Here is a 133040-nt window from a genome sequence, read left to right as displayed (position 1 = left end):
GAAGGTCAGCTAATTGCTCCTCAACCTCTCTGAGCTAGTAGGTTTTCACTCCAGTCTCTGTCTCCTGAGTCTCATTTGAGAAGTAGAATGATAGAGATTTAGTTAAAGCTACATTTGGTGGCAGTAGCAGGAGGCAGATCTGGCAAGACACAGAAGTCCCATCAGGCTGTTACTGGAAAAGTGGTCAGTAACTGTGGAGCCACAGTTAATGGCTGAAACAGCAGTAGAATCGTGTGCAGTCACCATGCCAGATACAAAACAACATCTGTGTGCCATAACTGTGGCCGGTACTTGTGCTTTGCCGTCGACACCACTTTCTCTGCTTCAATTCTCATTGCTTCTGAGGTTCCACTAAAGTAGGAGGGTTCTTTTTTTCTGGTTTTTGTTTTGAGACCTGGTTTTTCTTTTGGGGTTCAGGTGGCCCTAAACTCATGAGTGTCTTGTTAGCCCCTCAATGCCAGTGTATCACACATTACAAATGTGAGTCTCTATACTCCAGATTACCACAAATTGCTTTTTGGTTCTTATTGTTGTTGTAGTTTTGGGGGTTTTGTTGGTTGTTTGGATTTTGATAAGGGGTCTCAAATAGTTCAGTTTGGTCTTGAACCCACTATGTAGCCAAGGATGACTGTGGTGGTTTGAATAAAAATGCCCATGTAGCCTCAATATTTGAAGCTTGGTCCCCAGTTAGTGGATTGTTTGGGAAGAATTAGGAGGTGTGGCCTTGCAGGAGGAGGTGTGTCAAGGGCTGGGCGGTGTTTTGAGGAAGGAAAAGCCCGTGCCAGGCCCAATCTTGCTTTCTCTCTATCTCCATCTTGTGGGTCAAATGTAAATCCCCAGTGCCACGTCTCCCTGCCTCATGCTCTGGGTATGATGGCCAAGGACTAACCCTCTGAAAGTGTGAGCAAGCCTGCAGATTAGATTCAGAGTTTTTGTTTTGAAAAGGAAAAAGGAAATGCAAAATTGATAAGATAAAATGGTAGATTATTGGAAACAGGTTTTTTTGCTTATGTAATATAAAGTATATTACAGGTATACCACATAATCCTACAGGGAAGTCAGTTATAGAAATATCAAAACAAACTCTAAGTGATATGTTAAATAAATAGGAAGTGATGATAAATATCCCTGGAAATAGATTGCGTAATGCTTTATTAACTTTGAATTTTCTAAATGCTAATGAGAAAGGAACAACTGCTGCGGAGAGACATTGGATGGTTAAAAAAAAAGCTATAGAGTAAAATCAGCCAATACGCTTTAAAGATTTACTGACTCAAAATGGAAACCAGGACATCTCTTATGTTGGCAATGGGGTTTTGCTTTTGTTTCCACAAGAGAAGAAAAGCTATGGATGCCATCAAAATTGATAAAGATTTGATTTGAACAAGAGAGAACTCTTAATTAGAAGAGATGACAGTTCATCAAATAGCATGGCTGTTTAATCTAAACTAACCTATAAAACTAACAAATACTTTTCATTTGAGCAGATATAATTTGCCAAAAGAGAATCTCCCCAAAATTAAGGTTGGGGAAAGGTTTTGTTTTTGTCTTTTCAGGAGAATAAAGGTATTGAACTAAGGAACCTGAAAACCACTAGACAAATGAACATCTGAAGAAAAAGGACAAATCATCCAGAAAAAAATGTCCCTAGAAAAAGAGCAAATTGAGGTGGGCAGTGGTGGCACACACCTTTAATCTCAGCACTTGGGAGGCAGAGGCAGGTGGATCTCTGTGAGTTCAAGGTTACCCTGGTCTACAAAAGCTAGTTCCAGGACAGCTAGTACTGTTACACAGAGAAACCCTGTCTCAAAAAACAAAACAAACAAACAAACAAAGAGTAAATTGGCTTATTGATATATCACATTTCCAACAGTATAAAATTTTATAAATCATCCCAAATGTTTGTTTCTGCCATTCTCTACTGACATATAATGTGAATAGTCCCAGTCCAGTTAAAGATTAAAGCTGACTTTGGAGTTGGCTCTCTCCTTATCTAAAGCCAGGCATGCTCATTAAAGTGAAATCCAAAATCTCCGTCTTGTGTCAGAAGACCCACTTCATATGAGACAGAAAAAAAAAATTAATGGTCATAGAGAGTACTAACTAATTCTAGAAAAAGGTTTCATCTACTTTCCTGTACATGATTTTGGGTTTGAGTCTCTATCAGTTTTCTGCAGTGAACCATGAGCCCACCTAACAGTGACCACAGAAGCCTCCAAAAGGAGGATGGGGGGCCCACAACAACGATTTCTCCAAGACTATGATTAGAACACTAAGGTGAAAAACACTGCCTAAAGATTGACTTTGGACTACAAACTGCTCAGAACAATTTTGAAGTGGCCATCTGAGAAGGTCCAGCCTCACAGACTATTCAAGCCAGGACTTGAGACAAGCCCTGCACTTTCCCGTTACACAGAGACTGGACAACAAATGATATAGATACCTCTCCCAGGACTTGACAATTAACCCAAATTTTTCTGTTTGGGATCCCCTAAAGGTGCTGTCACACCCCAGACAGCAGGAAGTAAATTTAAGAATATGAAGCCCACATGCCCAAGAGGTGGGGTGAGTGGTTTTTGGTTGTTCAATGGGTTATGGATATTTATCATTGTTTGGGGGGTTGGTTACAAGTTCTTATTGGTTATGGTCAGGAGGAAAGTTGTACAAAGGAGATTAAATTCAGAGTTTTTGTTTTGAAAAGGAAAAGGGGGATACAGAATTGATAAGATAAAAGGGTAAATTGTTGGATCTACTTTTAAAAAGCAACTACAAGTTTTAAATATTTTATATTAGATTGGACTTTTGTATTTTTGTATACTAATACAAATCTGAGTTTAATTTTGTTAAAATATACTGTACATATATTTCTAATCTTGTTCAAAATGTTGTACTTATATAGCTCATTTAACAATGTAACGCAAACTTCTAGTTCTTGAAAGTTATCACCAACTGTATGGGATAATATGGGAATGCAAGTTAGTAATTAATCACCTATTACAATCAAACTTGTAGTCATATTAGGTATATTTTCAAGGTCAAACTTAAATAGACAGGTCATTTAGACAGGTCATCTTCAAATACTTCAGAGATCTACAGAATATGGCATTTAAGATGTTTTAATAACATATGTTTATGCTGGGTGGTGGTGATGCACGCCTTTAGTCCCAGCACTCAAGAGGCAGAATCAGGCGGATCTCTGTGAGTTCAAGGCCAACCTGGTCTACAAAAGCTAGTTCCAGGACAGGCTCCAAAGCTACAGAGAAACTATCTCGAAAAACAAAAAACAAAACAAAAAAGAATAACATATTTTTTTTATGACAGTGAGACATGTCTGCTGCTGACAGCACCAGTCTACTTCAGAGAAGATGATGGGCATCATACAAACTCCATATGGAGTTTACTTTCTTTGTGGCAAAAGTAAGCCACTGGGCAAGAAAATGCCCTTGCTTCAACTTCTGACAGTATGGTGTTCTAATTGGACAAGCAGGACACACAAGAAAGTGAATACCAAATATGGTCAAGATAAGGCGGGAGAGCCCTTCAGAATATCCTGCTTCACAGAAAAGTCTATTAAATATTCTAGGCCTGTAGGCCAAAGATGGATGCCCCAAGGTTGCAGAGGAAATATGAGTGATTGTCTAGGCAGTCAGCTGTTTCTGTCATTTCTCATGTTTTTTTTGAAGTTGCTTGCTTGTACTTCCTGCTTAGTAAGTTAATATTATTTCCTTCTCTGATCTCTGAGGTAGTTAAAGACTAAATAGTTATAGTTTTCTTTGTTTACCAGGATCATAAAAGACACTCACCAAAGAGGCCTAAAGTATAAAAGGTTGAGAGACATTAAAAGATAATTTTATAATGCAAATTAAAATAGAAAGTAAATTAGGTACAGCCTTTTGGACTCATCAAGACAGCATAGCTATGGGGTATTTTCTTCGTATTTGTCAAATACAAATGAACTAGACATTGATGTACTTATTGCCTGTATATATTGAAATAGTTAATTAAGCACAATTAATAAAATCCCAGAGATAGATATTATGGTTCAACCTGAAGGTCAGAAAAGCAAAGTAGCCAGCCACTTGCTCTTACCTCTGCCTCAGACCGAAATGGCAGTCCTGTCTCCAGGAATCTTCAAAATGAGACTAAGAGTTGTCTCCTGCTGTTTTATATTCCTCTCTGGGGCCAAGATTAAAGAAGTGTACCACTACCACCCAGTTTCTATGGCAAACTGGTGTGGCTACTGGGATTAAAGTTATGTGTTACCACTGCCTGGTCTGTAAGGCTGACCAGCATGGCTGTTTTACTCTCTGATCTTCAGATAAGCTTTATTTATTAAAATACAAATGAAATCTCACTACATTTCCCCTTTTTGTCTAAAGTAAAAAAGAAGGCTATAGCTAACATAATAAAAACTATATACAATAAGTACAGTGACTATATACAATATATACAGGTGTAAATGGAGGCTGCTTGTTCATTTTCTGGCTGCCCATTGTTGTCTGAATTGTCTGTCCTGCCTTGTTTCTACAGTTGTTAAGTCCCAAAGAAATCACACAGAGGTCTAACCTGTTTAGTTATAAAGTGATTGGCCCCATTAGCTCAGGCTTCTTATTAACTCTCATAACTTATGTTAGCCCATTATTCTTATCTGTGTTAGCCACATGGCTCAGTACCTTTTTCAGCAAGGCAGTCTTGCTTCTTCTGTGGCTGGGCCAGGACTGCCGAGGAATGGGCTTCCTTCTTCCCAGAATTCTCTCCTCTCATTGACCCACTTCCTGTCTGGTTGTCAGCCTATACTTCCTGCCTGGCTACTGGCCAATCAGTGTTTATTTAAAATAAAATTAACAGAATATAGACCATTGTCCCACACCAGCCCGTACCTCAATAATCACACAGAAACAATATTAATTACAACTCTGTTTGGCCAATGACTCAGGCATATTTCTAACTAGCTCTTTAATCTTAAATTAACCAATTTCTATTAATCTATGTATCACCACAAGGCTGTGACCTACCCATAAGATTCTGGTGGTGTCTTTCTCCTTCAGCAGCTACATGGTCTACTCTCTCTATATAACTCTGTTCAGATTTCCCACTTGCCTTGCTCTGCTAAGCCATTGGCCAAACAGCCTCTTTATTAACCAATGGTAATAAAAAATATTCAAGCCGGGCTATGGTGGCACATGCCTTTAATCCCAGCACTTGGGAGGCAGAGGCAGGCGGATCTCTGTAAGTCTGAGACCAGCCTGGTCTACAGAGCTAGTTCCAGAACAGGCTCCAAAGCCACAGAGAAACCCTGTCTCAAAAAACCAAAAAAAAAAACATATTCAAAGCATACAGAGAGAAATTCCAGGTCATACAGGTAATAAATATATCAACAGTTATTATACTTATATATAGTTTTTCTTCCGTTAGATATAGCCTTCTTTTTTATTTTAGACAAAAGGGGGAAATATAGTGGTACATTATTTCTGTTTCAATAAATAAAGTTTGCCTGAAGATTAGAGTGCAAAGCAGCCACACTAGTCATCCACACTGGCCAGGCAGTGGTGGTTCACACCTTTAGTCCCAGCAGCTACACTAGTTAGTCATAAAGTCCGGGCAGTGGTGGTGCAAGCCTTTAATTCCAGTACTAGAGAGGAATATAAGAGGGAAGGAGACAGCTCTCAGTCTCCCTCTCAGCCTGAGGATTCCTGGAGGCAGGATCTCTCATGTCGGTCTGAGGGAGAGGTAAGAGCTAGTGGCTGCCTGTTTCACTTCTCTGATCTTTCAGCTTGAGTCCCAATATCTCTCTGTGGGTTTTTATTATTTGTGCTACACAAGTGCTTGGATTAAAGGAAGTCCATGCCACCAGTTATGTATACTGACTTCATTACATTGCTCTGGGATTATCTTCTTCTGAATGTTGGGCCAATTACCTTCTTATATGTGGAAAGCCTGTACAATCCTGAATAGGTAGGTGTGTGTGTGTGTGTGTGTGTGTGTGTGTGTGTGCAGTACATCAGCAGAGCTGAGCACTTTTATGCAGAAAGCCTGTACAATCCTGAATAGGTAGGTGTGTGTATGTGTGTGTGTGTGTATGTGTGTGTGTGTGCATGTGCACACGCAGAGCATCAGCAGAGTTGAGTACTTGTAACAAAGCAGTTGGAAAACTTGGAATTTGTAGTACCTTACCCTTTGAGAACTGATTGTTGCTCCCTGCCCCATTTAATCCTATTCACTGTTGCTGACACCTCTGGTCATGTAATTTCTTGATTTTAAAACTCAGTGTGCCTTCTCTTGGTCGCCACTTCAGAGTGTCCTCTTGTCTCTCCATTTGAGCACAGAGTAGATTATGTACTTTTTCCTTGACCAGAACTATCTTCCCACTGTCCCAGCACTGAGACTGTCACAAACAAGGGCTCAGTGCTTGGGTGCTTATGCTCAGAGTGTGGGCAGAAGGGGGTCATGGACTGGAAGCAAAGTGTGTCTTCTTTTTAAAGGAAAGTAGCCACTGTTTCTGGATTGAATGCTTGGGTGTGTGTGCTCAGAGTGTGGGCAGAAGGGGGTCATGGAATGGTGGCAAAGTGTGTCTTCTTTTTAAGGGAAAGTAGCCACTGTTTCTGGACTCAAGTGTATTTGTGTGTGTTGGGGGTGCTTTTGTCCCTTCTCAGGCAGGTGAGCAGTAACTACCAGCCTGTCCCCAGTGGAGACCTAAACAAGGTGCAGGGGGCTGTGTGAATATTCAGCAACATCAGCATCACAGCAGAGGCTGGGGCTTACTCGGGTCACCATTCCATCTCAGGTGTGCCAGGATGCAGGGAGCCGATTTGCCGGCCACCATCACAAGATGGCGCTGAGCCCCTGCAGCGCCGAGTAAACAACTCCATATTAGGCAAGGCTCTAGACAGAACCTCCCGCAGGCACGACCCGTGTCCACTCTCCCTATATAAGCGGCTGCCGTTTAGTGCTCGGGGCCCCTCGCTTTCAGCTCTCCCCTTAACCAAGAGGCTCCAATAAAGCGTGATTTGAGAAGAATCCTCGACTCGGTGGTTGTTCTTCCCTGCTGGCCAGGGGGGTTCGCCGCAACTGGTGCCGGAACCCCGGGACGCCAGGACATCTTTCGGTCACCGGGCGAGGGGCCATAGGAGGATCCAGAACTCAACACGCGGAGCATGACACGTCGGTAAAGCAAGTCTCCCAGGTATGATGATTGCTGGAGTTGAGCCCTGGAGTGTTCTGCCTAGCTTTTGTGGTAATTGTGATCCTGTGTGTTCCTGTGTTGTTTTTGATTGCACTGCCAGAAGCCTGGTCAAGAGAGTGCCTTTGTTATTGCGACAGCGCCTAGTCAGAATCGGAAGTAAGTCCGTTGTAGATAAAACGGCTTTTCTCTGAGGGGGAAGTAAGACCGCTGTAGCTTAAGCGGCTCTCCGGTAGGGTGCCCGTGCATAAGACCGCATTATGGGCAACACTCATGGCGCTGGTCCTGGTCCCATCGACCTCGTTAGTCCCCTGCAGGCGCTGCTTAAACAGCATGGCCTGAAGGTTTCTCGGAGCACGATCGATAAGATCGTGAAGGACATTGACCAGAATGCACCCGTGGTTTGCGGTCTCTGGGGATTTCACCTTGCCCTCATGGGAAAAATTAGGACGGGACTTGGAAAAGGCTAAACATGAAAACCAAATAGGCCGTGGCACTATGCCGCTATGGCGTCTAGTGAGGAACTGCTTATGGGAGGGTGATAATACAGATCTAATTAGAAAAGGTAGAGAGGCATTAATGACACACCAGGACAGCTTGTCAGAATCGGAATCAAAAGGGGAAGACTTGGACAGGCCTAAAAGAAAAAGGAAAAAAGGAAAAGAAAAAGGATCCAAAAGTTAAGTCCAGGAAAATGGGCCAAAGAGAGCCCTTGGACAGAGAAAAATAAAATAAAATATAATATAATAAAATATAAAATAAAATATAATATAATATATAATATAAAATATAATAATATAATAAAATATATAAAATGAATATAATATAATATATAATGTAAAAAATATAATCCCCAAGGCCAGGGGATCATTAAAAGGGCTAACAGAAGCCTCAAAGATATTCTAACAAAACAAAAAGGGGGAATAGCAGAAACAGCATCCCCCAGGGATAGAATTGCCTTGGCATTTTTTACATTTAATTTTTTAATTTTTGATGGTCAAAGCCGAACAGCGGCTGATAGACATGCTAACATTGTTGTTCTTCTTTTTCTTAAAGACTTAGTAGCTGGATAGCTGCGCGTAGCTGCGCGGAGTCCTGCGGAACACGTGTGACCAGGGCTGCGGGTGAACAGGCGGTGCAGCGGCGGGTTAATGGCACAGACACAAAAATAGACATAAAGCTTTATTGAGAGAGAGAGAGAGAGAGAGAGAGAGAGAGAGAGAGAGAGAGAGAGAGAGAGAGAGAGAGAGGGAGAGAGAGGGAGAGAGAGAGAGAGAGAGAGAGAGAGAGAGGGAAAGAGAGAGAGAGAGGGCGCGTGTGCACACAAAAAAGGGGGCAGTGAGAAGAGAGAGAGGGAAGAGATTCAGGATGACTCCAAGAGACCAGAGGTCGCTGGGAGTGGGCGTGGAAAGGGGCGGGGACCAAAAGAATAACATTCCCGGGTATTTCTTACAATAAAAAGCAAAAATTAGACATCACAGTTTGAAGGAATTGGGGCGGCGAATTTTCAAGACTGCTTCCGGCTGATTGTGGGCGTCGTCTTTGGGGGGAGGGGGAACCCGAGAGAAGGCTGGGTGCCGGTCACATCCTGGCATAGCTGGTCTCTTTGCTTCTGACTGGTGTCTGTGGCATGGAAATGTCTGGTGTCTAAGAACTCCTTGAATTTGTGAAAACATAAGTTTTAAGAGATAAATTTGTTTTGAAATTTGTTTGGTGAGGTGACCTGGTAAAACCTCAACCTGGTAAAACCTCTCAGCTGTCAAACTGTCAGAGATCTTTGAGAAGGATAAGATTTTACTTGAGTTACCGATTAAGAATGACAGAGAACTTACTTGGTTGGCACCCAGAGCTACTCTTTTTAGGTCCTCCATGGTTGCTGAAGGTTGTGCTTGACCTTTTTTATTTAGCGCAGTCCTGCCAGGCTCCAGAAGACTCTGTGCGCTAAGAAATCTGTAGGAAGACAGGCCTACCTTGACCTGAGCAGCTAGGCTGTCAATTCCAGTGATTCTGTCCACGTCCGGAGGTCTTTGGATGAAAGGCAGTTTTGCCTAATGGTCAGCGCTCGGCAGTCGAAGCAAACTGCAGGACGTTGTTTTATGCGCCGCATCTGTCTTCTTTGGAGGGAGCAGAGAGCTGCTGCTAGGAGCCTGGTTCGATCCCGGGTTTCGGCACCAATGTTGTTCTTCTTAGGCGTGGGGTGTATCGCGGAGCCGGAGGAAGGGAGACCCAGGACGCGACCACGTGCGCGGGGAAGATTGTTTATTAGGGAAGGGTGTGCTCGACAGTGCGGGTCAAGGGAGGGAGGGACAAGAAAGAGATAGAGAGATAGAGAGAAAGAGAGAGAGAGAACAAGAGAACACATGGCGGGAGATTTTAAACTTTTAAAGGGGTACAGTGTTCTTGGGAAATGTAGTTTTTGGGTCCGGCGGGGTGAAACTGCGATCTGCGCTTGCCCGCAGGGGCCTTCTGCTCACAAAGGCCTTCTGGGAGGTGTAGTCCTCATCCCATGAGAATCACAAACATGACCCCCGAAGATAAGGGAGTGTCTGTTATGTGGAAAGATGTGTTGGATAACAAATGGTATGGACCGGATCCAGTCATTGCGGGATCCGGGGGAGCTGTTTGTGTTTTCCCACAGAGCCAAGAAGTCCCTCATTGGGTACCAACACGGCTGACAAGGAGCCTGAGACCAACAGCTGAAGATGAGGGCTGCAACAACATGGATACTGATCCTGGCAATGGCGACAGCCCTGCTGAACGCGAGTCCAATGACGTTATGGGCGGTAATGAGGGCCTGGCCCATGCCAATGCCTGTTCATGCTAACTCCTCCATATTATTGCCCATACTGTTTTCCACCTCCTGCGATCTGGAGGCACCCTGTCTGCCTAACTCAGACGCTAAACAGGAGTTGTTTAATGCTACAAAGATAGCCCTAAATGGGACTCTGTGCTTCTCCCTTGAGGAGAAAGGATCCTGCATAAGGTTTTAACGCAAGAACTTGACCAATTGGATGGATCCCCTGATGCAGAGTAAAGTTGGGATAGGGTCCCTGGGCGCAGCATTAGCCCAGGTGACTCAGGGTGCCACCTCAGGGTGAGGAGGGCCCAGTAATGATACATCTATCAATGCTACCACCTTGGCCATGAGAGTGGAGTCCATGGTACCGTTGGGAGGTGCATCCACCCCTAAAAATGCCACTCGTTTTAGGGCGTCACCAATACCTTTATAATCAGTCTAATCAAAATTCTACTATCGGATCAGGATGGTCCTGGTATCAATGGTTGCTCTCTAATGAAGTAGGAGCCATGGTGGACATCTCAGCCCTGGCGACGCTACATTTAACTAAGACTTGGCTCCTTAATGTTTCTGGTAGCATATCAGAGTCACGGGGCTGGAGAGATGGCTCAGCCGTTAAAGGCTAGGCTCACAACCAAAAATATAAGAGTTCATAGCCATGGTTAATCAGGTACAAACGGCGACCACAATTAACGACGTGGTTTCAAGGACAGCTGATGCATTAGAAACTCAGAATAAAATCAACAATCGTATTCTTTCTGGCATAATAGCTGCCAATCAGAGGATAGATTATGTGCAGACTCAGATGGATAAATTCACCCGTCTGGTCCAGATCGAATGTGTCTCCTATCAGAAACATGTGTGCATTACTTCTCTTATCTTTAACAATTCCAGGAATGAGTCACGAAGAATTGGGGAGTATCTGGCGGGGAACTGGTCGCGGGAAGCAGAGCTGTTTCTCCAGAATCAATTGTTCCAGATCACTATCCTGAATAATACTCGTGTCCAGCCCATCACCCTTAAACAGTTTTCTGATTGGCTATATTTCCGCTTTCTCCTTTTTTAAGGAATGGGTGGTGGTTGGGATATTTCTGGCATGCTGTCTGGGAGGATGCATGGTCTGCTTGTGGCTGATTTGCCGTCTTCGAGCCCAAACAAATAGAGATAAGGTTGCTGTCCTACAGGCCTTAGCCGCTTTGGAGTGTGGTGACTCTCCCCAAATATGGTTATCGGTTCTTAAGAACCAGTAGGCATTTGTCCTGCATAGCCTTTGCACCCCTGTAGGGCTTGTTCCCATTGCACCAGGGAAGGTATGCTGAGACAACGCTTGAGGTACTGCCTTTGCACCTCCTAGGGGTTTGTCCCATTGCACAGGAGAAGGAGTACCACGAGCCTGGGCCTCCCTTGATCGGCCCCCACATCATGAGGTGGGAGCCAGAACGGGAATAAGACCCCTTGTTGCCTACTTTGCTATAAAAACTAAAAGGGGGAACTGCAGGGAGCCGATTTGCCGGCCACCATCACAAGATGGCACTGAGCCCCTGCAGCGCTGAGTAAACAACTCCATATTAGGCAAGGCTCTAGACAGAACCTCCCGCAGGCACGACCCGTGTCCACTCTCCCTATATAAGTGGCTGCCGTTTAGTGCTCGGGGCCCCTCGCTTTCAGCTCTCCCCTTAACCAAGAGGCTCCAATAAAGCATGATTTGAGAAGAATCCTCAACTCGGTGGTTGTTCTTCCCTGCTGGCCAGGGGGGTTCACCACACCAGGAAGGCACTGGTATGGGGGAGAAGGCATGATGAGAGAGGCATGTCCGAGGCACAGGTGGCCCTGGCAACTCTGGAGGATTGTGGGGAAGTGAGCATGGGAGCCATGGGTGCAGAGATTGAAGAGGAGGAACACTGAGTACGGAGGTGCAAGTGGAGCTGTCGCCTCTGGTTCCCTCAACCCCTCGGCATGGCTGCCATTGCATTGTTTGCAATTACAGTTTCTATAGGAACCTATATCTCTTGTGCTGCCTACCTTTGCACATGAATGAATAGAATGTCCAGGCTCCAGTCCCCTCTATCAGCATAGGCAGCAAGGACAGCATTGATATACATGTTTTGATTCCTAGACCCCACATGGTGGCAGGAGAGAACCAACTCCCAGAAATTGTCTGTTAACTTTGACTTCCTCATATACCTACTGCATGGCCCAAAGGTACACACATACACACACATACACTACATAAATGTGTCTTTTAAATATTTATTTATTTATTTATTTATTTATTTATTTATTTATTTATTATGTATACAATATTCTGTCTGTGTGTATGCCTGCAGGCCAGAAGAGGGCACCAGACCTCATTACAGATGGTTGTGAGCTACCATGTGGTTGCTGGGAATTGAACTCAGGACCTTTGGAAGAGCAGGCAATGCTCTTAACCTCTGAGCCATCTCTCCAGCCCCCATAAATGTGTCTTTAAAATTTTTTTTTTAGTTAAAAAAGTCAAAGGTTTTCCCACCCCACACCATCACCAAATCTGCTATTTGGAAAGCTTCTTCATTGAAGGGGCATGCTAGAAAAGCTTAGAAATGGAAGGCTTAGTTGGGCATGGTGGTGCATGCCTTCAGTCCAAGTACTCAGAAGGCAGAGGCCAAGAACTTCTGAGTTCTAGGTCATGTGTCAAAAAAAGAAAGGAAGGAAGGAAGGAAGGAAGGAAGGAAGGAAGGAAGGAAGGAAAGAAGAAAACTGGAGAGATGGCTCAACAATAAAAAATGAACATATCAACTCACAGTTGTCTGTAACTCCAGTCTTCTGGCCTCTGCCAGCGCCAGGCATGCACACGGTACACTGATATACATGCAGACAAAACACTCATAGTTGGGGGGGGGGGCGCTGGATGAAACTGGAGAGATGGCTCAGCAGTTAAGAGCACTGGCTGTTCTTCCAGAGGACGTGAGTTCAATTCCCAGCAACCACATGGCAGTTTACAACTGTCTGTAACTCCAGTCTCAGGAGATCTGATGCTCTCTTCTGCCCTTCTTTGTCACCAGGTGGTGTCAATGTGGTGCACAGACAGACAGGCAGGTAAAACACTCATGCACCGCCTCTCTTGCCCATCCCTCCATCCCTCTGGTTTCTGGTGGCCCAGGCTGTTCCATAGGCCCCAGCATGGAGGGCGGGGGGTGGGGGGGGCGGAGGGGTAGGGTCAGGAGGAATCTTTTCATAGTTGATTGTTTGACTTGTACTGAGTGCCTGGTGTACACGGGGCAGTGTCTTAGGCATGGGGATGGTACGGTGGAAAGCAGCACCCAGAACCGTGCCTGGCAAATACTGGATCTTGGTAAATGCCTGCTGGATGACAGGAATTCACGATTACATGTAATTATCTATTTTGTGTAGGTTTCCTACTTGAAGCACTCCTTAAGGGCTCTAACAATGGCTTTTTAAGTTTTTTAATTTTTAAAGGCTTTTTAAATTTTTTAATTAGCTTATAAAGTGTGAGGATTTTGTAACTGGCTTTTGTTGTTGATTCGTCTTCCTACTCTTCTCATCCCCCCCCCCCACCTTTCCACTTCTCTTTCATGTCACGTGTGTCCTCTTGTTCCTCCATCCTCTTCCCTTGACATTATCTTTCTAGTTTCATAGCTCACACCTACTTTCTCTTCCTTTACTACACATGCCTATGTGGGCCTTGGGGTGCCTTGGATGACATTTATCTGGCCCTGTTTCTTTGGAGAAAACTCTCTGAGGTAGTTTGGGTGCTTAATTGTCGTAGTTCTTTTTGTATTGTAGATATTAACGCCATCCGTCGCCCTTAAGTACATCTGGGAAAGATTTTCTCCCGTTCCTTAGGCTGACTGTTCTCTTTACTCTGTATCTTTTGTATAAACTTTTTAATTTCATGTAGTCACATTTTTAATTCTCCTGGCTGTTTCTGTGCCAGTGATGTGTAGAAAATTCTTGCCTATATCTATTTCTCTTGAAATGTATTCCTTTGCTTTCCTCTGTGTTTCAGACCTTAGGCTGAGCCTCTTTGATTCCCGCCAAAGTAAGGGGGCGTGGTTCCCGGCGCAGCTTGATGACGACATTTCGGCGCCGAGTGGCCGAATGGCGGCTTCCATCTTTTGAGAAGCTCGAGATTTGTGCCATCAGCACCTCAGGTGAGTGGGGGAAGCCGCGCGTGAGGCAGCTCCACACCGTGCGGTTTCCTCGAGTCCCCGCCGAGGCCGGCTCGGTTTCTCTCCGAGCCGTGGGACTTCGGGGCTCCCGGCAGCTCCTCCTAATCGGGGCCGGCGGGGAGCGGAGGGCCCAGCTGCACCCTCACGCCTCCTCCAGGGCCATGCCTTTCTGCCGCCTTCCTGCGTGGTCCTCACAGCCAGTCCCGGTAGGGGCTTGATGGACGCCTGATGCGGGAGTTGAGGGAGGGAGGACTTGGAGTGAAAACTGAACGTTGGGCTTAGGTAGTGGTGTTGGTCGTAGAACTCGGTGTGGGTCCAGGTTCTCTACCTTCTGACTTTTCCGAGCCTCGGTTTCCTCCTCTGTAATAGGGTAGTCTCGAAACTTCGCGATCAACAAATGGGGGCAAGCCGCAGCTTCTCATAGAGTAGCCAAATGGCTGTGGCGCGATAATTGTGGCCTGAGAGCGTTGATTCTCAATCGTTAGAAACAAACCTCAAAGACAGAGTTGAAAGCAGCGCCTGAAGAAAGTGGGTATTGAGGGGTCAAGTGAAGCGAACGCCTTTGGCACTGCCTGCGCAGTGGCACGGAGCGTGGCTGACAGGGTCTAAAATCAAGTGGGTAAGAGTCGTTGAAAAAGCAGTGGAAAGACCCACGTTTGACATCTCTGGCCCTCCCTTTCAGCTGCCTGCTCTCTGTGAGGAGAGTTACTTGTCTCCTCCTGAAGTCTGTCCTTATCAAATACTCCACAGTTTTGTGCTGCCCTGATCATTTTGGAGTAGTTTATAATTTTGGTCAGGACTGAGACATTTTAAGTTTTCCTTAATACTAAAACCGATAGTTTAAGAATTGGAAAAACCCGGGAAGTGATTGTCTTGCCAAATGGCATAGATTGGTGGTCTCCTCAAAATCGCAGCTTCCTTTAGCTCCTGCTGCTCAACTTCTCCTCACAGACGGCCAGTTGCCAACGTGGCATCTTTACTCCTATAGTGGGCAGAGCTGTGGGGAAAGACCTCACTAGTCCATCAGTGAAATGCAGGCTTCTTCTCTGTTCTTTTTGACTATGATTACTTAGTGTTTCTGACCGCGGTAGACAGAGAGATAGGAAGCTGCAGAGCTATTCCTAATTTTTGGCGGCCATTTCAAAGGCTTCCTTCCTAGAACTTGCTCTTCATTTGTTTCAAAGACCACGTTATATGCTTTGCCCTTCTCTTTCAAATAAGAGATTTGTAAGGAGTTTACCTGAGTCTTGGCTCTGCTGCTTACTGGTTGGGTGTCAAGAAAGTTTTTGCTGTGTTCTACGTGCTTCCTTATTTGTGTCCGCCTCATGAGGTTATGTGAAGATGGACTTTCTGACCTTCCAAACTTAGCACCTTTTGCATTTGCTTTCTCTTAGTTACAAAGTCACAAGGCCGAGCCAACCTAAGTGTGGTATCTGCTTAGGACATTAGAGGGTCCAAACCGAGATCTGTTCAGATCTGCAGGTTTGGGGGAGGAATCTGCTTCCAAGCTTTCTCAAGTGACTCTCAATCCAGTTCCTTCGAGATCTTGACTTCTAGCTGAACTCTGCTTTGTGTCCACTGACATTGTACTTCAGTTAGTTTTTTTAAACTCTCTTTACAACAGTGATTAGAGGGGTGTTTGAATAGCCAAGCAAAAACAATCTTGGGGGATGTTCTGCCTGTCACTGTAATTAGATAAGGAAACAAATGGAAGGCTCTTAAAGCCAGTCTTATACAGCAAGTGCTGTATAAGCCTAACCAAGCAGTGGCCACGTCTGATGCTGTGGTCTGTATGAGCGTTGCATTTTAGAAATCAAAGGAATATGTGGTGTGATTTGTGACAAGCTCGGCACCTGCTCTCCTGGGCACTGTGAAATTGTCTAATCTGTTGTGTAGAAGATGCAGAGGTTTTGTCTTTGCTTTTCCACAGTGGTTCTCTACCACGGCCGTTGCTGACTTCCCACAGCCTGCTATGGCGTTCCCTCACCTGCAACAGCCCAGCTTTCTCCTGGTAAGTGTCAGCTACCTTTAGGAGAGTGGCTGGGGGTGATTCTATAGCAGAGGGACTTAGGACTTCTTTCTTCTGATTTGAAGGACTCATTTTTAGGGGACAAAGAACCTTGCTATAGAGCCCTGCTGCCCTGTTTATTTTTTGAGACGGGTCTTTTTATGTAACTCTGATTGTTATGGAAATGGCTGTGTAGCCCAGATTGACTTTGAGCTCACAGAGATCGACTGCCTCTGCCTCATGAGTTCTGGGATTAAAGGTGTGCACCACCATACCTGGCTGTGCAGGCCTCTTGAAGTCTGGTCCATCCTGCCTTAGTTCACCGAGTGCTGGGATTATTGTGGGCTTGTCCCACCGTACTCAGCTGATTTGAAAATCTCTATACTAGATTTTTTTTTAAATAGGAAACAATACCAAAATCAGTATTAGAATACTTACTGTGCCTTCACTTAGTTCAGGATATTACATGCATTCAGTCTCTGAACTCCCCATGGAGTCAGTGTTTTTTTCCCATATCCCGTGACCTCAGTAGATCTCCTTGGCTTCTGTCCTGAGTGTTTTGCTGGCTTATTTGTTGTCTTAATGAATATTGAATTGGCAGAGGCCATCATCTGTAGTTCCAAATTACTTAAATTTTTTTAGTTTATAATATAATTACATCATTGCCTTCTTTTTTTAAGGTGGTGACTCCAGTAAGTTGCTATCCGCTGGTTAAGAGAAAACAGGTGGCTGGGTGGTGGTGCACGCCTTTAATCCTAGCACTCAGGCGGCAGAGGCAGGCAGATTTTTGTGAATTCAAGGACAGCCCGGCCTATAGCGTGAGTTCCAAGACAGCCAGGGCTCCACGAGAAACCTTGCCTTAAAAAAACCAAAAGGAGAGAGAGAAAGAGAGCAGGGGGTGGAGAGAAAGAGAGGAGTAGAAGAGAGAAAGATAGAAGTGTTCTGTTCTCTGCATTTATTGGCCATTCTGACTGATGGTCACAGATGCAGTCATGGGTGGTTGAGGAGGTGGAAAGTTTGCATCTCCTGTGTATCACCCGTATAATAGGAGTCCTGTCCTGACTGTGGGACTGATCCTAATGCTGACCCCCTACTTGTGGGCCAGTGGGAGTCAGTTTCCTTTTGATAATGCTCTCTGAAGTAACAGGCTGCCTGAGGGAGCACCTGAGAATTTTTGGTCTAAAGGCGGTAGAATTATAGCGTCTTTCTTCTAGAAGCTTGCTGTGGTTCTTTGATACATGCAGCCCTTTATACGTCAGGTGCTGGAACCAATGCTTGTGTTTCTCTTTTCATTAGACACAAACTGTAGCAAGTCTGTTTACGATTCTCTCACATTGTCTTCTAGGCAAGCCTGAAAGCCGATTCTGTGAATAAGCCCTTTGCACAGCGTTGCCAAGACTTGGTGAAAGTCATTGAAGATTTTCCAGCCAAGGTACAGCTTTGCCTGCAGGTCCCTTTGGGTATCTCCTTAATGTGTCTGTAGTGGGTAGAAGCCAGAAATGGTAGAAACATCCTACAGTACACAGGACAGCTCCCTGCAACAACAGTATCCAGCCTAAAGCCTGGCATAGTAATGCACACTGTAGCCCTGTCACTTGGAAGGCAAGAGGATCAGGAGTTCAAGGCCAGGCTACACAGCAAGTTCAATGCCAGCCTTGGTTGCATGAGACCCTGTCTCAAAAACAACAAAGTGTCTAGTTCCAAATGTCCATGGTACTAAGATTGAGAACTTCTGATATAAATACTTTGAGAATGTGTATTTAATACACGCTTGACATTGTTGAGCCCAAGAAGTTGGCCTGGGTAACAAATTAATACTGTTGTTATGTTTCAGTGATTTGATTTTTGTTTCTTTAAAAAGTATTTCTTCCCTTTTTAGTAGATGTCTGTTAAGATCAGAAGGGTTTTAGGGAATGGTGTTTATGTATGTGGAGGTATCGCATTTGTGTATATGTGCAGGTTCTTATGGGTATGTGTGCAACCTTAGGTATTGTTCCTCAGCCGCTGTCCATCTTGTTTGGGACCTGGGCCTTGCTGTTTAGGCTCAGTGGGTGGGTGGCCAGCAAGCCCCAAGGATTCTCCTGTCTGGCTCCTCAGCACTGGGATTATTAGCATATGCCACTACGCTTCTATTTTTGTGTGAGTGCTGGGGATCAAACTCAGGTCTTTAGGCTTGTGCAATACACCTTTTACTGACTAAGCGTTCTCTGTCCCCGTTAGAGTTTGTTGTTGTTGCTAGTGTTCTGTGGTACTAGGGACTGGGTGTCGGGCCGCACACATGGAAGCAAGCGCTCTCTTCCTGTACCACACCTCTAGCTCCTAGAATTTGCTGTGCTTGACTGAGCATGGTGGTGGACACTAAAAGTAGTCTTAGCGTTTGGGAGGCGAAGGCAGGAGGATTTCTGTGAGTTGAAGGCCATCCTACTACATAGTGAGACTGTCTCAAAACAAAACAAAAACATTGGTGGAGTGGGTGAGAGAGGCCAGAAAGATGGCTCAGTGCTTAAGAGCACTTGCTGCTCTTTCAGAGAAGCCCAGGTTCAGTCTCCAGCAACCATGCAGGCAGCTGTAACCATCTGTAACTCTGCCTCCGGGATATCTGACACCTGCTTCTGGACTCCACAGACACCTGCACTCTTACACGCACACCCATGCACATATACACATAATTTTTAGAATAATAAAAATAAATCGTAAAGAATATTTCAGCCAAAGGCTGACTCAGTCGACCCAAATCGAAGGTTGGGGTGTCACGTGACTCCAGTGGAAGAATTCTCAGCTGCCCCTCCCTGCTGCAGCAGAGCGTCTGTGGGTCTGCACGAGAGTGACCTCAGGCATGCAGTGATGGTGCAAAGCGTCTGTGGGTCTGCACGAGAGTGACCTCAGGCATGCAGCGATGGTGCAAAGCGTCTGTGGGTCTGCATGAGAGTGACCTCAGGCATGCAGTGATGGTGCAAAGTGTCTGTGGGTCTGCACGAGAGTGACCTCAGGCATGCAGTGATGGTGCAAACTGGAACAAAGACAGGGATTGGCAGGGTTCTCAGTGAGCATCCAGCTGCCTCACTGTGCACTGTTTCAGGAATTGCATGCCATCTTCCCGTGGCTGGTGGAGAGCATCTTTGGCAGCCTGGATGGTGTCCTTGTTGGTTGGAATCTCCGATGCCTCCAGGGGCGTGTGAACCCTGTGGAGTACAGCATAGCAATGGAATTTCTAGACCCAAGGTAGGTAGGTTTCCTGTTTGAGAAGGGCTGAGTACTTCCTCATGTTAACAGGCCCCTTTCCTTTTTAAATTTTATATTCAGTGGCCCCATGATGAAGTTGGTTTATAAGCTTCAAGCTGAAGACTATAACTTTGACTTTCCTGTCTCCTGCCTTCCTGTGAGTAAGCTGTGGTGGTGAGCAGCACTGGGGAGCGGAGTGCTCAGACGGGTGGCCCTGCTGTGAGAGGGCAAGGAGTGCCTCTCAGGGCCTGAGAGTTATCATAGCTTAGAAGTTCCGGTGGTGGCGTTTTTAAAAACTCATCACACATTGCTGGTGGAGACTGCATCGTGCTATGGCCTGAGCAGCAGACAGGCCCATGTGACTGCATTGCTCTGTTCTTCTGAGTCTCCAGACCCTCAGTGTGATTCTAAGGAGGTAGGACTCAAAAGACACCCAGTTCTTATCCTGGTGCGTGTGAAGCTTTATGAGGACAAGAGAAAAAATTCTAAAGCCAGCCCTGCCCAGAGGTCAGACCCCGTACCCGTAAAGCAGGGACTCTGTGCCTCAGCAGCTCCCCAAGGGCTGTAACAGCTGAGGGCACTGTGCTGGTGACTGCCCACCAACCTGCCTCTCTTTGCAGGGCCCTGTGAAGGCATCCATCCAGGAGAATGTCCTCCCCGACAGTCCTCTCTACCACAACAAGGTCCAGTTTCCCCCCACTGGAGGCATTGGCTTGAACCTGGCCCTCAGTATCCTTTGGTGGTCCAAGGTGTGGGAGGTTGAAGGTGGCCCATTACCTCTACATTTGTCCCTTGACACTGTCGTCAGATCCATTTGAATACTATATGTTCTTCTTTGCTCTGAGCCTCATCTCTCAAAAGGTACAGAAGGGATACCTCTGCATGTGGCTTGTGCAGATGGCACAGTGAAGGACAGGGCTGGGCCATGGATGTCCTTGTAATGGCCAGTGCTCACAGCACTAATCACAATTTTGATTTTCTAGCCAATGCCTATGTCCCTCCATGTTCGTACTTCAGACTGTGCCTATTTCATCCTGGTGGACAGGTACCTGTCGTGGTTCCTGCCCACTGAAGGCAGTGTGCCTCCACCACTCTCCTCCAGCCCAGGGGGGTCCAGCCCCTCACCAGCTCCCAGGTAAGGCTGCCTTACTATTAAGATCTGGTCCTTTTACTGGGAATGGGGCCTCATTAATGGCATTGCTCAAACATTGCCCCTGTTAACTATTGGTATCTCTGCCCAAGGCTCCCCAATCTTTCTGGGGTCCCATTCTCAACTTCCCTTGTCCTGACAAAGAAAGGAGGGGGTAAGACTTGTCTCTGACCTCATTGACAAGGCCTTGCCATAGAGTGGCCCTCACTGCAGATGGGATCTGAGTCCTACGAAAGCAATGAGTAGAGTGGAGGGCAAAAGGTTGTCTTGTCTTCAGAAGAGATGATTGTATAAGTCAGTGGGAGAGCCTGCGCTGAGAAGCTTTTGTGCCAGACCACATGCTAAGCCTGCTGCTGTACTGCGCAGTTGCAAGTGTGCTATGGCTGGTGTTTGAGAGTGGGTTGGGACCTCTCCAGCTGCTTTTTCTAAGGTTTTAATGGGCCCTTAGCCCTGAGCCTCTTGGTCCTTCTCCTTAGAAACCTTTCTGCCCCAGCAGGAGCTGTCTGAGCTTCTCTGCTCCCTCCCCTCACTGACCCACTGGCTGCTCTAGGAGTCTGTAGGCAGGCATTGATGCAGGCTCTGGGCCAGCCCTCTGCTGGTATGTGCATGCCAGGCATACCTTCAGCTCAGACTCACTACGTGGGCAGATGCCCTCAAAGGTAGACCTGGGAGGTGAGGCTGCGGAGGTGGTGATGGCTAGTGATCTGACCCTGATCCTGGTGGTTCTGTAGCTGGGGAGGAGAGCGTGGAGGTCGGGTAAATTTGTACCCTCTCCAAGGTGGAATTCGGGGACTAAATGATTACCTGGGCCTAGTTTGTTGCTTGCTTTAACTTTTCATTTTGAAGTAATATCACACTTAAAGAAAAATTGCCAGAAAGAACTTTCACAAGCTTTTTAACCCAGATTTTCCAATTGTGGCTGATACAGTTATGGCTCTGTTTGTAAAGAATATATGGTTGTTTGTTTTGTTTTGTCCACCCACTCACACTTTGTAGCCTAGACTGCCTTCAAATTCATGATCCTCTTGTTTCCACCTCCTGAATATTGGGTTACGAATGTGCCCTGCTTTCCTGGAGCATTTGGTATTCCATTGTATTTCCTAGAGGCCATCACATTCTTCTTGATTGAGCACAGTGCACCTGCTCACCTTGGGTGCTAGTTTATTACCAAATTTCCACATCAAATCTTAAGGGCCTATTTAGTGTTCACTCCCAGCTACCCCAGCTACATCTGCTGGCTAGAGGCTGGTACTTGCCAGCGGCTCATTGTGCAGTTAGTGTCTTGGGTTTCTATTGCTGTGATACAGACCATGAACAGGGCAATGCAGGGAGGAAAGGGTCTGTTTCATCTCCATCACTGAGGGAAGTCAGGCAGGAACTAAAGCGGAAGCCATCGAAGAACACTTTGTACTAACTTGCTCCTTGCTCAGCCTGCTTTCTAGAGCACTTCAGGACCACTTGTGCAGGGGTGGCACTGCCCCACCCTCTTTGGGCTGGGCCTCCTGTATCAGCTATTAAACAAGAAGATATGTGACAGACTTGCTCCAGACAGTTTGGTGCCACTTTTTCAATTAAGTTTCCTCTTCCCAGGGGGCTGGAGAGATGGCTCAGTGGTTAAGAGCATTGCCTGCTCCTGAGTTCAATTCCCAGCAACCACATGGTGGCTCATAACCATCTGTAATGAGATCTGGTGCCCTCTTCTGGCTTGCAGACATACACACAGACAGAATATTGTATACATAATAAATAAATAAATATTTAAAAAAAAGTTTCCTCTTCACAGATGACTATAGCTTGTGTCAAGTTGACAAAATACTAACTGGGACAGAGGTCATCTTGGTAGCCCTTTGCCCCTCACTCTTCCTGTGTTTCCTGGCTGTGGCAGAGGTTCCTAGGTGTGTTTGGCAGACTGGGTGTAGGTATTCTCTTCCTTGGGTATCTGCGCATGCCTGGACCCAACTTGGGCTGAGCGAGCAGAAATACCACAGTAGGAATACCAAGTTCTTCCCAGTGTCCTATCAGATCTTTGCTGTCGCTGTGCTCCATTAGTGGTGATAGGTTCTTAGTCATTGTACTTAAGGTTGTTAACCAGGTTTTTCTACTGTAAATTCAAATCTATACTCTGTACCTGGATCAAGGACTTTGTGGATAAGAATATCAAATTCTCATTTATTTTAGCATCTCCTATTCTCAGCTACACAGTTATTAATAAAGCATATCATAAGTTGTGAATTTCTGATGTCATCCCTTTTTTTAGCATCCATTTGCCAAGTAGACAGTTTATAGTAAAGGTGTTAAGTGTCTCACTATGGGCCTTGTGGCACTGTGATTCAGTATGTTGTAGGTGACTATTGGTGTCATTGATTTTGGTGTCAGCAGGGGTCTCTAACTTACTATTGTCTCTGTATCTCCTGTTAGGACCCCAGCCATGCCCTTTGCCTCCTATGGTCTCCACACTAGCCTCTTGAAGCGACACATCTCTCATCAGACATCTGTGAATGCAGACCCTGCGTCCCATGAGATCTGGCGGTCAGAAACTCTGCTCCAGGTAAAAACAAAGGCAGCCAGCCCCTGCTTCTCTTCAGAACAAACGACTAGCTAATACCTTCCAGCATGTGGGGCAGAATCCCAAAGACACCCAGTCAGCTGGAGGCTGAGTCTAAATGGCAGTTTGAAAGCAGTGAGGAGAAACTGATGTGCACGTGTAAGCTAAATACCATAGACAGTGCTGTCTTCCTCACGAGGACACGCTCATTCACCTGCCGTCTAGCTTCCCATGGATCCATCTATGTATATGTTCCATGTTCTGTGTGACACTGTCTGTACTGTAGTGTTGGTTTCCTGTGAGCAACGTATGCTGAGTATTAGGTCCTGCTGCAGACATTCCTGTACAATGTTATATGACGAGGGCCCTCACCACCTCCACCTTGGTCAGCAGTGAGCTCCCAGCCATTGAGCAGGAGATGCAAGTGGAAGGACAGAGTCCCTCAGAGGCTCGGTGAGTGGCCCTGCCCTCTTCCATGTCCCAGTGTCTGGAGAAAATCAGCTTGTTCCAGGGCTGGATTCTGGGGCTCATGTGGTAAACAGAGCAGCACTGGGTACCACTAGAATATGGGTGCTGTGCTTTTAGAAATCTCCTGCTTATTTTCAGAGTAGCCCCGAAGGTCATTGTCATCAGTGTTCCCAGAGGAGTTTGTGTTGGTGCAGATGGCTCATGGGATGTGGGCTCTGTGTCCTCTCCCATGAGGACAGATGACAAAGACAAAGCTTACAGAAGAGGTGGATTCTGTTTCCTGAACCAGAACAACAATTCTTTTTTTTTTTTTTTTATAAAAAAATTAATTGTAGGGAAGTATATATAACATGAATTTTAACATCTTTTTTCCATTTAGTTTTTTGAGACACTTTATATGTAATCCAGACTGGCTTAGAACTTTATGTCCATGTACCTCAGCCTCTTAAGTACATCTTAACCATTTTTAAGTAGTATTAAGTACATTTGATTGTTGTGCATGTGATACACTTTTTAAAAATGTATGTGTATATGCATTTATGTATGTATGTATGCATGTGCATGCGTTTGTGCATGTAGCATGCGCCTGTGGAGTTTATGTGCACCGTGTGCATGCAGACCAGGAGAGGGCATCAGATGCTCTAGAAAGGAGTTACAGGTGGTTGTAAGCACTGTGTGTGTGCTGGGAACTGAACTATTGCAAGAACAGCAAGTACTCTTAACTGCTGAGCCCTTCCAAACTACATAAATCTCTAATTTTGACTAATTTTTTGAGAAGTCCATATATGCATATAGCATATTTGGATCACACTAATCCCCACTACTCCTCCCAGATCCAACCCCCCATTCCCTTACTTTTCCCAACTTCCCATGCTTGCTTTTTCTTCCTTCTCCTCCCTTCCTTTCTTGCTTTTTTAACTCACTGAGTCCAGTCTGTGCTGCCCATGTACTCATGAGTATAGGGCTTCCCCTGGAGTTCAGTCGACCTACAGGGAGCTACACCATCAAAGAACCCCCCGCCCACACACACACACACACTCCTAGATGTCATCAGTTGTTGATAGCTCCTCAGGGCAGGAACATGTGAGTTTCTTCTTCCGTTCTAACTTTGTGTGGGCGACCCCAGCAGCGGTGAGCTTTTGAGTACAGTGGTCTTGTGTCCAGACGACACTTGACTCCAGCTCTTCCTGACAGAGCTCTGGCTCTTATAATTCTTTAGATTATATTATTATAATATAACTTTAGCCCATATTCCACAATGCTCCCTGATGCATCCTTTGAGGGATGGGGTAAAACCACATTTTCATTTTGTCTTGAAAAAGGAACTAACCCTTCATTGCTGTTCTCCATCTCCCTTTCCTCCTAGCGCAAGGAAATACTGTTTTGCTTCTGTCTCTACTATCTGACTACTCTAGGCACCTCATTTCTAGAGGATTTATCTAGATTATGTGGAATATTTTTGTGACTGATTTGCTTTATTTAGCGTAATGTTCTCAGGGTTTATTCTCGTAGCATGATCAGAATTTCCTACCCTTTACTGGACGTAGTGTCTCATCCTGGTAATCCCTGACTTGGGTAGCTGAGACAGAAGGATCTTAAGTTCAAGGCCAGCTTATAAGACCTTGTCTCTAAAGCAAATAAACAAAATCTCTAATTTTTAATCGTCAAGTAGTACTCTGTTAGATGACTCTATCCATTTATCTGTCTGTAGACACTTGGGTTTTGTCTCCTTTTTAGCTAGCTATTGGGAATATTAGCCTGCTGTGAATGTTGATGTTCAGTTATTTACTTTTAGATTTATTTAGCTTTACTTTTATTTATGTGTATATGTATGGGTATGGATCATTTAAGAACAGAGGTCAGAAGAGAGTTTTAGATCTGAAATGCTATGTGGGTGCCGGGAACTGAACTGAACATGGGTCTTCTGGAAGAGCAGCAAGTGCTCATAACCACAGAGCCATCTCTCCAGCCCTTGCTTTTAGGTCTTGGAATATAATGTATCTAGAAATAGCATCGTGAGACTACATGGTAGTTCTGCTTCCTGTTTTTTGTTTTTTGTTTGTTTTGTTTTGTTTTTCAAGACAGGGTTTCACTGTGTAGCTCTGGCTGTCCTGGAACTTGCTTTGTAGACCAGGCTGGTCTTGAACTCACAGAGATCCTCCTGCCTCTGCCTCCTGAGTGCAGGGATTAAAGGCATGTGCCACCACCTGTGTGCCTGTTTTCTGTTTTATAGCCACTGCTCCCTTCCCTCCAAGTAGAGTACATGGGTTCCATTTTTTTTCTTTTTAATGTGTATGAATATTTTGCCTTCGTGTGTGTGTACACCATGTTCCGGTTAGAACAGGGCGGCAGTTCCTCTAGAACAGTAGTTACAGGTGTTGTAAACCACCGTGTGTGCTGGGAACTGAGTGGCTGCTGTAACTCGGTGGGTATGAAGTGGTGTCATTTTGATTTACCTAATAATTAGCAATAGGTTGACTATCTTTTAAGGTTTTATTGGCTTTTGTCTATTCTATTTGGAGCATTGTCCTTTTGATAGAGGGTTAAGTTTTTAAATTCATATATTCTACATAGAAATTCCTTGTCAGATAAAGGTTGGGAGGTCGTGAGTATGTTCTCCTATTTTGTCACTTGCTTTCACTCTGTAAAAGGGTCTTTTTTTTTTTTTTTGATGATGTTCCTGTCTTTTTTTTTTTTTTTTTTTTTTTTTTTTTTTTTTTTTGGTGTCACTTCAAAGAAGTTATAGCCAAAGCTTCTCCCTGTGTTTTCCTCTGAGTCTTGTGGTTTGGGCTCTTGTACATAGGTCAGCATTCCATTTTGCATTAATTCTTGTGTGGGGGATCAGGTGCCTCACAGCTTGCTTCTTTGGCATGTGGGCTGCCTGTTTCCAGCACCATTTGTTGGAAAGACTTCCTCACCATTAAATGGTATAATTCCCTGTTGATAGTGTGATCAGTTAATGTCCTTTTGCAGGTTTTTGTTGAAATGTGGCTTCATCATTATTCCCTGGAAATGTACCAGAAAATGCAGTCCCCTCATGCCAAGGTATGTATCTGTGGTTATTAATCCATCTTCTGTCTCATGCCCTTGCTAGCCTGATGTATCTTGTCAGCATGAGTCACCTGTGCCAGCTTTGATGGAGGGAAGCAGAAGCCCATTGCTCACCCTTCACTTGGTTACTGTACATAGCGATGACCTTTGAGCCTGAGGTCCTCGCTGTGCTGCTCTACAGTCCCTTCCCACCCCTGGGACAGGCTCAGGTCTGATGCTTCTGGCCCAGTTGCTCTGCTGCCATCAGCAGTGCCCTGATACTCTCAGGTGGCCCTGAGTAGCTCTGCATGCTGTACACCGCTTGGGTCCGCTTACTGCTCTGATTTGCGGAGCATCAGCAAGCAGCCATTTGTGATGTGTGGGCTCTGGGACCCTCCTGTATGTGGCCTTGCCTGCTCTTCCTCCTCTCCTCTTCCTTGGCCTTTCCCTTGCCTTCCTCCCTGGGTAGCACACTCATTTGCAGAGATGTGGAGGTAGCAGTGTTCCTGGAACCTCCTGATGGTGGTGCCCCTTGGGCAGGTACTCTAGTGGGCTGGTCAGAGTAAAACAGTTCTCTTCAGTTAGAGAGTGGCCCGATGGGTCTTGAGAGTCACAGAGTCACAGGCGGCGTCAACACACACTGCTGCTTGATCTCCTTACCCTGTAGACTGATCTTGTCATGGCCAGGTGAACTCTTGAGCACTTCCCTTGAAATGATAGTATTCCCATTGAGAAGTGTGTCCTGTAACTGACTCAGTAGTGAGCCCTGGATACTGCTATCACAGCATCGCTGTAGCCACTTCTGACTCCAGCATTCTGCTGTGTTGAAGATGGAGACTCTCTCCCACGACTTGCAAAGTGCAGAGCTCCCCCCCCCCAAATGTCCATTCATAGCATCACCTTGGGAAAGGGGGACAGGGAAAGGCTGAAGATTCCTCCTAGACCTTGGGCACCACTGAGAGCCCACGACACCCTTCCATATTCCAGCCAGACTTGCTCATGCTCTAGGCTGGCACACGGAAGGCTGGTACTGGGCTTCTCCAGGTTCCCAGGCCCCCAGCCGACTCAGTCTTGTCCACCTGGCTTGGCCTTGCTGAGGCAGGCTTGCTTTGCTGCAGTGATTCCTGTCGCTCCTGCTGTCTTTCCAGTGAGTAGAAGCCACACCTGCTCTCAAGAGCCAACCAGAAAGGCCCTTCTGGGTTGTTCCCTCTGACAAGTTTATCTTCTGTGGTCAGAGGGAAGGGTCAGTGGGTTGTCTCTGTGTGGAAGAGGACTTCCCTCTTTCCCCACAGCTGCTTCCTCTTGGCCAGACCTTGGGTGGATGAGGCTTGCTGGGAAGGTTGGTGTTCCCTGGATGATTGTCCTTTTCTGTCTTCTACTGAGACAGAATGTAGAACCCAGCCAGAGGTTTCCAGTGGCTGGACACCAGGGAAGGCAGCTGCAGAAGTTGCTCTCCTCTATAGCTCCATCCTGTTACTGGGCCTGTACTATACCTTCCAGAAATCCTTTCCAGTCCCCAACAAGCCTCCACTGCCAATTGCAAAAAATTTGGTACCTGAGATTCCACTCAGGTCAGACTTGTCCAGAGTACATGCTCACTGCCTGTGACTGGGGTCAGTGCTGGCTGTGGTCTGCAGGGGACCTGCCCTGTGTTCCTGCACGAAGGGGAGCCTGATTCCTCTCGGAGCACTGCAGTTGAGCCTGGGGTCTGGCACAAAGGAAGCCTGTGAGGAAGTGCCTTTGCTCCCTTTCCTGGAGGCTCCATGGCAAGTCCATTCTTTCCTCTCCTGGTGGGGCATGGCCTTTGTGGGGCATGAGTGTGCTGGCGTTGGAAGTGCTTTAGCAGGCAGTGGTGCTGCAGGGAGGTGGGGTTGAGGGTGTTGGGAGGGGCCAGGTGGCTTGCTGGCTTGGCTGTTACCTCTACCGTCCTAGGCTGCCCCAGCTTCTAGGGGGATGAGACTGTTGGATTCTTGGGGGTTCCTTTCCTTGGAAGCTCTGTGTGCTGAGAGACAAGAAGTAGAAAAGTCTGTCTCCCCAGTTGGAACTAGTAAGCACCCCCACCTTTAGCAGTTTCCAGTGTAGGGAGAGAGAACAGCCTGGTGGGCTGGGCCCGGGCCCATCTACTCAGATTGGAGAGAACCACCTCATGGAAGAATGTTTATGGTTTTAGATGTGTGAGAATTGGTTCTGTTATATACTCATCTGCTGATTTGGTTAATAGATTCACTCTCCCCCTTTTCTGGTACTGGGGGTTGAACCTAGGGCCTCACACATATATGCTATTCTCAATGAATTGGGTAAACTCGTCAAGTCGACCTGTGGAAGTCCCTCAGTACTTCCTCACTCACTATCCAGAGGATGCCTCAGAGCCTGCTCCTCAGTATTCCTAGGTCTTGCACATAACTGACCTGAACTGCTTTAAGGTTTTCCCTACATGTGCCTGTAATCTGGCACTCCAGAGGCCAAGGCAGAAGAATTGCAAGTTCCACGCCCACATAGGCTGCAGTATGAGACCTGGTCTCAAAACAAAATACCTGAAGATTACTTAATACTTCATGTGCATGTTCAGGACAGAGGCTTTATAAATTGGTCAGTTCCATGTGGATCTGACACCAGTTGTACACCTCCACCCCGAAGTCCTTCTGTGATTGGCTCAGAGGTTTCTTCTCTGAGCCTCGACGTGGTAGCAATAGCATGTCCTAGTGACAGTGAGCTTTGGTGGGCTGTTATGTGTACACGTTGGTACACATTGTCATATATATGTCGTCATTTTAGGGTTAGTGGGACAGTGTTATACTTCGAAAAAAACAATTGGGCATACCTCAGAGCTTCTGAGGCCTTCAGCCCCAGCAGCCCAAGACTTCCTGGTGATCTTATGAGGGCTGAGCAGCTGTGTAGGAACCCTATGAAGGCTGACCACGCGTAGGGACCTTGTGAGGGCGCGCCATGTGTAGGGATCTTGAGGGTTCATCTGTCTGAGCTGGGGATTGCCTGTGGGAGTCCAGGGCTGCCGGGCAGTTTTGGGTATTGCCACTGATGAACTTTTGTTCTTGTTTTTTGTTTTTTTTCTCCTTTGTTCTTTCTCTTGGGCTCCTCGTGTTTTCTCTCTGCCCTCTTTTCTTCCCCACCCTATCTTTCCCTTTCCCTCCCCCACCCTGTATGTCCTCTGATCTGCCTCTTCTTGGCCTTTCTCTGTTGTCTCTCAGTTGGAAGTTCTACACTACCGACTCAATGTCTCCAGCGCCCTCCACAGCCCTGCCCAACCCAGCCTCCAGGCCCTCCACGCCTATCAAGTACTGGCCTTTCCTTCCCTTCCCCTGCCCCAAGGTGGGCGCAAGAGTGTGTGTTGGTCCAGTGTACAGTAAAGGGTCTCCCAGAAGTCTGGTGTGGTCCTTAAGAGGGAGTCCTGAGCAAATGACACCCATGAATTTAGGGGCAGGCCCAATCCAGCCTTCAGCTTAACTTGCCCTCAGGTTTGCAGGCTAGCCTGGTTTTGGTGTATGGCCATGTGGCTGTGTGAGGCACACAGCCTGGAAGATTATGGAATCTTCCTCCTAAGCCCCTAGCCTGCAGGGCTGTCTCAATCTCTCAGGATTTGTGGGGGAGCCTTGCAGTGGTCTTACTTCCTCACTACACAGAGGACTTACGTGTGATGTGGCTCCTGGCCTGTTCAGAGGCATGTAGCTGAAGGATATAATTGTATCGCAAGAGAGTAGGAAAACATGGGGGTCCTTCTGTTGAGCCCCAGCCACTTACAGACTCATTCCGAGGCAAATGAGAGCAAGTGGTGACCTTGCAGAGATTGGTGCCTACGTAGGGAGAAATGACCAATGTATAAATGGACTTGAGGTCAGTAGAGTGAAGTCCAGACCTCAGGTATTTGGGGGGAGGAGGTGGCTGATTTGTGAGAAACCATGGGAATGCGGAGATGTGCTCCCAAACAGGGCTGTGTCTGATTTACCCTGGGAAGGAACATTATAACAGCTGGCACTGAATTGAACAAAGATGAAAAAACCAGGCTTGCCCACTGAGTGTCGCTGGCTTCTCACAGTAGGCTGCTGCTCAGAAGCACAGCTAGTGAGGAGCTCCCATGGGCGGACTGGGCAGTGAAGCAGCTTCCAGGGAAGACCCCATAGCAGGAACTGTGAAGATGAGCCCGAGGCTGGGCATAGTGGGAAATGCTATGGGCTGTGGGAGCACATCCTCCTGTCATAGAAAGTACAGATGGCACTGAGGACACCTGTAATGCCCCTCTAGCATGTGAGCCCTCCCCACCCCACAGGAGAGAGGGGAGGAGATGGCTGGGATGGGTGCCCAGGGCTGGTCACCTACAACCTCATGAAAAGCCGGGTAAGATGGTGCGGTGCTTGCTGCTGGGGGAGATGGGGTGCGGCTCCCATGATGCTGCTGTTTGCTTTCTAAGCTGAGGGACCGAGTTGATGTCACCGCTCAGGGTGTCAGGCCAGCTGCCAGGAGAGGAGCTGTATGTGGAGGGGATGAATGGGAGCTATAGTCTGGCCTGATGGTTGTTAGTGTTGATTAGTCCTTGTGACTATTGTATGTTCGAGGCCAGCCTGGTCTAGAAAGTGAGTTCAGGACAGCCAGGACTGTTACACAGAGAAATCCTGTCTCAAAAAATGAAAAACAAACAAAAAATAGAAAATGGACTAGAACTCTGGTGAGTTGGTATGGTTATGCCAGTTGTCCAGTTACATTTAATTTGTGTTAAACTTTTTTTTTCTTCTCTTTTTTCTCTTTTTGGTTTTTTGAGACAGGGTTTTTCTGTAACAGTCGTGGCTGTCCTGGAACTTGCTTTGTGGAAACAGGCTGGCCTCCAACTCACTGAGCTCTGTCTACCTTTGCCTTTCAAATGCTGGGGTTGAAGGTGTGAGCCAGCACTGCCCAGCCCTTCTCTATTATTAACAATGTCACAGCTAGTCAGTTATAAAGACCAAACGGTTTTGGTTTTGGTTTTACTTAATGCTGGCCCAGAGTGGAAAAGGGATACCTCTGATGATGACTTTAGTGCTGGCCGATGTCATGGCAGGGGACAAGAAGTGTTGTCGACCAAACTTGGTCAGCGCCTGTGAGGAGGAGGCAGGGAGGTGGCCACTCTGAGGCCAATCTGAGCCACTTGGTGTGACTGTCTCAAAAAGCCCAGGGCTCAGTGGCTCAGATCTTGCAGGATCTTCTCAAGGCCTGGGTTCCGCCCCCAAGAGGCCAGACTGCCTTTATGGCATTCGCTCTGGAGATGACCCACTAACCCACTGGTCATATGATAGGATTGACCCCTCCTGAGCTCAGAGCCCTGATCAGATTGGTGATCTTCAGGGTCACCAGGCCCCTCTTTTAATACCTCTTTTAATTTAATAGTGGGAATTAAGTTAGATTTCCTATTTTTAGAGTGTGTAGAGTAGGCTGTCTCGTCTATTCTTCCCCGGAAGCAGGAAGTCCTTTGGGAAGACTTTGAAGTTCTAGATAAGCAGAGAACAGCCTTCCTTATAGCTAGTGTGGTGTGACCTGGGAGTGGGACCTTTTTCTTCCCTTTCTTTCTTTTTGAAACACTTTTATTATGTAGCTTTGGCTTGCCTGCCGTGTAGGCTATGATAGCTTAGAACTTACAACAGTCCCCCTGTCTCTGCTTCCAAATGCTGGGATTGTAGCCATTTATCACCATGCCCGGCCATAGTGAAGGCATTTTAATGACACAGAGGCCTGAGTATGGTCTCCTGTGTCCCAGAGGGTCAGGCCCTTTGCCAGCCTTAGCCCCACAACTCATCAGGACCCAAAGGATGCAGGTAGGGGAGCGCCTGACTGGACTCACTCCTGCCTCCAGATGGCATCTCTATTCCTTGCCCAAAAAGCACCACCTATACTCAACTCAGATGCTCAATAACCAGAGAGGCAGAGAGCCAATAAAAGGCTCCTTTTAGTTCAAAGATTGTGTTTGCATTGTGTCTAAAGTTCACTTCACGAGCCTGAGAATTCTCTAGTCCTGGGGTCTTTAGCTGACTGGCAGTGGGGGAAGTAACTCCTTGGCTTCCTCCAGGCTTGGGTTTCCTCTGACTGTGCCTAGGACAGACAGCTGGGAGGGCCTGGGCTTGTGGCTGGAGAAGGAACTGGGAAGAAAAGACATACTCTCACTTGAGCAAGGTGAGCTTTTTGCACATTAGGAGGCAGCCAGACAACCTTGGATCCAGAGCCTAGGTGGGCTAGAGGCCCACCCTGTGTTCACCGTCTGGCTCAGCAGAAGGCAGGGTCCTGAGGCCTAGCACAGGCTGCAGTTGTCTGAGGGTGCATGGCCAGATATTGCCAAGGTGGGGTGTAAGGCACTCTTTGCTGAGTGCTTCAGCAGCCTGCCCAGGGCAGGCACAAGGCCATGTGCCCCAGTGCTCTGGGCTGCTGTCAATTCCGCTCCAGCAGCATGAGAAGTCCTGCCTGGCCTGATGCTTGTCTCCTGTGGGGCTGCAGTAGGTGCTGTAGCTCTCCCCAGCCTGACACCGCACCCCTCCCTAGGAGTCCTTCACGCCCACGGAGGAGCATGTGCTGGTGGTGCGCCTGCTGCTGAAGCACCTCCACGCCTTTGCCAACAGCCTGAAGCCAGACCAGGCTTCCCCGTCGACACACTCCCATGCCACCAGCCCCCTGGAGGAGTTCAAACGGTGGGTGTAGGGTGTGGTAGGGCTCCTAGGCCTCTGTTCCCCTTCTGTCTACTGCGACAGACCCCTGCTGGCTTGTTTGAGGCCAGAGGGCTGGCGGCTGCTACTCTTATTAAAGCCTTCCCTCAGGACGAGGTTCTCACCCTTCCTTAATGCTGTGACCCTTTAATACAGTCCCATTTGCTGTGCTGGCCCCCAACTATAAAATTATTTGTTGCTACTTCATAACTGTAATTTTGCTAGTTATGAATCATAAATATCTGATAGGCGACCCTAAAGGGGTCACGACCCACAGGTTGAGAACCACTGCTCTAGCTGCTCCCTGTGTAGTGGGAAGAGCTGACTGGCTAGAGATCACAGCTTTGCTGTTCTGTCTTACCTCAGTCAGGAGACAGGCTGATGCTTGTCTTACTTCAAAGGCAACTTATATACTGTGTTCTTGACCTCTGGTTTCTTCTGGAGAACAGGATAGAAACAGATTGTACCTCAGGGGAATGCTCAATGTTCCCTACAGGCAGAACAGACTGGCTCACAGGCCATGGCTGGCGCCTGTGAGCAGCCACACGCCCCTGAGCAAGGACAGCTCATGACCCTCCCGTCTCCACAGGGCTGCAGTGCCACGGTTTGTCCAGCAGAAGTTATATGTCTTCTTACAGCACTGTTTCGGCCACTGGCCTCTGGATGCATCCTTCAGAGCCGTAAGCACTTATCCCCTGCCCTCGTCCTCACTGTCGCCTCCTGGGCCATGAAGTTGGCAGCCTTTGGGTTGGGTTGACAGAACGGGGGCCTTAGAGATAAAGGCTTGCCGTTCTGTTGGCTTTTGAGTACGGAAGAGCCATACTCCGTTCCCACAACCCTCAAAGGGACTTGCACGAGGTACTTGAGTTTCTGCAGTGTGTTCTTGGGAGACTGTAGGAGGAGCTAATCACTTACTGGCGTCTATGTTGCAGTTGGAGAAAAGTGCAGAGCCCAGCAGGGCATTAGCCCTACAACTAGGCCATAGATCTTTTCGTGGGCTGTCTTCAGAGCCAGGTCGAGACCATCAAAGGATGTGTCTGAAAGTCAAGTGCTCGAGCCTACAGCCCCAGGCCTTCAGGGTACGTGTGTCCCTCCTTAGGTCCTGGAGATGTGGCTGAGCTACCTGCAGCCATGGAGGTATGCCCCCGAGAAGCAGGCTCAGAGCAGTGATGCCCAGCCACGGTCTGTGTCAGAGAAATGGTGAGCACCCCCAGCCCATGGACCCAGTGACAGATAGCACTGCCCTCTCGAGCAGAAGCTGCCTGGTGGACCGTGCTTCAGTCTCACAGAATGGGGACAGAGCATGACACTGGATCCCCATCTCCTTGCTTTGGCCTAGCCTGGCTCCATGGCTGTCCCAAAGTCCCCCATTTCACCCTTACCAGCACGGAGCAACTGCCATGTCCCCTTTATCTTATACTCCTTGGGGGTACTGGGGTCACTATGGCCTTTCCTCTCCTGGGTCCCAGTCTTGCTCTTCACATCCTGTTCCAGGAGACCTTGTTGTAATGCCCATGGCCCCCTTGCAAAGGGTCATATGTTTGGTGCTTAGTCACACCAGAGGACTGAGGTGTTACACCCCTCTTCTTGCCTAATGCCTGTGACTCCTTTGTATGGTGGCAGCAGCTGGGGGTGTCAGGAAGGGTGAGCTGTAGGAAGTAAGGACCAGTATGGCTCCTGCCTCCAATAAGAGGTCTACACCATAGTCTTACTCTGCCTGGTCCCCATCCTGCTGTTTGTCTCCAGGGCACCGTTCATCCAGGAAAACCTGCTGGTGTACACCAAACTGTTTGTGAGCTTCCTGAATCGTGCACTCCGCACAGACCTGGTCAGCCCCAAGAACGCACTCATGGTATTCCGAGTGGCTAAGGTCTTTGCCCAGCCCAACCTGACTGAGATGATCCAGAGAGGTGAGTCTTCAGCCCTGGGCCAGCCCCACTGAGCTAGGACCTCAGCTACTGAGAGGAACAAAAGGATGCTGCATGACTCAAGGACTTTCACTATGGCTTGGGGACTTTTGGGGCACATCAAAAAGTTAGTAAACACTCTGGGCTTGATTGAATGTCCCATTCCCAGTGCTGGCAGCCAGGTATTGGCTGTATTGAGCTCAGAGAGATGGGCAGCAAAGCTCTAAACTGCAGCTCTCTCGAAACTGCTGTTGGTCCCTGTTGACGAGTGGATGGTGACAGGCAGCGGCTGCGGTCGCTGGCCTAGCGCTTGTCCACTGTCGGTGCTGCCGGGGCTCCCCAGCTTCGGACCCTTTGACAACCCAAGTACAACCCCTGCTCAGCATTGCCACAGCTCTTCAGGAGCCTGAGAAAAGGGTCTGGAGCTCTGCTAGGGGCTCCTGGGATGCAGGTGCCAGGCTCCTCTTGCTTTCCAGGAGAGCAGCTGTTCCTAGAGCCAGAGCTCATCATTCCCCACCGCCAGCATCGTCATTTCACCATCACCAGCAGCTTCCTGTCACCATGGCCCCCAGCTGTGACAGATGCCTCATTCAAGGTGAAGAGCCATGTCTACAGTCTGGAGGGCCAGGACTGCAAATACACCCCAATGTTTGGGCCTGAAGTCCGGACCTTGGTGAGTTACCAAAGGGCCACGCTAATGTGAGGTCCCTGAAATACTGAAGACTAGCTGAAGCGGGGAAGGGCTTTCAGTTCAGGAAAGAAAGGAGGAAGGCTGGGTACAGAGTAGATGCTCCAAGTCCTTCCCTTCCCTCCCCTCTCCAGTAACAAGTAGTATTTTCTCATAATCAAGAGCGTCTACACCATAAATGCCATTTTCCCCTCTGGGTGGGCACTCTTCCTAGAGCTGTTAATGCAGTGACCCCCCTTGAGCCGTTTGCCATGCCTGTGCCTCCCTCGCAGGTTTTGCGCCTTGCTCAGCTCATCACTCAGGCCAAGCAGACTGCCAAGTCCATCTCTGATCAGTGTGTGGAAAGCCCAGCTAGCCGTTCCCTCCTGTCGTGGCTGGGTTTTGGCACTACAGACCCAAATAGCTGCTACCCGGGCAATGATCTGGATGAGATGGGTCAGGATAGTGTCCGCAAGACAGACGAGTACCTGGAGAAGGCCCTGGAGTACCTGCGCCAGATATTCCGAGTATGTGCTACACAGCTCCCTCTGTGAGGGCTCACTCTAGTCGGGGTGAAGAGCTCTCCCCTTCCTTCCCTTTGAAATTCCCCCTGAAAGCAGAGGCCTTCTCTCTGCTAGCTCAGTGAAGCCCAGCTGGCCCAACTCACGCTTGCCTTGGGGAACGCACAGGACGAGAATGGGAAGCAGCAGCTACCAGATTGCATTGTGGGGGAAGAAGGACTCATCCTTACACCCCTGGGCCGCTACCAGGTAGGTCGCCAACAGACTGCTACCACTTCTTTCACACGGGGTGCATAATGGTCACATGATCTGTCCTTGGCTTCCCCTATCCTCTTGCCCGTGTTGTTTGCAAGGATGTATTTTTGGAACTTTTCTCACTGCCTGGGTTTCTAGATCATCAATGGTCTGCGAAGGTTTGAGATTGAGTACCAGGGGGACTTAGAGCTGCAGCCCATTCGGAGCTACGAAATCACCAGTCTGGTCCGAGCACTCTTCCGACTGTCCTCTGCCATCAACCGCAGAGTAAGTGAGCAGCTGGGGCAACTGGCCTTTCAGAGAGCGCTCCTGCCCCAGGCAGCATCTTCCCCTTCACAGCCCTGCTTGATCCATGTCTGGGTAGAGAGTGAGGAAGCCTGGAATAGAGGGTGCTCTGCTGTCCCCAATGCTGCTGAGACCATGCTTGTTATTCAGTTTGCAGGCCAGATGGCAGCTCTGTGCTCCCGGAATGACTTCCTTGGCAGCTTCTGTCGTTATCACCTCACTGAGCCAGCCCTGAGCAACAGACATCTGCTGAGTCCTGTGGGGCGGAGGCAGGTGGCCAGTCCTGCCCGGGGCCCCAGGCTCAGCCTGCGTTTCCTGGGCAGTTATCGGACGCTGCTCTTACTCCTGATGGCTTTTTTTGTGGCCTCTCTGTTCTGTATTGGACCCCTGTCCTGCTCCTTGCTCCTGGTCCTAGGCTACCTCCTCTATGCCATAGCTATGACACTGCTCACCGAGCGGGGGAAGCTGCACCAGCTCTGACCTGCTGGCCATTTCTCCTGAGCAGACTTGTGGGAGTTGATACATGACCCGTTCCTGGGCCTGAGAGACCCTGGAAGGTTGCTTCAAAGCCAGGAATAGAGGGGTAGGTCATCTTCAGAGCTCTTGGGAGTGGTGTTCCTGCAAAGATGGAGTTACTCAGAGGAACCTAAAGTAGGAAGGGAGAGTGTTCCGGCTAGGAATGTAAGGGATGACGTCAGAAGGCTCAGAGGCCATTCTGTAGGACAATCAGTGCTGGCCATGGGTCCTCACCTTCAGCCTAAGGTCTCACAAGTGACTAAGCTAGTAATCAAGGCCTTGGTAACCATTTTACTGTTTGCTGTGCAGAGCTAGTGTGCCTGCAGCAGGCTCTAAGCCTGGGCTCTGTGGGAGCTGGTCCTGCCCAGGCCTCTCTGTGAGGTAGGCAGAATGGGTTCCAGGCCCCACAGTGCCACATGGCAGGCAAGTGTCGAAGATGGCCACTGGTCCTCAGCCACTTGGGGATGGAGTTGGGTCCTTCCAGCTTCTGTGACACAATGCAACAGTGTTGGTTTCACTTGTAAAACCAAGGACTTCTGTGGAAGGACACCTTGACAGTCAAAGCCCCGACACCCACAGCCTCATCGCCATCCCGCAGGCCACACAAGCAGCAGCAGTGTCTCCATGGTGTTTTTAAAGCGATCCTTTGTTCTGGGTGTGTACAGCTGTTTTTAAAAACAAAAGAAAACAAACTTTTTTTTCAAGTTTTAACACTGGGCTTTGTATTTCAATGTAATTTCAGAATACATCAAGGGACCCATGACCAAAAGTCGACCCAAAACATAACTGACCAAGGATCCGAATAAACCATTCTTCGGACACTTTCACTGTCTGGGCTGAATCTTTAGCACATTCACCTGCCTGGGGTCCCTGGGCACTCAGGAACCATGGAGCAAGCTACTGGACACAGTGGCATCTCTATGTCGTCACACACAGTCCTCTCCGCCTGGGAGTCCTGTTGCTTCCCTAGTGTGTGTTAGATTCACTTTAGCTCTGGGCGCCTTGAGAACTGCAACCTTCCAGAGCTCCTGTCCTCCAGAACAAGCATCACCTCTGGCTTCCAGAAGCTTTTTAATGTTTTAAAGCATGTTAATTTTATGGGAGTAAGTGTTGCTTTTGTGTGTGTGTGTGTGCATCACATGCATTGCAGAAGGAGGCCAGAGAGGTGTCGATGTGTGCTGGGGAACAAACCCCCAGTCTCCTGCAGTGTCCTTATCCAATTGCTGAGCCATCTCTCTGGCCCCCAGAAGAGTCGTGAGTGCAGGATCTATGCTAGCCAGCTCTAGGCCAGCATCTTCCCAGGAGTACAGCCTCCTTATGGGGAGGAGGGGCGGTTGCCATTTGACTGTCCAGTGTCCCCAATTCCCCTGGTCAAAGCTTCTGAATGACTAACCCTTATCAATAACCCTGTCTTTCAGTATTTTTCTTTTTGGGAGCGGTGGGGTAGGAAAAGGGGGTTTGAGACAGTTTCTCTATGTAGCCTTGGTTGTCCCAGAACTCACTCTGTAGGCCAGGCTGACTTCAGAACTCAGAGGTCTACCTGCCTCTGCCTCCCAAGAGCTGGGATTAAAGGTGTATAACACCACTGTCCCCAGCACGACTATCAATATTTATGAGATGAGTCTTTTTAATTTTTTCTTTTTACTCTGACAGTTAAGTGTGTGTGTGTGTGTGTGTGTGTGTGTGTGTGTGTATACACACAATGTATTGGTCATATCCACGCTGACTACCCCTCCATGTCCCCTGGAGTGGGGAAAGGGACGGAGTATGTGTATATGTGCCATGGTGTGTGTATGGGGGGCAGAGGAGAAGCTGAAGGATTCGGCTCTCTTCTATCTCGTGGGTTTGAGGGATTGAATTCAGGCTTCCCAGTAAGTTTCTCATCTGACATAGTAGCTTCAGTTATCTACTTGATATAGCTGGGAAAGGGAACTTGAGCTGAGGAGTTACATGTGGCACCTTTTCTTGATTGTTTAGCATAGCCCGCTTTGGGTGGTGCCACCCCTAGACAGGTGGGCCTAGACAGCCTGGGAGTAAGCCCATTAACAGTGTTTCTTCTCCAGGCCCCTGCCTTGAGTTCTTGTGTTGGTGTCTGCATGACAGACTATAACCTGTAAGCTAAAATAACTAGGTCACTCAACTAAATCATCTCCCTGGGTTTTGATTTTTCTTTTTTTCACTGTAGCCTACGCTGAAACTCAGTATGTATCCTAGGCTAGAATTATAGCTGTTAGCTTCCACTATCAGTTGGTTTGTTTTTTTAAAAAATATTTATTGTGTATACAATATTCTGTCTGTGTGTATGCCTTCAGGCCAGAAGAGGGCACCAGACCCCACTACAGATGGTTGTGAGCCACCATGTGATTGCTGGGAATTGAACTCAGGACCTTTGGAAGAGCAGGCAATGCTCTTAACCTCTGAGCCATCTCTCCAGCCCCCTCCACTATCAGTTTGATATGGGCTTTTTAAAATTTGTTTCTGTGTTTGCTTTGAAGATAGGATTTCACTGTGTAGCTCTGGCTGGCCTGGAACTCACTATGTAGACCAGGATAGCCTCAGAATCACAGATCTGCCTGCCTCTGCCTCTGCCTCTGCAGTGCTGAGATTGAAGCACAAAAGTGGCTCACGGCCATTATTATGAGATCTGGTACCCTCTTCTTGCGTGCAGGCAGAACACTATATATAATAAATAAATCTTAGAAAAGAAATTTAGTTTTAAAACCAGGCATGGTGGTGCTTGCCTTTAATCCCAGGATTCAGGAAGCTGAGACGGATCCCTGAGTTAAAAGCCAACTTGGCCTACATAGCTAGACTAAGTCTCGAATGAATGAATGGTCTCCAGGAAGCAAAGGCTAAACTATGTCTCGAATAAATTAATAAATAAACAAATGACCAAAAGAATAAATGGTCTGGTCTCCAGGAAGCAAAGACAGAACTCTGAGGTCAAGGCCAGCTTGTCCTACATAACTAGACTGTGGTTCAAACAAACAGACAGACGGTTTGGTTTCCAGGCGGCTAAGAGTGCCTGCTGTGAGGCTGGAGAGATGACCCCTCAGCTGAGAGAGCTTCCTGCCCTTGCAGAGAGCCTGTAGCTCCAGCTCTGGGGGTGTGCACTCCTAGACTCGCATAAAACTAAGTCGGGCTTTCTTATTTCAGGTCCTGCTGACTGGGTTCTCTGGACAGAAAAGCAAATGCTTCCTTCAAACAGCTCTCCTTTTGTTTTTTTGTTAAAGATTGTTAGTTGTTTTGTTTTTTGAGATAGGGTCTCACTAGGAAGCCCTGGCTGTCCTGGAACTCACTGTGTAGACCAGGCTGATTTTGAACTCACAAAGATCCTCCTGCCTCTGCTTCCCAAGTACTGGAATAAAAGGCTTTCTTGTTCTTTATATGTCTCTCTTGTATGGGTTTAGACAGCTTCTCCCTCCCTCCCTCCCTCTCTCCTTTTTTTTTTACACCCACAAAGATTCTATGAGTGTTGGAAGATTTTTTTTAAAACTATCGTTTAAAAGTAAGCTATTAAAGCGAAAGACTAAGACCAGCTTTAAAAATCAGTGCTGTGGCACCAGCGGGCTAGGATTCCTAAATTCGTTCCCTAGCACCCACATGAGAAGTGGGGAGGGAAGGCGCACACCCAGGATCTTAGCACTGGGCGGCGGGGAGATGGGAGGATCTTGGGGATCCCGGGCCTGCCCAGCTAGCAAGAAAGACAGAGCTTAGCTAAAATGCTCAAGCACGCACCCGCACACACAAAACAGTTCGGGAGACAGGCGCGTTCCTCTGGACAGAACGCGGCCGCAGGCCCCGCCCCATGGCGCGCCCCGCCCTCTCCGGCGCGCCCGTTCCCACGGCGACCGAGCGCCAGGCTCCCGCAGCGGGTACTGAGTGGCGGCGGCGCCTTCATGAGCGGGGCAGGGGTGGCGGCCGGGGCACGGCCCCTCAGCTCCGCGGCCCCAGGCTCCCGGAGTGCGACCCGCCCACGCCCGCGCCCTCCTGTCGGCCTGCAGCACGCGGGGACGCAGCCGGCTACGCTCGGGCTCAGCGAGGCACAGAAGCGGATCCTGGACCTGGAGAAGAGCCTGCAGTTCCTACAGCAGCAGCACTCGGAGACGCTGTTCAAACTCCACGAGGAGATCGAGCACCTGAAGCGGGAGAACAAGGGTGAGCCTCTGGGTGCTAGCCCGGCATTTACAGCCCGAATGCCACGGCCATCAACTCTGACCAGTCTCCGGGTGAGGGGAAGGACGAGGGTGGCTTCTTTTTAGCAGGGCTTACCTACAGGGCTTAGTCAGTCCTCTTGTGGTCCTTTTGTGCCCACCAGCCCAGGCAAATGTTGGTCCTTCTGTGCACTCTGCCCAGCGCAGAGTACGGCCCAGCTCATTGTTTAAAACCGTTGAGGAAGTTAAACAGCAGAGCAAATGCGAGGAAATGGTCACCAGCTAAACACAACAGATCTTTGGCAGGGATTGCCTGGATACTGCCTTGCATCCCTTCCAACCCAACCGGGGCACCCTACAGGCTCCTTGCACGTGTTGGGGATGACAGGGATCAGCCAGAGGCATTTCTGGCCTGAGATGCCTCAGGTAAAGGCTTGGTGGAAAAGGTTGGTGGGACCCATGTAAAGAGGAGCCACACTTCTGCTGAGTGGCTATAGATTGTAGGTGTGATAAGGAGTCTTTGCTTGCTTTCAGATCTCCACTACAAACTAATCATGAACGAGAAGCCTCAGAAAAAAGGTAGGACTCAGCTGTTTGCTGGGAACCAGCACTCATGGCCATGTGGCAGCACCGAGCCCTGCATGCTAACTCGGGGACCAGTATGGGCCACTTTCCCCAGCCACAGCTGGTTTGCTGGCTCTCAGCACCAAAGGCATGAGGAGTAGGAACTGTGCAGTAGGAACAGTAGGGAGGCTGCAGACGCTCCGGCTGCTGAGCCGAACTCCTGCAACTGGAGCAGCCCTGTGGCAGCCCCCATCCCCTGACCCTCATTACACTAGTAGGTCAATGGCTGCTGTGATGCCTGCCCCTGGATCCCTAGCCCCGAGCCACTGATTTCTTACACTTGAGTGAGGTGTCTCTCAGTACACTCCCTTTGGGGACTTCTTCCTGCCATCTCCACAGCAACCTTAGGGGCCTGAGAACTAGCCAGTAGCCAGAGTACTTCCTCCTGCCCATGGTGGCTTGCTCTTCTTGTTGGTCCTCCAACATAGCACAGCCCAAGGGCACATCAGCTGAGTTCCTAGGTTCCCTCCCCTAATAAGCATTCAGATCATTTGGTAATCTGATTGTTAAAGATGTCTGCTTGGAAATAAATATCCCAGTCCTGGCATGCCCAGGCTTCTTCTTCTTCATGAAGGCATGCAGAGAATAGGAGAGCTCTTCAGGAGGGCAGGATGACCTGTTTTGAGCCCAGTGCAGCCCAAGCTGGTGGCCCTGGCAGGACGTAGAGGTGGAAGTAGAGGCTATTCTTGATCCAAGACCTGCCTTAGGGCCTACTGCTTCTTTGGTCACAGGACCCCTGCAGAAGCCTGGGGTGACTGCTCCTGTGGGGGCTCATAAGGAAGTGTGGGACACAGCCCTGCCAGAAGCGGGTTCTCCGGCTGAGCCCTGCGTCTTCCCCACAGGCAGTCTCTCTACATCCAGTCTTCAGTCCAACAAGTCTGCCTCCAACTCCACAGCATCCGGTGAGCCAGGGCCCCAGGCTGGACAGTCAGTGGGACGTGCTGCCTAGAGAGTTGAAATCCTTGTCTTTGGCAAAGGGGGCAGCCCCAATATCCTATGTACAGAAACACCCAGTAAAAGAGCCCATGGGGCAGGAGTCCTTGAGGGGAGGCTCCCTAGGAGGACAAAGCCTGGCTGTCAGTGTGGCATAGCCAGATGCTGTAGCAGGCCCACCCTTTGGGGTAGTGAGTAGCTGTGTCATTAACAGAGGAACTCAAGTACCCAGTCCGTTTCCATCTGGGAGGGTGGTATGTACTCCGCCTGTAGCTCCCAGCCCCTGCCCAGACAAAATACAGAGCCTCTTCTTACATTCACCTCCTATAGGAGGCTAGCCAGCTTCATAGCAGCAGCCCCGGGTGACCAGCGGGCCTTGGAAAATGAACGCACGCAGGCCAAATCCAGGCCTCTAGTTTCTTCTACCCCAAAACGGACCAGCGTCCTCCACGTGACTAACCTGGCACATTCAGCGGGAGCTACGACAGGCTTCACCCTCCCAACTTTATTCCTTCCCTCTCTTCAGGACAGCGGAGGAAACTGGTGCAGGGTCAGGGCTACTTGGGTCCATTGGTTGATCCTAGAGAATGGGTCGGTGGCTTCTAAGGCCTTTTGTGATGGCCCTGTTGGTGTGCCCTGCAGCCAACTCTCAAGGCAAGACCAGGCCCCAGCCCAGCTCCTTCAAGAAACAAGAGCTGAAGTCTGACGCCCTCCAAAAGACAGAGCTGGAAGAGCAGTCACTCAGCAGTGCTGCCCTGTTCCACAGCAGCAAGCTGGACAGAGCCTCTGGGGTGCAGGGACAGGCCAAGTAAGGCCTGCTTGCACCCAGGACCAGGCCTGCACCCCAAGGGCCCCAAGCTTACCCTTAATAGGTTTCCACCCTGGGACCAGCATCTCCACAGACCTGACTCCATTTTGATGAAAATGGGCTCCAGGGAGTAGGCAGCTGCCAGGTTGCTGTTCTACTGGCTGCTACTCTCTACTCTCCCCTGGGGTTCCTGCAGAGACCCCTGGTTGACCTCACCTACAGGGGACCAGTGGAAACCCCTAAATTGCTATTTTCTCAGAGAAGAGACAGAAAGTGATTTGGCCTAATTAGTTTGCCAGGAGGGAGGGTGGGGTCCCAGGGGACAAGGGTCTTGATATGCAGACCTGCCTGGCCTGGAGCTTACCCTGCAGGCCTTTCCCTGCCTCTGCCTCCGGTGTATGAGGATTACAGTTGTGAACCACCACACCTGGCTATCAGTCTGTTTTTACCAAGAACACTGAGTGGGATTCCTGTGCCCGACAAGATTGGAGCTGGCGTCTGTCTGATCAGTCTGCCTTTGGGAGACATGGGTTAGCAGAGCAGAGCAAGAGCCAACTCTGGGACCCCAGTTTTCCCAGTAGTCAGGCTTTGCCTTCTCTGAAGCCCCAATTCCTGGAACTACTATGGGCAAGAAACATGTGGGGTGAGGTTACCTGGCAGCTAGCTAGTTGCCCCTTCAACAAGGCAGAAGAGACAGACCTGGGTTCACAGCTGGCTAGTGGGCAATGGAGCCCGGCCTCTTCCACACTGGCAGGCAGGGAGGCTGTGGGTGGGTGGCTAGACCATTCCCACAGGTCGCCTCTGTGCTGCTATAATGTTTCAGAGACGAGGATGCAGAGGCTTCCAGTTCAGGGGCCACGTTGGTGGGGGGCAGCCATGGCAGGCAAGGAACAGGGATGGCCCCCGTACTGAGCCTGCCCCCATGCCTGCGCAAGCCCACCACAGTGCAGCAGTGTGAGGTGGTCATCCGTCAGCTGTGGAACGCCAACCTCCTGCAGGCTCAGGAGGTGAGGCCCTGGGCAGGTATATGACCCTGCATGCCAGTGGCACGGGACACTGTACCCACCATGCCTCTCCCTGCTTTTCAGCTACAGCACCTCAAGTCACTCCTGGAAGGGAACCAAAGGCCCAAAGCTGCAGCTGAGGAGGTTGGGCTGGGCTCTCCAAAGTGAGTGCCTTGTGCCCGGCGCCCTGCCCCAGCCCAGAGGAGGTGTGGGCATCATGGCTAACTTTCTTTCCCAGGGACCAGGAGTCCATGCAGTTCCCCAAGGTCACCGCCAAGGGCCTCTCTAAGAAGTGGTAAGTCCCAGGCACAGGGAGTGGGCACCCCCAGGGACAGGAGGGTAGGGTGTTCTGAGTTAAAGCCAGGCAGACGCTGCTCCTAGCCCAGCCACTGGTTCAGGGTACCCGGAGGCAGCTGGAAGATGCCTGCCCTGACCATCCTTTCCTCCACCAGCCTAATTCTGAGCCCAATGCCTGCGACAGAGCGTGCCATCCTGCCTGCACTGAAACAAAGCCTGAAAACCAACTTTGCTGAGCGGCAGAAAAGGTTGCAAGTAGTGCAGAGCCGGCGGCTGCATCGCTCCGTGCTGCTGAGCCGGCGCCCCGGGGGCCGGCCATCCTCTCTTGATAGTGGTTCACATCAGCCCTACTTTTCAGCCACACGAAATTCCAAGACAGACAGAACCCATGACAGATAAAGTACTTGTTCTCAGAACTGAGGAAACTGTCTATTTTCTCTATTATTTTACTATTCCTGCATCTATGCAAAAGCACATTATAAAATGTTACTCTCCTACTACCCACTGACTGAAAATAAAACTGTTTCTCCAAGTCCTAAGCTTCTTTCCTCACAGCTGTCAGGTGCCTCCTAAGCCAGTGTCCCTGCTGCTCTGGAAGTGCCTGCCCCATCTAGGCAGCCGGAACTGGCACACCCTAGGGGTGCTGTGCACCAGCAGTCTCATGGCATTCTGGGGCCTGCTGGCTTCCTTCCTTGACTGGCCTGCAAGCTGCCTTCTAGGTACATGGGCATGACTGAGAACACTGTTCTGGCTGCCTGGACACCAGTCATGCTGGGCTCTCCTGCTTGAGGGAAAACTGTCTTCTCCAGATCACACTCCACCCCCCGCCAGCAGCTGCCACCCAGAAGGGGCCAGCCTGCACCTACTTCTACCCAGCATCAGAGCCTCACCCCTCCACTACTCACCCTTACATTAATCTCAGTAAACTAGACCAGGGCCTGAATCAGGAGGCGGTGTCAGGAAGTAGATGAGGTCCAAGGTTCCTAAGATGGACAGTACCCCTGCCAGTGGGCCCAGACTCACAGAAGGTAGACACAGTAAACTCCTGACAAACACAGGAATAATAAATTTATTATAAGAATCATATAACAGAGTAGTGCACATATAAAAAGGGGGAATTTCTTTTCACCAGAGCGCTACCCATTACGGCCCAGCATGGCAAGTGCCTTAGGGCAGCGTTCTGAAGGAAGCCCATGCTCCTGGTGGCGGTACAGAGAATAGGAATATGGTGTTCTGAGGCTGTGGGTCCCAATGACAGTATCTGGTCAGCCGCCCATGTCTCATAGCACTGACAAAGGCCCTTCACCCAAGAGTGGCACAGGAATGTCAGGGGGCAGCCCCCGCCCCAGCTGGTCCTTCTCACAGCACTGAGGAGATCCATGAAGCTGAGGTCCTGCTAGCAGCAGAAAACCTGCTGCTGCCGCTGCCTTACTAGCCTTTCTTTCAAACTGAAACCTGGGCCCTAGATTCAGAAGTATTCATAGTAAGGTGTCCATGTACCTTATGAGGCACTACCTGAACCGCACACTGTGACTGGAGAACTGTGTGTACAGTGAGAGTTTCCTATGTCCTCGACATTCTCCAGACACAAGTACAATGTACTGTGACAGAGACGCTTAGATGGGACCTGAGTTCTCATGCTGCTGAGTGGACATGGGGTCCAGGAAGGCTGTAGGAAGCATTGGGCCTGGCTTCTGGAAGAAACCAATGGAAAGCCTTCCTGGGAACATCCCAGGCCCTCATGCAGCCAGCTCCACAGCTCCCTGGTCAATACTGCACAAGCATGGGGAAACATCTGACAGTCCCAAGACAGAAGGAGAAGCAGGAAAGCTAGCCTAAGCCAGGCCCTCTAGGAAGCCAACCCCCAATAACACATGGTAGTGGTGTGAACTCCGCAGCAGGGGCTGCCACTGGTCCTCAAGTTCAGTTTGCTAGGCAGCTGAGAGGCAGGCCTGGTGGATGCTCTGGGCCCAGGTGTTGAGCAGGGCTGTGACAGAGTGCTTGTCGGGAAGCTGCAGCAGCCTGGAGGTCATGCACCGGTGCACTGACTGCAGAAAGGGGTTGGCATCTGCAACACAGCAGCAACCATGAGTGCCAGGCCTGGCAAGACAGCAGCCCCTGAGCCAGCCACCCCTTAGTCTCCTGCGCTAAGAACTGGAATCTGTATGGAGCCCCAGACAGTCCCTGCTGTGTGCCAGCAGAGCCTTAGGGATTATGCCACCCAAGGGGCTCTCCCTGGAGCCCGATCACACAGACAGAGCTACATGAATTGCTGCTGGTGGCCCTGGTCACCTTGTAGAGCTCCACAGGCGTATCATGAACTTGACTGCCCTCCCCCATTTGACAGGTGCCACGAAACTGTTGGCAAGGGGCAAAGGACACAGTGGCCCTTCTTTCTCCAGGCAACTGCGGTCCAGCCTACCCTGGATAGGGACCCTGGATGCGCAGAGATGACCCTGCCTGCCTTGGGTCTCCAATGGTTTTTCTAGGTTCACCCACCATACTGCCACTGACGGTCAATCCACATCGGGCTCTGAGCAGGGTAGTCAGCAGGCACACTGAGCTCCAGTGGTGGCACACTAGGGAGGTCCTTGTCATCTGGAACACAAAACTGCACATGTGAACCAGCTGACAGCCTGGCGAGCTGACACAACCCTGCTCACCTCATCCCTGCTTTGGTGGAGAAGGATGAACGCATGGACTCAAGTGCTGGGGGAGCTGGGGAGTCGGGACAGGGAAGGAGAGGTGAGGCTAGAGCTGCAGTGTGGCAGGCCGTGTGAGCACGTGTGTAGCTTGAAGGCCCTAGAGACTGGCCTGAGCATGGATGGCAAACCACCACACCCACACCCCTGGACACTCACCCAGCTTGCAGATCAGGTGGACAGCACCGTTGTTGCTACAGTGAGAAGGGTCCAAGTTCACCAGGAACTTGGGGTCCAACCTGGCCACTTCACCTTGCAACACATTGGGGATGCTCTGCCGCTCGTCCTCCTCAAATCTGCGCTTCCGGGAACATACCACTGGGGACCTGGAGGAGGGGCCAAAGTGATTATGCAGATGTCACACGGCTTCTGCCTGCTGCTTATCACGAGGCCCAACCTGGGTATACATACACAATAGGTGGGCCATGGATGGCCATCATGGCAGGCACGAATGTGCGATACAGGGAATGGTTGAAGACAGGCGAACGGATGTTGGCCAGGACTGCATCTAGGAGTGGCTGGCACAGGTCCTGCTGTTTGGTTGGAAGAACTGGGGGTGGTGGGGGTGTGGGCTAGAGACAAGACAGACAGAGTCAGTGGCCTGGGCTCAAAGCCTCATCATTTTGAAGAGTCCTCCAGACCCCAGGGTCCTCCACAGCCTCTACCAGACAGAGTGCAGACAATGGCAGCTGATTCTGAATGCACTCCAGCCTGCAGCCTCATTCCTACCCCAGTGCCCACATCCTTAGGACAGGGTCTGAACAGAACTAGCAAACACAGAGGGTAGAAGGAAGGATTGGGCGCTCAAAGTGACTTCTGCCCTCCTCGCTCCCCTGGGTAGAATTTCCAGGTGAGGTCGGGTTCCTTGAGAGCACTAACTTCTGACCCTTGGGCTCCACTCACCACCGCCATGTCATTCTTGAGTTTCTCCAGGGCAATCTCACACTTCTGCAAGGTCTTCAGGGGACACCTAAGGAGAGGACACATGATCTGATACTCTGCTGGAGGGCTAGGGCAGGCGACTCTTGGAGGCTGGTCCTGACCACCATCCAGGTAGCCTCTGAGGCCTCGGCCACTGGAAGCCATCACAGGACTCCCAGCCCACTAGCATCTTCCAGAACAGACCCAGCAGGACTCAGTCTCATCCAGGCCAGCTCTTGCGCAATCTTGGCCCTGTGGCTTGAAGGGCTCTAACCTAAGAGGGCCAGGAGGACTGCATAGCTCCAGCAGGCCTCACCCAGTGACTGCCAGACAACTGGGAGAGTCCTCCTAAAATCAGGCAGGGCTGTGACGCCTCAGTCGGTGTGCAGACACACCCACGGACACCGTAGCCCTCAACACTGCTGTTAACTGTACCCTATGGCTGGTGGGCATAGGCAGTGGAAGCCTGGCGGCCCAATGTCATCCACGAGCTTCTGATAGGCTTCATTTGGGTTCGTCTTTACAATTAGTGCACACAGCTGCAGCTGGGCCCACAGCACACGGGGTGAGATGCAGGAGTCTGCCAAAGACCACCGGCAAGTTAGGAAGAGTCCAAAGGCAGACTCAGCCGTCATGGATAGCTAAAGGTGGGGCCACTAAAAACCAGGACCTAGCATAGTGTCCCATGAACCAGGCTATGACAGCCATAGGAGGAAGTGTGAGGCCCATGAAGCCTTGGGCAGGGTTGAAAGGTGGGTGCTGGGACAGCAGGCAGGGTTGAAGCTTCAGCACACACCTACTTGTGAAGTCATCCTTGCTTCAGGTATGGTCCACAGAGCTGCTGGACCCTTTGTTAAGCCCACACTGTCACCAAGTCTTGGGGACTCTGTGAGTTGTGGTACAACACAGTCCCTCCAAAAGTCCTAGAGCAGTGCTCACCGCTTAGAGGGGTCAGTGAGAATGTCCAGCAGGCTCTTCATCTTACTGAGGTCCTTTTTTCTGTCTAGGAAAGGAAGGGGACACTAAGAAACAGGCCCTGCATGTCCCGGCCCCATCCTGGTCTGGGCCAGCCTACCTTCATTCTTGTCGATCTTGTTGATCATGCGTCGCAGGGGCTCAATGTACTTGGACAACTGCTTCAGCTTGTCCAGATACTGTTGTTCTTCAGCCTGGCTGGAGCCAGCTGGGCTCATGACAGAGCTGGGGTTTACTGCAAAGGACAGGATGGGTAAGATGGATGGCTACAACCTGTGGGGCAGGTGTCACAACAGGTCTGAGGGTCCCATGATACCTTTACACAATTTGAGACCTTGGGAGAAGGGGTATTAGGCACCTTGTAGAGCTGTCCACCCAGCCCAGGCCCAACTTACCAGGGGTGTTTAAAGGTCCAGGGGAGGGGACGCTGAAGTTCTGTGGGGTGCGTGCTGTCACTGGGCTCTGAGAAGGCTGTGGTGAGGGGCTAGGCAGGAAGCTGCTGGGGGATGGGGCAGGGCCGGAGCTGCAGCCAAGTGAATAAAAGCAGGTCTGAGCCCAGAACACCATGCTAGCCAGCTCTGAGGTCAAAAGGGTAAAGGGAGGATGGGGCATGTGTGCACCCCCACCAGCCTACCTGACATTGGAGTTGGGCTGTGAGCCAGGTTGTGGGGAGGGCTGTGGAGGAGGGGGCATCGACTGTGGGGTCTGCACCTGCTGGCCCGGCGATGGTGAGGACAGCATGGTGAGGCTGCTTTGGCTGACCTGGAAGTGGAGAGACTTAGCCAGCTCCATGCTATACACACACCCTGCCCAAAGCACCCACTGGTCCAACCTCTCATTTTATACACCCTTCTTTTTTTTTCTTCTTCAAGATGCTATACACCCAGGCACAAGCCTCACCTCTAGGTGCATACAGCACATGGTATCCAAGAGGGTGGAAGAAGGCCAGGTGGGCAGCCTGGCTCCTTGGAGGAGGCCCATGAGGATTTCAGGTTTCTGGGCTGGCATAGCTGTGGTAATGACTTGTTTCTCAAGCATTTGTGTGTAAGGAGGGAGCCTACTAGAAAGGCCTTTTGCTCTGACTAAGCTAGGAAACACTTCTCTGAGGATCAGTAAAGACGGTTCTTTGCTAGCCTATGGAGACAGTCTTCCCGTGTGCCTCCCTGAGTCTTCCTGTCTGACTCTAGCTCCAAGGACAAGGTCTTGAACAAAGAGGCTCTGACTTGTGCAGATGCTGCTGCCTCACCCCATCTTAACTGGGGTGAAATGGATGGCCAAGGAGTCGTATGCATATCTGTAAGCGGTACTACACTGACTCCACAGCACCTCTGGCTAGCCTGGCAGAGCCCACTTGAAGGGATGAGTATCAAGAGATCCCTGGGCTCAGAGGCCTGGCTCTGCCCACAAAGCGGCTGCCCTCTGCTGTCAGTGCACATTCAGACAACAGACACAGGGCTGACTGCACCACCGCTAGCACCAGGGCCACTGACTTTATCTAAGAACTCCAGGGACTGAAAGCACAGAACCAGGCAAAGGGAACAGGATGTACCTGCTCCCACTTTTCAGCAGAGAAGTGTAAGAAGGCCGTTCTAGATGGAGAGACAGCTGCCCATTGGTCTCTTGCTATCCTGGGACATCCTGGAGGCCATACCAACTCAAAAGGCCCCAAGCATCCAAGGAAGCACTTCTTATACCTCAGTCGATCACTGTGCACCAAGCACCCCCACAGCCTGCTTCTGTGGCTCACAGGCCAGCCAGTCTGTAGACCAAGTCAATCAGGTGCCTCTCCCAGCTGACTAGACACTGATGCCTAAGTGGGGCCATACTGCCACATCTCCCCACACCATCTTTGCCACATCATGGAGATTGTTGGGCAAAGATTACTACCTATGAGTAGGTTCTTAACCTCTCAAATTGGGAATAGGCGCGCAGATCCAACAAGGAAAATGATATCTGCACTTCTCACCTGCTCACCCCACACTGGCCAGGCCAAGGATGACATGGGGCCTGGCATGGTAGCCTGCTTGGCCATCTCAGAGCCGCTGACTAAGCTCTCAGACCCAAGTTTAGTTTCTAGAGACCTCCTGGAGTAGCGCACAACCATCTATAACTCCAGCTCGAGGACCCAATGCTGCCTTCTGGTTCTGTGGGCATTGTCCTCACATGCACAAACCCCCACAGAGACGCACACACAAACACACAGAGTTAAAATCTCAGATAAAAAGGGTGGCCCAGACAATGATGTCACTCTGTGACCAAAAAACCCCTGCACAGTGGGGAGCAGGAGAGCAAAGTCAGGTATCTGGCTGCTGGGCAGTCACATCAGTCTTCCTCTGAGCAGAGATTCACCCTGACTTAAGGAGGTCAGAGTTGAGCGGGGCAGACAACATGCAGGTCTCACTAGAGCATCCAGCACACTGTGGTGCTGGATGCATTAGGAATCCATGGATACCAGGGCAGGCACATGTCACCCAGACCATAAAACCTGCTTGGAATCAACCCATGTCCTATCAAAGTCCCAGAACCACACAGTTCCAGGAAGACTACAAAGGGTACAAAAAAAAAAAAGGCTGTAGTTCGAGCCCTGCCCTATTGGCCTGGGCTTCCATACATGTTCCCAAGAGACCCTGAAATCCCTTCCCTTTCTCTGTGCCAACTGCCTACCCATACTTGATACTGCTGCAGCGGCTATTCCTGGTAGCTGTTCCTTGGCTGGACTTTAAAGTTTAAAGCTCAGGCATACTACATGGGACGGTTAGGCACCCTGAGGGTCACAGGACTGAACAAAGTAGGAAATCTCACAGTTCATGTCCTACCTTCACACTCATACTTGGGCACAGGACACACTTTGACACCCTCTGCCTTTGTTGATGACACAGCAGAGATCAAAGCAGCTGCCCCAAGACAAGAGGCAGTGGTCTAAGACAGGAAGAACAATAATCAGCGGAGCATAGGGGATAGAGAAGCCCCCAACATAGGTAAAACCTGCAGGGCCCAGCCAAAGGGTCATGCCTTTGGGGACAAGAGGGTCTCTTCCCTGTTGGGAAGCCTGGACATCAGTGACATGATTCTCTTCCCCTAACATAGTCTAGAAACTTTCTCTTCAAGGCCTCGAAGTCCAGGCTGCACCCAGCCTATGTACACACAAGACTCTTGCAGACCACATAAGCACCGTGCGCCCCAGCACACCTTACCAGTGTTCCACCAGCTCTGGGACTTCCAGGAGACCGAGGATGGGGTCAGCCTGGATTCTTTGGCTGCCCCAGACCAGGGCAGCTGGCAGGCCCCAGAGGATGGGAGGCAGGGAAAGATTTCTAACAGGAAGGAAAACAAACCAAGGATACCCTTTCACGAAACTCCATGATCTGGAAACTCCAGCCCCCTAGAACCTTCCAGGAGTCAGTGCCAAATTGCTCAAATCTTAGTCATCACAGATACCCCTGGTACAAAGGAGCACCCAAAAAGCATCTCTAGCCAGAAGTGACCTAGCATGGAGCAAGGATGTGGGGAAGAACCAGACGGGCGCTGCTGTTCTTGGGGCTTCTGCTATCAGGGAAGGGGCGGGCAATGGGACATGGACACATTCTTAGCCCAGGCATGGGCATGTCACAGGTGCTAACAAAAGTCCGAGTGGCACCAGAGGAAGAGTTTCTGACAGACCCTTGTACACCATCTGTCACTTGCATGTTAGAGGCAGGAACACGGCAACCAGTCAGGTGACTTGCTCAAGGAGAAGGCCAGGCACCACAAGCATGGGGCTTCAGCAATGGTGACAGTCTGCTAGGTGGATCATGTGGGAACGATAGCATGACTGGGTCAGAAGGAAGAATCTGGGTGGACTGACAAAAAAGAAAAAACAAAACAAAGCAAAACAAAACCCAGGAGGCCAGAGGAACCGCAGCTGGGGATGGGGGTCAATTCAAAGGGCCGCAGAGAACCTAGAGACAGGCAGGCACCATGATTCTGCTCCTTTCTGGATCCTATACCTGCCTAGCACTTAAAACAGCCCTTGCTCCTGGCCCAGTACTGAACATGAACATGGAGTCCCACTCCAGAGAACCACGGAGCCCTTGTCATGGTCTGCTTGCTTACATTCACCATGCTTCACAGACAGGCAATGAGGATGCTGCTGTCCTGGCCCTGGTGATGACAGGAAGGAAGGGCTGAAATCAGACAGCTATACTGTATGGCGGAAGGCAGCCTGCAGCCTTTTCTCCACTGATTCTCTCCCTCAAGTACTCTCAGGGCCTTTATCCTCTGAGGAGGCAAGCAAAAATGAATGTGCTTTAAAAAAAAAAAAATCAAGCCAGTTGGGCCATGGTAGCACACATCTTTAATCCCAGCACTTGTGAGGCAGAGTCAGGAAGATTTCTGAGTTCGAGGCCAGCTACAGAGTGAGTTCCAGTACACAGAGAAACCCTGTCGCAAAAAACCAGTAAAATAAAATAAATAAAATAAAAAAGCAAAGCAAAGCAAAGCAAAGCACAACCTTGTCTTAGATGCTCTGGCCACACTGTACTGCTCCAGACTCCTACAGCTGATGTATTTGTCTCCGGCACACTAGCCCATAGCTGCATGGACATGTCCCCACCTGCCAGCACCTCACAGGACAATCAATAAGTCTGGGTGGACTTAAGCTGGTATCTACCCGTGATGGCTCAGTCAATCAAGTCACAGTGTTCTATGAAAGTGACCCAAACTTTTTCAAGTACCTTTTATCTATTTTTATCTATTTTTCTCTCTTTCCTTTCCTCCAATGAACTTCCTTGCCTTCTGGGTTTAGGAAGCACTATAGATCCTAAGAACCACTCAGTTCACATTAGGAGACAGAGGCAGGATAAGGCCCAGGCCAGAACCTAGTCCAAGAGATGCACAGACAGGAGAGAGAGAGCAAGGCTGTCAGAGCAGCAACAAAAGCAGGGCTAAGGGTTCCTAGGAGAGTCTACTGACAGGACTTGAGTCCTGATCCTCAACACGCTCCTTCCCACTTGTAACAGGAGCTAAATGCTTGAACTGACCTGCCACAGTGAGAGCTAACGTGATTCTACACACGAAGAACCTCGCTCAAGATCTGGCATACATCACACCCTCAAAATGTTGGGGACCCTCAGTTTCCACAGACTCTTCTGTTAAGTCATCTATCTCCACAACTCCACCTGACTCTGTGAACCCAATGAACTGAGCAAGAGGCCTCTGCACCTCTGAAGGAAACTACACAACTGTCCCATGTCTGACTATGTGCAGATCCTGCATGTGGGCCCTCAGGCACGGCAGGAACTCCATCTGCTAGAATTATAGATACATTTTCCTTTGTAGGAAAAGGAATTCTAAAGTTCTTTCAGCTATCAGGTTTCCTACAATAACCTCATCCAAATGGAAAGCCCTGTGATGAAGGCACATTCACGGCACTCTACTCTCATGATCTTCACGCAATGCCTGACACACGGAATGCCGTATACAAAGGAATACACAGGTGGGGGGACATGTGTATAGCCTGTATCCATGAAATCATCATGTGCACAGAGTGTAATCCACTAGGTTTCTATATGGCAATGACTCCTCCCAGCTAACTCTATAATATTCTGGACCAGCAGAACGTTTGCCCGTGGTAGTTGTCCGCAGTGATCTGGACCATACAACTCAATGTCAGTGAGTGCTTAAAATGTGACCAGCACTACTGAGGATCTGGATGCTCGGTGGAAACCTAACAGCTGCACATAGTACACAGCACTGCACAGCAGAGCCCTAGGAGGCCACACTGGTTGTCTTCTTTTGAGATCACATCTCATGTAGCTCAGGTTGGCTTCAAACTCATGTCAAGAGTTCCAGAAATACCGCCAGACAGACTCAGTTGTATACATGTAGCTTTGTAATCAAACACAGGGCCTTGTGCATGCTAGGCAAGTCCTCTGCCAACTTGACTGCATCCCCAGCCCATGTCTTCTGTTTTACTTTACCATGAAAACAAAAGCAGTATGTCTATTGTAAAATAATGAAAACGCCCCTCAAGAAAATCAGCATGAGCTGAGCACGCTGGGACATGCCTGTAGCCCCAGCACTTGAAAGGTATAGGCAAAGGCAGACAGATCTCTGAATTAGAGGTCAGAGTGAGTTCCAGGACAGCCAGGGCAACACAGAGGCATCTAGCAGGTAACTACACAGGCTGCCCTGTCTTGAAAGAAAGAAAGACAGACCAGTAGAGCTTGGCCTCAAATAAAGTTTACCACTTGTTTCACTGCTCTGAGAGCCACCATGAAGGAAGTCACGGACAATGAAAGAAGGTGTGCTTCATGAAGGGGCACAGAGAAAACCCAAGCTTCCGGGCTGAGCCCTATACGAAGCCCAATCCGTAAATACCTGTGCTGTGGGCTGTCTGCCCAAAGAGATGGAGCTTGACGGGCCAGCAGACATGGTGGAGGTGGGTGGGAACCGGGCTCTTACGTGCATCCCGCCTTGGGCCAAGGCTTCAGCAATCATCTTTGAGGACAGAGGGACAACAGACAAGATAATTGCAACAAGAACTGCAGTGCATGGTAGGTGCGGGTGTGTGCAGCCTCAGGGAGTGGGCCAGAGGTGAGGCCCCTCCAAAGGACCCAGGTGTGTGCTGGTGCTCGAGGACACGGTCAAGCACACATCTCTAAGCTCAGGGAAGTACCAGAGTGGAGTGGTCTGAGAATGTAAGCAGATTTCTATTCTGCTAGCCAGTCTGTGACACTTGTCCTGGACACACCTTTGAACTGTAGGCAGCACAGACCCTGGGAGCCAGAGCCAGAGCCAGACCACTCAGGTGGCAGTCTAGGGAGACCAAGTTTTTGGGACAAACTTGGAAAGAGGACATGTCAGTCAGGCTTGCAGAGAGCAAAGTCAAAGTCACTGAAGCAGCATCTTGCTCAGCACAGCATTCTCTTAGAAGTGCACCTGCAGCCCAAGGCACACCCATCTCTCTGGCCTCCTGGGGATGCTGATTCTAGAAGTGTGGAGGAATAAGGGAGGGGTGGCAGGAGAGCCTGGGGTTCTCCCAAAAAGCTTCCTCACTAATTAATGATGAAGGGCTCTCCACAGGGACATAAAAACATCTGCAGAGCCAAGTCAGGAGCTTCAAGACCAACAGAGAACTTTCCTTGAGTCAACTTCTGTTTCTTGATTCACAAAGACAGCCAAAGGGAGGCTATCAATGTCATGGCTTTGGAGCTGGCTGTCCTTACTCTGTGTTCTGAGGTATGGGAGGAATCCAACCTAACTCCTGGAAAGCAAGGCCTACATGCACTCAACATGTCACAAACTAGAACAAAATAACACAACCTGGCACAGAAAGTAGGACCTAACCACCAAAACAAAACAAAACAAAACAAAACAAAGCAAACCCAGTAGCAGATGTGAGAGCATCACTTCAGCACAGGAGTTAAGAGATAGCAGGGGCAACGTGGTGAGACCCCACTTCAAAAAACCAAACCATTTAATCCCAGGAAGCTCTGAGCTGAGCTACCAGAGCAGGATGGTATTGTAGATGATGTAGTCTGTGCAGCAACGGAGCTAGAGACAAGGCTCCAGGCCAGGCTTATGGGCCTGCAGCATCACACACACACAGCACATGGTCACACACAGGAGGTGCATGCTGCAAGCACCACAGAAGATCCCAAAGAGAACATCTTAAGAGCCAAGAAAGGTAGAACCCTCACCATTCCTGCAGTCAGCCAAACAAACCCGCTGGTCCTGATGGTGGCTGTCAAACTAGGGGTGCTGTCCCAAACAGCCCATGCCCCAACAGGTCACTGGCAGACACAAAGAGGGCTAGATGTTTGAAGGCCCTCTGCCTACACTGGGGGAGGAGGAGATAAAGGGAATTGATTTCAGGGTTCTTGATAGGATGGGGGGATCACTTAGGGAGGTCCGTTCACAACTAGTGGCTGCAGTGCCATCTACAGCACTCCTTCCAAATGACAGGACATCCACCGTGATATGAGATGCCAGCTTCTCTCCAGAAACAGAAGCCACAGGAAGCAAGCATGATGGACCCTCTGGCTGGTTTTCTTTTTTATTTATTTTTAATACTTTAAAGATTTATTGTATGAGTTTTGTCTACATGTGTATATGTGCACCGTGTACATGCCTGGTATCTGCAGAGGTATGTCATTCCCTGAAACTGGAGTTACAGATAGTTGTGAGCTACCATGTGGGTGCTGGGAACTGAACCCATATCCTCAGGAGGAGCAACAAGTGTTCTTAACCTCCAAGCTGTCTCTCCAGCTCTATCTAGTTTATTTTTTATGGTTTTTTTTTAAAAATAACCTGTGCATGTATGTCTGTGCAACCATGAACATGCAGTATCCTTGGAGGCTGGAAGAGTTAATTATACCTGGCTGTGAGCTACCACGTGGATGCTGGGAACAGAACCCAGGTCCTTAACACAGTCAGTGCTTTTAAGCACCATACAGTCTCTCTAGGCCCTGACCAGTTTTCTTTCTTTTCTTTTCTTTTTTTTTCTTTCTTTTTGGTTTTTAAAGATAAAGTTTCTCTGTGTAACAGTCCTAGCTGTCCTGGAACTCCCTCTGTAGACCAGGCTGGCCCCTTCTGCCTCCTGAGTGCTGGGATTAAAGGAGTGTGCCACCACTGCCCAGCCTGACTGGTTTTCTTTATGAAGAACTTCTGACAAGAAAAGCTCATTTTCTTCCAGGCAGAAATCCCAGAGGAAAGCACCATAAATGTTTATAGGATCAGATGAGCAGCTACCAAGTTCAACTTACTGTCAATGAGCTTTTCTCTACTTCTCAATACACGGCTACCTCCAAAGGAATTCTAATGGAGAGCAGAGCACCGGCCTGGTTCCTGGATGTGGCAACTGTACAGGAGACTAAGGAGCACAGAGGCGAAGATCAATGCTGTCATTGTGTGTGTACACATGACAGACGCCCGTCTTGGTTATTGCTCAGTTTTACATTACTAGAAGAACAGAGTGAAAAGACGCATGCACAGGAAAATAAAGACAATCTGCTCTATTTTACTGCTGGAGCCCAGCAGATTCCACTGAAGATGACTTCATCTCTCCCATCAACATAAGCATCTTCAGGTAAGAGAGCCGGATAAAACAAACAGCATAGGGCCACTGATCCTTCCAGAACATTACTTACCCTAGGCAAAGAGCCCTGCCACCATTACCACACAAATCACAATACCTGTCACCCTGGCAGTAGTGTAGGCTCTCCCAAGATGTCTCTGCTATTGAGGGCACACTCTAGGAATAAAGCATGGACCGCTTACTTGGGGCCCCCACGCCAACAACTTTCACAGGGCTGGCTGGTGGCCTGTTTTGTGGCATGTGTGTGGTAGTTCGCATGCACAAAGGTACAATGCGTGGTTTCTTCATCCCAACAGAATTCGTGGGCACCAGGTAGGAAATTCTAATCTGTTTTTGAGCTCCTGATTAATTAGATAACTGGCCATGGTGTGCAGGAGCCTTCAAAGGCACCCTGTGGTTCAGTCCTGAAAAACTACAAAAAACTGTCTTAAACTCAGCCACACACTGGCAAAATCACTTCAGGATCCAAAAACAAGGTGATACTCAGAACAGCAGCAGGTACTGCGGTCACTCCTATAAGGCTGCGTCCAATAAGGAGTTTCTGCCTGCAGAGGGTGCTCTCTGATCTCAAATCACAAGCCTTGGAGGTTTGGCTGTGGGCTGCGAGCAGTGGCAGTGTTGTTTCCTGAGACAGGGTTTCCTGTGTAGCTCTGGCTATCTTATCTTGAACTCGTTCTGTAGACCAGGCTGGCCTCAAACTCAGAGATCTGCCTGTCTCTGCCTCCTGAGTGCTGGGATTAAAGGCACGCATTACTACACTTGGCTATTTTTTAAAACTGTTTTAAAATTTACTTATTTTTAAATTATGAGCATTAGTGTTTGCCTGCATATAAGTCTTTGTAAGAGTGTTGGATCCCCTGAAACTGGAGTTACAGACAGTTGTGAGTTGTCATATGGGTGTTGGGAATTGAACCTGGGCCCTCTGAAAGAGCAGTTGGTACTCTTAACCACTGAGCCATCTCTTCAGCCCCTAAACAAATGTTTTAAAGCTCATTTCTCAGGTTGTTACTATTGGAAGGTGGTCAAAATTTTAATAAGGGCTAAGTCCCCTACTATGGGCCAGTGTGTATAGAAGTGATAGTATTATCAACTTGATTGTCATTGGAATCCCCAAAGAGACAAGTTTCCAGTATCCCTGTGAGGGAGTATCTTAATTAGGGTAACAGAGGTGACTCCACTCCTTGGGCTGGGGTCCTTAACTACATAGACAAGAGAATGTAATCTGAGCACAAGCATCTACTGCTGTCTGCTTCTTGTTTTGTTTGCAACCAGGTCTCTCTAAGTAGCCAGAACAGGTCTGGAACTTGCTAAGTAGACCAAGCTGGCCTTGAACTCACAGAAATCTGCCTGCCTCTTCTTCTGGAGGGCTGGGATTGAAGTGTGCACCACCACGCCTGGCCATTCTCTGCTTCTTGACTGTAAGATGCAGTGTGGCTGGCTGCCTCCTGCTTCTGCAGCCTTGACTCTCACCACTATGGACTGGACCTTGAAATGCGAGCCAGAAAAACTCCTCAAATTTCTTTTGTCAGAGTATTTCATTACAGCAACAGGAAAAGTAACTACTATAAGACACGACCACAGAAACTGAACATGGGTCCTTTCCTCTCTTTTATGTCCCAGGTGCCTCAGGTGGTAGCTTTAATCTACCACATGCTCCTTGTCATGATATGCTGCCCCAATACAGGCCTCAAAGCAATAGAGTCAAGCAGCTGTCAATTGAACCTCCACAAATGTGAAAAACATCATACATAAATTGCACAGGGACTGAAAATACAGATGATACAGTGCTTATCTAGCATGCAGAAAGCCCTGGTTCTACCAATACTGCATACACATTGAGTGTGGTGGTGCATGACTGTAATCCAAACACTCACAGGTGGAAGAAGGAGGATGAGAAGTTCAAGGTCAGCCTCAGGTACATAGGAAGTTAAAGGCCAGTCAGGTCTTTCTGAGACCAAGTCCAAATAAATAAATCTGCATACACAATATAACTTCAGTGATGTGAGAAAACCAGAAACAATACCCACTGCTTCCTGCTCTGCGTGCTTCTCTTACACCTAGTCTTACAGACTAGTCTCTAGTCTCTGCAGTTCTCACACTCTGGAAAAGCTCATAGATCAGAGTGCTACAATCCTTTTCCTGGCACTAAGGCAACCTGGATTTCAAAGAAGCCTCGATTCCAGGACCTTTCCCTTCACAAGGGTCTTTCATGCCCAAGCAACCCAGCCGTGCTCCTCTCCCCAATACTACCAGAATGCAATGAGACCAGCCAACCAGCCCCACAAAACTGCGATGCAGCAGGGAAATACAGAAGCTGGGAGGAGGGTAAAGGGAATAGCAAGATACAGGTGATCCAAGAGGAAAAATGGGAAAAGGAGGGGGTCTTTAGCAAGGAGGAGGGAGGTAAATACAGAAGGAGATAAGTAGGTAAAAATAACAATAAAGATGTCTGAAAAGACACAAAGAATCATATTACTATTTATCCAAATAAATAACCTATAAGCTAATTCTCTGTATGAATATACAAATATAAAATAACATACACACACACACACACACACACACACACACAGAGTTTTAATAAACTTTTCCTCTCATCAGGGCTGGCAGTGCTCCCTTTATCACCCAAAGACCACATTAATAAAACCCCAATAGTAGACATGAAAAGCCCTCCTTTGAGTTGTTGACCAGGGCTATCCAAGAGACTACCAATACATACAGCCTTATGCTGATGTCCTAGGCTGCCTCCCCCCTGAGGTGGAAAATAAGCCCCTATTGCTGAAGACACCATGCAGTTCAGAAACAGAGCCCACAGACCCCTCAACTGGAAATGACCAGAATGCCCCCTCCCTGAGGAATAGCTTTCATGATACCAGAAAGCACCAAGCACCTCCTTCCAAAGAGGAAGGCAACCAACAGTCCTACCCAGCTATGATGCCTGTGAACCAGATCAACAACCAGCAACCAGCATGGCAGGATAACCCTAAGAGTGCAATATTGGCACACAGACCTGACAGTAACCAACAGCTCTCTAACTAGACCTGGACGTAAGACAGACTTAACAAGCAGGAACTCAAGTGCAGTCTTCACCCCTCATTAAGAAAACTTCTCAGCTGGGCGGTGGTGGCGCACGCCTTTAATCCCAGCACTCGGGAGGCAGAGGCAGGCAGATCTCTGAGTTCGAGGCCAGCCTGGTCTACAAGAGCTAGATCCAGGACAGGCTCTAGAAACTACAGGGAAACCCTGTCTCGAAAAACCAAAAAAAAAAAAAAGAAAACTTCTCTTTGAACCAAGCAGAGACCACTACAGAAAACCATAGCCAACCAACTGCAGAGCTGTGAAGCTCAGTCCCACTCAATACATCTATAAAATTCTCCCTCACCCAAGGCTAAGAGAACATTTCAGAAGAGGGGACTCAGGCTTATAACAGCCAGAGGACCAGGGAGTTTTCTGTGAGACTGTCTCCATGTTGGGAGCAGTGAACCCCCCAGATTCTCAATTTCTTGTAAACAACTTGTTTTCTTCTGCTCTGAGACAGCTTGCAGCTGCTCTGAGCACGAGACCCTCAGGAGTTCCTGATGGCAGGGGAGTGGTTTCTGGTGAGTTTGGCTGGGGCGTGGCTCTCAGTTAAGGATCTCTATATAAGCAGCTCTGGTACACAATAAAGGGGGCATTCTGGCACCAAGGATGACCTGTGTCTCTGTCTCTGTGAGTCTTTGTGTGTTTCAATCTCCAGCCCCTTGCCCGATTCACGAACTGTATGGTAGCGCATGGAGCGCAGCCGGCTGTGGTACGCTACATCTCCTAGTAACACCAGAAGCTACATCCGTAAAGTCTCACCAACATGACTGCCCAAATGTAAGCTGACTAGCTGGGCAGTGGTGGTGCACACCTTTAATCCCAGCACTCGGGAGGCAGTGGCAGGTGGATCTCTGTGAGTTCGAGGCCAACCTGGTCTACAAAAGCTAGTTCCAGGACAGGCTCCAAAGCTACAGAGAAACCCTGTCTCGAAAAACAAAAAAACAAAACAAAACAACAACAACAACAACAACAACAAAAAACCCCAGCAAATGTAAGCTGACCAAGATGACACCAATGGACATGCCAAAGCGGACAGGGAAAAGCCTATGAGGCCTCAACCCTACATATAGGCAGCTGAAGAAAGCTGGAAGCAGAAGCGGTGATCTTACCCAGGGAAGAGCATACCAACTGGCTGTCAAGTGCTAAAAACATACATAGAAGTAACATTCTATGGACTGAATAGGTTATATTTAGAGATGTATATATTTATATACATACATTTGTATGTATATATACACACATATATATGCATATAATAAGAATTAGTTTTTTAAAGGTTATAGTTATATTTTTTTTAAAAAATATTTATTTATTATGTATACAATATTCTGTCTGTGTGCATGACTGCAGGCCAGAAGAGGGCACCAGACCCCATTACAGATGGTTGTGAGCCACCATGTGGTTGCTGGGAATTGAACTCAGGACCTTTAGAAGAGCAGGCAATGCTCTTAACCTCTGAGCCATCTCTCCAGCCCAGGTTATAGTTATATTAATCTCAAAAAGAAAAAGAAAATCACAGTGGCAGGGCCTGCCTCCTGAGATATCATATTTGGACCGAAAAGTACAGAGCACTAGAAACACAAGGCCCAAAGAAGGTATTGAATATGGGTGGACGACCTCCTAAAACATTGACAGCATAGTCCTAAAAACAACTCCATGAGGAAATAAACCAAAATGGCCATTCTCCTCTTAACTACCAGATAGGACAAATGTCTCATTGTCACCTTAAACTGCACCTGCCACTGATCTCACGCTGGGGTAGAAGGAACACTAACAGCCAAGCTATATCACTCCCCACCCCCATTAGTAAGACATGGGCAAGGAACTGAAGGGAGCCGTGCACTTGGCACAGAGGCTTGCTCCGGAACACCAAGCACACATGGCCATATCTGTTTCTGGTGGCTGACAAGATACCACCAAAGCAAGCAAAAGGAACACACATTTCCTCCAGCAATAAATACAAATAAGAACCAGCAAGCAATCTGAACAGGCCCACACCAGTGGCATCTATTGTCCTGTCATGGCTATTTGCTGTCCAATGCTGAGAGATGGATGAAACAGGACAACTTCCATTTCTTACTCAGCCAAGCCAGCACTGCAGAGGTTCATAGCTTCTGAGTCCCAGGTCAATGGAGAGAAGGTCAGAAGGCAACCAGAGAAATGGTTTCCAGGAGCAGGGCAGGTGCTGTGTCACTACTGTGCTGACTCTCAGACGTACCTCCTCTGCATAGTGCATCAAAAGGAAGGAGCCACCAGAAGCCTCAGACACAGTAGGGATGGCAAATGGACTATATCCCTACAGGTGCTCAGATTCCCCAAGACACACACACAAAGTCCATGGAGTTTTCACACAAGGTCACGTAAATCTGAGTGTAGATAGCACAAGAACCTTGGACCCGCTCACTTGGTGCAGCGCTAAGAGCGGATAACTACACATGTCTCCTTGGTACCCCAGCTGGAACCCTGAGGATCAGAAGGGCTGTCAGTAAGCACTCCTCCACACTGTAAAATGATGTTGGGCACATTCAAAAGCTGTCATCTATCTGGACACTGAGCTCACCTGGCTCATAAACCTCAGCGCAGGCCTTGGGAGGGGACACGGTGTAGTCATGGCACTTCCGATGGACAGGACCCAGCAAGAGCCCTGCCAGAGCTCCTAGCTAAGTCCCAAGTCAGGACTCTCCATGCGCTCACTGGATGGAAGAATTGTGGTCAGCACAAAGACAAAGCAGATATTTGAGACAAATCACAGGGACCCTGGATGTCCAATTCCTCAGACACCAAGAAAAGCTAGCTCAGGCCTCCTGCATGCTGTCACCCCACTGACATACGATGTGTGGTGAATGTGTATGAACTGTCTGTGATAGGGACACTGTAAACATTTCCTCACACAGCACAAACCCCTGAGGGCGGCAAGCCCAGAATCTCTCTCCCTGCTCCTGCTGACCACTTTCCTGTCAGTTTCTAAAGAGCTGCCCTCCCTCCCAGACAGCCGTGCTCAGAGGCCCCAGTAGAAGCTGAAAGAGGATGAAACCCTGAAGCTTTCCTTTCTAAAGCATCTCCTTCAAGCGTTACAAAGGAAGGAAGATGAAGGTATCCAAAGGAACATAGAAACAGCACACACCAGGCAATGAGCAGGTTCTAGCAAGTACCAAGCATGGACAGCCATTCTGAGGGCCTCAAGGTATCTGTGTGTGTGTGTGTGTATGTGTGTGTGTGTCCAAGGGATAGAAGATTGCTAGACTTTACCATCTGAGCCTCCAATCCAACCAGAACTCTCATCACAGAACTTTATGCAAACGCAGGCATGCACCACCACCTGCTAGTGACTAAAGAAACCCTGGGCTCCCATGGCCCTCACCTGGACGCCGGGAGCTACCATCTGGGCAGCCTGTGCTGTCTGCACTGCCGCCTGCTGTTGCACCTGGGGCTGCACCTGCTGCACCTGGGGCTGCACCTGCGGCTGCTGGACCACCATCGGAGCACGGACCTTGAAGGAGGAAGGAAAAGGCAACTTGGAACCTGCACAGAGAGCAGAGCACCCACCACCTGTGTGGGAGGCTTAAGAATGGAACTTTCAGAGCTGCTGAGATGGCTGCCTGTTGCCGAGCCTGACGACCTCAGTTTGAGCCCCAGGACCCACATGGTAGGAGAGAACTGACTCCTGAAAAGTCCTCTGACAACTTCAAAAGTGTCTACATTTGAACTGTGGCACCACAGGAAACCCTGTCTCCCCCTCCCCAATTTTAAAACAAGAAGCCTCCTCTTGGGATGAGGGATGGGACTGCAATGACACCGTAAGCTATGAGGCCACCTTACGATCTGTTGCCTGATCACACAGGGTAGAAAGAAATATCCCACACCAGACTGCCTATGAGTTGGCCGAGCCAAGTATCACCTCCCCAGTTCTGGCAAGAAACAAGACAGCCCTCCCATGCACACCAACCACAAGCACAAACTAAGCAACAACTTCCAAAGCTGAGCACACAGCCTGGCCTACTCAGCCCGTAGGAGTGACACTGAGAGCCCAGACTCCATGAAGGAAAGTAGGCTGGCCAGCTGCAGATGGCTTAGCTAGAGAGATGACCTTGGGTGATGGAAGACAGGAAACGCTACCATGTGGAGAGATACAACTACACATACAGGACAGGTCCTGCATGGACAGATGTACATTGGGGGCTTCCCCTTAGGTCTCCAAGCTACCCGGCCTAATTCTAGTAGGCATCCTGTCAAGGAGTACAAAGTTCTGGTCCCAAAAGCCTGGTTCCAAGTAATATGTGAGTGACCGAACTTGCAACTCCCAACCCTCCTAGCCGACTCTTCTTTACCCTGACATTCAAGCTCAGGTAAGATATCTGTCTCGATGTCACTTATGAATCACAGGTAGAAAAGGTCACAAAACCCAAGGGAGCAGAAAAGATGCTCGAATTGTTTCTTTTCATGGCAACTAGTTTTGGTGGCAATAGTCTGTTTTTGGTAAATGCTGTGAGCTTTACTTTCTATCAATATGCACAGTGAAGCAGGAAATAAGTAAGTTTTATATGAATACTTGTCTCAGAAGTACGGCAATGATGAGGCTAAAAGGGCTGGGGCTGGAGCTTGCAGTAGACCACATTTAGTTTGCACGAAGCTCCCAGGTTCAACTTCCGGCACCAACAGAAAAACAAATCCACAGCTGATGGACAAGGCATATCCTCCCACATGGTGAGATTACCTCCTAATCTAATCATGTGTACCAGACATGCCACAGACACTGCTGAAATCAGCCATGTAGTTTAGAAGATGTGACAGCCTGAAGTATATAAAAACAGCTCTAGGACACGCCCCCCTCACCTCCATGTGCTACGGAGCTGGATAAGAAGACAAATAGGAAAAGCTGCCTGAAGCCAGTGCAGAAAGGACACACTACCTACATCCACAGGGTCTAACAAACTGCTGATCACACACAACACCATAAGAGATGCAGCTGCTATGCCACAGGCCTTACTCAAAGAGGTACTCACAAATTTCAGCTGCTGTTGGGCAGCATACAGCATTTGTCCAGGGAGGGCTTGTGCTTGTGACACCAAAGGTTGGCTTTGTGACTGTGGTGGGAGTTGTGGTGGTTGGTTCTGAGCAACTGGGGACTGCTGGGCCTGAGGTGGTGGCTGGTGATGCTGTGGATGATGCATCTGTTGCAGCTGCTGGGGTAGGGCCTGAGAAGGGGGAGGCTGTGGCTGCTGCATTGGTGGCTGCTGCATTGGTGGTTGGGCCTGCAAAGCTTGCTGCTGTTGTTGCTGCTGCTGCAGCTGCAATTGTGCCATCCTCTGCAGTTGCTGCTGTTGAATCTGAGAACAAAATAATAACACTCGGTTACCACAATAGCCCCTGGAGTGCTAGCCTTGACCGCACAAAGCTTGGGACAAGTGAAATGGGCACAGCCTCCAAAAGACCTGCCTGCATGGCCTCTCCTAATGGGAAGGGATGCGTGTCAAAGTGAGGACTCAGAGCCCTTTAGGCCAACAGTAGTTGTTTTAGACACTAAGAACAAACCAAATTTGTTCTTGTGCCCTGGCCACTAAAGGATGGTTCACAACTAGCATGACTCAAGTGAGACAGGTTCAAGGAAGGTCCAGGAAAAAGTAATTAAGAGTAGGTACAGTCCCATAGCAGGCAGGCTGGAAGTTCAGGCAACTGCAGACACTTGTACCTCTCCAGACAGGCTCTGTCTCCTGGAATGGTCAGCAGTGGTCAGCAGTCTGACCTTCATGAGGATGGCTATAAGGAACACAGGCAAGGCTAAAGACATAAAGTCAACATTGGGAAGAGAGATTCCAAAGCTAGAGCATGTTAGAAGAATGAGGAAACCTCCTTGGGCTTTCCTCCCTCAACCAACACTTGCTAAGAAAATGGATGGGAACACGTCTAGGCTCTGACTGCAAACCACTTCTGATCAGCAGCACTTCAGGGTGACATACCGCTGCCCTGCAGGACACTAGCTAACGATTTTGATTCTGCACCCAAACACTAAGAAACAAAACAGGTATTGTATGTATCCACGGGGCACAGCAGAGCCAGCCCTGAGGGTGTGAAGAGCAGAACACACATACAGACACACAGTCCTTCATCTCACCTGGGCAAAATGGTAGAGCTGACCCCGGTGGCTGTGAGTGTGGGTAAGTCAGACATGAGGACCTGGGAGCAGGAGAACTGGCCCCCCTCCCTGCTGTAAGCTGCACTGGGTGAGCTAGCTGAAGCAGTGCTGGAGAGCTCGCCTGGGTAGTGATGATGAGGGAAAGCTGGCATGCTGACCAACCCAGCTACCACCCAGGACTAGAATCAAGGCTGTGAGTTGGTCCAACATCCACTTCATCTATGAGCTGCTGGAGCATGTGAAAGTGATGAACCTACATATCCAGAACAGCAGGATCTCCATGACACTGGACAACAACAGGATATCCAAGAGGAGCCCCAGTGAGAGCCCATCATCAGTGGTGTAGCAGAAGCCAGAGGTCTCAAGCCAGACCAATGACTCTAAAGACTCCTAGCAATGAACACTTGCAAGTAAAGATGAATGGACCAAAGGGTACACTGTGTGATTCAATGGGCCACACTATAGTTTCCACAAGAGTCTTCTTTTTTGTTATTATTTGTTATGTTTGGTCTTTGTTTTTTTTCTTTTAAACATTGTTGGGGGGGTAGGTTACAAGGGCAGAGTGAGGACGCAAGTGGACGGGAAAATAAGTGGGATCAGAATGCATGATTTGAAATCCACTCAATAAAAGTTAAAAGAATTTTTAAAAAAAGAAAAAAAAAAAGAAAAGAAAAAGAAATGTGCCAACAGCATCCTGAGTTTGGAGTGTCTGCCTCCCTTCTTTCTTCTGGTAGCTCATATGCACTGCTATAGACCCTGGTACAAACAGCAGGTCCATGGTACAGAATCAAGATCCATGGGAGAGGCCTTTCTCCTGAGCTAGGATCTACTTTTCCCACCTGTAGAAAGGCCCACGGAGGAGGACTAGTGTAGCTGTGCACCAAATACCTTGGATGACACTTGTTCCCAGGCTCAAGGACTACAGCGCTAAGGCCCAGGAGAGTGACAAGGGAAATTGGTACCTGTTGTTGCTGGCTTTGGTGATGCAACTTAATCAGGTGTTGCTGCTGCTGCTGGAGATGCTGCTGTTGTTGCACTACTGCTTGGAACTGTTGCTGCATGGCATTCTGTTGTGCCTGGAATTGCTGTTGCTGCTGCTGCTGCTGTTGCTGCTGCTGTTGCAGTGCTGCCTGCTGTTGCTGGAACTGCTGCTGTTGCTGCTGTTGCTGCTGCTGTTGCTGCTGCAATGCCACTTGCTGGAGCTGCAGCTGAGCTGGAGAGGGCATCTAGACTTAGGCTGTGCCGCCCTGAAGGTGTCCCAGAGCAACATGACAAGGAAGGAAGCAATAGCCACTGCCTACTGATAAAGCTGCCTCTGGCATAAGATTCCCTGGAACTGGAGCTACAGGTTACTAACCACCATGTGGGGCTGGGAACTGAATCTAGGTCCTCTACAAGAGCACCCAGTGCTCCTAATCACTGAGCTATCTTTCCCATTCCCATCTGATTAAACGTAAAGAACTGTCTCACGCTCTCATCTGAAACCCACGAGGGACTGTTTCTCCATCACTAGCACCACTGTCACGATTCCTTTAGCCACTGCTGGTAGGTACGAGAACTTTTAAAGACATCTTGTGTTACAGACTTCTAAGTTTGATACCCAGAAAACATGTGTACAACCACAATGCTCTGAAAATAATGAGGCTTACTTCATGGTTATTTTCATAAACATTTTTTCTATCCTGTGTTTACATTAAGTTATTCATTATGTTGTAGTCATTCAAATCTTTTCTAATATATGGCTCAGTGGTTAAAACATATGTTCCTTCTGTTAAGGATACAGTTCACTTCCCAGCATCCACATAGCACCTCACAACCACCAATAATTTCACTTGAAGGATATTTAATGGCCTCTTCTGGTTTTCACACAAATATATATGCAGACAAAACACTTAAACAGATAAATAAAATAAAATAAAATAAAATAAAAAATATATTTTCTAATGAACCTGTTTTTGTCTGTTTAACTAGCCATTACTAACAGGACTAATACATCCTTACCATTTATTTTCATTTTTCTGCGTCTTACACTACGGGTATGTCTCTTAAAATGTAATAGAAATCACATTCCATCTTTTATAGAAAAACTTGGGGATGGAGAGATGGTTTAACAGCTAAGAAAACTCAGCTGCTCTTCCAGAGGACTCAGATTCAATTCCTACCACCTGTGGTGGGCAGCTCACAACTGCCTATAACTTCACTTCCAGGGGGATCCAATGCTTTTTTCTGGCCTCTGTGGGTGGACACGGACGAACACACACATGCTCCCTACCCCCAAGAGCAAAGCTTAGTTCATTTCATTATGACTAACATACTCTCACCTCATTTTGTCTCTTTTCTCCTCCGCTTTTCTCTGTAAGCTGAAAGTACAGGACATGCACACTGGACAGGAGGCAACTGAGCTACATTCAGGTACATACAGGTAACACTGAGCTATATCCCAAGCCCTTGTCTCTCATTTTTCTAAACATTTGTTTTTGTTGTTGTTGTTTCAAAGATTTAAGTTGTGTGTGCAGGGAGGTGTACATAAATGCAAGTATTTGCAGAAGACAGAGGCACTAGATCCCCTGGGACTGGAGTTATAGTTTTAAGTCAATCCATATGGGTGTTGGGAACTGAACCTGGGTCTCTACAAGAGCAGTACATGTTTTTAAAAGCTGAACCATCCTTCCAGTCTCTACTTTTGTGAACTGCAAAAGTCTTTTGGATAACTGTACTGGACTTTATACATTGTTTGGGTTGTTTATTGCTTTGTTTTTTATTCCATTTTTCCTATTGCTTTGAAATTTATAACTTATTTCCACTGTCTTATGAACGATTTTCAACTTATTACATATAGTTAAAAGTATAAGGTTTGCTAATATACTTCCTAAATTTTTTACACTGATTTAATAGGGGGCACATGCATACCATGGCACACATGTGAAGGTCAGAGGACACATGGTAGAAGAAAGTTCTCTCCAAAATGTGGATTCTGAGAATTAACCTCAGGTCACCAGTTCTTACCAGCATTTTAACTTCTTTCCCAAATCCCCACCAGCAGCAGCGGCGCCAGGGACTGAGCCAGGGCCTGAGGACTTCAGGGAGGTTTTCTACTGCTAAGAGTATCCGCAGCTTCTATTTTTGGTACAACTTCTGACCCAGGCTGTGCCCTCTTAGGGACACTGGTTGAAGACCTGAACCGGGCTAAATGACATAGGAGTGCCTGCAGAAGGCATGAGGAAGACAGAACAGAAGGCCACCGGCACCTACTTCAGGTGAACCCAGGAGGCAAGGGCAAGGCAGAGGGCACAGCAGGATGTATAAGCGGAGAACCACTTCAGCCTTCAACTAGAGCCATCCAGCTGAAGATCAGCCCCTGGAAGCTGAAAACAGGGTGTAGGCCAACAGCAGACAGGAGAGACGGTATGCATAGGATACCACAGCCTCTCCACTGAATGTCTGAAAAATAATTTATCTAAGACCAATTCTTAGGCGTGGACCACAAGACAAACTACAAATCACAAAAGCATTCCAATCCCAGCATTCTAAACCAATCTCTTACTGTAAAAGAGCAAGTAATAGCCAGGAATGAGGGCACAAGCTTAAAAGCTCAGCAGCACTCAGGAGGCAGAAGCAGTGGGCACTGGTACTGAGCAAGTTCAAGGCCACCTGGTTTACATGGCAAGTTCCAGGCCAGCCAAGACTATAGAGTGACACTTTGTCTCAAACAAACAAACCTACCAATGCAGTTGACCGTAACCTTAGTCCCAGCCAGGGTAACTGCAGGTAGGACAACCTACAGAAAGGTGTGAGGAGGGCAAACACCTCCTTTAAGAGCGGGGATCCCAATGGAAGAATGAATGACTGCAATGCACAGCCAAAACTGACCACAGGATAAAAGTAGGGGTAGATACCATACCCACAACCTCAAGGCACACCTGGAGGCACACGGTGCAAAGAGTATCACTTATTTGTGTCCACAAATCTCAACAGACAGTTCTTATATTTCACTAATAAAACACAAGCTTTAGCCAGGCAGTGATGGCGGACACCTTTAATCCCAGCGCTCGGGAGGCAGAGGCAGGCGGATCTCTGTGAGTTTGAAGCCAGCCTGGTCTACAGAGCGAGTTCTAGAACAGGCTCCAAAATTACAGAGAAACCCTGTTTCAGAAAACAAAAACAAAACAAACAAACAAACAAAAAAACCCCACAAGCCTTGCCAGGCAGTGGTGGCACACACCTTTAATCCCACCACTTGAGGGACAGAGACAGGTGAATCTCTGAATTCAATGCCAGCCTAGTCTACAGACAGTGTTCCGGGACAGCCAGGGCTATACAGAGGGGCCCTGTCTTGAAAAACCAAACCAGCCAGGCGGTGGTGGCACACGCCTTTAATCTCAGCACTCAGGAGACAGAGGCAGGTGAATCTCTGTGAGTTTGAGGGAAGGGAGGGGAGGGGAGGGGAGGGGAGGGGAGGAGAGGAGAGGAGAGAGAAAAGAGAAAAAACAAAACAAAACAAAAACCTAACCCATCAACCAAACATACCACAAACCTCCAGCAAGTCTCTCCCTCTCCTCACAGCCCCGGCTAGGAGGCCCAGCATTACTCACTCTTCTAGGCTCAGAGAAGGGTTGTGTTTTCCTGTGTACCCCAATATCCAGGACATAGAGAGCTATCTGGTACTCCTTGACACTTTTCCCAATAACACCTTAACCACAGAACAGCCTGAAGTGCCCCCTGCCAAGGAGTATAGTACTCACTCTGTGGAGTTGCTGTAGATACCACAGCCATGCCATGAGGGGCCATCCCAGAGGTTCCAGGGGGTGGCTGCCCAGAGAGGGACATTGGCTGTCCCATGGCGCCAAGGCCACCCATCCCGCCTAGGGACTGTCCTGGGCCCCGAGGAGGCATGCCAATGCCAGTTGCTCCTGAAGTGGGTCCGCCAGTAAGGCTCTGCAGTGCATTCATGGGGTCTGTGGGCACAAGAACACAGTCTGAGGAAAGCAACGCAAACTGGGCAGTCTCACAGGTGAATGGCTTCTGGGCATGGATTCCCTCCCTCCTATGTGTTTGACTAATTCAAATTCCCAAGCAGGTAGGAGCCTGAAATTCCCCCAAATTCCCAGGGGACAAGACTCTGGGTACTGACCAGGGAACATACTCCATGTATCACCCCAGCCTGTGTCAGTGTCCTAACGCTGGGTTACAATGGAGCTTGTGATGCACACAGCTTCACGTCAGGCCAACTAGCGACCAGACCCTTCTTCGCTGTCCAGCCCTCCTATGGGGTAAGCCCACAGCAGACTTCCAGAGACACCAAAGTATGAAGCTCTTCTTCCCAGCAGGCAGGGAACATGGCGGCTAGGTTAAAGAAGCAAAGGGCACTGGCAGGTACTCCCTAGGGCGAGCACAAGTAGGCTGGCATACCAATGCCCTGGTTTTTGCAGCCAAATCTTTATAGAACGCCACTCCAACACAGACCTGAGGTCAGGAGCAGTATATCAGAACAAGTAAAGGAATATGAGAGAGCTCCACAGAGTGCTGAGGGGCAACGCCATGCCCACTAAGCCTCAGGACACTAGGTGTAGTAGGTCAGTGAGCAATGCCACAATCAAGGACAAGCAGCCAGATGTCATCATCACAGTAGTGTAAACTCACAGGAGACAACTGCCTTTAGACAGGCATCACCTGGCTGGTCATCTGGCCACAGAATTGGATAGTGCCCAATGAGCCTACACTACAGTGATTCAACACTACAGAGGCCATATGTACTTGGCCAGCCCTGGGCTGTGGGCAGGAGAACTATTCAGGCAGACACTTACAGCTCCAGGCCTAGGGTAAGCCTCACAGGCAGGCTGCAGTGCTAGTGTACACTTTTTTGGTAGTAGTGGTGGTGGTGGTTCTGCAGACGGAGCTTAGCACCTTCCACATGCTACACAAGCACTCTTCCACAGAACCTCATTCCCTTTTCTGACAGGCTGAAGATCAGCTGGCCAGAGTGGATCTGAAAATCCCATGATGACAGCTCAGAAGACAAAGTCCAGGGTTCAATTCAATGGACACAATTTTCCTTAGATGATAAACTTTGAAATTAAAATAAAAAGATTTCTTTTTCTTTCTTTTTTTTTTTTTTTTTTTTGGTTTTTCGAGACAGGGTTTCCCTGTAGTTTCTAGAGCCTGTCCTGGATCTAGCTCTTGTAGACCAGGCTGGCCTCTGCCTCCCGAGTGCTGGGATTAAAGGCGTGCGCCACCACCGCCCGGCTAATAAAAAGATTTCTGAACTCACAAATAAGTTTGTAACTTAAAGTGAATAAGCTGGGCGGTGGTGGCGCACGCCTTTAATCCCAGCACTCGGGAGGCAGAAGCTGGCAGATCTCTGTGAATTTGGGGCCAGCCTGGTCTACATATAGTTCCAGGACAGCCACGGCTACAAAGAGAGAACCTGTCTCAAAAACATGCCCCCACACCCGAAAGAGAAAGAAACAGAGGAAGTGAATTTCCACAGCTATTATCTGTGACATATTACTATGGGTTATTACACTAATATGCCACAATACAATGGTTCTTCTAGGTAATGTATCAAAGCCTTCTAAGTTTTTATGCTCTTTCTGCTAAACAAAACAAGATGGAAAAGCATTGGGGTAACTTCAGTGTACAAAAAAGCAAGGGGTGGAGAAGAGGCTGGGACACAGCTCTAGTCAGTGGCCACTCCACCTGAGATCTTTTCAATGTTCCAGTCCAGTAAGCAATTGACCCACACACAAGACATGCACCCTCTTATTCCTGCCACCCAAAACTGGAGGTTGGGAAAACTGAACTTTAAAAGGAGAACTTACCACTGACAGAAGCTTGTGATTTCTTGTTATCTACAGAGAAACACAAACACAAAACCCCAATGTAAACAGTTTTGCATAAATGCACATTTCCCAGGATAGGTCAGTTCTGCGGGTGTCTGACCAGGGTCATTTGCTAAAACTGAACTGACCATGCATACAAACAAGGCCAATAGAACCTGGAGCCTCAATTCCAAGGAGCTGCTGGTATTCTAGTAACTAGGGAGGAGATGCCTACCCCCAGCAATGCTGCACACAAAGAGAGTCTTGGCATAGAGGGGTCAAAGAAACTTGGGGGTCTATCTCAGTGAACTACCCCCAAGGCTAGCACACCATAAGCTGAGAGACTCTGGGCCTTTACTTTCTTCCATGTCCAAAGTCTTGGCTCCGATGTTGAATTACAGCAGGAGTGACAGGAAGGAACCCATGTTGGGGCTAAAAGAACAGTGCTGAGGGCTGGAGAGATGGGTCAGAGGGTAAGAGCACTGCCTGCTCTTCCAGAGGTCCTGAGTTCAATTCCCAGCACCCACATGGTGGCTCACAACCATCTGTACTGAGATCTGGTGCCCTCCTCTGGCCTGCAGGCATACATCGAGGCAGAGTGTTGTATACATAATAAATAAATAAATCTTTAAAAAAAAAATGAACAGTGCTGAGAATTCGAGCATCTCCATTTTCTCGGTGAAGAAACCAAGTCTACCTGACATTGCTCACAGCTGGGAATCTTGTCTGCCACACCCAGCCCCTATGAAAGGAGTGCCCTAACCATTGGTGGTCCAGAACTTCCTGCTTAGTCCCTCCATGTGAGTATGTGGGCTGTGTACATCCCAGGCCATCATCCTAAAGAGCTGGGCATGGAAATCCAGGCCAGGATACACAGCTGCCTACTCTCCAGTCTTTCTCTTTTCCCATAGTTCCACCCAATACCCCAAAGAAAGTAAGATCGGAAAAGTCTACCTTGCTGGTCATTCTGGTAAAAAACTTAGTGTGGAATTGGGCTGGAGAGACGGTTCAATGGTTATGCTGGCTAGTTTTATGCCATTCTAACACAGGCAAATATATACTGCTTTTCGAGACAGGGTTTCTCTGTATAGCCCTACCTGTCCTGGAACTCACTCTGTAGATCAGGCTGGCCTTGAACTCACAGAGAACTGCCTGCCTTTGCCTCCCAGGTACAGGGATTAAATGCCAAGAATGCACTACTCTGGCAGAGGACAGGAGTTTGGTTCCTAATACCCACATCTAGCAGCTCACAACTGCCTGTAACTCGAGCTCCAGGGGACCTAATGCCTCTGGGCTCCATGGGTACCTGCACTCACATGTGCATAGCCACACACAGACTCTCTCTCTCTCTCTCTCTCTCTCTCTCTCTCTCTCTCTCTCTCTCTCTCTCTCTCTCTCTCTCTCTCACACACACACACACACACACACACACAATTTAATAATCTTTTTTTAAAAGTTAGTGTGGAGGGGCTGGAGAGATGGCTCAGAGGTTAAGAGCACTGCCTGTTCTTCCAAAGGTCCTGAGTTCAATTCCCAGCAACCACATGGTGGCTCACAACCATCTGTAATGGGGTCTGGTGCCCTCTTCTGGCCTGCAGGCATACACACAGACAAAATATTGTATACATAATAAATAAATAAATAAATATTTTTTAAAAAGTTAGTGTGGAGTAGTAGGGCATGGAAGTACACACTTTTAACCCCAGCACTCAGAAGGCAGACACATCTCTAAGTTCAAGGCCAGCCTGGTCTATAGAGTGAGTTTCAGGACAGCCAGGGTTACACAGAGAAACCCTGTATTGGGGGGGAAACGTCAGTATGAAGTTATTATCACTAAGCACTGGAATTCACAATGTCCTCCCTTGCTCTCAGTGACCTGATGCTAAAAGCTGCGACTGCCACTACAACCTACATTTTGTCCCCAACCCAAGTGGGGTGGGGGATTTGGATGGGCCCATCAAGACAAGCTTGTCTAGAGCTTATACAACTGTCAGCTGGAACTCAGTGTTTACCATTTACCAGCCTGGTGCCGGTCACAGGCTGCGGCCATCCTGGAGCACTTGGTATGCCTCTGCCTAACACAAAGGTGCCAAGAATCTTGCCCCTGGAAGTTATGACAACTCACATCTGAAATGTTGGGGAGCTGCTCACCAGGCTAACACCACAACAATCCCCTCTGAATCAGAAGGGATAAGAGTTGAGGTAAGGGGACCCTCAGCACAGCAAGGAGAAGGAGCAAGGACTTTGGGAACTGACTTCAAAAAATTCAGTCTCAGAAACACACAGTTCAGGCCTCCCTAGGGTTAGCAAAATCAACTTTTCTGGGATAAAATCCCCTTACAAAGTAAACTGCTCACTTAAGAATTACCCAGAGATAAATGCAGAAGTCATAAAAAGGAGTGAGAACAGCAGCCCACTTTACATCACTTTGAGATCAACATTTCTAAGTCAAAATCCACATGTTTGAGGCTGAGACCTAGGAGGGTGGAGAGTCCAGAAGTAGTGAGGAACTTCCCAGAAAAATGCAATGTTCTCATTCAGGTGCTAAGGCCTACCTGAGAGTTCCTACTACACAGCCACAAAACAGGCCCCTCAAAGAACCACAATTACCCCAAAATATGAACTCTTACTTACGAATATCTCTGAAATGGATAATGAGCCGGGCCACAAGAGAAAGGTATTCATCCTAAAAGTAAAAACAAGAAGTACTTTAATCCCCATGGAGAAACAAAGGCATGGGATTCACCCTTGCCACCTCTTGGTGGCCCAGCCACCCAGCTGAGCTTCTTCCTACAAGTCTTGACCTCCTGGACTGCCTGAGATGGCCACAGCCACTCACCCCACTTGGCTTCCTCTGGAATCCATCTCTCATAGGGAGGCCGTCAGCGACTTCCCCTCAGAGGTACAAAGTAAGAAGGGCGTAGGGAGCTTCCACCCAATGAAGAGAACTCGGCTAGGAAGCCCGCAGAAAGTCTATTCTTATCACAGAGCAATCAATGTGAGTCTGTGTGGTGTCCCAGGACTTGGCCCAAGGTCACAAGGTTTGCACTATCGGTAAATTAGTACTTTTGCTTTTTGTGACAACACTGTGGTGACCTTTCCCCTGCTGGTGAGACAGGTATTTACACATAAATCTGCATGAGTATTTCAAAAGAAAGATATGGTCCTTCCTTCTTCTCCAAAGCCTTTCCAGGATGACTGAGGATGCTCTTCTGATAGTTGAACAGATGAGAGAAAGAGCAAAGCCCCTATCAAATATGACGGCTGACGGCTACTGCTTGCACAGGTCTTTCTTCTATGCTGTCCTGTTTCTCCATATATATATATGGAGAGAGAGAGAGAGAGAGAGAGAGAGAGAGAGAGAGAGAGAGAGAGAGAGCGAGCAGGTGGAGTCAGGGAGATGCCATGTAGCTGCCAGAGGAGGAGACGCAGGACACCCAGTGGGGCTTGCCTTCCACTGACTGTCTTCTGTATCTAAGGCACTCCTGGGTTTTCTAGGGAAATAACTACTAGGAGTCTACACTGAAGTATAGAACAGAGATACCTGGGTTAAAATCCCATGCCATCCATCCCTTCCTCCACTGAAGTGCCCATTCTGCTAGCATGGCAATTCAGAAGAGCAATGATGTGGGATTCCCTCTGTACGTTATGAATATGCTTTACTAGCAGTGGTTAGTAAAGAAGCTGATTTGGCCTATGGCAGAGAAGAATATATCCAGGCTGGAAGATATATATATATATATATATATATATATATATATATATATATATATGGAGAGAGAGAGAGAGAGAGAGAGAGAGAGCGAGAGCGAGAGCGAGCGAGCAGGTGGAGTCAGGGAGATGCCATGTAGCTGCCAGAGGAGGAGACGCAGGACCCTTATCAGTGGTGATATACAGATTAATAGAATGGGTTGATTTAAGACATAAGAGCTAGCTAGAAAGGTTCCTAAGCTGCTGGCCAAGTAGTGTTGTAATTAATATAATTTCTGTGTGATTATTCGGGTCTCGGCAGCTGGGAAACAAACATGTAGCCTCCATCTACAGAGCAAAGCCCTCAGTTCTGCTGTTTGCATGAGTTGTTTTCCCAAGTTATCCTGGAACTGACAAGGTAACAAAAGACAGAAGATAAACATGGGCTGAACAGCTGTTATCTCATGAATTTCCAGGATCCAATTAGCATTGTTTCCCCACTAAAGGAATCAGTATAGAGTAAGATGAAGGGGAAGCTGGGGGAAACCTGTCACCAAGGGGCGGGGTCAGACAGAGGAAAGAATGCACAGCTGGAAGAGGAAAATTAAAGGTTCTGTCAACACACCCCTTTCCAATGCCCAGTCAATTTCTGACTGAAAGACAATCTGCCAAGGGTGAACGAAAGCCCCACAGTTAACCATCTGTTATCTAAAGTATAGTCATGTGGTGAGTGGGGACCAGGGATGTTAGAAGCTGAAGAACCAGGAATGGAAATGAGATGGCCAAGGTCCAGTGGAAGAGAACTGTATGTGACTTTCTGTTAAAGGCCTGGACTGTTTTCTCTTATGATCTTTAAAACAGTTTAGCAAGTTTTTTCTACTACCATGAAAGACATGACTGGAAGAAGCAGATTCCAGAAGGAATGGCCTATGTTTACTGAGACCTAAGACACAGCAGACCAAGCACAGGAGTATGTCCCCAAAGTCTTTTCCACACACAGGCTGGGACAAAAGATCCAGTGCCTGGGGCCAGGTGTTCTGACTTGTGTTGAGATGACCAGCACTACTCCTGGTTTACAGTATGACATCAAGGTCCAATTCAGCTCTATAGACCAGGACAGCGGGATGGGGACAGAGCATATTCTATATATCTCCCAAAGACTGGCCATCTAGGAACATGTTGGAGTATGGGGAACTGCCAAGGAGACTTTTCACAAAAGACTTCAGCTACTGTCATTGCACCCTTGACCCCAAGGCTTGGTTGCCTTTTGTTCCTTAGCTGCTCACCTTCAGTGGTGGGCACTGGTGGCTGAACTGACCTTCCCACAGGTGTGCGTATTCCCAGCCTTTCGTCTCCAAAGTCCTCTAAAACATCTAGGATGACTGAGAAAAGAGGCTGAAGGGTAGATAACTGCCTTTATCTATCTATCCCTTCTGCCCTGCTCATCATCACAATTTCATGTGTCCGGGCTGCATCCAAGGCAGTTTATGAGACTATAAACAACAACCCCATAACTAGTACCAGGTCTAGGTATAAAGACTCCATGTATTAATGCCCTTAATACTCTTTCCCACCGATTGATATAAAGATGACTATCACTGGCTAGTTTACAGAGAAATGATGAGAAGCTCAGGAGCAGCTGGGGACATAGCTTGGCAGCAGAGGATGTGTGAGGCCTGAGCTCATGCATGAATACCCCCCCACACACACACATGACAGGAAAGTGTGGGTGTCAGCCTCACAGGCTTTCAAATACTCAGTCCTGCCAAAAGAATAAACAGCAGCAGCCTAGAATGGGCTCCCACAAGAAATGAGACGGGAAACGCCAATATTACCCACTACTCTGCACCGCATGCTACCTTTTGTAAAAGACCCAAGGAGTCTGAATACAGCCACTTAAATCTGCAGAAGAAATGCTAAAGGTTAGAATAATCACAGAAAGTATCAAATATCAGGAACCAGGCAGGAAATGGCCCTGTACAAACATCCCGTGCTACTGGTATGCACTCAGAAAATGTGTCAAGCTTTCACAACCGAGAAAATGAAAAAAATCAAAAGAAAATCTCAAAACTCAACAAAACCAAATGAGTATCAAGTTGTTGGCAGAATACTATAGGAAAAAGGGATCTTTTAAGTGGTCATTTTCTGATAGAGAAGAAAAAAAAAGAAACAAAACCTCAAAACTACATCAGTTCTCATGAAGAATATGGACACAGGGAAAGCTGCAAAAGAATCTTAAATTTAACAGTGACCATACTTGGTCACTATGGAGATTATCTGCCAACAATATGAGAAGCCAAGGTACTCATACATAACATGCATGGTTCCAGATGAAATTTGCTTTCAAACAACTCTGTAAGGTTAATCTCAGTTCATCAGAAGGAAATGGTAGAGCTTTATTCATTATCTCAAAAACATGCTGTTTCATAGTTCTGTTCACAAAAGACACAAAGCATAAGGCAGGGCAGGATAGTGAGTTCAAGACCAGTCTGGGCTACAAAGTGAGACCCTGTCCAAAAAGACGGTGGGGGGGGAGGGGGAGAAAGGCAGGCAGCAACAAAACTAGCCAACTACAAACACGTGTTACCCTTCAAGAGAAAGGAAAGCCCTAAGAGAGAGGCATGGGACTCAGAGACCAAAGTCTCTGCATCTGCAATCATTTATCACACCAGCCACAGGACACTAGTGATTCACCATCAGTTGCCAATTATGAATGCCTTAGCAAAATGCATACAAAATGCAGTTCTTTGTGACTGCTCAACTTCATATACAGAATGTCTACCATATTATTAAGACTCACTTTGTAGTCGCATGAACAGTTCACACTTTATATGGCCAAACAGTACTTACTGCTAGATATGGACACATTCTGTTTATCTACCCACCAGTTAATAGGCATCTGAACTGTCTCTACTTTGGGCTTTGAGAGAAGTTATGACTTTAGTTTCTGTACGGGTGTTTTGCCTCGTGTATGTCTGTGCATCATTTGCATAGCGTGACCAAAGAGGCCAGAAATGGGCACCGGAAGCTCTAGAACTGGAGTTACCACTGTTGTGGGCCAACATATGGCTGCTGGGAATTGAACCTGGATCCTCTGGAAGAGCAGTCAGTGCTCATGACCACTGAGCCATTTCTCCACCCCCTCCACTTCTGGCTTTTATAAATGATAATATGGACATACTGGTACAAGTTTTTATCTGGATGTTTTCATTTATGTTAAATAACACCTATGAAAATATACATGGAGCATGCCTTTGTTCTTCAAGCAGTCACTATATTGTTCTTTACAGAAGGGCACCATTTACATTCCCCCTCCCCCCAGCAATGTAAGGGCTCTGATTTCTCTACATTTTGTAAACATTGCTTCTTGTCTTTTCTGTTTTATTTTTAGATGGGAGTCTTCTATGATCTCAAGTGATCCTCATGCTCCAGGTCCCAAGTAATAGGAACAGGTACAACATCACTACCAGTTGGAATTTTTTTTTAATCATAGCCATCATAACATGTATGAACTGGTATCTCACTGCAGTTTGGATTTGTTCTGTTGTTTTTGAGGCAGGATCTCACTATCTCACTACGTCTGACTGGCCTGAACTTGTGACACTCAATCTTCCTGTCTCAGTCTCCCAAGTGCTAGGGTTACAACAGTACGTCCACATCTCACAGTGTTTATTTTTTAATTTATTTCACCTATTATTTATGAATGTGTGTGTGATATGTATGTGGGCACTTAGTGTCACTGCACATGTGTGAAGGCCAGAGGGCAACTTTCACGAGTTGATTCTTTCTTGCGTTTACAGCTGAGTCACCTCACCAGCCTTAATCATTAGCAGCGTTGAATCTTCTCATGTGAATATTGGTCATTGTATACCTTCTTTTGCAGAACACCTATTCAAATTCTTTGCCTATTCTTATAAAGACTAGAGAGTCAATCTTCATCAAATATTATTTGTATTTTCTGGCAATATATGTTATGCCAAGGGTGGTTTTTCATTCTCTTGATAAGTCCTATAATGCACAATAAGTTTGTATTTTAATTAACTATATATGCATGTGGGTAGACATGCTATGAACATGCAAGTAGAGGACAGAAAACAACTTGCAGAAGCTGGTTCTCTTCTACTATGTGGGTGGCAGAGAAAGAACAGAGGATCATCAGGCTTGGCGCAAGTGCCTTTGCTGCTAAGTCATCTCAGCAGCCTTAAAGGTGTGTTTTGATGGAGCAGAATTGCCTGCTTTCCTCTGATGCTTTACACTTGGAGTCACAGCTATAAAACTATTGCCTGTGGCTAGGGATGTGGCCCAATTGATAGGACAACGCAGGCCTCTACACACGCCTGGGCTCTAATCACCAGCACTGCACAGACAGAGGACGGTAACACCTGTGACCCCAGCGCTCAGAAGGAAAGTGCCTGAGGTTCAGAAGATAAGGCTAGGACACTGGACCTGGCCAGGTAGCTGGGGATGGAGTTGAAGGAAGTGACTCTCCACGAGGATGTGAAGTCATTTCTTAAGGAAATACCCTCTTTAGAGTTGGTCACAGCAGCTAAGGAACATTGGGCAGAAGGAACAACTGGACTATAGTTTATACTATATACTTGCTTAGACTGCTCAATAAACGCCCCTGACACAGAACAAAGAAAATGCACAGGCTTTTCATATTTGATGAGTATGACTTGGAATCCAGAACTGTTTGCTGTCAGCTCTATAACACTATGAAACCTAACTACAGACGTAACTAACAAATGAGATCCGTATGTGACTGCACTAATTCCTAAGAAACTACAGGAGCATGTAAGACACTGTCACCATTACTGCTGCCCTAATTAAAAACAGACATTTTGGACTTAGCTCCTTGGCAGCAGGAAGAACAGAGACCCCACCCCGATTAAAATAAGTAAATAAATAAGTCTCTTCTCCGGCTTCCACAAACATTAACCTAAGTGCCTCCCTCTAGTGCTTTCTTTGTTCCCACCTCACTTCTTTCGAAGGCTAGGATGCCGAAATTGTTTTCTCTATGCGTAACTTGTGGGCTGGGGTTAGGTGAAAATGGATTGGCTGTGTCTATGAAATTATGTGTCAAATATGAACAGTCTCAAGCAGAAAAGAGCAGATAACTAAAAAAGTAACTGATTTCCCATAAAAGACCTTTCTCATAGATAAAATGACCAAACTAGAATGATACTAGGGTGGGGATGAACTAGCCCTTTAAGGAATGAGGACTTAGAAAGCTAACTAGTATCTTCAAAAAAAAAAAAGTTGGCTAGGCAGTGGCAGCGCTCAGAAAGCAGAGGCAGGCAGGTCTCTGAGTTCGCGGGCAGTCTGGTCTACAGAGGGAGTTCCTGGACAGCCAGAGAGCTACACAGAGAGAAGCACCGTCTCAAAAAACAAAACAAAACAAAACCAAAAAACCTTTTATGTAGCACTGGAGTGGGGCTTACCTGGAAAGCGCTTAGTAGACCAGGCTGGTCTACTTCTACCCCAAGTGCTGGGATTAAAGGTCTGCACCACCATGCCCACTTTTATTATCTTCAACTTAAGCTAACAGTACATACTACAAAGAACCTAATAAATAAACTTCAAAATTATTAATTCTAAAATTACCCTCCCTTTTAAAATTGAAGAAAAGCTTCACCTAGCTTCTCTTCTAGTCCCAGCCACTTTGGGAGCTTCAGGTTGCTATTCAGATATGGCCAGTCCAGGAACCACACACACCACACACAATCAATCCCAAAAATGGCACAAAAATGGCATCAAGAAACCTTGGTCACAATGATATGAATCTCTTAAGAGGGTGGGCCCCCAGTTCCTGAGGAGCATGAGCTGTGCCTAGAAGCACAGAAGAAAGCCCTGAAGATGACGCAGGCACACAGTGCAGACGAGCCAAGTGCAGAGGCCGTCAGGGCCCTGGGGAAGCCCAAGGTGGTGAAGCCTAAGAAGCGACAGGCCAGCCGCAAACTCAGCCATCCTGCTGTCACTGCTCACCCAAGTCTGGGAAGCAGAGTAGAAGCTACATGGCCAAGGGTCATAGGCTTTGTAAACCACAGTCCAAGGTTCAAACCAAGGCAGAGGCCTCAGCACCGGCTCAGGCTCTCACAAGTGCCGAGGCCCCTGTGAGGTCCCATAGAAAAGGTTTCTGTCTGCCAGCATGAAGACAGACGGACTGGGGTGAACACCTACACACTATTTGCAGATGGTCAGAACCATATGCTGTTTTTACAAATAAACTTGAGGCAAGATCTTTTTAAAAAAATTACCTCCACTTTTGCCTCCTATTGTTATTCAAGTCCCCAAAGAAGCTATCCCATCTCTGATTTGATTTGATTTTTAATTATATGTATGTGAAGGGTGGTACACATGAGTACAGAGCCTACAGAAACCCGCAGAGGGTGCTGTCTCCTGTACCAGGATTTCCATGACTCTTGACTTTCCAATTCCTCCCCCTACCCATTCTCTTCAATGCTCCAGGAGTACAAGGGAACCTGGGCTGCCAAGGTGCCTTGGGTAGGAAGGTTTTCACTCCAATAATAGACACAGACCTACCTCCATGGGGAACAGTAGGTAAAAAGAGGGCAAATCATTAAAAAATAAAGACATTTCCAGGTGTGGTGGCACACACCTTTAATCCCAGCATGTGGGAGACAGAGGCGAGCTGGTCTCTGAGTTCCAGGACAGTCAGAAGCTTCATGGTGAGACCCTGTCTCAAAAATAAAAACAATCCACAGAATCCTGAGAGATCAGTCAGCGCTGCTCTCACGGCAGTTCTCCAGTTAGCCAGGTCTACTGCTGGAGTCAGGGATCAGAGACAGCTTCAAAAGAGACTACTAAGGCACCCCTCGTGAAAATCAACAGGCAGTAACTCAAAGACTAATGAGGAGCTGATGAACCTCTGGGCACCTCCTCTGGGATCAAGGGTTTATTCATCAGCGACTAGAAAGCTCTCTTAGGATGGCTAGTCTATGGGGTGGAAATGCAACAGCCACTGGACTCCCTGCCACTGATCACACCAAAAGGCAGAGGCAACTTCCCCATCCTGAACCTGCCGCACTGGCCTTAAACTTCCTATATACAAAGAATGTTCTAGTACGTTAGAACTAGAAGTTCCAGCTCTTCCCTCCAGGAACACAAACACAGTGACATAACAAAGTCTCAGCTATGCCACTAGTGAAGGTCACATAGTAAAAGCAACACACAATCATGAATGAAGCCGTTAATGGATCTTCCAGCCCAGCCCACCCACCCCCTAAAAAGCGGCCCCAAGAAAAGGCAGAAAGACAGACTGGCTAGACAATTCCAACCACTTCCAACTCCAGAACCACAGACCAAGGAGAACTAAAGGGTTATATATCCTTTAAGCCACTAAGTTTTAGACTGGCTTGTCATGAACTCAGATAATAAATAAAGCTGCAAAGCTGAACCAAAAAAATTACATTTTAGAAATAGAAATAGTTGATTCAATTAAATTTTTTGTTTTTGTTTTTTGAGTTTTTGGGTTTTGTTTGTTTGTTTTTGAGATAGGGTATTGCTACTGTGTAGCTCTGGCTGTCCTGGAACTCACTCTGTAGAGCAGTCTGGCCTTGAACTCACAGAGATCCACCTGCTTCTGCCTCCTTCTAAATGTTGGGATTAAAGATGTGTGCCACCATGCCTGGCTTCGATTAAGTCTTTACCGAATTTTTTTTTTTTTGTGGGGGGGAGTTCCAAGACAGGGTTTTTCTGTAGCTTTGGAGCTTGTCCTGGAACTAGCTCTTGTAGACCAGGCTGGCCTCGAACTCACAGAGATCCACCTGCCTCTGCCTGGGATTAAAGGTGTGCGCCACCACTGCCCGGCTACCAAAATTCTTTGAACTGTAGTGGATGTGAGTGCAAAGCCAGCCTGGTCTATATAGCAAGTTCCAGGACAGCAAGGAATACATAGAAAGACCATGTCTCAATATAGTTCAGTGATGGGGGGGGGGTTGCCTGACTCTCTAACAATAGCAGTACATGACAGAACAGAACAAAACAATATAGAAAATAGACCTAAACAATAAAATATCTCATCTCCCAGACAGCTATAAATTAGATGATCTATGTATCCAAATATATAAAGAGCTATTTAAAAACATCAAAAGATAAAAACAGACATCTTACCACAGAATGTTTACACATGGCTCAAAAGCACTAACCAGATGTGTAATGTCATTACTGACTAAACAAACACCAATCAGAATCACAGTACTGGTCACAAAGGGCCGTAGTAACAGAGACAACAACTGTGGGGAGTGACAGAGCCTTAAGCTGTTGCGGGACTTCACATGATGGTGTCACACGGTGTAGCTACTGTGGAAAAGCTGAACAGTGCCTATGAGTCAGAAACTCAAACCCCAAGTATGTAAGGAGTTTTCATTTCCCCAAGAGAGATGAAATAAATCTACATAAAAACTAGTATGTGAGTATGTAAAATAATGCTATTATTCAGAATAGCCCCCCAAAAATGAGAACACAAATGAAGACTAACTGATACAATAATATACAGAAAATGATGGAATATAATTAATTCAACAGAGAAAGAAATCAGGGACAGTCATGGTGGCACATGCCTTTAATTCCAGCACTCAGAAGACAGAAGCAGGACATCTCTCTTGAGGCCAGCCTAGTCTACACCATGGAATTTTGTCTTGAACTTGCAAAAACCATTGTGATCATGTTTATAAAGCAAGCTCAAATGGAAAACCCACAGCAATATGCAGGTGAGTGGCTGCCATGGCGAGGGGAAGTGGGACATGACTGCTAATGGGTACCAAGCTTCTGTAAAATATTCTAACATTACATTGCAATAACTTCACATGACTCAGGCTAAATTATATACCTCAAATGGGTGAATTTCACAGTTCCTTAGTGCAATCTCAATAATGTTTTTAAAGGAAAAACAAAATGTATATCATGCATCCACAGAGCAATCCATAAGCTTGAAATTTGTTCTTCCTTCCATACACATATGAACAAAAATACACTTCCATCTCTGCTTCAATTTCACTCCATTTCCATTATTTTGCATGATTTTTTTTAATGGATTAGTTTATTTATTCTGAGATGGTCTCACTTGTAGCCCTGGCTAGCCTAACTTGATATGAAGACCAGGCTGGCCTCAAATCCACCTGCCTCTGCCTCCTAAGTGCTAAGATTAAAGCCATGCACCACCATACCCTGCTTTAAATTAAAACTGGGGGGGGGGGGGGGGGAGTATGTAATATAAACGAGAGTGCAGGTGCCTGTGGAGGCCAATCCCATGGAGCTGGACTTTTAGGCTGCTGTGAACCATCCAACATGGGTACTGGAAACTGAACTTGAGTCCTCTTCAAGAACAGTATGGTCTCATAATGGCTGAGCCATCTTTCTTGTTTCACTTCTAATCTCCACTCCTGGGAACTAACACATTAGGAGAAGGTCACCTTAAGACCACGGTGCTGCACCAGCCTGGAAATTCTTCCAATTCCACCTGGGAAGTTTCAATCTCAACTTTACCAAACATTGCCCACCCCTCTGAGAGGAACCAAACAGAAATGGACCCTTGCGCATCAGGGATGTGTAGGCTCTGGGAACACAAAGCCAGCCTCTCCTTCCATAGGAGCAGTGGGATCCAAGGAGCTCTCTGTAGGCACCACAGGGCCCACTACATACATATGACAGGGTCAGTAATGAGGCCAGAGTCAGAAGTGGGGCCTGTAGCCTCAGTGCCCATCAAGGAGTCTCGCCTATTCCATGAACATGGGAGGTTGTGGAGTGTCAGCTGTATCCGAGATCAGCAAGCAAGCACTATAGGATCTGCACAGAGGGGTCTCAGTGTCAGCAACACTCCCCCCCTCCTGGAACTGCTCTGCTGGGGACTTTGGCCAGCAGGGTCTTACCCGGGTCTTGGCCTTCAGGAACACATGACTCTCCATATCCTTGCTAGATTTACTGTGGGCCACACCAGCTTTCCTCATGGCATCCTCACTGAAATACAAAAGAAGAGATATTTACATACACTAGCAGGTCTCCCTGCTAGACAGCTGCTGTCCAGGGGAAGCCAACCTGGCTGAATCCTGGAAAGGAATGAAGGGAGAGGCACTCAGCAGAGCAGGGGCCAGAGTTAACATGAGCAAGGGCAGGGCCAGGAGAAGAGGGAGCAGGAAGGTGATACCATAAAGAAGAGAAGCCCCTGAGCATGAAGGACAAAGGGACTGTCCCAGAGATTGCTCACAATCAGCACTGAGACCACTGTTAATTCGGTTACTGGGTGGCCAACCAGCCCCTATTTCTAGGCCTGAGTGACCTGAGCCCCAGCCCAACTCTACATTTGAGTACAGTGGGACTGCAGTTCCGGATTCCTCCCCTGCAAAATGAAGAGTCCACAGTCGTTGTTCATTCCCCCAAAGGCAAGAATCTGTGTGCAGCAATTCATGTTTGCCTGCTAGAGCCAAAGAGAGCAGCTCCAACTGCTAATGACTAAGAACAACAGAAGACAGTTCACACCAATATAAAACAGCAACAAAACATCTAGAATAATTTTATATACAGGTATAAAAGGACTATCCTAGTAAAGGTTCTACTTCACACTTTGGACCAAACAGCTCTGAGAGTGCACAAGGCCACCCTCTACCTGAACACACATAGAAAGAACAGGTAGGGGCTAGAGAGGTGGCTCAGTGGTTAAGAGCACTGGCTGCTCTTTCAGAGGCCCTGAGTGTGATTCTCAGCACCCACATGTGCCTCACAATCACCTGTAACTCCAGTTCCAGGAAATATACCTTCTTTGACCACTGAGGGCACTGCGTGCATATGCCATCCAAGCAAAACATTCACACACATAAAATAAAATACATTATCTTTTAAAAAGAAAGAGCAGGTATATATCTGTTAGAAAAAAGCCTATTAACTTGTGGCCCTGAGGCCTGGAGCCTGGTAACTCTGCCCTTCCCACAGCCTGTCTTTTCTTTGCAGCACTGGACTTGCTGGTAAACAAATCAGTAAGTTGGGGGCTCTGAGCTTTAACTCAGCCCAGTTGGTACTCAAAAGCATTCTGACCTCCAAAACACAAACCAGCTGAGTCTACTTACATGAAGAACATGTGTGTGGACTACAGCATCGTACCTTTGAAATCATGGAGAGGGCACGGGTAGGAGTATCAATAATGAGACATACCAAACCTATCATTGGACAAGTGAGATGCTCAGCAGGTAAAGCAATTGCTGCACAAACCTGATAACCTGAGTTTGATCCCCAGAACCTATAAAAGGTGAGAAGAAAGAACTGGCACCATAAACTTGTCCTCTGAGGACTCGAAGGCTAGTAAAGGAAAAAGAAAAGGCTTTTTAGTAATGGCACATGACTGTTATGGCTACCGCACAAAAGTGAACAGAAAACTTTACCTGCTGCTTATACAGGCCTTGGCTTACACATTCCACAACGCTGTCATTCTTAAACCTCCCTCAGGTCCCAGGTTCCACTTTGAACAATTTAAACAGAGAGGAGACTATAAGTCTGGCCACTTGGGCAGATGGGGAGTTTCACTGCAAAAGACGCTGCCAGCATTCTTTCCTAAGTACACCAGTGCTCTCCTTCACAGTTTACCAGGGGCCGGGATTCTATCAGGAAGCCTGGAAAAAGTACCTTCTCCTGAAAAGAGCACAGGGAACTTAAAGGCAGATCAGGACTTAAAAGTTGTTGAAACCCTCTGCTCCCCCTTGAGCTGCCCTTTAAAGGCCCATTCCTTTGATGTAGGGATGGGCCTAAAGGCCTGTTGTAAATCAGGGTTGTCTCCTTTTGTTTTGGAATAGAACCTAATCAGGTCAATCTTGGTGAACAAACACTTGCAGAAACTTTCCAGCAGCCCTAACTTCAGTTAAGGCAGAGCTTTTTCTTTCCTACACTTCCTAACAAGCCTGGTCAGATCAGGGTACTTAGCTTCCAGGAATATTGGAGGCGGTGCTCCATATCATCAATTTCTTCTGCATCACCAGAGGCCAGAGGGACACTGCTGAGGGTGAGCTCTAGTCTCCCAGCAGACTAATGTCACACATATAAATGGGTGTGGGGTAGTTCCAGGTCAGGCTCCAAAGCCACAGAGAAACCCTGTCTCGAAAAAAAAAAAAAAAATGGGTGTGGGAATCAACTGTTAGAGACCCAGAGTTCAAGGAGCATCAACCCAGCTAGAGATAATGAAAGATAATTCTATTCTGACAAACTTGAATATACTGGGGGGGGGGGGGGGATGACACACACCACAACACACAACGACACCACATAGACAGGATACAACCTCAACTGGAAGAAGCCAGATCTGCTGTGAGCTGTGCAGAACAATACCATGCTCTGCCAATCTCACATCCCATTCACGGTGCCTGCAGTCTCTTCATATTTAGTAAAGCCAGACGCAAACCATATTTTGAAATGTTTTTGCTTATATTTAGTCAAGTACAGTGGAAAGCAGCCAAGCACTCGGCCTTCCTCTGTGCTGCACTTTGTCCCTGACACACCTTACTCCTGCAAGTCTTGGGTGTGGCCTGATTCAGACTCTTCCTAAGGAAAAGTTCAGGTCCTCCCTTACAGTAAGACCAAAGACTTTGTCAGAGGCTGTGATCAGGTCTAAGCCACCCTGGAATAAACCTGGCTGCTATCCAGCTCTGTCTGATCACCCTGAATGAGGCTTTGCCATCTCCCACCCACAGAATGCGTTCCAAGCACTTTGACACATAGAGCATCCTGTCTCCTTTGGAGCCAGGCACTGGTGCCCTTCTAGCCATAGTTGCCTGGGTGTCTGGTTTAGAATGGAGCCTCCTAGGGACTGATTGATCATTACAGCCTAGGTCTCCCCCTTCACAAAAGAGACTTCCACAGCTGCCCTTGAAGCATGGTATATCTAAAAGGCACTGCCTGGCACTACCTAAGCAGCAGCGAGTGAAACATTAAGAGACCCTGCTGGGACTAGGCATCACAGCACAGCCTTAACCCCGTGGTTCTCAACCTGTGGGTTATGATCTCTTTTCACATGGGTCATCTAAGACTTATGATTCCTACCAGTAGCAGAATTAGTTATGAAGTAGTAATGAAAATACTTTTGTGGAGCCGGGCGGTGGTGGCGCACGCCTTTAATCCCAGCACTCGGGAGGCAGAGGCAGGCGGATCTCTCTGAGTTCGAGGCCAGCCTGGTCTACAAGAGCTAGTTCCAGGACAGGCTCTAGAAACTACAGGGAAACCCTGTCTCGAAAAACCAAAAAAAAAAAAAAAACAAAAAAAAAAAAAAAAAAAACTTTTGTGGTTGGGAGTCACAATATGAGGAACTGTATTAAAGGGCTGCAGCATTAGAAAGGTTGAGAACCACTGCTTTAAACCCAGAACTTGGGAGGCAGTGACAGATGAGTCTGAAGCCAACCAGGTCTATATAGTTCCCCGACAGCCAGAGTTACACAGTGAGACTCTGTCAAAAAAAAAAAAAAAAAAAAAGGCAGAGAGACCCTAACTGTGCAGTGACGGCACCCTCTATTAAAGAAAGTCCAACACACAGTAACATTACTGTCTTCCCAGGTGAGGTATCAGTGAGCCCCACAGTTCCTTGGACAAAGCTGCCCCATTTGGACTGACTTATCTTGGGTATCTTTAACAGAGAAGCTCTACCACACCAGTACAAAAGCCATAGTTGTGCTAACAAGCACAGACCAGTCACTTCTACTTTTCTTCCCTGACTCCTCCCGACCCTTTTCCAAGCCCTGTTCTATCTATCACCCAAGGACCTGCTCAGGACTCTTTGACCCACTCTCTTCATCACTGGCCTCCACCCTAGGCAATGCCCGGCTCCTTCTTTGGTTCACACTGAAGGGAAAGGGTACCCACTTTTCTGGTCTCCTGCAGATGTCTAGCAGAGAAAGATTTCTTTCCCCTTTGGGTGTCAGAACTCACCATCCTGAGCTCAAAAGACAGGAGCTCCTCCCTTTAAGGTTCATTTTTTATATGTATTTTTGTTTTTGTTGGTGGTGGTTTTCTGAGACAGGGTCTCGGTCTCTCTGTCTCTGTCTCTCTCTGACTATCATGAAGCTGGTCTTGAACTCAGTGATCCTCCTTCCTCTCCCCTTGAGTGCTGGGATTACCTGGTCTTGGGTTTCATTGTTTACTTTGGTTTTGTTTTTTGTTTTGGTTTATTTTGTTGTTGTTTTTGGTTATTTTAATTTTGAGACAGGTAGGGTTCATGTAGCCCAGGTTGGCTTGGAACTCACTACATAGCTGAAGATGACCTTGAAGTTCTGATCTTCCTGTCTGCCTTGCCAAGTGCTAGGAATTTCTGTCCACACTGTCTTATCTAAGTGGACTCTTGGAAAATTACTACCTGTGTATATAGTCTGTTCACCACCTGGAATAGAAGCACACAGTTTGCATGTGATGGAGAAGGGTCATCTGTCTATGTGTTACTTTCATTGGTTAATAAAGAAACTGCCTTGGTCCTTTGATAGGACAGAAAATTAGGTAGGCAGAGTAAACAGAACAGAATGCTGGGAGGAAGAAGGCAGTGAGGCAGTCGCCATGCCTCTCCTCTCCGAGACAGACGCAGGTTAAGATCTCTCCTGGTAAGACACTACCTCGTGGTGCTACACAGATTACTAAATATGGGTTAAAGCAAGATGTAAGAGTTAGCCAATAAGAGGCTAGAGCCTAATGGGCCAAGCAGTGTTTAAAAGAATTTGGGTAAAGCTAGCCGTGCAGGAGCCAGGCGGCTGAATGCAGCCCGCTGCTCCTTCTACATGCATGTGAGACCCTTCACCCTGAATGTTTAATAGAGTACCAGAAGACAATTGAGGAAGGGTTATATAGTACCAGGATGACAAAGGTTTTAGTAGGCTTGTCACCAGAGATAGACATTAAAGAAGGTATCTGCCACCCTTTTACCATCATCTGTCAGGGAGAAAAGGAAAGGTGTCCTTTGTTCCATGCATTCAGGAGGCCCTGCCCACTGCTCCTACCTCCCTCTTCACAATGAGAGACCACTAGGGACTTGTTCTTTGGAAAAGTCCCTAATGCCACACCTGCAGGCTATCGAAGGCAGGTCCCAAGAAAAGAGCTGACAGAACCCAGCAGCAAGTAGCTCAAGGTTAACCGTGCTGAGACCCAAGTAAGAAGAATTGGGAAGAATTACCAACAAGTATAGAAAAGCACCACCCCACCTGCCCAAAGGCAAAAACAACTATTAACAGCAGTATGCCTCTATGCACAGTGCATTATTTGCATAGGCATAAAATGTGAACATTCCTTACTGATATCCTCAGTTAAAGGCTGGGAGCAGAAGCAGAGGTAATACAGTATAGGGTTACAAAGTACATCTGCAGATCATTCGTGTTAACTCATAAGAAAGCAGCATGTACAAGTCAGTATGAACAGAGGCACATGCCAGAGGACAAGAGCCAAAGTTTGTTGCTACCTTTGAGAACAGTGTATGAATAGAGGGCCAATGACGTTTGCAATTCATATGCATTCTAAGTTTAAGGGGCTGGAGAGATGTCTCAGTAGGCAAAGCGCTTGCTGCACAAGCATGAGGATCTGAGTGCAGAGCCCAGCCCCACACAGAAGCCAGGTACAACAGCACTCATTTATAACCACAGTGCTCCGAGTGCACAGAGAGGCAGATCCTGGAGCTTTGCTGGTCTCCAGGCCGTGAGAGACCCTGACAGAAGAACATACCTGGTGTTGACCTGCAGGCTCTACACCTACACCCATGCACGTATACACACACATACACACACACACACACACACACACACACACACACACACTAAAGAATAATAGAGCACTATATAGCGTTGGCTAGTCCGGAACTATATCTACTATCACATCCCAAGCACTGGGATTAAAGGTGTATACCTCATGCCCAGCCTAATACATTTATTTACTTACTTTTCTTTTAGAGAGAGAGAGAGAGAGAGAGAGAGAGAGAGAGAGAGAGAGAGAGAGAGAGAGAGAGAGAAAGTCTCACTTTGTAGCCTTGGATGTCCTGCAATTCACTATGTAAACCAGGCTGGTCTCAAACTTATAGACATCTGCCTGCTTCTGCCTCCTGAGTGGTGGTGGCGCATGCCTTTCATCCCAGAACTCAGGAGGCAGAGAGAGGCAGATCTCTGTGAGTTCGAGGCCAACCTGGTCTACAGAGCAAGTTCCAAAAAGAAAACAATTAAATTGCCTGTTGTGGTGGTTTGAATAAGAATGGCCCTATAGATGGGTGGTAGGAGCACCAACTTTAATCCCAGCACTTGAGAGGTGGAGACAGGTTGGATCTCTGAGTTCAAGGCCAACCTGGTCTACAGAGCAAGTTCCAGCACAGCCAGGGTTACACAGAGAAACCCTGTCCTGGAAAACAAAACAAACACAAGACAAATAGAAGTTATTTGTGGGGTGAAAATCAGATAATGAAAGCTGAATGTGGTGGCTCATCCCTTTTTCTGATCTCAGTCTTCTGAGTAGAGGCTGAGGCTGGCAGAGTTCTCCTGGACTACAAACTGAGATACTGTTGTTAAACAATAATCATGAATTAGTGAGCTACGATGGCTCACACCTGTCACATAAGGCACTTGGCCAGCTAAGGCAGGAAGATTAAAGCAAGTTTGAAACCTGGGTTGCAGAATGAGACCTTGTCTCCAAAAGCAGGGACAGGGGCACTAGGCTAGGTCAGGTGTGGTGGTTACACACTCTAAATAGAGCATTCAGGAAGTAAAAGGCTGACAGGCTTAAGTTCCAGGTCTGTCAAGGCTGCGATAGTGAGAATTTGTCTCAGAAGGATGTAAGGGGTAGAGAAGGACTAGAGAGATGGTTCTGTCGTTAAGAGCACTTGCTGCTCTTATAGAAGACCCATGTTCTTTTCCCAGCACCCACCCAGAGATTCACAACCCTAAGTAACTCCAGTTTTAGGGATCTGATGCCCTCTTCTGACCTCCATAAGCACCACAAGTGTATACGGTGCAATTCATACACACAGGCAAAACACTCATATACATAAAATATACATATGTATATATATATGATATGCGATCATATAATAAATAATGATTTTTAAGAAGAGAAAATGCTCATAATGTATCACAGACACAGAAAATGTTTGGGGCTAGAGAGATAGTTCAGAGGTTAAGATTCTGTACTGCTCTTCCAGAAGATCAGAGTTCAACTCCTAGCACATGGAAGCTATGTTGGGTGGCTTACAAACATCTGCAACTACAGCTCCTACAGACAGGACACTCTCTTCTGGCCTCCTCAGGTACCTGCATGCACAACCTCCTGAAACATAATTTAAAACAAATCAAATATTTTGGGGGGTTTTTCTTGTTTGTTTGTTTGGTTTTAGTTTTTTGAGACTGGGTTTCTCTGTGTAGCTTTGGTGCCTGTCCTGGAACTCGCTCTATAGACCAGGCAGTCCTTGAACTCACAAAGATCTGCCTGCCTCTGCCTCTGCTTCCTGAGAGCTGGCATTAAAGGCGCTCACCACCACCACCCGGCTAACATCTTAAAAGAAAAGACTTCTTTTTTGTTTTAATTTTTTAAAAATATTTATTTATTTATTATGCATACATTATTCTGTGTGTATGCCTGCAGGCCAGAAGAGGGCACCAGATCCCATTACAGATGGTTGTGAGCCATCATGTGGTTGCTGGGAATTGAACTCAGGACCTTTGGAAGAGCAGGCAATGCTCTTAACCTCTGAGCCATCTCTCCAGCCCAAGAAAAGACTTCTTAAGGTTAAAACTAGTTCAAAAATTTGGAAATTCGCTTGCCCAGAGTATAAATTAAAATGCCTTTCTGTTCTTAAGAAAAGAGAATAGTTCCAGGACAGGCTCTAGAAACTACAGGGAAACCCTGTCTCAAAAAACCAAAAAAAAAAAAAAAAAAGAAAGAAAGAAAGAAAGAAAGAAAAGAAAAGAAAAGAAAAGAAAAGAAAAGAGAAGTGCACAGTGAACATCAGTCACTGTAGAGGAAAATCTGATCATTTTCTTTCTGTGGTGTTCAGGATGGAGTCTGGGTTATTCGTGCTGGGCAATTCCCAGCTTATTCACGTTTCTAACCCTCCTGTTTCAGCTACAAGACATGAAGCTTCTCTTTTAGCAACAAATCATGCATTCTTCAGGTCAGAGAATAGAAGCTGGTAGGGACTTTGAGACAGGCAAGGCCAACAAGCCACAACCTGAGCGGCGCCTCCTAGCTGCAGCTCCAGTGCTTCGCTACCCAGAAAAGGCCCTGTCCTCCCCACACAGGCCTGGCTCTCATCTGGTCTTCTGCTTCCTTGGGATCTTTCGGGTGGTATCAGTCCCATTACTGCTCACCCTCTAAAGCACTGCAGCAATTCACTACCCCCATATCCAGGTGATCCCGCCTTCAAGGGAGGAAATGCTGAGACATCAGTTGTTTGGTCACCACAGTAAACACCTGGGCTCTTAGACCTCACAAGCAGCTGAGGCACATCTGCCAAACTATAGTACTTCTTCCTTTATCAGCAAACATTTGCAAGCTCCCTGACTTTAGATTCATTCATTCATTGGTGTGTGTAGGTGCACACAAGAGACCAGAAAGGGTGGAATTCGTCAGAGCTGGAGTCACAGGTGTGTTTTTACAATACTCAGCTTGCTGCATGGGTGCTGGGATCGAAACTTCCACTCTCATAATTGAACAGGAAGCACTTCCAACCATTCAGGCATCTCTCCAGCCCCAGGTTCACAAGACTAAACTAGTATATTTCAGAACTCAACTATTTGCCTTCACATAGGAATGGGTATTTTGGACTAGAAGAGAACAGAGACTTGCACACTTTCTATTCACACTTCTCTCAGTTGCTCAGCCAACCTCTCCTCCTCCTGCTCCCTCTCAGGAAGGCCAGTGAGAAAAATCAATGAGGGCTAGCCTGTAGAACAGCCAGGTTGCTGCCCTTTAAACTCTGAGCTGGTTCAAATGATATGAGCTTCTGGCATTTCCAATCTGTTGGTTTAACCTCAAAAGAACTAAGGTGGCGGGAGTGGTGGCGCATGCCTTCAGTCCAACACTCAGGGAGTTCTTGGTCCATACAGTGAACTTCAGAACATCCAGAGTATCATAAGGAGACTCTGACTCAAACACACACACAAACAAGAACCAAGAGCTGGAAAGACCCTTTGACCTCTGACCTGATGCCAGCCTGGGGCCCAGAACTTCTCCACTGCCACAAAGCAATCACACAACATTCTGCCAGTATGGCTTTGTGGTACTGAGACAAGGAGCCCTATCTTTAGAGATCAGAACTCACAGCTAGAATCCCATGGCATCCTGGGTGTGAGTTAAAATAGGCAGAAGGAATAGAAAGTGCAAGTGACAGAACACTGGCCAGGTGTGGCTACCTCTCAAAGGAACTAGAAATTTTTTCCTATTATCTCTACTTCTGGAAATGTTCAAAAGTCCATGGAAGAACTTATCCCCAAGAGTGTTAAATCATGTTTATCTTAAGCAGATGGGGAGCTATGCATAAAGTCTATGCTTCTTGTGAATGGAAGCTGTGGGCACATAAGGGCTAGCCAGAACCAGGCTAGGCAGAAAGAACAGCCTCAAGCAGGAAAAAACCTACAACTCAGAACTGGACTCAGGACAGTCTGTGTGTGTGCCTACCAGCATAACAGACATTCAACCAACCGTGTGTGTGCCTACCAGCATGATAGACATTCAGTCGTGTGTGTGTGTGTGTGTGTGTGTGTGTGTGTGTGTGCCTACCAACATGACATGCAGGTATTTGTGTGTGTGCCTACCAGCATAACAGACATTCAGTCATGTGTGTGTGCCTACCAGCATAACAAATATTCAGTCATATTAGAAGCTCATAGGTCTAGGAGAAATGTATTCCTATGTCAATAATGGCACAACTGGACAGAGAGATTATAAAAATACTTTCCTGTCTTTCAATCCCCTATAATGTTATCTGATAGGGAGTGAAGTGCTACACCCAAAATTCTGGCTATACTGACCAAAACAGAAGAGAGAGGCAGGGCTGAGGAGAGAGAGGCAGGGCTGAGGAGAGGCAGGGCTGAGGAGAGGGAGGCAGGGCTGAGGAGAGGGAGGCAGGGCTGAGGAGAGGGAGGCAGGGCTGAGGAGAGAGAGGCAGGGCTGAGGAGAGGGAGGCAGGGCTGAGGAGAGAGAGGCAGGGCTGAGGAGAGAGAGGCAGGGCTGAGGAGAGGGAGGCAGGGCTGAGGAGAGAGAGGCAGGGCTGAGGAGAGAGAGGCAGGGCTGAGGAAAGAAAGGCAGGGCTGAGGAGAGGGAGGCAGGGCTGAGGAGAGGCAGGATAAGGCTGCCATGGAGCCACTTCTATGAGGCCAAGGACTTGGATGTCTGTACTCCCTCATCCCACAGCCCTCTCTGGAAAAATAAGCACAGACTAATTAAGGCAGAGGTGAGCCTCTGAGATACTTTATGGAGTAGTCTCTGAGAGGTAACTAAACCTTGGCTCCTACTTCCTTCCCTTCTGTTCTCTAGACTACATATTTTTTTTTTTTTGGCTTACCAAACAGAACTACCTTAAATGATCTCTCATGCTCTTTTGTCATAACAGTCTTTTTCTTTTTCAAAAACTAAAAATAAAATTTTACTGTGTGACATGGAAGAGGAGTGTGGGGAGAGACAGACAAATGCGGGGTGAGGAGGTTAGAGAGTAACTTTGTAGATTTGATTCTTCCTCTCTTCTTTATGTGAGTTCTAAGGCTCATAGCTCAGGTAGTGCCTGAACTATTCATCCATTTTAAACAGACAGGGTCTAGCTGTGCATACGCTCATCCCGTGCACCTTTCGGAAGACTGCTGCCAGGGGACTCTCAGCACCACTGCTGCTGGAGCATTTCACCCACAATCCAAATTACCTTGCACCCCTCTTCTCAGAATCAATACAGCATCAATCTTTCTCTGCAGGGTGAATACCTGACCTGTGCCTCCCTTCTTTCCTCTGCAAGCTCACGTATGCAACCACACTCACACATGTACAAGTATACACACACCAAATCCAACCCTTCCTTCCTTCACAGGCTTTCTCCTAAACCATCCCGTCTGGTCTTATTGCCACGATACCTGAGAGGGTCTCAAATATGAATATGGATTCAAATGCAAAAAGATTGCTTTTTTAAAGGTAGATGCTGTGAAAACACCAGGTCCAACCAAGCATCAAGCAAGTAACACTTCCTGACACTGCTGAATATATAAACTACTCAGAGGCTGGGTGTGGTAACACACGCACACATGCCTTTAATCCCAGGTGGATCTCTGTGAGTTCGAGGCCAGCTTGGTCAACAAGCTGAATTCCAGGACAGCCAAAGATACACAGAGAAACCCTATCTCGAAAAAAAGAAAAAAGAAAAAAAAAAGGAAAGAAAAACTACTCAGAACGATGTGCCAAGAGTCTGACTCCATTCTGACACCCACAGCCCCAAAAGTAAAGTGATGGCATTCACCTTGGATTAGGTTCCCAGGACCCACAGCAGTTCACAGTCACAGGAAGCCCGGTAGTAGACACCTTTAAGTTCAGCATTCAGTAGACTGAAGCTGGAGTATTTTAAATTCAAAGCCAGTCTGGGCTACACAGTGCAAACTCTATCAGAGAGAGAGAGAGAGAGAGAGAGAGAGAGAGAGAGAGAGAGAGAGAGAGAGAGAGAGAGATTGATTTAGGGATGCAGATTTATGGGTAGCACGTTTGCTAGCACACTCAAGGCCCTGGGTTCAATTCCCAGCATGCCACTCCTATACTCATGAGGTGAAGGCAGTAGGTTCAGAAGTTCTTGGTCATCCTGTAAAAGTGAGTGTTTTGAAAACAAATCATAAATAAATCATCTTTAAAGCAGAGAGACATGTTCCTATGAGAGGTATCCTTAAAAGTCAAGTGATTTAAAGGGAGAAAAGAGAAACTAGTTGATAGTTGAAGTGAGCCTCTCACTGGGAAACAGAGAGCTCAATCTCTTTGGCTCTCTAGCACCAGGACTCCAGTTGCTCATCTATGGAACACCTAAAAAGGAGTTTATTTCCCTAGTCATCATCCTTTTTTAAAGGTGAGACCTAGTTGTGTAGCTCGGGCTGGCCTTGAAGTGCTGGAATTGCAAGCGGGAGCTGGAATCACAGACACACATTTCTCAAGAGGTGTGGTGAAACCCACCCAACCATGAGAAGATCCTGATGGATAGACCTGAACTACTTGTCAGGACCCAGGTGGTGGTGGCGGCAGTGGAGTTCAAGGCCAGCCTGGCCTACAGGATTCCAGTAATGTGTAGAACAGAGAAACCCTGTTTCGAAAAATCAAAACAACAGTACCAAAAACAAACAAACAAGAAACTCACAGGCTGGAGAAATGGCTCAGTGGTTTAGAGCACCTGTACTTAACAAAGACCGGGGTTTCAGTTTCTAGCACCCACATAGCACTTAACAACTATCTGTAATTCTAATTCCAGGGGATCTAGTACCCTCCCTTCTGGCTTTTGAGGGCACCAGGTACATACTCAATGCACTTACTTACATGCAAACAAACACTCATACACATCAAATAATTTTTTAAATTGATGTGTTAATGAGAAAGGGGGGACTGGAGACATGACTCAGCAGTTATAAGCACTGGCTGCTCTTCCAAAGGACCTGGGTGGATTCCCAACAGTCACATGGTGGCTCACAACTATATGTAACTCCACTTTCAAGGAATCTGACTCCTTCTACTGGTCTCCACAAGCATCAGGAGCACAAGTGATAAAAAGTTACATGTAATCAGCCAGTGGTGGCGCACACCTTTAATCCCAGCACTCAGGAGGCAGAGGCAGGAGGATCTCTGAGTTCAAGACCACCCTGGTCTACAGAGTGAGTTCCAGAACAGCCAGGGTTACACAAAGAAACCCTGTCTTGAAAACAAAAAACAAAACAAAACAAACAAATAAAAAACTCAAAAAACAAAAAAGACTACTTTAGAAACTGGAGTGATGACTTAGAGGTTAAGAGAACCTATTACTCTCCAAAGGCTCTAGATCTGATTCCTAGCACCTATATCCAGCAGCTCACAACCATCTCTAACTCCAGTTCCAGGGGGTTCTAACCTCCAAGGGCACCTGTATTCATTTGCATACACACTCACACACACACACACACACACACACACAATTAAAAACAAAAATAATCTTAAAAATAAAAAAGTGCCGGGCAGTAGTGGCACACGCCTTTAATTAAGAGGCAGAGGCAGGGGATCCCTGTGAGTTCGAGGTCAGCCTGGTCTACGAAGGGAGTTCCAGCATAGGCTCCAAAGCTACAGAGAAACTCTGTACCGAAAAACCTAAATGAATGAATGAACGAACAAACAAACAAACAAATAAATAAAGCTCCATTCCATGATGTAGTAGTGAGCATCCTCATTTCACCAGGGTATGAACAGCCTGGAATTATGTCTTGGTAAGAAAGGAAATGAACGATTTAAGATTACCAGAATAGAGTATTGCTAGTTGGTTCATCCTCATTTATGTGTCTCAAGCTGATTTAGTTGGCTGACCAGCATCTTCATGTGTTACTTCTGTCTTTACTCAAGCTATCACCCAACAGTGAGCCCCAGCACCACATCTCCACAGGCCCACAACAGTGTTCACTCCGTGTCAGACACACTCCAGGATCGTGTGCATTCTAATGCTAATTCCAAAAGCATTCATGCTCTTCCTGCCCTACAGAGTTAAAGCTCATAGGAAACAAGTCTTCAAACTATCCCATACAAACTGCCTTGTCTTCACTGACTTTCAGGGACAAGGGACAGGACGGGAGGCCCACTGTCCTGGAGGAAGAGCTGCCCAGCTCAGCCACAGGAAGGATGGGTCTTTCAGGCAGAACAAACGAGGCACACAGCAGTCAAGCAAAGAGTTGGGTTCATCTGAGGATCCACAGGCAACCTGGTTGGATGTAGTGTGGAATGAGGGAGGGTAAGGCAGGCAGGTGCAGGCCCTGGAGGAAAGATAGACACTCAAGAGTTGAGTCTCTAGACAATGGGCAGCCACTAAACACATTCTGGGTGTCAGAATAGCTGAGGAGAGAAGGTAGAGTAAAAAAAAATAGGACATGGGGGGGTCTTTGAACTGTGCTGCTTCATTTTGTGATCTTAACTGTCCACTTGAAGTTTGGAAAGTTCACTGTAATTCCTTAAAAAATTTCCCTTGGGTATCTAACTGAAACTATTAGCCTAAGGAATGTTTTAAGGCCATGGCTTCACCCCAGTCAGTGACTGCAGCAGGCAGATAATAATGCACTCAGTCCACAACCTCAAGATGGTCGGCACCATCTTCAACAAGCAACAGCCTTGGTCACCATCAGGCAACAGCTGAAAGATCTCTGATCAGAAAACTAATATGTCAACTTTAGTAGGTTAATGGTAGGGCTCAGTCTGTGGCAAGAGGTCAAAGATCATCAGGAAGTTAGATGTGGTAACTGTAATCCCATCACTAGCAAGGTAGAGAAAGGAGAACCTGGAATTCAAGGTTAGCCTGGGCTGTGTGAGACTCTCAACCTGCCTCCTTAAAGGAAAAAAAGGAGACTCAGTAATGGCAAGCTCCTCTCTAAAGGCTTCCACTGCACTTGGCTGGGATTAATTTTTAGCATCCCCTTATCCAGTTTCATGAAATGGACACAACCTTACTCTCCCAGATATTAAAATGTGATTTGCCTTTAATATCATAGAATGGTCCAATCAACATCTGTCTGCAATATGAAGAGGAACAACCACAACAGCAGTGAACTCTTCTCTAGGCCCGCCTTCACTTTATACCTTGGAGCAAGTGCACCCAGCTCTGAGCACGGTGGCTGGCCCAGGCCTACAATGTCGGCATCTCCAGACCAGTTCAAATTACCCAGCCTACCCAGTGATACCCCATCTTGAAACCAAACCAGGAAAAAAGAAAAAAGAGGTGTCTGAAACATGAGTCAACTCAACACAGATAGGTGTGCCACAATCAGTTCAAGGACAACCTCTGGTACTTAATGTGTTCAACAACAGCCTCAGCTACATGAGACCCTTGTCTTTTTTGTTTGGTTGGTTTTTCAAGGCAGAGTTTCTTTGTGCAACACTGGCTGTCCTAGAACTTACTCTGTTGACCAGACTGGCCTCAAACTCACAGAGATCTGCCTGCCTGTCTCCCTAGGGCTGGCAGTGCTGGAATTAAAGACATGTGCCACCATGAACAATGACATTTTGGTGAAGAGGAGAGAGAAAGAGAAAGAGAGAACACCAAAGACATTTTACCAGGACGCTAATACATGCCTTTCCCCAGCTAAGCTGCTCCTTCCTGCATCTGTTTAGAAATGTACTACACTAAAGAGTACCACAGATAAAAGCCTCAAGAGTAAGATGACAGACACAAAATTCAGACAGCAGGGGAAATTTTCTTTTGACATAAAGTTAATGATCATTTTGCATATATTCTATCAGTTTTTATGTTCTCAATAACAGTGCTCAGTTTATTAAAGTTCTTCCCTTAGGGGGAGGGATATTAAGAACAGGGAGCAGGCTAGGGAGATGGCTCAGTGAGTAAGGGCTTGGGGAGGGGGGAAGGCATGAGGGCCTGAGCTTGAGATACAGAGCCTATGTACGAAGCTGGATGCACAAACCTGTGACTCCAGAGCCGGGAAGGGAGAAAGAGGAGGATCCTTGGGGCTTGCTGCTAACCTGTCTAGCTGAGTCAGTAAGTGAGAAACACTGAGAACAGTATCAATTTCTAGCTTACACATCCATACAGAAAACTGAGAAGTAACTGATGAAGCCCTTGCATTCACTCACTGCTTATGTGTTTGCTGTGAACTTGATGTTAGGTATGGACATGTCAGGACAGATGCATACTTGTTCTCTAAGAGCCTGAAGACCAGGGACATGCAACATGAATCCCTCAATGAAGCTCCACAAAACCCTGCTCAGGAGGATCTAAGAATAGTTTCTCCTGTGGTTCTACAGGAAGTATGGGTACTTCATTAAGAGTCAGTAAGAACCAACCAATCATTTCCTACCTACTTTCCTCTTTTGGATTTCTTTAGATGTCACTGCCTCAAACTTCCCGGGCTTAGAGACACCACCTTCATCAACCCAAGCCAGAGTATCTCTAATCACTGCGAGGTCACTGCTAAGAGTTTTCTGCTCAGTCAGTCCCCAGACCCTATGAAGTTTGCACAGAAGTCTCTTCAGTGTCCCTCCAAGCATCCTTGTGAGACAAACTAGACCAATATCATTTCACAGTTGAAAGACCTGATTTGAAAAGTCAAGCAGTGCCAAGGTCACAAAAGCAATAAGTAGAGGTGGGGCAGGTTCCAGTTTCACAATACAGAACACAACGGTCACTGTAACAGGAGAGACTGACCAGGTGGTCCCCAGGAAAACACTGCCTCCTGTACTCTTCATGCTGCAGAGGTCTAGATTTCTCTAGAAATTAAAAAGGGCTGAGTTAGACCTACCAGAAGGTGACCCACTGTAGATGAGTGGACAGGAACGGATCCTAAATATCTGACACCAAAGTAGACATGGAAAGGAAGGAAAGCAGCTCATGACAACAGTGGAGTCTTTAGTCACATTTTCTCAACACCCTAAATACTTAGTAACAGTTGTTTTACAAAGAGACAGTGGCTAGAGGTGCAGGTCTGTAGCCGAGTATATGCTGAGCACAGCCAAGACCCTGGGCTCAATCTCCGCAAGTGAAAACAATGAAACAAACTTTGAATGTTAAAGTGGAAAAAACCAAATAAGCTGGACCACAGGGGGAGTTACAAAAACAAACAAACAAACAACAACAAAAAAAACCCACAAAAGCCAGAGTACAGGACAATGGACTGCCTAATGACAGCATTGGGCCATCATTGCCCTCATTTATGCAATCTAGGAAAGGCAGACCAGTGAAAGGCCTTAAGACTAGATCTCTAGTTACAACTGTCAACTTGTGATTTCCTCAATGGGAGATGTTTGCTCTCTACTAAAAGTTTCCAGAAAGTTTCCCAGTGTTTAGGTAGCTACACACTCCCCTGTATAGGAGGCCTGACAACTGAAGCAGGGCTTCCTGGGGAGTACGTAAACGATCTCCTACTGAGCTACTCCCTACAGCTTCTGATGTGCTCACCCAAATGTGGTAGGCAAATGTTGCCCCCTCCACAAAGTACAGGCCCTAGGTTTTCATTATTCTTCATCTATTATAAATCACTAGGATTTGAAGAACTTCCCAAAATGGCCAAATTTAAACAACAGCATAAACACTGGAGGAAGTCAGAACAAAAGGTGTGTAGACTAGCCCAATACAAATCCTCTCAAATTCTACGAACATAAGAAATTGAGTCACCAGCAAAGTAAACCCTGGAGAGAAAAGAAGCAAACTCAGGAAGTGAGAGCACCCACGAGCTCACTTATTTTTTTTGTCAGCTTGACACATGCTAGGGTCATGTGGGAAGAGTGGATCATCAACTAAAAAATGCTCCCATCAAACTGGCCTGCAAGCCTGTGGGGGAATTTTGTTCTTAGTGACTGATACGGGAGGGCCCAGCCCACTGTGGCAGTGCCCCCACCGGGTAGGTGCTCCTGGGTTGTAAAGAGAAGCAGACTAAACAAGCCATGGAGAAGAAAGAGTAGCACTCTTCCAGTCTCTGCTTCAGTTCCTGCCTCCAGAGGCCTGCGCTGTACATGCATATATTTTGTTTTGAGACAAAGTTCTACATAGCCCTGGCTGTTCAGGGACTCTGTAGTCCAGGCTAGCCTCAAACTCACAGAGCTCTGCCTGTCTCCGCCTCCCAAGTGCTGGGATTAAAGGCAGGTGCCACTATAGCTCTTCAATTTCTACTTACTTTTTACACGTCCAAAGGTTTTGCCTGCATGTATGGACATGTACCAGCTCATGCCTGGTGCCTGCTCAAGAAGAGGCTTTGGAGTCCTTGGAATTGGAGTTATAGATGGCTATGAGTCACCATGCAGGTGCCTGAAATCTAACCCTGGGGCCTTTGCCAGAGTAACAAGTAGTCTTAATCACTGACTGAGTCATCTCTCTAGCCCCTCCTGCCCTGGATGAGTTCCTGCTTTGGCTTTTCTAGATGGTGGGGATAAAGTGTAACATGAAATAAACTCTTTCCTCCCCAAGTTGCTTTTTGGTCATGGTGTTTTTTACAACAATAGAAAGCAAACTAAGACACATGCTCATTCTTAAAAAGCAACTTTGATATGCTCACCCAAATGTTGACCAGTTCCTGTGACTATCCTTCATCATACCCTAAAAGGAACTTACGGATGTGATTAAGGATACAGACAATAACATCATGTTGCATTATTCTAAACTGACCCTGTGAAATGCAGAGAATGCTCTCCAAGTTGGACTTGGAGAGTCAGAAAAATCAGCCAATGTGTTAGAATAGGCCACAAAGAAAGCACAAGGAACAGTCTCCAGGAACAAACACTGACCCCTGGCAAGTGGCCAGGAAGGAAAGAAGATACCTCGGTTTTACAAGTGTTAAGAAGTAGAATTTGGCCAGCATTTTTTGTTGTTGTTGATTTTTGGTTTTTGGATTTTCGAGGCAAAGTTTCTCTGTAGCTTTGGAGCCTGTCCTGGAACTAGCAGTTGTAGACCTGGCTGGTCTCGAACTCACAGAGATCCGCCTGCCTCTGCTTCCCTAGTGATGGAATTAAAGGCGTGCGCCACTGCTGCCCAGCATGCCCAGAAATTTGAATGGGATTGGAAATAGGTTCTTCCCCTAATAGTTTCATCAAGAAGTGTATATTAGCTGGGCGGTGGTGCACACCTTTAATTCCAGCACTCAGGAGGCAGAGGTAGGCTGGATCTTTGTGAGTTTAAGGCCAGCCTGGTGTACACACAGCTAGTTCCAGGACAGCCTGGGCTACACAGAGAAACCCTGTTGCAAAAATCTAAAAGAGTGTATATTGCCAACATCTTGATTTCAGACTTTTAACTAACACTCAACAAATCTTACCTGAGCCTCTCCTCTGACATAAAGAAATGATCAGATATAATTGGTTACTGCAGCAAAATAAAATAATACACAAGCAGCAATATCTTACAAAGGTAGAGGGCACCTCAGTTCCCACAAGGAAGTTGCATTATGACATATCCAGTACGCTTCAGTCTTTCCCCAGCCCTCAGACACTTCTACAGCCTACTGTCTGTGATGATGACACACTACTACAGTGCTACCTGGTTTTCCCCAAAGAATCTTTGCCCTGGGGCTCAGATCATTCCTAAGACTTCATTCCTAAGATTTCATGTAGATATCACTCAAGTGCACCAATAAAGCACTTGTGGGCTGGAGCCTGGCTCGGGTTAGCACACTCAGTGGCTGCTCTTGCAGAAAATCCAGGTTCAATTCCCAGCATTCATAAAGCAGCTCATAAGAACCCCTGTAACTCCAGGCCCAGGGGGGCCCATACCCTGACCTTAGAGGGCACCAGTCATACACGGTACACATATATACAGGCAAGCAAAACACTCATGCATATAAAATAAAAAAACAAAACACTTGTTTGCCGAACTGTCTGCAAACTGTCCGAGGGTTATTCTGTGGTGGTACCAAGCCCTGATAGAGTACCCAATCCTTCCGATGTACTGATGCTTCCCTGCATTTAGCCCGGCCTCCTTCTTTCCACACTGCTTCACCCCACCCCCTCCAACCAGTAAGTTACCAACATGTCCACACATTCCCCTTTCTCTGGAATGTGTCTTCCTCTTTCAATTTCCATCATCTAATGTGGGCCTTTATAATCCCTGCCAACTATGTCTTCCACAACCAACTCATGAACCCGTATGATGGACAGTGGCCTAGCAGTGAGACTGTGAGTGAAAACAGAACCCCACACCCCACAGAGCAAAAACTCCCCCAACTGCCTACTTCGCCCACTCGGATCCTTAATTCATCTCCAGGGACTCAGGGACCTTTCCAAAAGTAATGCTGGACCACCTCAAGGCAGACCACATGTCAAACAGATACAGGTTATTTGCCCAGCATCCCCATCACTAACCATGCCAGCATCTGCTCCATCTCCTTGACTGTTTTGCTCCCAAGATAGAGAACTCTCCACCTACAACAATCCTTCATGATGGCTTCCCAGTCATAGGCTGGGAATGGTGGCCTGTCCCCCACCTACTTTTCTTTCTAGAGCTCAATCTGTCACCTACTCTAGCAGGCTGCTCCAGTCCTACTCATCTAACACTTTAGCGCCCACAACGTGATTGAGCATTGCCACAACTGTACTATCTGTTCCTTTACCGGCAGTACCAACCCTCAGGGAAAAGGCTGTGCCACAAGCAATTTTCTAAACACTTCCGGAAGCTCAATAAAACGGCTAGGTGAAACAAGCACTCAGCAATGCTCCCTGAACAGAGGGCACCCCAGCCCTTCATTCCCTAATCCACAGCTGCTTCCTTCCAGCGTTCGGCCAACTTCACACACTGTGGAAGAGAACACTATTCTCTGTCCCCACTGCCCGCCCTCCAAACACCTACTAACCTTCCAATAATCTTTCAATTTTGTCTTCCACCTACCCTCCTCCAAATCACTGATGTGGTTTTCGTTTTGTTTATTATTATTATTATTATTATTTTTGTAATAAGCCGCTCGGCACCCCTGGTAACTCTGGAGCTGCCTCTTTCTTCTGTATTCCGTGAGAATCTAAGCAGAGGAAAAATTGCACTCAAGCACACAAATGACGAGGCGGCTCACGACGATGACTCACTAGCCAGGGTTGCTGGGTTTGCAGAGCTTGACCCCAGAAAAACTAACCAGCAGTCTCTGCCGCCCCAGACAGCCCAGGGAGACGGCAGAAGGATCCCCGCACGTTCCCGGCGCCCAGCTGACCCCGCGGGTTCCCGCCAGGGTCTACGGGGGGTCCAGCACGGCCTCACCCTCCCCCGCGGCGAAGGTCCGACCACCGGTTCCTCGCTCCGGCCACACTAACATTTGGCTGACCAACTTCTGCGAAAGGCGGCGCTACGCCAGTCGGTCTCTTCCCCGAAACTGTCCATGCCCGTAGCCCGTGCCCCTCGCCCCACCGCTGCCGCCGCCGCCGCCTCTAACACAGCGCCAGGCCCGAACGCGGAAGCCGAGCGATCCCGCTGCCGGCTACGCCGGAAGTACAGAGAGTTTGTCGGAAATGGTTGTCTGGTGTCCTTATACGCATGCGCGTGCGCGCACACACACGGTCTATAGGATATCTACCATATTTTGTTGTCAGTATTGAGGGCGGCTCATCTTACTGTTGGAATAATTGCTAATAGATAATACACTTTTTTTTCTAAACAATGTTATAGTTTGACATTTAATATCTAATTTAACGTATATGTACATTACTACAGCTATCAAGATAAAACTAGTATGTCCCACCACCAAAAAACAATGTCAGATTTAAGATCTCTGCCCATTGAATCAGTAAGCTTAATATTTAAAAGAAAAGCAAAAGCCAATGTCTGTCAATGCTTTTTCTGTAGTTCATATTCCTTACTTCTTAGTGGTTCATACCTTCATACATTTTTCAGTATTTGACCTAGTGTTTAAGAGTTGCTGTGCTGTGTGTCTTGAGTTCACCTTTCAATGTTTACATGACTTAAGTTTAGAGGACACGTTTCATGCATTCTTGAGCCTGGTTTCTATAATATGATTTTAATTTTCCCATGTGTCCCTGCAGTCTCAGTTTCACCTGGATAAATTTACAGAATTCATCCGTCCTACTCCCAGCAATAAGTAATTTATCAGTCTGCACTTCATGATTGATGTTATTTACTTACATATTACATGATGGATATTATTTGCTTATATATTACATGGTAGACATTATTTACTTATATGTTACATGATGGACGTTATTTACTTATATGTTACATGAATGTGTTATTTACCTATATATTATGTGATAGATGTTATTTACTTACATATTACATGATAAGCATTAGTTAACATGGTAGATGTTATTTACTTATATGATAGACTTTATTTACTTATATTACATGATAGGTATTTTTACTTATATATTACATGATAGTTATTTACTTATATATTACATGATAGCTGTTATTTACTTATATATTACATGACATGACAAGTGTTATTTACTTACATATTACATGTAGATGTTATTTCGTTATCCACCCAGGAACATAATTCTCTATCCCGAAAACTGACTAAAAAATCTGCTAGTAAAAAGGAAACTCTCAGAACAAGACACAGCCTGAAAAAACCCACTATTTACAACAATAGGGAAGAAGAGATTAGGGCATGGGCTGAGTTCAACACACATGAAGTTAGGAGGGAGAGAACCAAATCCACAAAGTTGTCCTCTGATCTCACATGCGTACCCACACATACACACACTGAAGAATAACAAATTGCTTAAGATATTCAAAGTGTAATAAAATGTAACTAGTGTATGTACAAAATATGTTTAGAAACGTTGCGTATTTTCTAGTCATCTATTAACTATATGTGCTGGTTTGTCAATTTAACCATCTAGAGTCTCTTGGGAGGGAGAATCTCAGTTGAGGAATTACCGCCATCAGATGGGCCCTGCAGGCATATCTGTGGGTATTTTGTTGACTCATGACTGACGTGGGAGGGACCAGTTCATTCTGGACAGTGCCATGCATGGACGGGTGAGCAAACAAGTTCATATAGAATAGGCCAATATGCTGCTTTCATGTGTTGCTGTCTCTGTCCCTGCCCTGAATCTCTCAATGATGGACTCTTGTAGTAAGGAGGCCGCTTGTTTGTTCTCCGGGCAACTCAGACAGAAGGACTTCCCACGCCAGACTGTCATCAGGATGTGTAAGGAAAATAGATTCTTTCTTCCCCCAGTTGTGTTGGGGCATGGCGTTGGTCACAGTACTAGGAAGCAATCAGGACACGAGATTATCAGTACTACTGTGCTGCTTTTCTGTTGCTGACGTTAAATACCACTACCACCCAGCCAATTTGTGGAAGAGAAGAAAAGGCTTCATTTTCCTTATGGCTCTAGCGGGATAGTCTTCATGGCAGGGAAGACATGGCATCTGGACAGAAGCTGACTTGTCACACTTCATCTGTGCACAAGAAGAAGACAGGGAGAAGAGGAAATCGAGCAAGGCAACAAACTCACAAGTCCACTCTCAGAACTCCCTTCCTCCAGCAAGGCCACACCTCCTGAAAGTTCTAGACAGCACCACCAACTGGGTACCAAGTTTTCAATACATGTGCCTGTAGGAGACATTGCTCATTTGCAACTACCTATAGCAGAGTCATAAGATGTTGGGGGAAAAAACAGTTTTTCAACACAAAAATTACAGCTCTCACCTCAAAAGGAATATGTAGTAAGGAGGCTGGCCTTGTTGGTTCCTGGCCGCTTAGCCCTGAAATAATCACACAGAAACTGTATTAATTAAATCACTGCTGGCCCATTAGCTCTAGCTTCTATTGGCTAACTCTACTATTAATTTAACTCATTTCTATTTATCTGTATAGTGCCACATGGCTGTGACTTACAGGTAAAGTTTCCAGCATCTGTCTCTGGCAGGGCTATGAGGCCTTCTCCCTGACTCACCTCCCTTTCTCCCAGCATTCAGCTTAGTTTTCCAAGCCTAGCTTTGTTCCCCTATAGCTCTGCTATAGGCCCAAAGCAGTTCCTTTATTTACCAATGGTAATCACAGCATACAGAGGGAAATTCCCCACATCACCTCTCCTTCCTGTTTATTTAAATGAAAAAGAAGGTTTAACTTTAACATAGTAAAATCACCTAGGAGACAAACTTCTGGGTACACCCAGTGAGAGAATGATATTGATTGGGCTAGCTTCAGGGCATGCTGGTGGGGTCTATTGAAGTGGGGAAGACCACCTTTACTGTGAGCTATGATCTTGGGCTGAAGACAAGGGAGAGAGCAGCTAAGTGCCAGCATTCACTACTGCTTTCTGTTTCCTGACTGCAGAAAAACACCACCGCCTCATGCCTCAGGGTATCACCACCACTCTCTCTCCATGGCAGAGCGGATCACCAACAGCTCTCTTTTCACGGCAGAGTTGATCACCACTGCCTAAGGCTCAGTCACCGCTCTCTCTCCACTGCAGAGGGGATCACATGGCTCTCTTTCCACGACTGGGGTATCACCTTTGAGTCAAAATAAATTCCTTCCCCTTAAATAGCTTTTGTTAGGCTATTCACTATCACAGTAACTGAAAAATTAAACAAACCATATGTATCATTTGGTAAACTGTGAAGCTACTTTTTTGAGACAGGGTTTCTCTGTGTAGCCCTGGCTGTTATGGAGCTCACTCTGCAGACCAGGCTGGCCTCAAACTCACAGAGATCCACTGCCTCTGCCTCTCCAGTGCTGGGATTAAAGGTGTGCACCACCACCATCCAGCTCACTTTGCTATTTTCAGTCAGTAATATTTAGATTACTTGTTGAAATCTTTTCTTTTTCTTTTCTTTCTTTTTTTCTTTTTTTTTTTTTTTTTTTTTTTTGGTTTTTCGAGACAGGGTTTCTCTGTGGCTTTGGAGCTGTCCTGGAACTAGCTCTTGTAGACCAGGCTGGTCTCGAACTCAAGAGATCCACCTGCCTCTGCCTCCCGAGTGCTGGGATTAAAGGCGTGCGCCACCACCGCCCGGCGAAATCTTTTCTTTTTGAAACTCTTGTCTATATCTTCCTTCTTACCCTAATTAAACGAGTATTTCTTTTATTGCATATGAGATACTTATACATCAGAAAAGGAGTCCCGTCTGAGCTGGGTGTATCTGATGTAGTAGCTGTAATATCCATTATTCAGGATGACGACAAGGGCTACCAGCTTTCAAGAGCCAGCCTCAGCCTACATAGCAAGTGGTTGCGGCAGCTTGTCTACATGAGGACTTTTGTCTCAAAAAAAAGCAAGAAAGCCAGTCATGGTGGCACATGGTTTTGACCCCAGCATCCAGGAGGCAGAGACACGTGGATCTCTATAATCTCTACGTAGCCTGTCCAGGACGACAAGTAAATGGCAAAATTTTGTCTCAAAATGTTAAAAAAAAAAAAAACAAGAAAAAAGGGAGTCTATTTGTATTACTACCATGGTTCCCTAAATTTGCAAGATAGATAGATAGATAGGTATTTAAAAAAATTTTTAAGGGATTGGAGAGATGGTTCAGTAGTTAAGAGCACACTTTCCTCTAGCAGAGGATCCAGGTTTAGTTCCAAGCATCCACATGTGGGGACTCAGCAGTCAGTATCCCAAGTCCCAGAGGATCTGACACCCTCTTCTGACCCTCATAGGCATCAGGCATGCACATAGTACACAGACATACCTGCAAGAAAAGCACACATACACTTAAAAAATTATTGAAAGTCAGGGTCTGTTAACATCCATGGCTCATGCTGCCACCAAAGGCCTCAGGATGGGTCTGGGCCACCACCCATGGCCATGACGATGTTCCAGGCCTGAGCTGCTGCCAAGGGCCATGTATGGGTCTGTGGTCCTGTAGCAGCCAGGGCCTTTGTTGATATCCATGGCTTCAGTTGCCACTGAAGTCCGTGTGGATGCCCAGGGTCAAGTCAACCATCTGAGTCCATGTTGGTGTCTGAGGGCAATGCTACCCTGGAGCCATGCTGATCTGAGTGACCTGTGCTACTACCCAGGGCCATGGTGACATCCAGACCTGAGCTGCAGCTAAAGGCAATGTCTGGGTCCTTGGTCCTGGTGCAGCTGGATTTTGTGTTTATGTCTGTGGCCCAAGTTACCACAGCGGCCATAGGAACCATGCATGGTGAAATCCAAGGGCCATGCAAGCTGGCCCTGCCCTTCACTGGCCCTGCCCCTCACTGGGCGCTGTAGCAAGAGAGCTGCCCCCGTCATGGGAGAGTAGGATCCCCTGCACTCAGGAGTGTTGACCCCACTCCTTACCACGGACCTGGGATAGTGGGCTCTGCCATTCACCTGAGACCAACAGCCCTGGTAGCCAAGAATGACCGGCTCAACTACAACCCAGGCCCACATGCAGGGCCTTGGGTCTACCTACCCTAATATCTACCGATCTGTGACTTGCTGGAACTTGTGAAGGGACAGGTCATGCTAAATAATACACGCAGTACATTTACGACTCGGGGCGGCCACAGAATATCCAAGAGGAGTCTCGGTCCAGTGATGATGGTGTACCAGAAACCAAAGGCCTTGAACCAGACTGATGACTCTCTGAAACAAACATTTGTTAGTAAAGCTGACAGGACAAGGGGTACACTGTGTGACACATCATGGCTCCCAATGTCACTAAACTAATAGAGAGGAGTTGGAGAAGCAGAAAAGACAAAGGGGAAAGTGTTTTGTTTGCTTGGTTTAATCTGAACTGGTTTGGTTTTAGTTTAGGTTTTTTTTTTTAACTTTCTTTTCGGGGGAGCCACTGCAAGGGTGAAGGGCAGATATGGAGGAACTGGGAAATGAGTGGAATTGGGGTGCATGATGTGAAATTCCCAAGGAATCAATAAAGAAGTTATGTTATAAAAACATATATAGGTGTGAGGATAATAAGAAAGCAAGAGTGATCAAAGGGAGGAACAAAAGTGAGAGGGAATTTTGTCTGGTCCCTGTGTCTTTAGGCTACATTTCAAACCAGTTAGAATGGACCAATGATGGCATACACCTTTAATCCCAGCACTTGGAGGGCAGAGACAGGCAAACTCTGTGAGTTTGAGGCCAGCCTGGTGTACAGAGTATGATGGAGGGCTCTCATTGGTTAATAAAGAAACTGCCTTGGCTTTTTGATAGGGCAGGATTTAGATAGGTGGAGTAGACAGAACAGAATGCTGGGTAAAAGGGAAGTTAGATGCCATGCCTCTCCTCTCTGAGACAGTCGCCATGAAGCCAGCCACCAGGTCAGACATGCTGAATCTTTCCCAATAAATCACCACCTCGTGGTGCTACACAGATTACTAAATATGGGTTAAAGCAAGATATGAGAATTAGCCAGTAAGAGGCTAGATTTAATGGGCCAGGCAGTGTTTAAATGAATACAGTTTGTGTGTTGTTATGTCGGGGCATAAGCTAGTCAGGAGGCTGGGAGCCGGGTGGGAATACAGCCTGTCTGCTCATCACTACAAGAACAAGTTCCAGGACAGGCTCCGAAGCTATACAGAGAAACCCTGTCTTGAAAAACAAAAACAAAAACAAACAAAAAATGTATAAACCTAACAGACAACTTACTTATTTGGGGTTCAGAGGTTAAGAGCACTAACTGCTCTTCCGGAGCTCCTGAGTTCAATTCCCAGCAACATGGAGGATCACACCATCTCTAATGAGATCTGGTGCCCTCTTCTGGCGTGCAGGCATATATGCAGGTAGAACATTGTATGCATAATAAATCATTAAAAAAAGAAAAGAAAAGAAAAAAATCAAATGAGTTAGATTTGTTGGTGTGGAAATGGCGTTGTTCAAGAAGGGCACAAATCCCATTCTAGCAGCAAGCTGTATCTGTTCTTTTTCTTTTCTTTTCTGGTTTTGATTTAATTAATTTATTTTTATTTCATGTGCATTGGCACTTGGCCTGCATGTATATCTGTGTGAAGGTGTCAGATCTTAAAGTTACAGTTGTGAGCTGCCATGTGGGTTCTGGGAATAGAACCCGGGTCCTTTGGAAGAGCAGTCAGTGCTCTTAACCGCTGAGCCATCTCTCCTGCCCCTGGATCCAATCCTTTTGAACCTTGGAGTACTGCAACAGGCATATGTCCAGTTGAGTCCTGAAGGATGAGAAGCTGATGTGAGCTGTGACACAGAGAGGTTAATGACACAAAGCTGTCTGTTCTGAGTCCCAACATCAATGTCCGGAGTAAGAAGGAGAGGGATGAGTTGGCTGCCTGTGATTCATTAGCCCCCTCTTTAGAGGTCACCCCTTTTGGAGGTTTGGGGCCATCGATCACTCAGTAACTTCTACAAGGCCGACAGCGGGGTGACGAAGAGAGCAGCAATTAGAGTGTCTCAGAAGAAGTCCATTCGAGGGGCCATGAGAGAACTTAACAATTGTGCATCTCGACCAAAAGATGAATAAGGAAAATGTGTTACATTTACACAATGGAGTACTACACAGCAGGAAAAAACAACGACATCTTGAAACTTGGGGGCAAATGGATGGATCTAGAAACCATCATATTGAGTGAGGTAACCCAGACCCAGAAAGACAAATATCATATATACTCACTCATAAGTGGCTTTTAGACATAAAGCAAAGAAAAACCAGCACACAACTCACAATCCCCGAGAACCTAGACAACAGTGAGGACCCTAAGAGCTACATACATGGATCTAAACTACATGGGACATAGAAAAAGACAAGATCTTTCTCCCCCCCCCCTCTCTCTCTCTCTCTCTCTCTCTGGAGCCTGGCCTGGAACTAGCTCTTGTAGACCAGGCTGGCCTCAAGCTCAGAAAGATCCACCTGTCTCTGCCTCCCGAGTGCTGGGATTAAAGACGTGTGCTACCACCACCCAGCGAAAAGATCTCCTGAGTAAATTGAGAGCATGGGGACCATGGGAGAGGATGGTGGGGTGGGGGGGGAGAAAGGGAGGGGAGCAGAGAAAAATATATAGCTAAATTAAAAACAATAAAAAAAATTAACTTGCCGGGCGGCGGTGGCGCACGCCTTTAATCCCAGCACTCGGGAGGCAGAGGCAGGCGGATCTCTGTGAGTTCGAGACCAGCCTGGTCTACAAGAGCTAGTTCCAGGACAGGCTCCAAAGCTACAGAGAAACCCTGTCTCGAAAAACCAAAAAAAAAAAATTAACTTAACAGTTGGCAGAGATCCAGAATATAAGTCAGGAGGTAATTAATAACTGTGCAACTTTGTGGGGAGCATTAAGAAACAAAGTTACATGGGGAAAACTTTTACCTCAAGATTAACATGAATGAGTCAAAAAAAAAAAAAACAGGCTGTAGGGTCACATGCCTTTAACTCCCAGTACTCAGGAGGCAGAGACAGGTAGATCTCTGATTTGAGGCCAGGCTGGTCTACAGAGTGAGTTCCAGGACAGCCAGAGCTACACAGAGAAATTCTGTCTCAAAAAGAAAAAAGGGAAAAAAGTTAACATGTGTATAATGCAATTGGGCAACTGGCATAACCATACCAACTCCACCAGAGTTCTGTAGAAGGATAAGTTAGGTAGGCGTTATTAGTGGTTTGTTATATCAGACTCCTGAATAAGGAACAAGCACCTGGAAGCTTTGTATAAAAACAAAATAAAAAAGCAGCGTAGAACTCAGTATCTGAGGAATGACTGAACAGTGATAGTCCTTGTGTCCACAAATGATAAACTTCATATATCTGTTTCAAATATTATCAATGTCAACTATTATTTAATAAACAAAAATATCTTGAGTAAAACAGATTTCTGGTTAAAAACAATTTGATAGGTGAAAATTTTAAAATGGAACTATTACCTAAAATGGCCACATCTAGTATTTGAAAACATGACAATACATACTTTTGTTAACATCAAATTATTATATCTATGTTTGAGGATTATATAGTAGCTATATTTTATATTGTCAGACTGTGTAAAGAGACTATTTAATTCTAAGTTGCATTCCCCCTGAAGAAATTATTTTTTTTTTTTTGGTTTTTCGAGACAGGGTTTCCCTGTGGCTTTGGAGCCTGTCCTGGAACAGGCTGGCCTCAAAGTCACAGAGATCCGCCTTCCTCTGCCTCCCAAGTGCTGGGATTAAAGGCGTGCACCACCATAGCCTGGCTGCAGCTCAGATGCATAAGCACATAGCATTTTAAGAATCACTTCTGGTCAGAAAATAATTGCAGATATGCAATAAAGACAAATCCAGATGGCAAAGACCTCTAAATGGGTCACAGTGTTGGATAAATGTATGTAAGCTTGGGAGACAAAAGAAAAAAATATACAGACATTTATAAAAAGAAGTAAATGGTTTAAAAGAAAAGGTAAAGTCTTTAAAGAGACAGAGTACAGACAGTCATAGATTAAAGTTAGTAAAAAAATATGAGCTGAGTCATGGTGGTGCACACCTTAAATCCCAGCACTCGGGAGGCAGAGGCAGGCAGATTTCTGTGAGTTTGAGGCCAGCCTGGTCTACAAGAGCTAGTTCCAGGACAGACTCCAAAGCCACAAGGAAACTCTGTCTCAAAAAATCAATAATAAGGGAGGGAGGGGAGGTATGGGTGGAGGGGAGGGGAGGGAAGGGGGAGAAGGAGGGGAGGGAGGGGGGAGAAGGAGGGAAGGAGATGGAAATTTTTAAATATAAAAAAAATAAACCATGAGAAAAAAATCAATAATAATAATAATAATAATAATAATAATAATAATAATAATAAGCCACATAAAGATGGAATATACAGAGAGTCTGGATTATGTATATTATTGTGCATTCTTTGAGTTTCTTGACTGTGAAGGAGCTAAATAACCAACATACATATATACTTTGAAGGTATCTTGGCTTTGAAATATGGATCTAAGAATATGTTGCTTTGGAAAAGAGGTTCTTCTTTTATTTCCACAGAAGATGAGAACCTGTGGATTTATTCCAGGCTAATGTGGTTTGATGGACCAAGAACCCCTGAAAGGTCACATTGAACACCCCTCAAAAAATTACTTTGCCCAATAAGCAACAGGAAGCAGTTTGGAGAGAACTAGGCCCATATTCCCAAATATTGTTTATAAATGTTTCTTTACATTTTAAAGGTGATATGCTATAGAGATTTGCATTGGTATAGATCTTGGTTTATTGATACAAATTTAAGGTCATTTTGTTATACTATGTATATATACATATATATTTCTGCTCTTGATTAAGGTATTGTGATTGTGCAGCTCATTTAAAAATGCAATGTATAAGCCGGGCGGTGGTGGCGCACGCCTTTAATCCCAGCACTCGGGAGGCAGAGGCAGACGGATCTCTGTGAGTTCGAGGCCAGCCTGGTCTACAAGAGCTAGTTCCAGGACAGGCTCCAAAGCCACAGAGAAACTCTGTCTCGATAAACCAAAAAAATGCAATGTATAATTAAGAAATATATATTAATAGATAATCATTTATAATAGTCAAGCTTCTAGTCATGTTAGTTAGGTTTTCTATCTATAGAGAGATATATTTCAGTTAGATAGGTGTTCTTCAAACCTTTCAAAGACCTACGGAATGTGGCATTTAAATGTTTTAAGAAATTAGGGATTTTCATGTCAGTGAGACACATCTGCTCCTGGCAGCACCAATTACTTCAAGAGAAACTTGCACATCAAAGAGGCTCCTCATGCAGTTTGTTAGCCATTTGGGCAAGAAACTGCTCTTGCCTGGACTGCTTGATGGTATGCTATGTGAACTGAACATGCAGGACCCACAGAGAAATGACTGCTGAACTATATCTCTGTTTGACCTTGAAAATATACCTAACATGATTACAAGTTTGATTGTAATAGGCGGACTAACTACTATCTTGCATTTCTCGTGTTATCCTGAATAGTTTGTAATAAATACTTTCAAGGACTAGAAATTTACAATTCATTCTTAAATGAGCTATATAGGTAAAAATAAACTTGAACAAGAGTAGAAAAATAGGTATAGCATGTTCTACAAAATAACCTTAATTTCATATAATCTACAAGAATCCATATCAATGTAAATATTTAAGAACCTAAGTAGTTGTTTCCTTTGGTTAAACGCAGATTTAATAATCCGATACCCTTTATCTTCTCATGTTCTATATTCCACCTTTCTTTTTCAGAATAGATCCCTGAATTCTAATCTCCTTTGTACAGCTTTTTTCTTGACCATTACCAATAACAACTTGTTACCAACACCCCTAAATAATGACAAATGTCCATGACCCACTGGATGACCAAAAACCACCCACCCTACCTCTTGGAATGTGGGTGTCATTTTCTGAAAATTACTTTCTATTGTCTGGGGAAACAACATCTTTAGGAAACCCTGAAAATAAAATTGTCAGGTCCTGAGAGAGCTATCTGTATCATTTATTGTTCAGTCTCTGTGTGATGGGAAAGTGCAGAGCTTATGTCAAATCCTAGCTGGAGTAGTCTGTGAGGCTGGACCATCTCAGTTAGCCACCTTGAAATTGTCCTGAGCAGTTTGTAGTCCAAAGCCAATCTTTGGGTGTGTGTTTGTCATCTTAGTGGCATTACCATAGTCTTGGTGGAATGCTGTTGTGTGAAACCCATCCTCAGAAGGACTTCAAAGGTCATTGTTAGGTATGGTCATGTTTTGCTGCAGAAAACTTAATATGAGATAGTGGAAATAGAATAGTCCCTTAATTTTGTTTTTCCTCCTCTTTCATATCAGGTGACTCTTCTGATATAAAACAGAGAATTTGGATTCTCCTTAACAAGCGTGCTTGGTTTAGAAGAGGGGAGAGCCACATTCCAACTCCAAAGACAACTTTAATATTTAATTGAGCTGGAGTACAAAAAGACCATTTGCATTACAAGTCTGTAGACAAGAGCACAAACAAACATTTGTTTAGGAAGATTTATTAAATTTTATCCTGTTGGAAATGTGATATACCAATAGGCTAATTTACTCTTTTTCTTGGGACACTTACTCTGGATGATTCATCCTTTTCCTTCAGATTCCTTAACTGGGATGCCTTCATCTCTTGGAAAGACAAAACAAAATCTGGCCCCAACCCTTCACTTCAGGGATTTTCTCTTTTGGCAATTATATCTGATCAAATAAAAGCATTTGTTAGTCTTATAAGTTAGTTTAGATTGAGTGGTCATTCTTTTTGATGAACTACACCTCTTCTAATCAAGGGTCTCTCTTGTTCAAATTGAATCCTTATTATTTTTTGATGGTATCCATAGCTCTTCTCCTGTTGGAAACAAAAGCAAGCCTCTTTCCCAATGTAAGACATATTCTTCTTTCCATTCTGAGGTCAATACATCTTTAATGTATACTTGGCTGATTTAATTCTATAGTTTTTTTTCTACTATCAAATGTCTCTTTGTAGCAATTGTTCTTTTCTCATACCATTTAGAAAATTTAAAGTTAATAAGGCATTGTGAAATCTATCTCTGGTATTGTCTTTGTACATCAGCATAATCACCCTCTCCAAGAAGTTGGTCTTGGGAAATTTCAATACCTCTAGCCCTACTTTATTGCTTAATGGTCCTAGCCTTATTTTTCTAACCAAGTCCTCCACTATAATTGAGGACCAGGTTCCAATACTTGCTGTAACCAAGTCTTTCCAATCCTTGTTAGATAATTTCTATATAGTTGACCATGAACTTAACCTCTGCCTCAAAAAGGTGAATGCATACCACGAGACTATTATTTCCTTAAATCTCCCTCAAAACCTACATGTCCACAGAATCCAGTGAGTTCTTCCACAGCCTTGGGACACCTGTCATTGATGGATGTTCCTGTATGGGGACTGGGTAAATTCAAGATTTTGTTTAATAACTTTGGGCTGTTCTTCTATAATTTCATAATGTAATGGTGGTGGTTGCTCTCTTCCTTTGTCTTCATTTGAATAATCTTTATTATCTGTTTAATAACATTTTTCTAAGGATTCTAACTTATCAGTCAAAATTACATTATTTTCTCTAGTAATTAGTTTGTAGGGTTTGAATATTATCAGTCAATTTCTCATATTGGCATTGATATCACCAACTTTTTTAGGGTTAATAAACAAGAATTACCAACTGACAATGATTATAATTAACATTACATAAAATCACCAGCTAAGATAATTATTCTCTCATTTAATTGTTCCATTTTTAAATTATCTAAAATGGATAATTTTTAAATTATCCACTGTAAGTGATGGGAGCAGCAAGGCTGCTTCTTGCCACCAGGCTAGCTTTACCCTAAATATTTAGCTGCAGGTGCTTTAACCCCATATTTAGTATCTGTGTAGTACCAAGAGGTGGTCGCTTACCAGGAGAGATCTTAACCTGCGTCTGTCTTAGAGGAGGAGAGGCATGGCGACTGCCTGAGGTGTCTGCCTGACTCTGCTTTTTCTCCCACAATTCTGTTCTGTCTACTCCACCTACCTAATTTCTGTCCTATTAAAGGGCCAAGGCAGTTTCTCTTATTAACAATGAAAGTAACAACATAGATAGATGACCCTCCTCCATCATTTCCCCTTATTCTGTTTAAACAAAAAGAAAGGCTTTAACTTTAACATAGTAAAATTACATATAGCAAAACAGTTATCAAGCAAGAATTACAGTTACAATATTTATATCTACTTTATCTTTTGTCATAACTAAGGAAAACTATAACTATTCTTCAACTCCATCAAAGACTCCAGAAGGATATAATATTACCTAAGTAAACAAGAAATAGCACTTCAAACTCTAGAAATGACAGAGACATCTCGCTGCCTGGACAGTCACCCAAAGTTCCTCTGTACCGTGTGGGGCAATTATCTTTAGCCTTATAGGCCCATAGTATCCAACAGACATTTCCATGAAGCAGGAAAATTCAAAGACAGTTCAGTCACTTTTTGCTATGTCCTGCAGAATGTCTCATAGACTCTTTCATAAATCAGGAAACCCCGAAAGATAATCTCACCTTTAGGCAAGTTCAGGAGTCTTCTCTCTGTGGGTTCTTTGTGTCCAGTTTATGCAACAGTCCAGGCAAGATCAGTTTCTTGCCAAATGGCCAACCAAATCCATAAGGAGCCTCTTCGATGCCCATCCTCCTCTTGAAGTAGGCTGGTGCTGCCAGGAGCAGACGTGTCTCATTGTCATGAAAAGCCCTAAATTATTAAAACATTAAATGCCATATTCTGTAGTTTTTGAAAGATATGAAGAATGTCTATTTAACTGAAATATATCTCCATATATCTAGAAAATCTAACATGACCACAGCTTGACTATTATCAATGATTATCCATTAACCTATATTTCCTAATTATACATTACATTTTTAAATGAACTACACAATCACAATACCTAATCAAGATCAGAAATACATATACATATAACAAAATTGACCTTAAATTAGTATCAGTAAACCAAGATTCATATCAATGCAAACTTAATTCATATCTATATCATCCCCCTTTAAATGTAAAAGAACATTGTATAACAATATTTGGGAAATGGGCGCAGTTATTTCTCTCCAAACTGCTTCCTGCTGAGTGGGGGCGCTGTTAACCAGATCTTTTATGGTGTAACTGTGTGTAATGTTGGGTGAAGTAATTTTTTGAGGGTGTTCACAGCAACCTTTCAGGAGGGCTTGGTCTACCATACCATATTGGGATAGAAGCAATTCATAGGGTCTCATCCTCTGCGGCAAGCGAGCCCCGACCAGCAGGGAAAGATCACCACTGACACAGGATCCTTCTCTGATCACACTTTATTGAAGCGCTGCTTGGTTGAGGGAGAGCTGGAAGCAGGGGGCCCCGAGCCGGGCTGGGTGGCGGCTTATATACAGGAGGACGGGGCGTGTCTACTGATAAGGTGACGAGGCAGAAAAGGATTGGTGGAAACCTGTTGCTAGGCAGATGTGGTGCGAGAAGTTCGCGCCACATACTTGTTTACTTCAGCACTCGGCGCCATCTTGTAATGGTGAAGTGTAGATGTGGCCGCCACAGTTCCCCCCTTTTAATTTTATGACATTTAAAAGACAGTCAAGGCTGAGGTCAGAGGACCTTACCCTGAAAATGTAGACATGTCCCGTTTTTCTCAGGGATGGGAAAAATAAGCGGGGACTACCCATATGCATAAGGTCATGATCTCCTGAATGGATCTACTCAGTGCACTCTTAGGTGGCAAAACCTCCTGTCCAGGACAACACATCCCCAGATTCAGGGGAACCTAATCGATCCCTCTTTCCGAGTGCAATTGGCTCAATGGCCTTCGGGTGCAAAAGCAGGGATTAGGGTCAGGAGTCCTGTAAGATGCTGATCCAAGCTTGGGAGGAGTTGCCGGCCTCCAAGGCTGCGAGGGCACGTGCAATGGCCACCTTTTCCCGTTTCCTTACCCAAATCAGCCTTAGAATAGAAACAACGCCAATATACACTACCCCGAAGTTAATATTAATCCTAGCACGCCAAACCCCTGCCCTTCCTAATATATGAAAGGTATCTACCAGCCAATCTGTAAATTCCCAGCGAAAACCATAGTCGCCTGGGTTTGATTCAAAGCCAAAATCTTCAAAACTAAAATTGGCTTGCAATTGTTCCAATTCCCTTGTCCAATTGCCATTTAGATATGAGAAATCGCTCGGGATTCATTAAGGGTAGCAGTTAATAGGGGGGTAACACACAAGTGCTTATAACGATCCACACAACCAAAGGGTAACTATATCAAACATTTCTAACATAATTTCTTTCCACCAAATCAACTCTCTTATTTAACAATAAAATACCTGACATTAATTGATGTTAATCTTTTCTTGTATATACATAGCGTCCGAGGTTTTTTGAACCAACGGAATTGATAATAGTAACTGTCTGAACTTGATTGGCCTAGCTACTCCTGCAGTAACAGGCCGCCGCAGCAGACACTTGCAATAGCCGTCACAATAGTTGCTGTAATGCCAAAAATCCCTTTCCGGCGAACCAGGTGGCTAATGGGAAGTTCTTAGGATTGGCTTTTACAGGCAAAACACAAGGTAGGGATGCGCATAACAATCGCACCTGAATGGCAGAAATTCCAACATTGTGACAGAGAGCAATTATCCTTCTTGCAATCAATTGCAGTATTATTTGAACTCCCTGTAGTATTAAACAAAAGCCAGACAAAGGGAGGATCCAGGCAAACTCTGGTTTGCCGTAGAGTAGTATTATGTTTTTTTCTCTACACTAGTTATATTAATTTCTTTAGAAGTGTGATTCATAATCCCTGTATAATTATTTAACATAATTATTCCAGAGCGAACAAATGTAGCAAATGGAGACAACTCAGTTATAGCTCCTCTGGAATTCATAAGTATCCACGGAGTAAAGGGTGATCCAACCTTTATCACATAGTTTTCTTTTAACCTTAAAATGGTTAAGATTCCTAAGAACCCATCCAGAATTATTGTAAAACTTATCATATCGTCCTCTCTGCAATCCACAAATTCAGGGGGATAGCTCAAATCATTACCAGAGCATCTAGGGACAGACCCAAGAAAAAATATTATTACTAGTATGTTACTATTGCCAACCTGTGAATCACTATTATTAACCTTGCTAACCTGTACCCAATTGGGCTTGTAAGGTTGCACAACTGATCCATAAGTGTAACATTAACAGTATCATTGGAACCGAATAGGAGGCCAGATCCAGATTTAGCTCCAGATCTAACCTGAGGCAGGGCTACGCTAATGGCTTTTCTCAAAAAATTTGGGGGGTATCTTCTAAAAATGGATCTCTAGCTACAGTAAGATTCATGGCATCTAGCAAGATGCAGTCTGAGATAGAAGTGCTCTGATTTGTGGTAAAACATAAAGTTCCTGCTAGGGGCACTACAGTTTGATTAAATTTTTGTTCCTGTGCATCCACCTTTTTGCAAACTAAGTTCAATTGGCAACTATCAACAAAAAATTGTGGCAATATTGTGGACTCATTGTGAACAGGAATTGGAATGGGCCATGTACGGGCCACAGCCCAGAAATAAGATTCTTCAGATTCAACTGGAACCGGCAGGTTCACCAACAGGATCAGGAGCAGCAACATCTCCTTGCTCTTCGTCAGGCTGTTCCAGTGTTGTCACGATTCTTGTCAGTCTGGTAGGGATCCACACCGGGTCTGGCCGATTCTGAGGAAAGACACAAACAGCTCCCCTGGACCTCTGTATCACAGGGTCCGGTCCATACCATTTATTATCAATTACATCCTTCCATTTTACTAATTCTGTATTTCTGTATCTGTGGTCCATATGTCTTTCCGCGGCTGAATGGCCATTGGAATCCAAGGTCAAAAAATTAAATGTAAAGAGAGCGAGAGATATTCTATCTCGCGGGGATGCGCCCTCGGCTATTCCCCCTTTTTGTTTTTGAAGCAATTCCTTAATGGTGCGGTTAGCCCTTTCCACGATGCCTTGTCCTTGTGGATTATAGGGCAAACCAGTAATATGATTAATTTCAAAAATAGAGCAGAACTGTTGAAAACTTTTAGAGGCATATGCCGGGCCATTATCCGTTTTTAAAGAATAAGGCTTGCCCCAAGCAGCCCAGGCTTCTAGGCAATGGGTCTTTACGTTAAGGACCTTTTCACCACATAACGGGGTGGCATGTATAACACCTGAACAAGTGTCCACAGAAACATGCAAATATTTTTGTTTGCCAAATTCTGAAACATGAGTAACATCCATCTGCCAAAGGGTAAGTGGCTTTAACCCACGTGGATTAACCCCAATATGAGGCGGATGATGAAAAATCACACAGGAGGAACATTGTTTAACTATCTCACGTGCTTGGTCGCGAGTAATATTAAACTTAAGGCGAAGGGTATTTGCAGGCACATGAAACTTTCTATGAAATTGTTCAGCCGATTGCATAGGATCCAGGGCGACTAAAGCCATTTCCCTGGTAGCCCTATCAATACCATTCATTAGCTTCAGTCATAGGTCCAGGAAGACCGGAATGAGCTCTAATATGACCGATAAAAATGGTTTAGCACGTTGAACTATACAACTCTGAATTTTAATAACAAAGATGCAACCATGCTACTAGGTTTAACATATGCAGCCACTTCCAGATGTTTTACAGCATTAACTACATAGCATGAATCAGAATACAAATTAAAAGGCTGATGGGGAAAAGCCTTAAAGACCTCCAACACTACTTGACACTCCACGACTTGGGGTGCTCCAGAGCGAAATTTCAGAGTAACAGGCGGGGAGCCATATACCATATAGGCTCCAATTCCAGTTTTGGACCCATCAGTAAAAATAGTCAAGCCATTATTCAAAGGAGAAGCACTGGTAATCTTTGGAAAATATACAACATTCTGTGCCATAAAGGACAGCAATTTATCAGACGGATAATGATTATCAATAATGCCTGACTATGAGGAAATCAATACGGCCCAATCATCAGTAGTCCCTGTCAAAACCTCAATTTGATCTTTGGTATAGGGCAATATTAACTTCTCTGGCATTTTTCCAAAGGAGGTCAAGCTGAACCTCACTCCCAATAATGTCTGTTGTGCCACTAAATCAGGATAATAGCTTAACGTGCGCGAACCAAGTGTATGACCATGTATCCACCAAATCGGGCCTGTCTGCCACAATACTCCAGTAGGATGACCAACAGTGCGCAGAATGCAAAGCAATAATGGTTGTTCTGGATCAAACCGAAGAACCTGCGCTTGTTCTATGGCCTTTTCCACTATCTTTAATGCTTCTTTTCCTTTGGGTGTAAGCTCTCTAGGTGACGTTACATCAGGATTTCCTTCTAATATTGAGAACAACGGCTGCAAAGCTTCACGGGTAATGGGGAGATATCCTCTCAGCCAATTTATATCTCCGAGCAACTTTTGAAAAATCATTTAAAGTGCGTAATGTGGATGTACGAATGCAAAATTTTCTGTGGAAAATCTGTTTGGGGGTACACGGGCTCCTAAAAACTCTATAATACCTTGTTCTTTTGAATCTTATCGGCGGCAATAATCAGCCCCTTTTGTTTAAGGATGCCTCCAGGGCAACTAATGCCCGTTCTAGCATATGCTCTTGTTTTGCTGCCAATAGGATATCATCCTGTAATGGATCAGCCTACTTGGGAAAACTACGTCTCACTGGTTGTAACGCCTGATCCACGTATGGCTGGCACATGGTGGGGACTGTTGGCCATACCCTGTGGTAAAAACCTTCCATTGATAGCGTTCATCAGGCTGTTCATGATTTATAGAGGGAACAGTAAATGCAAAACGATGTTTATCTAAAACATGCAAGGGTATAGAAAAGAAGCAATCCTTAACAATCTATGGCAAAAACAGGCCAATCTCTTGGTAAAGCACTTAAAAGAGGCAACCCTCTTGGGACCGATCCATGAGTTGCATCTGTGCATTAACTGCTCTAAGGTCATGCAGGCAGCCTCCATTTCCTGACTTCTTTTTTATGATGAAAATAGGGGAATTCCAAGGAGACACAGAAGGTTCAATATGACCAAGCTGAAGTTGTTCTTTAACTAATATGTGTGCGGCCTGGAGCTTTTCCATAGACAGGGGCCACTGAGGCACCCAAACGGGTGTATCTGTGCCCCAGGGGATGCGTAACGCATCATCAGTGGTCCCTAGGAAAAACCCAAGCCCTTCTGATCAGATTTGGGAGTGGGCAACACGGGGTCACTTCGTCCTTGAAGGCGAGCCCCCAGCCCTTTTCCTGGTACAAAGCCTTGTGTCTTCATGATATCTTTACTCACTTGAGAATAATCATTGGTAATTATCAATTTTAATTGTTGTTGTACATCCCTTCCCCATAAATTTAAAGGGAAGGTCCTATGACAAAAGGCTGAAAAATGCCTTGACTGTGTTCCATCCTCCAATGCAATTGCTTAGCACTCATATCTGGAGTATTTTGGTATCCTAGACCCTGTAAGGTTTGTGCAGCCGTCTGTAACGGCCAACTCTTCGGCCAATCCTGTTTACGCATCACACTTCTATCCGCTCCGGTATCCAACAGGCCCGTAAAGAGGCTTTCCCTTCTACTTCTAGGGTACACATGGGGCGATCATCAAGTCCTATAGACAAGCATGCTAGCTCAACCCCAGAGGAGCCGAACCCTCGCTCGCCCCTCTCTTTCTCACAAGCAGGAAATTTTTCATGGTCTGATCGAAGAATTAACAATTGTGCGATACGATCTCCGGGTACAATCGAAATGATGCCAAACGGAGAATGACACATTACCTTAATAATGCCTTTGTAGTCAGGGTCGATCACTCCAGGTAGCACTAATAACCCTCTAAGAGTACTGGAGGATCTTCCTAAGACTAGTCCCACTGTTCCTTCCTCCAGAGGTCCTGACATATCTGTGTCTATAGCTTGAACACCCATACTCTGAGTCAGTACCAATCCGGTGGTGGCACGGAGGTCCAACCCTGCGGAGCCTGTGGTGGCCCTTCTGATGACTGGGGTGGTCTCATGTTTGGCTCCTGAATTGCCCCATAAATTCTCGGGCCCTGGGGTAGTGGGCCCTTCTGTCCGTTTTTTGACATGGCTGATGTGGCATTGGGTATGGGCTGTCCATTGATATCCTTTACGGATCGACACTCATTCGCCCAGTGTTTTCCCTTTTTGTACCGCGGGCATGTGCCCGGCTGTCTCTGACCTTGGCTCTTTTTATGTGTGCCTTGGGGGCAATTTTTTCGTACATGCCCCGGCTTCCCGCAATTAAAGCAGGTACCTGATCTTCCCTGCCCCCTGGAGACTGCTAGCATAGCAGCCGCTAGACCAGCATTAGTTAGAGGGCCGCCTATCTCTCGGCAGGCCTTAAGCCAAGCATCCAGTCCTTTATTTTTCCACGGCATGATGGCTCTCTTACATTCTTTAGTAGCCTGTTCAAAACACTAACTGCTGAACCAAAGGCATGGCTTCTTCGGCTTCACCAAACACCTTCCCTGCGGCTTCCATCATGCGAGCTACGAACTCCGAAAATGGTTCAGTAGGGCCTTGAATAATCTTCGTAAGATTGCCCGTTACTTCACCTCTTTTTGGTATCATTTTCCATGCTCTTGTATAAATTTCATTAATTTGTTGATAAACCTCCACTGGATAGGCTGTTTGATTAGCCGTCCATTGCCCTTGCCCTAATAACATGTCTGCATTCCAGGGAGCTCGATTTGGCGTTTGCGCATTTACACTCGAGCCTGAGTGTGAGCAGCTTCTACCACTATAGATCTATAATCTAGATATTGACCTGTAGAAAGGCATGCTCTAGCAATTTCCCACCAATCTGTTGGTGTCATAGCTCTGGTGGTCAACCGAGTCAGTAATGTTGCGGGTATACTGCGCATTAGCTCCATAAGTCTTTGCCGCTTCCACTAAATCTTTTAACTCTTTATAAGGGACTGGCTCATGATATCTTTGTTGATTTTGATCCTCAAAAACAGAAATACCACCACTGAAGGTGGATAATGCACAGCTAACTGCGCAAGAGTGCCCCTGTCGATGAAATGGCAGCTACTCCTGGGCTGCACGTAAGGAGGGGGAAGCTCTCTAGTGAGCACTTTTAGAGCTGGCCCATATCTCTCCTCCTCATAATGTGCATCTTCCTCCTCTAAGCTCTCCTCCTCTGCCTCTACCAGCTCCTCTTCAGCCAGCCGCAAGGCTGCGAATTCATCAGCACCGGATACAGGGGAGGTGCTGAAAGGTTTATTTATCTTAGGATCCTCCTTTTCTTTTATAATCTTTCTTTTCCCCTTTTTTGTTCCTTATTACCGTGCACTTTTCTTCAGTATCCTCCTCTGTCTTTGAACCTGCTTCTGAAAGGCTGTCCTGGTGTCTTGCCAGCATTTTCCTTCCTTCTCTTAACTCCTCTACATTTTTTCCGTCTTTCAAGCAGGAGTGTACTAATCTCCAAAAAGGATAAGTTCCCTTCTTTAATTGCCCCTGTTCCTTTGCTGCCTCCAAATCTTTGCCTAGCTTTCTCCAGCAATGCAGATTTAGATCCCCAGACACCGCAAACCACGGCGCCGTGCGATCAATATCCCCGACAATCACCTTTATGGTGGATTTCGAGATTTTCAATCCTCTCTCCTGTAGTAAACACTGTATAGGATCTACAAAATCGCATGCACCGGAGACAGACTGATCGTTGCCCATCTTTGCTTACTTTTCTACAAGAGGCTTACAAAAGGGCAGAAAAATCGCATTATCTGCCACGGACTTACTTTCGCTTTAGATGTTGCAGCAGCGACACTCCTCTCCTGGTCTATGACAACGGATAAAAATGCAAAAGGCATAAACCACTACAGCAAAAACAACCACTGCTAATGCAAACCACAAAGGACTAATTCCTCCAAGAAGCATATCTGAGGATACTTACCGGTGCAGACCGCTTCGTGTGTAGAGTTCTGAATCCTCTTCGCCCCCCCCCCCCCCCGCGTGTGTCCACCGAAGTTCCCGGGTTTCGGCACCAGCTGCGGCGAGCGAGCCCAGACCAGCAGGGAAAGATCACCACCGACACAGGATCCTTCTCTGATCACACTTTATTGAAGCGCTGCTTGGTTGAGGGAGAGCTGGAAGCAGGGGGCCCCGAGCCGGGCTGGGTGGCGGTTTATATACAGGAGGACGGGGCGTGTCTACTGATAAGGTGACGAGGCAGAAAAGGATTGGTGGAAACCTGTTGCTAGGCAGATGTGGCGCGAGAAGTTCGCGCCACATACTTGTTTACTTCAGCACTCGGCGCCATCTTGTAATGGCGAAGTGTAGATGTGGCCGCCACAATCCTCTTTGAAAATAAAAGAAGAAACTCTTTTCCAAAGCATGATATCCTTAGATCCAAATTCTGAAGTCAAGATACCTTTAGAACATATATGTAGGTTCAGCTTAGAAATCCATTTAATGAAATTTTTTGTACTTAGCTCCTTCATAGTCAAAAGTTTTAAAGAAAACACAATAAAACGCATAATCCAGACCCTCTATGAATTTTCCATTTTTACATGGCTTATTTTTACTCTATCATTTTACTTGATTCTGTCTCTTTAAAGACTTTACCCTTTTTTTAAGACATTAACTTTATTTTTATATTCTTTTTCTTCTCTATCCCAAGCCTACATACATTCATCCAACATTGTGACCCATTTAAAGGTCTTTTATGTCTGAATCTTTTTTATTGTCAATCTGTAATTTTTTCCTATCCAGGAGCATTTTTGTTTTGCAGTTTTAAATCACTAAGCACTTAAGAATCTAAGCTGTGACATTGCTAGGTCAAAAACAGGTACTGCCTGCTTGCCACGCCCAGTCCAACATGGCGGAGCCACTTGTGACTCTGAATCAGTTGCGACTCTGAGCTGCAGAGCAGCGGGCTGCTCTGGATGTTGGCTCCACCTCTCTCGATTTCAAAATGGTGGATGTACCATTTTCTGCTAGCTCTGGGGCTGCCAGGTAGGAGCTGCACTCAGCACTTTTTAACTCTGAGACTGAGCGGTGCAGCACAGAAACTCTTTCTTTTTGAGTTACAGCCAAATCTACCACGCAGAGCACTGTGCAGCCTGGAAACATCTTTCTGTATGGCAGCAGGAATCCGCCATGCTCTCCCTCCTACCTAAGCCTGATTCCGTCATCTGCCCAGGTGCAGGTGAGAGTGCTGAGCCATTGGCACGGTCTCAGAGTACTTTCTTTCCGATCCCGAGTGAAAACACAAACATCCAGTCCCATAAAAGTCATTGAAATGCTTCAAAGCCTGAGTTTGCAGTGGCGGCGCAGCCCCAGGAAGCCACACTTTAAAATTTTTTTCTGCCATTATTGCTGAAACAGGAAATCTTTCTACAGCATGTTCTAGCAAACAGCAAAAAAAGCTGTGTTAAACTCTCTTTTTTTTTCCTTTTTAAGCCCTCTCAGGTATTTATTTAT

General features: G+C 46.7%; 3 protein-coding genes across 14 annotated transcripts; 2 read left to right on the top strand and 1 right to left on the bottom strand.

The window, feature by feature from the left end:
- Window positions 1-11677: 11677 nt before the first annotated feature.
- Smpd4 (sphingomyelin phosphodiesterase 4) lies at window positions 11678-38221 on the top strand. Of its 3 annotated transcripts, XM_038345853.1 has the most exons (22): window positions 11678-12179; window positions 13019-13052; window positions 13984-14128; window positions 16077-16157; window positions 17500-17586; window positions 19234-19376; window positions 19458-19533; window positions 19997-20105; window positions 20185-20237; window positions 20360-20511; window positions 22945-23074; window positions 26513-26584; window positions 29776-29862; window positions 33086-33231; window positions 33836-33926; window positions 34346-34446; window positions 34993-35156; window positions 35630-35826; window positions 36114-36347; window positions 36459-36590; window positions 36735-36863; window positions 37032-38221. In XM_038345853.1, exons 4-22 carry the CDS (start codon window positions 16119-16121, stop codon window positions 37359-37361), a joined length of 2472 nt encoding a protein of 823 aa, XP_038201781.1. In that variant the 5' UTR covers window positions 11678-12179; window positions 13019-13052; window positions 13984-14128; window positions 16077-16118; the 3' UTR covers window positions 37362-38221. The 3 variants fall into 3 exon arrangements, with proteins under 3 accessions (XP_038201781.1, XP_038201783.1, XP_038201782.1); XM_038345855.2 differs by lacking the exon at window positions 29776-29862 and having other exon boundaries at window positions 11679-12179; XM_038345854.1 differs by lacking the exon at window positions 11678-12179 and having other exon boundaries at window positions 12942-13052.
- Window positions 38222-41296: 3075 nt separating this feature from the next.
- On the top strand, window positions 41297-45145 carry Ccdc74a (coiled-coil domain containing 74A). Its single transcript, XM_042055831.1, has 6 exons — window positions 41297-41555; window positions 42086-42130; window positions 43018-43077; window positions 43751-43916; window positions 45005-45064; window positions 45124-45145. The coding sequence occupies exons 1-6, from the start codon at window positions 41297-41299 to the stop codon at window positions 45143-45145; spliced, it is 612 nt and encodes a 203-aa protein (XP_041911765.1).
- A 1114-nt stretch (window positions 45146-46259) lies between these two features.
- On the bottom strand, window positions 46260-109692 carry Med15 (mediator complex subunit 15). 10 transcript variants are annotated; one of them, XM_038344356.1, is made up of 20 exons: window positions 109535-109692; window positions 95752-95887; window positions 90007-90709; window positions 88504-88591; window positions 77558-77609; window positions 74924-74953; window positions 72848-73060; window positions 69068-69318; window positions 66976-67299; window positions 65334-65462; window positions 56173-56292; window positions 50450-50577; window positions 50211-50338; window positions 49916-50050; window positions 49780-49843; window positions 48823-48889; window positions 48331-48491; window positions 48079-48245; window positions 47717-47815; window positions 46260-47285 (listed from the first exon to the last, which is right to left on the bottom strand). In XM_038344356.1, exons 4-20 carry the CDS (start codon window positions 88579-88581, stop codon window positions 47149-47151), a joined length of 2283 nt encoding a protein of 760 aa, XP_038200284.1. In that variant the 5' UTR covers window positions 88582-88591; window positions 90007-90709; window positions 95752-95887; window positions 109535-109692; the 3' UTR covers window positions 46260-47148. The 10 variants fall into 10 exon arrangements, with proteins under 10 accessions (XP_038200284.1, XP_038200285.1, XP_038200286.1 ...); XM_038344357.1 differs by lacking the exon at window positions 95752-95887 and adding an exon at window positions 89837-89923; XM_038344358.1 differs by lacking the exon at window positions 90007-90709.
- Window positions 109693-133040: the final 23348 nt, after the last annotated feature.

The sequence above is a fragment of the Arvicola amphibius genome, chromosome 10, assembly GCF_903992535.2.
Source record: "Arvicola amphibius chromosome 10, mArvAmp1.2, whole genome shotgun sequence".
In the NCBI taxonomy this organism is placed as follows: domain Eukaryota; kingdom Metazoa; phylum Chordata; class Mammalia; order Rodentia; family Cricetidae; genus Arvicola; species Arvicola amphibius.
The sequence above is the reverse complement of the archived record's forward strand: the minus strand, read 5'-3'. Positions and strand labels throughout refer to the sequence as shown.

Coding starts and splice junctions, on each gene's coding strand:
- Smpd4 (XM_038345853.1), top strand. CDS start 16,119: ATGGCGTTCCCTCACCTGCAACAGCCCAGCTTTCTCCTG. Junction 20,106..20,184: donor TGGCTTGAACCTGGCCCTCA/GTATCCTTTGGT, acceptor CACTGTCGTCAG/ATCCATTTGAATACTATATG. Junction 34,447..34,992: donor CGGTCTGTGTCAGAGAAATG/GTGAGCACCCCC, acceptor GTTTGTCTCCAG/GGCACCGTTCATCCAGGAAA.
- Ccdc74a (XM_042055831.1), top strand. CDS start 41,297: ATGAGCGGGGCAGGGGTGGCGGCCGGGGCACGGCCCCTCAGCTCCGCG. Junction 41,556..42,085: donor CCTGAAGCGGGAGAACAAGG/GTGAGCCTCTGG, acceptor GCTTGCTTTCAG/ATCTCCACTACAAACTAATC. Junction 43,917..45,004: donor GGGGTGCAGGGACAGGCCAA/GTAAGGCCTGCT, acceptor CCTGCTTTTCAG/CTACAGCACCTCAAGTCACT.
- Med15 (XM_038344364.1), bottom strand. CDS start 88,581: ATGAGGAAAGCTGGTGTGGCCCACAGTAAATCTAGCAAGGATATGGAG. Junction 74,954..77,557: donor TATCCATTTCAGAGATATTC/GTAAGTAAGAGT, acceptor GTTTCTCTGTAG/ATAACAAGAAATCACAAGCT. Junction 67,300..69,067: donor ACCAAAGCCAGCAACAACAG/GTACCAATTTCC, acceptor TTTTGTTCTCAG/ATTCAACAGCAGCAACTGCA.